This window comes from Cervus elaphus, chromosome X, assembly GCF_910594005.1.
Source record: "Cervus elaphus chromosome X, mCerEla1.1, whole genome shotgun sequence".
In the NCBI taxonomy this organism is placed as follows: Eukaryota; Metazoa; Chordata; class Mammalia; order Artiodactyla; family Cervidae; genus Cervus; species Cervus elaphus.
The window spans coordinates 116,948,992-117,065,803 of record NC_057848.1 but is presented as its reverse complement, the minus strand read 5'-3'; the positions used below and the strand labels follow the sequence as shown (position 1 = coordinate 117,065,803).

Below are 116,812 nucleotides of genomic sequence, written 5' to 3'. Positions count from 1 at the left end.
TTCTTGTTGACAACATATAGTAGGGTATTTTTAAAAGCCATTCTGTTAAATGCCATTAAAATACAGAGATATTTTTAATTCATGTATTTATACTATTTACCTTTAGCATAGACATTGATACCTTAGGGCTAAAGTCTAATGTTTTCTTATTTGCTTTTTGTTTTCCCCTCAATTTCTCACTTTTCTGTTTTCCTTTTCTTGCCTAACTGTAGGTTACTTGAATATATTTTTAGAATTCCATTTTGATTTACATTTTTTTTGAGTATATCCTTTTATATAGTTTTTTTTTTTTTGCCCTGCCTTATGGCATGAAGGATCCTAGTTCCTGGACTAGGGATTGAACCCAGGCCCCCAGCAGTGGAAGCACAGAGGCCTAACCACAGGACCATCAGGGAATTCCCTGTATAGTTTTCTTAGTGTTTGCTCTAGGTATTAAAATACACACATGTAATATCACAGTGTACTATGACCATAATTTTACCAATTCTAGTAAAGTGTAGAAATCATATTTTCATTTATGTCCCTTTACCCTCCCACTTTTTAAATACAGTTTTCTTATCTATTTCTCTATATACATGAAACCCAACATCAGATGGTGTTATAATTTTGTTTCAACAATCCATCATGATTGAAAAAATTAATGAGAAGGATAATCTACTATATTTATCCTTATTTTGACACATTTAATTATTTCCCTTTGTTTATTTTTTAAATTAATTTATTTTAATTGGAGGATAATTACTTTACAATATTGTGATGGTTTCTTGTTTCCCTTCCTTTCTAAAGTTCCAAGCTTCCTTCTGTTATCATTTCCATCCTGTTTGGAGAGTTTCCCTTTACCATTCATTAATAGTAAGTCTGCTAATAAAAAATGTTATAAGTTTTCTCTTATCTAAGAATGTCTTTATTTCCCCTTTATTCCTGAAGGATATTTTGCTGATCATGGAATTCATTTTTTTTTTTTTTGCTGTACTGTACGGCTTGCAGATCTTAGTTCCCAACAAGGAATTGAACCCATTCCCTCAACAGTTAAAGCATGGAGTCTTAACCACTGGACCACTAGAGAATTCCCAGATATGACTATTCTTTTCTCCCATCATTTGAAAAATCTGTCACTTCCTTCTAGCCTTTATAATTTTTGATGAGAAATTCGCCATCATCTAAATCAGTGTTATTCTGCAGATAATGCATTTTTTTTCTCTTTAGCTTCTTTCAAGATTTTTTTTCTTTATCTTTAGTTTTCAGAAGTTATTTATGATGTGTCTTAGTGTGGATATTTTTTAGTTTTCTTATCTGGGTTTCACTGAGCTTCTTGAATTTGTAAATTTATGTCTTTCACCAAATTTGGGACATTTTCAGCCATTTCTTTGAATTCATTTTCACCTCTCTTTCAGTGACTTCAGTTTTATGAATATTAGCACTTTTGTTGTTACTGTCAAACAACAGGGGAAGTTTTACCCCTCTTTTCTCTCTTTTGTTCATATTGGAGAAGTATTATTGTTCTGTCCTCAATCACTGATTCTATTCTGTCATCTTCATGCTACTATTGAACTCCTCCAATGAGTTTTTATTTTGATTATTGTATTTTTTACTTCTATACTTTGTTTGGTTCTCTTTTTGAAACTTCTGTCTCTTTGCTGAAATTTTATGTATTTCTCCATCTGTCTCTTTTCTTTGTCTTTTTTTTTGGCTGCGCCACATGGCTTGCAGGAATCTTAGTTCCCTGACCAGGGATTGAACCCAGGTCCTTGGTAGTGAGACCAGGGAGTCCTAACCACTGGACTGCCAGGGAATTCCCTCTCCATTTGTTTCAAGAGAATTTGTAATTGCTCATTGAAACATTTTTTTATGATAGCTGAGCTAAAGTTCGTTCAAGATAAATATAACCTCTGATTCATCTCAGTGGTATATCCATTAATTCTCTTTTCCCAATCAAGGTGTGATTTTACTAGATCCTGGTATGATGAGTGTTTTTCCATTGTCTCTTGGACATTTTGCACATTAGGAGACTCTGGATACTACTTAAATCTTCTATTTCACCAGGCAGTAATCCTATTTAGGTTTAGTGCACAGGTGCTAGCCTTCTTTTGTGGGCTGTGGTTCCAATGACAATTTTGTTTTTAGAACTTTTGTAGTACTATCCCTGTCTGCTTTGTTTGTGTACTATTTGAAACCACCTTGACAAGTGAAGAGGTATTCCACACTGTAGTTCAGTTCTCAGACCTTCATACATGTTGATTTAGTCGTTCTTTCCTTGCGGTCAGTCAGGTATCTTTCCAGGACTTCCTATGCAGATTTAAAGAATCCCTCCCCAGCTCCCTCCTCTTTGAGATCCTCTCTTCACTTTCTTATTGAGAGAATGAGGGCAATAGTTGCCACTGGCAGACAAGGGTAAAAGTCTAGACCTCTCACTTGGTCTCCACTGACACAGCAGGCAGAGGGAGGGACTCTCTGGATCCTCTCTTTGTGCTTTGTGGGAGAGGAGTGACAGAGATCCAAACTCCCCCATGTGCTCTCAGCCAACACCCGTGGTGGGAGAGGAAAGTGACTCCCCACCACCTGCCACTTGATGGGGTCAGGAGATTCTGTGCCTCCCTGGCCTTCCCATGTCACCAGGTTGAGGGGAGGGGGTTGGGAGATGCCAGGCCTGCTGGGGCTGAAAGTGCTAACCCTGGCTACCTGGTGTTACAGGGTGGGCCACAGTGGTGTGGATTTCTTGCTGGCAGAGCATAGAACCAACCCCACCCCCACCTTACCCTCCCCCCTACTCCCACCCGTGCCACTGTGGCTCCAGCTTGATCTCCATGAGGGGTGGAGTGGGGGTATGGAGGGCTTCCCAGGCTGTCTGGTGCTACGGGGACTCCCACTCACATGGTATGTGCTCTTTGAGGAAGAAGAAAGCAAAGGAAAGCATTTTCCCTAGCTGACTACAGCTATAGAGTGGAGCACCAAAGTCTAGTGCGGGTCCTCAGTTGCTGTCAAAAAGGTTTCTCTCCTGCTGGACTAGGTTTCTCTCCTTTCCAGGACCTTTGGCCAGAAAGAACAGGTTTTTCTTTGACTTTGTTTGTTTTTGTTTGCTTCGGTCTACTCTGATTGGAGATTCTAGGTTGCAGGCTTCTCCAGCACCCAATCTGGAATATTGAAAAACCAGGGACCTCACCTCTATGTTTCCTCAAGTCCTGTGGTATCTGGCCAGCCCACATTCCTCTTTCCAGCACCACATTCTCTTTATGATGGATTTTTATATTATTTTGAGGGATTTTAGTTGTACTTAGCAGGGAGGAGTGAGGAGAAATGAGCCTATGCCATCTTGTCTGGAACATGAAGTTACCTCATCATTTAAAAGAAATTAATGAAATGATTAACAAAGAGATTTTTGTTTCACTTGGAAAACAGAAAGAATTTGCCATCATGATGACTTCAGCTTGCACTTTATTTTTTTTTTTTTTTTGAAAAACTATTTGGCGTTATTTATTGAGGGTTCCTCCACACCCTCTTCAGCACTTGTTTGTGGATTTTTTTATGAAGGCCATTCTGACTGGTCAGCTTGCACTTTAAAGCCTAAACTATTTTTCTTTTTCTTTCTTTCTTTTTTTAATTTGTAAATTAGAAGTACTAATGCTTGGACTTCAGTGAAGAGAGACTTTCAGAAGGCCTAGGGGACTTGTGTATCTGTCTTTGTTGAGCCACTCCTTGATGAAACTGGATGCAAGATCTTTATACTGCCTATGCTATCGTGCAGACATTATGATGGTGTGTAGCTTGCCAGAAATGGGCTCGGGGGACTGAAAGTGAAAAGGCCAAAGAAATACAGTGAACTAAATTATCACTCTTGGCAAGACGTCCATCCTTCTCTTTTCTTTCCAGTCTCTCTTACCCATCACACTAATTTTATATGATAAAAATCAATAATAGGCCCCATTTTCCTTAGACAAGCAAAACAGCTACTTTCCATATAATTTCATCTCTCTGTGTACTGTAATATATGTATAAATCCATAGACAAATGGTCTGGAAGAATATAGACCAAATTGATGATGGTAGTTATCAATGGGGAGTAGGAATCAAAGAGGATTTTAGATTTATTTCCATTTTTCTCAGGGAAAATAAAATGGTATTATTTGTGTGAAAGTAAAGGTCTCTCAGTCGTGTCTGACCCTTTGCAACCCCATGGACTATATAGTCCATGGAATTCTCCAGGCCAGAATACTAGAGTGGGTAGCCTTTTCCTTCTCCAGGGGATCTTCCCAACCCATGGGTCGAACCCAGGTCTCCTGCATTGCAGGTGGATTCTTTACCAGATGAACCACAATTAACAATAATAAAACAAAACAACCTGTTCATCTGCCAGGCCACATGAGAAAGACTGATACGGAAAAGAATTTAAGATATGCTCCCTTTTCCTCAGCCAAAAATTATTTCAGACTTGTGAAATCTGATGACACCTAACCTTTGTTCAGAACTTCGCTACTATGACTCACAGGAACATTTTCAGATAAAATTTGAAAAATTGTTGATTTTTCAAACAAAAAAGCAATTGTAAACACAAGGAGAATTTTATCTGCACTTGTGGTTGAAATGATAACATGTAAACATGCACGTAAGTAAATACAAAAGAAACTACAGTGAAAGAGCACAGTCAGTGTGATAAATTCACAAGCGCTGGTAACCTCGGTTGATTCTTCGCTATATATTGATATCCAAAATAATGCTATCAAATAGAAACAATCTGCAAAGAACATTGGAGAGAACTTTTAGTTCACAAGATTTCACTTGTGAAGGCTATCTTGGAAGGAGACAGAAAATCAATGTACGGAGAATTTACTGTGTTTCAAGTGTTTCAACTTACATTTTCTCATCTAATCCTTTCCCAAACCCTCCAGATAGTAATCATTATTCCCACTTCACAGGTACATAGACTGAGATTGAGAGAGAAAATAACTTTCCCCACACCATTAACAGAGAGTAGATATGCTTCAAACAAAATGCTTTTTACTTTTGTGTAGGTTTCATTATTTAAAACATCCACCATTTTTATTTCAAGGGAGAGCATAAATTGTCAATTAATCTAGCCCAATATTCATTAATCATTTGTTGCATGATGGGAATTCCCTGGCGGTGCAGTGGTTATGACTCATCACTTTCACTGCTGGGACCTGGGTTCAATCCCTTATCAGGAAACTAAGATCCTAAAAGCTGTGCAATGCAGCCAAATAAATAGGTGCATGATTTACAGATGAAGAAATACACACCTATCCCTTGAAATACTTTCTTCTTTTTTAGGTGTTAACTGCAATTGAGTTGGAGAACTAGTTTTCTTACCGATAGAAAGTGGAAGTCGCTCAGTTGTGTCTGACTCTTTGAGACCCCATGGATAGTCCATGGAATTCTCCAGGCCAGAATACTGGAGTGGGTAGCCTTCCCTTCTCCAAGGGATTTTCCTAACCCAGGGATCAAACCCAGGTCTTCTGCATTGCAGGCAGATTCTTTATCAACTGAGCTATCAGGTAAGCACAATAAGCTGAAAACAATTTAGTGGAATCAAGCAATAGCATACACCCAATGGGTGAGTTATAATCAATGAAGTTTCCTTTTACCAGATGGCTAATGACCTTTATAGACCAAATATGTATTAATGCTGATACCACAGATTGATAATATTGGCTCTCTCTCTTCTCATCCAGGTTTGTGATTTATTATCACAAAGAACAAAGTGTTCTGATGGAATTTGAACACAAAATAAACACCAACCAACACCATTAGTGTTACAGGGCTAGGCTACAGTTCCTAACTGTTCATTCAACACTAATCAAGATAGAGGTGTGAAGGCAATTAGTAGATATGATTCAAGTCTACAAACAGTTGACTTAAAGTAAGGAAGATTATCCTAGATAATCTGGGTGGACCTAGTTCAATCAGTTGAAGGTCTTAGGAGCTAGGGCTTCCTTGAAGAAGAAATCCTACCCATAAACAGCAGCATCAGCTTGTGCCTCAGAGCTTCAGCCTGCCCATCCTGATAGCCCTCTCTACAGACTTCAGATTTTGGACTTACCTAGCCAGCCCCCAATCACCTAAGCCAATTCCTTGATTCTGTTTCTCTGGTGGAATCCTGAATGATACAATCACTGTCTTTATTTTTATGTATAAATCCAGAATCTATATGGACTTAAGACAAAAATTAATTTCCCCCAAACTTTGTCTTCTCTCCTTAGATAGGATTTTTCTAGATTGGAAATTTCAAAAGGGATGAACTGTCTGATTCCAGAGGATGCTCAACTTTAGAGACTAACCATCATTTTCCATATTAGAAGTAAACTGCACCATGTGTGGCTTAGGAGAGAGTGGTTCCTCTTGGAAACCATCATCTAAGTGAGTTCTCAGTCTGTATCTGACTTTCTGAAGATATAAGCACCAGGATCTTGTGGGATAGGCAGAAGGCCATGAAAACTGTTCCAGGCTTTCTGTACTCTAGTCAAGGCCATCCATAAATTATGCATCTCTAATGGGATACATGTTTTTGTTTGTTTCTTTGAATTAGAACAGCAATAATTTGGTTCCTGAAGTTCTTCAGATGTTTCTTGGGAACTTTTTTACTCCTCTGAGAGATTTTACCCAAATGATCTCATTCCATTCTTTATTCCTCTGAAAAAACTTTTGGGCTATTTGGGGAAATGTTCTTAAACTTTCCCCCTCCCATTTGTTTATGGTATATTCTAAACTATACAGATTATAAGTTTCATGTTGCAAATACTGATAGTTGCTTACTGAATAGCCATTATTTTGATCTTTTGATCTTACTGTCAGAACCTCAATTTTTCAGGGAGACAATATGCCCAGTAAGAATAGGGCATACTTCCTAAAAGGTAGGATGGCCATTTGATTGAGCTCTGGCAAATGAGATATAAGTAGAAGTCCACTGAGTGAGACTTCTGGGAAAGTTACTATTTTCCCAATGGAAAAGTGCAGACTTAGCTGGTATTTTGGCATTCCCCTTCTGCATTATTTCTACCTATAAAGCAGTCACCATACTTAGAGGTATGAAAGCCATGTTACTGGCATAATGAAAAAGTTAATATGTTTAGGATGGCAGAGCAAGAGGATACAACCTAGGATCTTAAAGACGTTTTGGAGTTGTTGGGCTGCCTAGCTGCCTAGCTTACGACTTTGTTACATATGACTCATCATATCAGCTCATAAAAGTACAATGTTCTTAGGTATTCAGTCAGAGTTACTGATTGAGTGGCATTAGAGTACTAGAGCCCCCTATACAGGTTTATATTTGTATTCATCCAACCAGTATTCTCTCTTCTTGGAAGCTTGTCCAGGCTTGTGATTTATTTTCACAAAGAACAAAGTGTTCTGATGGAATTTAAAAACAAAATGAAATACCAACCAACACCGTTAGTGTTACAGGGCTAGGTTATGGTTCCCAGCTATTCATTCAAACACTAATCAAGATGGATATGTGAAGGTGTTTTGTAGATATGGTTCAAGTCTACAATCGTTGGTATTCAAATCTACAATCAGGCAGTATTTGGCTGCCTGAGGCTAACAGGCAGCAGGTACAGAAGTCTTGGTGTCTGTCCACAGTGAATTTTGTGCCACTTTAGAAAAATAAGACACAAGAAAAGTAAAACGTCAGGGTTCTGCATGATTAAGAAGAGTTAACACTAGTCTAGAAATTTTACTTGATTTCACTGAGTACTCAAAATAACGGAAAAGCAGGCATAATTCTCATTTTACAGAGGATAAAACTAAAGACATATATGGCTTTTGGAGATCTACACAGGTAGTATATATAGCAGAATTTAAGTCAAATCCAGATCTGATGGTTCTCAAATCCATACTTGTTCTTTGCAACTCTGATGTAACTTGTTCAAATGATCAGAGGCTAGTGGCTTACTGGAGGAGATAGAAATCAGGCCAGTCCTGAAAGAAGGGCAGAATTTGAGGCTTTGGGGGTAAGGGGGAGCAGTAAGAATGATCAAAGGTTCCAGGCATGGAGAGGAACGTAAGCAAAGATCAGTTTTCATTGATCATGACTATTCAACAGTCAGGAGATCAAACGGCTAAAGTGGAGGACTGAGCTCTTTAAACAAATAAGTAACTGTTGACTTTTGTCAGCATCCTGTGATAGCTGCTATGGGCTATACCAAAGTTAATTTTGTGGAAGTACCTGGCATGTAGTTGTTGCTCAGTTTTTTAAAAATGTATTTTATTGAATTATAGTTGATTTATAATGTGTTAATTTCTCTTGTATAGCAAAGTGATTCAGTTATATATATATACACACACACACACACATTCTTTTTCATATTCTTTTCCATTATAGTTTATTACAGGTTATTTAATATAGTTCCCTGTCCTGTACAGCAGGACCTTTATCCATAGTAGTTGTTTATCCATTCTACATATAATAGTTTGCATCTGCTAATCCCAAACTCCCAATCCATCCCTCCACTACTCCCCTCCACTTGGTTTTTGATGTTGTTTTTGTTCTTTAAGAAAGTGGTCCTAGACTTGAAGATAAAAGTGTTCATCATTTGGATTACTCCAAAAGTTGATGATCTAGCTTGGGAGAGAATGAAATTATTTAAGAGTTCCATAATAGAAAGTGTCACAAGATGCTGTGAGATTAATGTTAACAAAACCACCCCCAAAGGGAGATTGAGGTTGATATATACACACTAATGAGAAACTACTGTATAGCACAGGAAACTCTACTCATTGCTCTATGGTGACCAAAATGGGAAGGAAATCTAAAAAAGAGTGGATATATGTATATGTATGGCTGATTCACTTTGCTGCACAGCAAAAACTAACACATTGTAAAGCAACGATACTCCAATAAAAATTAATTTAGAAAACTGCCCCCAAAGGCTATGCTCTTAACTACTATGTAGGGCAAAACCCTGCAGTGTATGGGATGCATGGGAGGGAGTGAGCAAAGATCTTAAATAGGATTTCTAGTGAGAAGACTGATATAACAACCATGCAGCTACATTAAGCTGATCAGTATGGGCATGAAAAGGAGAGGATGGAGAACAGAAACATTTCAACGTCAGAGCTAGTTAAGAGCTGTCTAGCAAAAAACCAAAAAAACCAAAAGCAGAGCTGCCTAGCAAGGGGTGGGTTGGGCAGGGGAAGAACATTCTACTATGACCCCAAAATGTCAATGGTATAACTGAGATAATTGTGTGTCATCAATGAAAACAAAGATGCCAGGACAGGGAGACCATCTAGGAAGGAGAAATGCGATGAGTTCAGTGTAGTATGTGGGAGACCAGGAGAACAATTAAAATTTAACTACTGGAGTGGACATATTTGGTAGAGTTGAAGATTGAGCAATAGCAGTCAGATAAACAGCTGTCCTTAGTGGTTCTGGTTGAAGGTGTGAGAAAGGTTCATGGAGCCAAAGGAGAGGACATGGTGATCAAAGCAGAGGATTCACGACTGACCCTTGTACTGTGATGACAGCTGAGAGGGAAGAGGGAAAATGGTCAGATAATAAAAAAGAAATGAGGAGCTATCCAAAGAAACTAAGTCTCAAAGAAGCAGGAAAAATTGAATCTAACACAGTGCCTGGCCCAAGAAGCAGCATTCAGTGAATTCATGGATGGTGGATAACTGCATCATTATCACAGGAACCAAGGTGGGAGAAAGTTTAAAGAACAAGGCAATGATTATCAGAGAAAAATGCTACAGCGAACAAAGTGTGATTTTAAAAAATAAAAGACAACAACTATCTATGGATCTTCACGAGAAGATTTAGAGGCACTCTTCTGAAATATGAGTGGCATTGACACTCACAGCAAAAAGTGGGAGGGGCTCCCCCGGTGGTCCAGTGGTTAAGACCCCATGCTTCCACTGCAGGGGGAACACATGCCAAGGAGGGCAAAGTAATGCACAGGAATAGCAACAGAAGATGTGCCACTGACTTGATAGTTATTCGGTTCCTATCCCTTCATCAAGTTGGATTCTTCCTCAACTCTCTCAGTCACTCAGGAAACATCTTTTCTATCTGGACCCCAGATTCAGTCTAAGATATCAAGCCAAAGGTCATCTCTTTCTAGTCATCTCTATGTACTAACTTTTTGCTTTCCCTAAATTCCCTCCAATTACTTTACCAACAAAGGCCCGTCTAGTCAAAGCTATGGTTTTTCCAGTAGGCATGTATGGATGTGAGAGTTGGACTGTAAAGAAAGCTGAGCACCGAAGAATTGATGCTTTTGAACTGTGGTGTTGGAGAAGACTCTTGGGAGTCCCTCAGACTGCAAGGAGATCCAACCAGTCAATCCTAAAGGAAATCAGTCCTGAATATTCATTGGAAGGACTGATGCTGAAGCTGAAAATCCAATAAATAATAAAATAAAATAAATTCACATCGACCACTTGATGCGAAGAACTGACTCATTGAAAAAGACCCTCATGCTGGGAAAGATAGAAAGTGGGAGGAAAAGGGGATGACAGAGGATGAGATGGTTGGATGGCATCACCGATGTGATGGACATGAGTTTGAGTAGGCTCCAGGAGTTGGTGATGGACAGGTAAGCCTGGCGTGCTGCAGTCCATGGGGTCCCAAAGTCCATGGGGACACGACTGAGCGACTGAACTGAACTGAACCGAATTCCCTCCCAAGTTAAAAAAATAACTAGTCTTTGGCAAAAGTATTCCCGTGAATTTTTCTACCTGTTCTTATTCTTTTTCTCTTTTACTCTCTAACCACTTTCTTTCTGCTTTTTACCCCTAACTCAGATCTAAAAACAGGTAATACAGTTACGAAGTTCAAAAGTCAAAGCTGTAAGGAGTCTCATTCCCACTTCTGACCCCATCCTCCTTGGTTCCTCTTGCCTCCTGTGGGCAACTTTTGGTTTATTTGCCCTTTCAGTAATCCTTTTTGCAAAATTAAGAATATGTGTGTGTGTGTGTACTTATTATCCCCCCTGTTCTCATACATAAGGTAGCATAGTGGTTATACTGTTGTAGACCTTAGTTTTGTAACCTACAAGTAACATTACTCCTTAGCAGTACTGCCCACTGAAGAAAAGCACACAACATAAAAGTTGTGAATTATGTTTTATTTCAGAACCTTACCGAGAGAGGCCTATAGCCGAGGAGCCAGCCACTCAGATAGCTCTAAGGAACTGTTCTGAAGAGGTGGGGGAGGGGCCAGGATATATAGGAGCTTTTGCAAAAAAAAGTAGTTGAACATTGAAAGATTACTGCTAATCACAAAAAATCCAGTTATCTCCAGTTAACAATTTTAGCACTTTTCTGTGTATGGGAAGATGCATTGATCATTGAATTTGTTCCTTTGATAGGCATCTTAACTATCTAGGGCCAGTATCCTGTTTTTCTCCATCTGAATTTCTCTGAGGGTCACCTTGGGGTGGGGGTTGGGGGCTGCAGTGCCTGATGGCTTAATGGTGGGCAACATTGTTGTTTACTGAGATGGCAATCCACATTTTTTGTCCACAGTACGTCAATATGGATCTTTGGTTTTTGCTATGTGAATGCTGTTTCTCTGCCCATCTTTGATCTTCTTTCCCCACCTTTAATGCTTTACACAGTCACCTTGTTTAGACTTTATAACTGCTTGAAGGGCCATATGTATTTTGAAAAATACCCACAAGTAATTTTGATAGGCCCCTCTCTTTGTAATAATGGTTAAGACACAGCCATTTAAACCTCAGCTCTACCACTTACTTGCTATGATAATGCTGGTCTTTAGGGAAAGGAAGCTCAGAGTTACTCTTCTCCTCCCCGACTTCCCTGGACAATCCTGCACGCGTTCTGTTGATGATGATGCCACTCTCATCCCTAAGCTCTCTCGAGGTGGGAAGATGTAAAGAGATAAAGAGGGAGAATAACATCTGAGAGGGACTAGGTGACTTTCCCCACAAGCCCAAAGCAACTAGCTGACTGCCGTTTAACTCAGCCCCAGCATCAACAGTGCACCACTCGGGTTTATGCAACACGTTTCCTCATTAAATAAGCTTCCCTGGTGGCTCAGCTGGTAAAGAATCCACCTGCAATGCAGGAGACCTGGGTTCGATCCCTGGGTTGTGAAGATCCCCTGGAGAAGGAAAAGGCTACCCACTCCAGTATTCTGGCCTGGAGAATTCCATGGACTGTAAGTCCATGGGACAGCAAAGAGTCAGACACGACTAAGTGACTTTGACTTGACTTCCCTCATTAAATAAAACCTGAATATGAACATCAGATGAAAAGTTAAGTCAGAAACTGCTGTGCTCTTATCTGTTTACAATGCATACCACTGATGTTCTTAAAGCTCCCTAGGAGCCTTAGTGGGCAGAGACCCTGGTTACTATTTCAACACAAAACATGGGGGCAGGGGGCAGGGACTAAATATTGTAGAATGTTTTTATTCCAAAGCCAATCAAGGAGAGTATGTGAAGAGAGGAATTATAGGAAAGACTAAGATCTGATAAAGAGTATTAATAGAATGAAGCACTGGATTATTTCATTCAGTCAGAAACATTTATTAAATGTAATGATCACATTACTGGACCCTATGGGCTTCCCTTGTGGCTCAGCTGGTAAAGGATCTGCCTGCAATGTGGGAGACCTGGGTTTGATCCCTGGGTTGGGAAGATCCCCTGGAGAAGGGAAAGGTTACCCACTCCAGTATTCTGGCCTGGAGAATGCCATGGACTGTATAGTCCATGGGGTCGCAAAGAGTCAGACACAATTGAGCGATTTTCACTTTCACTGGACCCTAAGCTACTCTCTATGAATACAAAGGTTTCTAAGCCTTGATTTTAGTGCTTGAGGAGCTAATAGTCTAGGACAAAGCTTCTCCAACTTTAAGGTGTGTATGAAATATGTTAGTCGCTTAGTTGTGTTCGACTCTGTGACTCCCTAGATAGTAGCCCACCAGGCTCCTCTGTCCATGGAATTCTCCAGGCAAGAATACTGAAGTGGGTAGTCATTCCCTTCTCCAGGGTGTCATCTCGACCCAGGGATTGAACCCGGGTCTCCTGCATTGTTGGCAGATTCTTTACCATCTGAGTCACAGAGAAGCCTAAATCCCCTGAGTATCTTGTTAAAAGGTATTAATAGAAGCTTGCAGATAAAAAAAAATGTTGCCTGCCACTTCAGTAAACAAAGAATATTGCTCATCTTCAAGCCAGCAGTCACTGCAGCTGCCCTCCCACCCCCAGCACGAAGGTGTGCCCTGGGGGAATTCAGGATGGAGGAAAACAGGACACTGATCCTAGATACTTGAGATGTTTATCTAAGGACTGATTTCAATGAGCCCAGACTTTTGCATCTTTCCATACGTAGAAAAGTGCTATCAATAAAATCATTAACCTGGGATATCTACTTTTAGTGATTAGCAGTAATCTTTTGATGTTTGACTACATGTTTGTTTTTTGAACAAAAACTCCTATCTATATGTCCTGACTCCTCCCTGACCTCTTTGGAGCAGTTCCTCAGAGCTGAGAGGCTGTCTCCCAGGCTATAGTCCTCGGTAAGTTCTCTGAATAACACACACACACACACACACACATATTCTTTTTAAAATATTCTTTTCCACTATGATTTATCATAGGATACTGAATATAGTTCCCTGTGCTATACAATAGGACCTTGTTGTTTATCCATTCCATATATAATAGGTTACATCTACTAACCCAACCTCCCACTCCATTCCTCCCTCAACCCCCTCCTCCTTGGCAACCACAAGTCTCTTCTCTATGAGTCTGTTTCTGTTCCATAGATAGGTTCATTTGTGTAATATTTTAGATTTCACATGTAAGTGATACCATATAGTATTTGCCTTTCTCTGACTTCACTTAGTATGATAATCTCCAGCTGCATCCATGTTGCTGCAAATGGCAGTATTTCATTCTTTTTTATGGCTGAGTAATAAATAGCCCATTGTATATATGTACCACATCCTGTTTATCCATCCATCAGTGGACATTTAGGTTGTTTCTATGTCTTGACTATTGTGAATAGTGCTGTTATGAACATAGGGGGTGCATGTATCTTTTTGAATTCAAGTCTGAATAAAACATGACTTGGAACTTTTAGGTTGTACCTTTTTTTTTCAATTGACCAGATTATTCAACAGATCTGGAGTGGGGCCTGATATTCTAACAAGCTCTAGGTGATACTGATGCTGATGATTCACAGGCCACACTTTTGAGTAGGAAGGGAGGCATGGATAAGGAAACAGAATAACGTGTTATAGGAAATCTATACAGAGTACTGTGTGAGCACCAAAGAGCAACTATGCTTTTGTGAGTTTGAAAAGGCTTCGTATAGAAAGAGCCTGATGAGCTGAGCCCTGTTCTCTGAGTGATTGCAAGGGGAAAGTCAAGAGGTCTACATTGTAGTTCAGTGATTATGGTTTGAGTTGAACAGTCCATCTAAACTTTCTGAGCCTCAATTTTCTCATCTGTAAAATGAGAGACTGAAAATGCCCAGACACTTCACAGTCCTAAATGAGATAATTATTTATTATTTTTGACCACACCACATGGCACATGGGATCTTAGTTCCCTCACCAGGGATGGAACCCGTGTCCCCTGCAGTGGAAGCATGGAGTCTTAACCACTGGACTGCCAGGGAAGTCCCAAGATCAATTTTAAAAACACTTAATATTTACTCAGTTTAGAAGTTACAGTGAAATAGTATAAGAGGTTCTATTAACAAGCCTAACAAATTGACCTACAATTGACAAATGAAACTACATCAATCAATAAGAAAATGGCACTTAAGTCCTAACAGCCTCTTACATGTGTTTTCTCTTATTCAGCTGTCTATTTGTAGGTGGGTATATACCTTCACAACTGAACTACTTTAAAAGAGCACCATATTCACTTAGTTCAGCACAGTAATACTTAACATCCATAAAGCACCATTTCAAGGCACTTAACAAACATCAATTACTTGTCACACCACTTGCAAGTTACTTTTCATTAGTCCAGTTACTAGTGGACAGATTCAGCTGAAATGGAGAAGGGAGGCCCCAGAGGGAGGAGCAGAGCAGAGAGGAGGATGCTGGGGGCTATCTGCTACCTGTGTGCCTGCTCCTTCAGCATTTATTCATAAGTGAGAACCTGCCCTGATCAGGAAAACACCAAAACACTAGAAAAGGAAAAAAAAACCCATTGTTTCTGAACATCTTGCTGGAGTTTGCCACTAAAAGCCAAAATGTCAAGGGAGAGAAATGAAGTAAAGGTTTACTGCCTCCCCAGCTGAGTGGGACTGATTGACCCCCTCCTCAAACACTCTACCAAAAAAGAAACCCAAAACCACTTTCACAAAAAAAGTTTTCATTACTAAAATTAAAATGAAATTTGATTTTTTAAGATTATACTTTTAAAGGATGAAATATTTTCTAGAATGGATTTTGAAGGAGAATCATACCCTAATTACAATATCTTCTCTTCCTATGGAAAACAGAGTTAAAAATGAGAAAAAAAATTTTAAACTCAGCACAGCAAGAATTATTCAATAAGCAGGAAGTAATTTTTGCTGCTGTCTTGTGCAGTTCTGTTTTTTCCCCCAAATGCTCTAAATGTACATGTAGAGGTTTTATACATAGAAATAATAATACTAAATGTTATTTTAAAAACTTACTAATCTGAAGTTTCTCTGATTTATGGGCTGGGAGAGGGAGAAGCTAGATGGAAAGGCTGGTAAATTTGGTAGTAATTTAAAAATAAGGTCTACTTGAATAAATCTGAAAGTATGTCACAATTTGCTATTTTCTCAAATATGGAAGAAAAACATGCCTAATCTTAGTAAGTATTCAATCATAACAAAATGTATCTTTTAACAAAGGGAACATGATACTGGAAATTCCTCAGATTAAAATAGGTTTTATACTTCCTCTGCATTTCTCCAGAGAGCTTTGTACACACAACATGGCATACAGTTCATTTCTCATTAATATAAGACAGATTAGACCACTGTATTTTACTTTTATCATTAAAAAAAGTTGTGTCATGATCATATTTTGGTACACATATGAATAAATTTATACTATAGAAGTGCTCTTCAAAAATTAGTGTTAAATCATTTTCATTTTGACAATATTTATTACAAATCACATTTTATAAACACTAGATAAATTACATACAAAAGCTAGACATAAATATATAGAAGTAAAAAGCAGTACTATTGACACAAGAGAAATAAGCTAATATAATGTCTAAACATCTATAACTTAATAAAATTACTAAGTTTTCAATGCTAATACATTTGCATGACTTCAAAAGCTATTCAGAAATAAAATGTATAATACTAATTATAATCAAGGTTTAAAGTGATAGAAACAACAACCATAGCATTACTTATTTTTAAAAATCTTTTCAAACATTCAGAAGCAAGAACTGTCCTAAAAGACAAATTAAATTTGGGTAAAAGCTCTTACCTAACTGAAGAGTATAAAATTTTAGGCTTTGGTTAATAGACACTAAATTTAGTGGAAAATTTTAAATTAACATCTCCCTTATACATAATATTCCTGAGTTTTTGCTAAAATACCATAGATAAAGAACTCAGTCTACAGCATTGCATAACATTGTACTATATTTTTGGAAGACAAAAAGTATTATGATTTTTAAAACTGTGAATAATGAGATTTAATAGTATAATTAAGATCAGAAAGAATATGCTTAATTTAACTTACCTATGAGAAAAATTAATGCCCTCTGACCACTATTTGGCAAAGCTCATTTGTAAATTATGATCGAAATTATATTAAACCCATCACTGATTTTTATTTGCATCTTATAAAATCATTTTGATTTTAATGAGAGGTTATGTAGTATAGAATGCTCTTGTAAAAAGACTGAAATGATATGATGCTAATATAAGGTGAGGTACAGGGTAGGTGGTCAACATTATTTATTAGTTTAAAGTGAAAAGTCTTTTAATGTATTATTTCTGAATATTGGACATATAATACAGTAGTTGTAAATGAATCTGAAAATATCTGCAAAGAGTTTAAACATGAAAATAAATTGTTAGTAACAATAGTAAGAGGAATTTTTACAAGTGATTTTTTTTTCAGTCTTAGTTTTATCAAAATAGAATTAAATTTAAAAATAGACCTATGAAAGCTAACTTCCAATTAGCTACTCTGTATGGAGAAGGAAATGGCAACCCACTCGAGTATCCTTGCTTGGGAAATCCCACGGACGGAGGAACCTGGCAGGCTATAGTCTATGGGGTTGCAAGAGTCGGACACGACCAAGTGACTAAGCACACAGCACGTGATGTAGATGGCAGGTTCAGTCCCTTCTCACAAGATCAACCTATCAAAATCTTCTGATTACTTTCCGTTACAACAACCCTCTTAAATTAGTTTTCCCTGGGCACTGAATCAATGCACCCAAGGACTGGTCCAAGAATGTGGATTTTTAAACAAGTAGCTCCCTCCTGCCCCCTGGTAAATTATTATGTTCAAGTTGATTTGGAAAATAATGCTTTAAACCAACCAAAATAATTTTTATCAGACCTGAACATTGATTGATAGGGATTTATCTAGCTTCTTAACAATCCGCATAGCTTATCAAGATGCTTAAGTATTTCTTACCTAAAAATGCTGCAAGGTTTTGTTTTAATTCTAATAGCTCATAAGAGTTGATAAAACAGTAATCACCTTTGTGAACTGCTGGTGATTGGGCTTCTATAGTTTAAGTATTCCATATACCTTTTCCTACCAGGAAGCAGGAGAGTCATCTAGTCTTTAAACAGTTATACCAACATGAGTTACTTGCAAAACTGGTTATCAAGTACCTCATTAATTAAAAAAATTCAATTTACAAAGTATTAAGTCAACTCTGTATATAAAATCTCATTTTCCATATTGTGGAACTAGGAAGCAAATATTTAACTGGATATGTATACATGAAAAATGTATACAGGTTCATTTTAACTGGTCAGCTAATAAGGAATCCTTCTAAATTAAAAAAGAAAATGGAAAATATTCTCAAATAAGTATTATAGAGTACTGAGTAAAGTGTAAATTAGAGATTTGAAAGAACATTTAATTAGGATTAAAATAATGAACTGCTAGTCACTTCTGTTTTCTAATAACAGTATCATGTGCAGAGAAAACCTACAAGCTCACTGAACTGGGTTAAATGGTTTTTAAGCTGATTAAAACTACTTCATTTAAAACGAACTCTTTCCAAACCTCACATAAATGATGCAGTATTCAATGATTTATTTTAAAAATGACTTTAACAATTTTAGCATCAGTTTTTAAAAAAAGCCATTGCTAACACACAAATTGAAAAGGGCTTAATACAAAGTCCTTGGTTCCGCATTGCACTTCATATTCCCATCTGTATATCAGCAAAATTGTAGAAGCTGTCTACATCTCCAGGTGCCGTCTCCTTGCTTTCTGATACAAATATCTACGTTAAATGTAATAGAAAAAATAACATATTAGTAATCCCCAAATTCCAAAGCCCACATCCTCCACAAAACAGTCAAAAGCTTGCTATTTAAAAGAAATTCAAGTACATCATTTAATATTTAATCTGGATTTTCTGTAGAATTCATGCAGTATAGTTTCAATTAGCTATGATGTAAATGGAGCTCTTTTAAAAGCATTTATGATATAAAGTCTTTGCTTTATAATACTTTGGTTGGATTTTACTGCTCTTGGAATTTCAGCTTTTAAAATATGTAAACCAATATTATGAAAGCTACTGAATAAAGAGATTTAGGTAAAGAACTCTTAATTTCTTCTATTTTCTGATAAGAATCTCAATAGACCAAGAAGCAAAACTTGAGATTATTTTTTTCAAAGCTGCTAAAGATACTTTACTAATTTTATTTTATTTTATTTATTTTTTTTTTACTTTACTAATTTTAAATTAACTATTTTCCAAACATCAACAAAGCAGTACTCAATAGAACCCTTCAAAAACAGCTTTTATAAATGTCTGCCAGAAATCAGAGGAGACTTGAGTTCCATTTATCTTTTTCATAACTAGCTGAATGATGCTGACAATTTAATCAACCTCTCTGGGCTCCATTTCCACATCTGTAAAATGAGAAAGTTGGATTAGATAATCTTTAACTCATTCAGATCTAAATGCTCCAAATCATATAAACATTTTCTGTTTCCTTTTCTATTCAATCTGATTATATTTGCCCTCTCCCTTAGTACTTGTTGCAATGATCAAATGAGACAAAAGACAAAGTACTTTAAATTATGCAAATTCAAAGGTCCATAAGCTAAATCAGACTATAAAACCAAACGTTTCCTCTCAGATATTTATTTAAAAAAATTATATATACTCATTTAATCCTCTTATATGTTTGGTTTCTAAGCTATATTAAGTTAAAATTTGAAATTCTTAGACTCATCAATCACATCTAGAAAACACCTACATGTAATGATTTCTAGATAAAGCTCAAGTTTTGATGAAGTATTACTGAAGCAAATAAAAGTGAACACTGGGCAATAGGCTTGTCCATTTAAAGTATACAATCTGAGAAATGTAACATTTTCAGCATATCACTATTTTTATTTATTTGCCACACTGTGCAGCTTGTGAGGTCTTAGTTCCCTGACCAGGGATGAAACCTATGCTGCCTACACTGGGAGCACAGATTCTTAACCATTGGACAACCAGGGAAGTCCCAACATATCACTATTTTTAAAAAAGGAAGAACTTGAAGAGACATTTGGTGAGACATTTGACTTTAGAAACACGTATGATTGAGATTTTTAACATGTAGACACTTATTTTGTAAATTTTTAAGCTATTAAAATTTCAGTCTGGTAAGGAAAAACCAAAGCTTAGTTCCCAATTGTTTACCAAAAGTTCTAAAAATCATGATGTGCTAAAAGTACTATTTAATTGTAATGAAAAGAGAAGGAAATGAAAGGTTCGATTGAAATATAGTCAATAGTATTTTGTACCTTGGTCCCCCTGAATGTCTCGTTGACAATAAGTTGACATCCTTCTACAGCGCCATCTCCATTGAACTCCAAGGCAATAACAGGACCTATAAGCAAACCCAGGAAATGTCTTATCATGAACACAAATCTATTCTCAAATTAATCTTTTTATTCTTCCTTGAAGAATCTACAGCCTTTTCTTTGGGGGTAAGAGAAAAGAAAGAAGAGAGTAAACAGATAGGACACGTCACTTCAGCTACTTCTTACTCTAATCATAAAACAAATTATCATAGAGTCTCATCACATGACAAGTAGCTTCAGTGCCACAACAGGTCTTGTGTCACATTTTTAAGTGTTGTAAATAGTCTGGCTTTTCTGGTTTTCATTCTTCTATGAAAACCATAAAAAGTCCACTCATTTAGCAGTACAAAAAATAGCTGATAAAATGACAAATAAGATCAAAAGCTATTCAAGTCATTTTGCCAGGCAGCCAGTCTTTCTTCCAACTCTCCTACTTACAGCCAAGTTTTGGGCCACTGATAATGAAGCTAAGCCAAGTAGGAATTGAGGCCAGGTACCAAAAGTCATGATCATCTGAAAGTGTTTTCTTGAATGTACCATAAAACTATATTCTAGAACCAAAGAACAAGTTTTTACTTTTTAATTCTCTGGATAGAACATTTGTGCCTCCTTTTCCATACTTAATTTGATTACTTTTAAACCACCTGTACTTGAAATTCTGGTGTAAAGATTAGTGATTCAGTTTGGGCTTGGATTTAAATGTAGCACTGGCACTACTGGTGTCAAGTTGTTGGCAAACATGGCTGTAAGTGAGCCAAACAAAACAAGCCTTTCAATTCAATTAAATTTTTTTCAGTTATATTCCTAATAGATTTGCTCTTTATCTCCCAGTAATGTAGAAGTTCTGACCTCCAGGAAATTACAAATTTCTTGAAAAAAAGACATAAATCTATTAAATAATATGGAACAAGGGAGAATAATGAAGTATTAAGGAATGAAATACTAAGATGAATGTAGACATGTGCCTCAGAACAAGGCACAAGAAGGAGAGAAAAGGGCTTGTGATTTAATACAGACAACAAATACAGAAAAGGCAGGCTATGTCACAGTCAACTATACAATTAGATAGAGTGAACAAGTTTAAGGGTGAGTTTTGGCAGCATCACAGTATGTAGATCAAGATAGATGCTGAGTAACGAAGATAACTGAGGAATATTTTCTCAGAAAAAAAAATGGATGAGTCTATGTCTGAGGCAAGAAATGAGTAAGATCAACCTGGAATATCTTGTTGAGCCAAAAAATAATCAGGCTATCAAAGACCAATAGGGTTTTATCAAAAGGATATAGGAGTCAGCTTGAAGAGGCTACTAATGGCCAAAGATGATACATACTGAGATCATAAGGAATAATGATGGCAATTTACTAAAACATACTGAATACATAAAGTCATGAGCTCATAATAACATTCAAAAAAGACACAAACAAAATTCATTGGACGCCATTGAAGGTTGCTAGGGCACCAACTTTTTACTCTGAAAATTGATGTTTAATGATTTTTCCTTTATTTACTCTGCATTTCTGATATGAAGCATATTTCAAGTTAGTCAAATAGCTCAGTGTACGAGAAGTTCTGTTCATATCCATTAATAAATGCAGAGGTAGTGACACAATTAGAAAATGATCATTCTGAAACTGTTAATAAAATACCTGGATCAGGCAACAATCATCACTGGCTTTAGCATCCCACAGGGAAGACTGACAGGAAACTACAATAAAAAGATTGTCACCACCTGAGCCTAAGAATCTTAGCATCACTAGAAGTACAACAATCAAACATTATGTGCCTTCTCATTACAGAAGAGAGTACAACCTGTGAAATATTCTTGCCCTCCACCCCCCCAAAAAATACTCCTTAAACCTGAGTGTAAACAAGGCTTTGATTTAACTTCTAATCCACAAGAACTACAGAAGGACAAATTAAACAAACCCATTCATACTATGGGACAACTGACCAGGTTTCTTTTACAAGACAAAGGCATGAAACAAACAGGGGACGGGGAACACCTGTTTCTGATTAAGAGTGATATAAGATACAAAACAACCACATCCAGTGAGTGAGGAGGCAAATTTTAGATCTGGATCAAATTAATTGTAAAAATACATAAAGAATGTTTTTAGACAATTAGGGAAATTTGAATATGGACTAGTCAGTAGATATTAAGAAATTGTTAATCATGTTGGATGTGATAATACAGACCATTTAGGAGAACATTTGTGTAGTATATAAATTATATATTTATTTTAAAAGAAAACATTCATTTTTAACTTCATTTTGTTTAAGACAAATACTGAAATACTTAGGGATGAAATGACAAGACATATTAAAACTTGATTAAAATACTTCAGCAGAAAAGAATACAGATTATTTTTAAAAGTATGGCAAGAAGTTGATAAAACTGGGGTATGGGTACACATGGAGTCATTGGAAGATACTTTAGAGATAGTACATATAGAAATTTGCAAAAAAGAGTTTAAAAAAGCATTTTAAACTGAATAAATATTGAACTAAAAAGAAAAAGTTGATAATGTAGGGTTTCCAGTTTTGCAGAGAATGGAAAGTTTTAATTAAGGTAGAATGGAATATGCTTTTATTCAGGATCACTAAAAGATATATATATATACATACACACACACACACATATATAAAAAGTCAGACAGTTATTACTAAAAGTTTCTGCATTCTACAAAGACAATAACATCTAGAATTCAGAAATACAGTTTTGGTAGAATTACCCAAGTATGTAACTTGGTTGCTATCCTTTGAATAGAACATTAAGAACCTCTGATAAGTGACTTAATCTGCCAACAAAGAAACATCAACCAAAAAGGTGGACAAGTGTATCAATTTTGATTAACATGTGTGCATTACCCTAGATTTTAAAAAAAACTACACCACCAACAATGTCGTTTTTAAGCAGTTCTAGTCATCTCTAGTCATCTAATGACGAGGACTACAATGACTTCAAAATGATTACTTCAAGTGATTATTTCAAACTGAATTATGAGGTCAAGTAGATCACTGGTCATGTTTTTAGTGTTTTAATGTGACTTATCAAATAGCTTGCAGTAGCTTTAAATCTAAATATTTGAACTGTCATGAAAAAAATGTGAGACTCTGAAGTAAACAAAAATGATTTCTGGATATCCTATCTAATGAACTCTGTGTTATTTAACATGACCTTGGAACAAGCCATTATCACGTTTCAGTTAGATTACAGCAACAGCCTCCCAGCTGGTCTCTCCGTTTTTCTCTTAGAGTAACCAGAATGATAAAAGCTACATTTTAAAGGGACCGTGGCATTCCTATGCTCTAAAACCTCCAGTAAAATATGTCTATATTTTTCTTATTTTTAATTGTTCTAAAAATAATGGGCAGTTTAGGGAGCAGTTGTCTCAGGATTACCTGAGATGCTGTCTCCCAGGCTTGAAGTCCTAAAACTTTCCACCCAAATAAAACACAACTCTTAACATTTAGGTTGTGGATATATTTTTCTAGTTAACACTTAAAATTTTTATTTATTTACTTGGCTGCTCTGGGTCTTACTTGCAGCATGTGAACTCTAAATTGTGGCATGTAGATCTCATTCCCTGCCCAGGGATCAAACCCAGGCCCCCTACATTGGGAGTGTGGAATCTTGGCCACTGGGCCACCAGGGAAGTCCCTTATTGACACTTAAGGTTCCAATTCTCACAAATATGGATCAATTTGTACCACAGAAGGACAGTGAATGTGAAAAAGAAGAACTGCAGAAAGAACCTGAGGACAATGAACATGAAAAAGAACTGCAGAAAAACTTGAGGACAGTGAACATGAAAAAGAAGAACTGCAGAAGAAACTTGATTTTACCATACACATGCATAGCTTAATACTCAACCACAGAATCAAGACAGAACTCTAAGCAGAAACTTAGAGTTATTTATTTGTAAAGCTGCTCCTCACTGTTATTTCCTATAAAACCCATTTGCCTACAACCAGAGAAACTGATCTTATTCCTTTCAATTGAAGGATACCATCAGGTTTTCCTGGTATCACTTTTCTTGAAACTTAAGTCTGCAATTGTCTCAAGGCAGAATGCCAAGATCATCAGGGGACTCAATTTGTCTCTCTCTACTTAGAGAAACACATTCTAAAAAGGATTCTGAAAATGGCATTTTACATTTATTTCAATAATTTGAAAATTATTTCAGAAAAGATGTACAGAGAGCTTACTATAAATTGTTAATTTCATTTTTTATAAAGAAAGATTATAGTTAGGAGTGCACAATAACTGTTAAAGAATTTTTTCCAAAGTTAAAAAAGAATATTTGACTAACAGTCTTTGAGAAAAATAGTTCATATATCACACTGATTCCCTCTTTTATTGAGAAGCTCTCTTGAAGTCATGTAAGAATCTTTGAAAGAGAAATAATGCATAATTCAGGGAGAAGGGAGGGAAGAGAAGGGCAGTAAAAAAGAAAGAAGAGGAACAAAATAGAGAAAACCAGTAGGAAATGCTGGCAACTGTGGAGAAGGAGGAACAGTAAGGGGGAAAAGGAGAAAAGAAGAGAAGAGGAGTAAAAAGAAGAAGAAATGGAGGAAACAATGAAGATTGTGAATAAGGCTTGTCCAGAACTCTCATTATACTTGTGTTGAAGCTTGTATTATCAAAAAAGGAGAAAATAAACCCAGCATAAATGACATGAGAAACAAACAAATGGTAAATGAAAATATTTAGAAATAACGATGGTAAAAAGTTTAAAACAGTAGGATGAATATAAAAAAGAAAAATAAAAACTAACTTTTTCTTCCATTAGTGAAGTCACGTCCGACTCTTTGTGACCCCATGGACTGTAGCCTACCAGGCTCTTCTGTCCATGGGATTCTCCAGACAAGAATACTGGAGTGGGTTGCCATTTCCTTCTCCAGGGGATGTTCCCGACCCAGGGTTTGAACCCAGGTCTCCGGCATTGCAGGCAGACGCTTTAACCTCTGAGCCAGCAGGGAAGCCCGATAAGCTTTCTTTAAAACTTAACTAAATGGCTTCCCTGGTGGTTCAGTGGTTAAGAATCTGCCTTGCAACCATGCAAAGGACACCGGTTTGATCCCTGGTCCAGGAAGATTCCACATGTTGCAAGGCAGCTGAGCCCACATATGCCTAGCATATGTGCTCTGCAACAAGAGAAACCCCTGCAATGAGAAGTCCCGACACTGCAACTAGAGAGTAGCCCTCACTCGCCAAAACTGGAGAAAGCCCTTGTGTAGCAACAAAGACTTAGTGCAGCCAAAAATAAATAAATATTTTAAAAAACTTAAGAAATAAAGAGTATAGTTATTCAACACTGAGATCACACTCTCAAGTACCTCCATTTTTTCCACTGAAGGATATTTTACATATTCCTTTTATTTTACATTTCTCTAATAATGAAGGGTGTTGAGTTCCTCACTTACTTATTTGTACTGTGAATACTTCGTATCCATTGCTTCTTTTTATTGGACTTTTGGATTCTCTTTGCTGATTAGTAGTGTATATAAGTCACAGAAATAAGGCCTTTATATGTGATATTATGTACAAATGATCAAAGCATATCTAGAATTTGTTCCCTTCTCTCCACCTCTTCCCATGACAATGGTCTTACTGGACAATATTTCTCTCCTGAATGACTACAATAATCTTGCAACCTTATTTCTTGTTTCTGCTGAAAAGATATTAGATGCCCAGAAGCGTTTCTGTGGTTAGGGGATTAACAGCAGACAACTCTTGTAGAGGGATAACTTCTGATAAATTAAATGTGTTCTTGAATGTCTATTAAAATCCTTGAGAACAAGAAAAAAATAACTGACAGTTTAATAATGTGAACAATGCATTAGGTATTTGTAGCATACATAATAGTAAAACATATAGCAATGACACAAGGATAGGAAGGAAGATTTGAGAATATGATGTTATTAGGTCCTTATAAACTACAAGCAATGTGGTATAATACTATTATAAAGTGAAAGTGAAAGTCATTCAGTTGTGTCCGACCCTTTGCGACCCCATGGACTATACAGTCCATGGAATTCTCCAGGCCAGAATACTGGGGTGGGTAGCCTTTCCCTTCTCCAAGGGATCTTCTCAACCCAGGGATCAAACCCAGGTCTCCCTTACTGCAGGTGGATTCTTTCAACTGAGCCACAAGGGAAGCCCAAGAATACTGGAGAAATTATTTAAATATGTACACTGTAAAACCAAAGGTGACCATTAAAGAAGAGTTAGGAATAGAAGTATAAATAAATCAGTCAATAGGGGAGGTAAAATTAAAATTTATTTTATTAAAAAATACCCAATTAAACAGAAAAAGAGTTAACAAAAAACAAAGAACAAATGGAATAGAAAGCAGCTAGCAAGATGGTAGATGTTGATCCAACTATAACAATCTCTTTCAATATGAATGGTGCCAACGCAGCAGTTAAAAGACAGAGACTGTCAGATTGGATTGAAAAGCAAGAACAAATATACACTGTCTACAAAAAATTAATTTTAGACACACAGATTTTGATAAGTTAAAAGAAAATGGATAAAAATATATGATGAAACACTAATAACCAAACAAAACTGCAGTAGTTATAATTCAGATGAAGCAGATTCACGACAAGGAAGATTATCAGAGACAAAGAGGGACATTACATAATGATAAATTACATCTTTAAGAAGATGTAATTCTAGATGTGTATGTACCTAAAAAGAGTTTCAAAATTCATAAGGCAAAATCTGATAGGATTTGAAAAAAGAAATAGACAAGTGCACAATTATAGTTGAAGATTTTGACACTCTTCTCTCTTTAATTTATAGAACAAATAAGCAGAAATCAGTAAGGATACAGATGACCTGAATAGCACCATCAACCAAACCAATCTAGTGGACATTTACAGAACATTTCATGAAACGAAAGCAGATTATACATTCTTCTCACATGCACACAGACTAGGAAGAACCTTAACTTTTTAAAGAAAATAGAAACCATATAATGTGCATTTTCAGACCATAAGAGCATTAATCTAGAAATCAATAATAGAAACATATCTGGACAATCTCTCAAATGTTTAGAAAATAAACATTATACTTCTAAATAATCCATGGATCAAATGGAAAGTCTCAAGGGAAACTACTACATCAGGGATCAGCACACATTTTCTGTAAAAGGCCAGATGGGAAACATTTTAGGCTTAGTGTCTAAATACAATGTTTGCCACAACTAATCATTTCTGCAGCAGAGATATAGCAGCAAAACATAATAAATAAACAAGTGTGGTTGTGCTCTGATAAAACTTCATTTATGAAATATACAGTAGGCCATACTTTGCCAAACCCTGAGTTAAATGAAAATAAATCATATCAAAATTGGCAGGATGCAGCTACAGTAGCACTTAAAGGAAAATTTCTAACACAAAATACATATACAGTCAATCTTCATTATTTGCAGCTTCCTTATTTGCTAATTGCTTACTTGGTAAAATTTATTTTACCAAACAGGTAAAATATTTTACCTAATATCAATACTTGCACTTTTTTCATGGTCACTCATGGATGTATACAAAGTGGCAAAAAATATGAGCTGCCTCACATCCATGCTCCAAGGTAAATTAGAACAAAGTGATGTTCTGCCTTCTTGTTTAAGCATTCATTCTGTAAACAAGTGGCTTTTTCACAGTAGTCCATTTAGTACTGCATTTTTATATGTTTTGTTGGTAATATTGGTATTTAAAGTGGCCTTTAAATGTAGTGCCCAAGTAATGTTCTTAAGCTTAGGAAATCTGTGATGTGCCTTACAGAGAAAATATCTGTTATTAGTAGAGAAGCTTCATTCAGGTACAAGTTATAGTGCTGTTGGCTGTGAGTTCAATGTTAATGAATCAAAAAAATATACTAAATGAGGGCTTTAAACAGAAATACACATACAACAAGGTTATACTGATTGTTTGAAAGAAATGCTGTGACCAGAGACTTGCAGGAACCTAGCCCTACATTTCTCCTAGGAGTAGCAGTTCAGTACTCACTGATTTCAATGTTCACAGCAACTTTATAGAACATATTTACTGTGAATAATGAGAATTACTCTATTAGAAGAGACAAAACCAGTAATGCAAACTAAAACCTTAAGAAACTAGAGAAAGAAGAGCAAATAAAACCTAAAGCAAATAAAAAGTAAATAAGTATTAGAGCAGGAACCAATGAAACTTAAAAGAGAAATAGAGAAAATCAATAAAGCAAAGAGTTCTTTCTTTGAAATTATCAATGAAAGTGATAAACTCTATCAAGGCCAATGCGAGAGGGAGAAGCCTCAAATCACCAATAGGAGTATAAGAAGGACATCACTACTGATTCTGCATACATTAATAAGAATAAGGAAATACTATAAATTCTACACCTATAAATTTGATAACTCAGATGAAATGAAATAATTCTCCAAAAGACAAAAACTATCAAAAATCACCCAAGATGAAAAATATATCTTGAAGATCTCTATATGTAGTATATAAATAAATTAAATAACCGACTCGATGGACATGAGTTTCAGTAAACTCCAGGAGTTTGTGATGGACAGGGAGGCCTGGCGTGCTGTGATTCGTGGGGTTGCAAAGAGTCAGACACAACTGAGCGACTGAACTGAACTGAACTGATAGCTAGAAATCTTCCCCTCAAGTCTTCAGGCCCAGATGGCTTTGCTGGCAAATTCAACCAGACATTTAAGGAAAAAAATGATACTAATTCTCTATAATCTCTCCAAGATAACAGAAGAGGAAGGATACTGCTCAACTCATTTTATGAGGCCAGCATTACCCTAATATCAAAGCCAGACAAGAAAAAAAAAAAAAAAGCCAGACAAAGATACTACAAGAAAAGAAAACCACAGACACAGTATGCTTCATGAACAAAGATGTAAAAATTCTCAATTAGCAAATTGGATCCAGCAACATATGAAAGGGATAAAACATCATGATTAAGGGCATACATCTCAGGAATATAAGGCTGGTATGACATTAAAAATTAACAAAAGTCACTGACCAGATTAAATGACTCAATAATTTAAAAAAACATGGTCATCTCAATAAATGCAGAAAAAGAATTTAACAAAATTCAACATCCATGTGTGATAAAAACTTAACAAACCAGGAATATAATGAAACCCCCTCAGTCTAATAAAAGGTATATTTGAAAAAAATCTGTAACTAACATCATTCTTAATGGTGAGACTGAACACTTTTATCCTGAGATCAGAAACATGGCAGAGATGTCCTCTTCTCACTAGTTTATACAACAAGACCTAGCCAACACAATAATGCCAGAAATAGGAAATAAAAGGCATGTCAAAGAGACAGAGGAATTAACCTAAAAGAGCTCCCAAAGAGTAAAATTGGAACAATTTAATAGTATTGGACTATAACCCAAAGAATAAAATACGTATCTATGAGTCCATACTGACAGACATATATGACTGAATAAATAAATGGGAGAGAAGGGACAAATCTTTTGTACAGAATTCCAAATAATGTATGTAGATACTCCTCTCTCTAGGAGGTGATGCTTAATTCCTTCTTCTTGAGTGTAGACTTGTCTTAGAGATCCAACTTCCAAAAAACACAGAAAGAACTTCCAAAGAGTATAGAAAGGGGAAAAAAGGAACTTTACAGTGTTTAAGAAACCTGGCCGATACCACCTGAACCAAGTCACTAAGGGCAACATCACCAGCATTAAGTTATGCTGCTATCACGTGCCCTATGGTGTGGTGTGATGTGATGTGATGTGATGTGATGTGATGAGAAAGGCACTTCACCTCTCCTCCAAAACTCAAAACCCCAGTATAACCAGAGAAAACACCAAGACACACACAAATTGAGGGACATTCTACAAAATAATTTACCAGTACTGTTCAAATATTTCAAAGTTATGAAAAACAAGGAAAGACTAAGGAACTGTTATAGATTAGAAGAGATTAGGAGATATGATGACTAAATGCAATGTGGGATCTTGAATTAAATTCTGGAACAGAAAAAGGACATAAGTGGAAAAAAAAATCCGGTGAAATTTGAATAAGGTTTATAGCTTGAATAAAGAGTATTTTACCAATGTAAAGTTTTGACAAATGTACCATGCTTATGTTAACATAAGAGGAAGGTAAGTAGTAAAACTCTCTGTACTACCTTTGTAACTTTTCTGAAAGTCTAAAATTATTCTAATATAGAGTTTATTAAAAAAAAATAGAAATGTCTAGTAGATTCTCATCTCAGTCAAACTAGAAACCAAAGTCTCTACAGTGGCTCACATGACCCTATATTATCTGATTCTTCCTTTACTACTTCTCATATCTCATCTATGTTTGCTGAATAAATGAATGAATGATCCTTTAAAACAAAGGAACCCAAATCTGACTAAGCATCAGAACCATACAGGGAACTTTGTAAAATGCAGATGCCAAGGGAATATCTCAAAGATATTTGAATCAGTCCTGAAGTGGGAGTTGGAAATTTAAGTCTTTAATAGTACCCCATGCAGTTCTGAGAATCAGTCAGATTCGAAAGATTCTCAGGATGAAAAACACAATGAATTCTCTCATTAAGCTGTCAAATAGCTTCATTAATTGAAAGGAAATAATTGTGACTACTTTAACTGATGACGAAAATTTAGAGACTCTAAAATAAAAACTATTTGAAATAAAAGCAAAATTTCCAAAGGGTAAGTCCACTCCCCTCCCCTCTCAGAACAGTGGTTTGCAACTGGGGGCAATTTAGCCCCTGAAGGGGCATTTGGCAATGTCTGGAAACACTTTTGGTTGCCATGATTGGGGTAGTGTGCTACTGGCATCTAGTCAGCAGCGGCCAAGGATGTTGCTAAACATCCTATAATGTACAGGACAACCCATCACAGCAAAGAATTATCTAAAATATCAAATAGTGGTGAGGTTGAGAAACTCTCCTTAGAATGACTGATGGCCACTTTTACATAAAGACCCAATACCTCCAACACCTACAGGAATATCTCCACAGACAGCCTGTTCATTATTCCATATGAATCAATGCACTACCAGGCAGCTTAAAATTTTTGCCCAACTTTTATTTTGAAAAATTTCAGATATTATAGAAAAGTTGGAAGAATGACAAACATCCATTTGCTCTTCACTTGCATGCATGTTAAGTCGCTTCAGTCATGTCCAACTCTTTGCAACCCTATAGACTATAGCCTACCAGGCTCCTCTGTCCATGGGATTCTCAAGGCAAGAATACTAGAATGGGTTGCCATGCCCTCCTCCAGGGCATCTTCCTGACACAGGGGTAGAACTCACGTCTGTTACATCTCCTGCACTGGCAGGCAGGTTCTTTATCACTAGCACCACCTGGGAAGCCCTTGCTCTTCACCTATACCCATCAAATGCTAACATTTAGCCACATTTGCTTTGCCACACACTATACACATACACACACATGCACACAGACATGCACAAACACACACTTTGCATTGCTGAGCCATTTGAAAATAGTAGATATCATAACACTTCAGCATGCATCTCCTATATAAATGACCACAATACTATTATCATCCTTAAGGCTACAACAATAATTCCATAATATCATCTTCAAAATTCCCCAGTTGTCCCCAAAATGACTTTTACAACTTTAGAGTTCACCCCACCCTAATCCAAAATCCAATTAAGGTTCATTCCTTTCATTAGTTGTTAGGTTTTGTTTAATCCAGAACAGTTCCCCCATTGTTTTTTTCCAAGGATGTTGTCTGCAGAGTCCTCGCCAGTTACCTTGTAAAATGTCTTCCATTTTTGATTTGTCTCATTGTTCCCTCATGGTGTCATTTAACATGTCTCCAGATTTCCTTTATTCCTTATAAACTAGAAGGTAAGTCTGGGCTCAATTAGATTCAGGTAAAATATTTTTGGCAAGAATACTTCACAGACGATGTTGTATATTATTGCCATCACATCAGGGGAAATACAATGCCAGGTTGCTCTGCCATCACTGATGCTAAGTACCCTGATGTAAAGGTACAGTTCCCATTTGAATTAGAATGTGTGTATCCTACTTCTCATCAACTTTTACCCCAATAATTTTAGCATTCATTGATAACCTTTGAATTAATTATTACATCAGGGTTTGGAAAATAGTGATTTCTGAAGTCTATCATTCTATGTTTATTAGCCCACAGTATTCTGTAAAGAGCAGAAGAGCTTTCCCTATTCCCTCTCTCCCTGACCACCCTTTTGTTTGATGCTTGTGTGTGTGTATGTGTTATTCGCTCAGTCGTGTCTGACCCTTTGCGACCCCATGGGCGACCTGCCAGGCTCCTCTGTCCATGAAATTTTCCAGGCAAGAATACTGGAGTTGCCATTCTCTTCTCCAGGTGCTTAATACACATTTATTAACTGAATATATTAAATACTATTGATTTTTCAAATTAGATAAAAAGCATGGGCTGATGAATTTTATAGAGATATTCCTCAGATTATAAAAACAAATTTTAAACAGATGATTTGTTTGTGATTACCTAGATGAGAAACTGATTATTACTGTGAGACCATTTCGGGTCCTGGAGAACTGGTCATTTCAAGCTAATGGAAGAGTGCGTCCCTGGTGGCTCAGATGGTAAAGAATCTGCCCGCAATGCAGGAGACCCAGGTTCAATCCCTGACTTGGAAAGATCCCCTGGAGAAGGGAATGGCAACCCACTCCAGTGTTCTTGCCTGGAGAATTCCATGGACAGAGGAGCCTGGTGGGTTACAGTCCATGGGGTCACAAAGAGTCGTACACGACTGAGTGACTAACACATACATAAGAAGCTTCTGGATCATGGGAATATCTAGCAGTCATTCATGATATTCATGTAGACCATACAGTTAGGTAGATTCCAAGCTGACTGGGTATGCTGGTCCATGGTTCCAGTGCCAATTTCCTCTCTCCTCTTTTTTATTACCACTATGGATGCATGGATTTCTGTTGTTGTTAAATCAATTTCTTTCATTATTGTGGGCGTTTTTTTTTGGGGGGGGCCACACCATGTGACATGTGGGATCTTAGTTTCCTAAACAGGGATTGAACCCACACTCCCTGCTTCATTATGCTTTTGATGCTCAAATTGTCCCAAATTTGACCAGTGGAAATTCCTTGAGATTCCTTTAAACCGACACCTGTGACCTTTTGACATGGCCTTATTAGTCTCTGACTATTTCCTATGGACATCTCTGATTTTAAAAGCTGTTTATATATTTATTTGCTGGAATTCTTAAAACATCTGTCCATTAGTTTGAGTTCTACTTTTTGCAGGAACAGAACACTTCTTCCATGTGGAATGTTATGTGACTTAAAAACACACACTATGGTTGGGTTAGAGCAATTCTATGAAACCACTTCACTAACATTACATGAGCATATAAATCATTAATTTAGGTCTATTCATATGCCCACTTCATTCCTAATCCTCACACTTTCAGATGTCTATTACACTTATTATTTGATTCAATTTTCTGAAAGCTGCTAAGGGTTTAAAGATTTATTTTCAAGGTTCCATCAGAATGCTCCTGTATCTATAAGGCTGCATCAAAGGAGCCAGGTCATAATTTCCTATATATAATCTGGGATAGATTCATACACTGGTTAGAGACAGTCTATGGTGCTACCAGAGGAATCACAAAAGTATATAAAATATACTGTATTAATACTTCAGGGCTGAATCACACCCAGCATTAGTTATTAAGATTACCCTAACAATCCTCCAATATTTTCCTATAGCTTTTTGCAGTTTATTACAACTTATTTATACATAAAGAGCATATGAATACAGATGTGCCCCCTTTCCAGGGTATATCCAATCATCATTATGTATTATTATATATTTTGCTCAGGCCAGTCAAGAAAAGCCTGATGAGCCTTCAGCAAACAACATCCCTGCTCTGACTGATGAACTGTTTTCTAGAATCAGGACACCTTCAAATACATGGAGACAAACAGCAACACTTCAGGAGTACATATGAACTCTAGTTCCTCTGTTTGTAGACATATTTCCAGCATCTGAAATTTACTGGTGGCATTTGCCCACTGGGGAAAACAATTCTAATTATGCATAGAAACTTAATCAATCATGTTAAGTACACAGAATGGTATTCCCTTTGATTTATATTTCTTATTTCTTTTCCAGTATGGTCAAAGCACACTCACTGAAGGCAGAAAGAATCCTTATCAAGTGGTTTATAACTGGCAGGGAGAAGGAAATGATCACTCACTATAGTATAATAATACAACAATAATAAAATAATAATTAAACATGATAAAATACATAATAATAAAATGTGACTTTCAAGAACTAAGATGATAGAACAGGGGAAGGAAAAAACCTAATGCCTAATGTCTAGTTGCAGGGTGGGTTGCAGATCAGTGGTAAAGCATGTGCTTCACACGTATGAGGTCCCTTCCATCTGTCTTTGGGGCTTCCCTGGTGGCTTAGACGGTAAAGAATCTGTCTGTAATGTGGAAGACCCAGGTTTGATCCTTGGGTAGGGAAGACCGCTGGAGAAGGGAATGGCAACCCATTCCAGTATTCTTGCCTGGAGAATTCCATGGACAGAGGAGCCTGGCAGGCTACAGTCCATGGGGTCAAAAAGAGACATGACTGAGAGACTAACACTTTCACTTTTCACTTTACTGATGTCTAGTTAATTATATATGGCATTTTGAATGGTGTGAAATTTTGACATTTCTGAATGGTAACAGGAAAAACATAAAACAAATGACAAAGAGAAGACAATTTAAGAGAAATACTAAAGGCAAGAGTAAGTCAAAACAGCAGTTTAAGAGAATAACCACAAAAAATATACCAATCATCCAGAAGGTACCTTTGTTCAAAAGAGGAAGGAAGTCAGGTGCTTTTTCACGAAAAACCCTTTGAGCATCTTCGGCTTTCATTGACACCTCCTTTGTCTGAACTAGGAAAAAGCCTTTAGCAACCATCTGTGGGAAATAAAATTTCATTCAGATTTTAAAATGACCTGAGGCTAAAACAATGTTTTCCTATTCTACAATTTTTCTATATAAAATGCAACACAGCACTCTGATTTTTATTTTATTTAGAACTGTAATTCAGGGTGTTTACTGTAACAAGGAGAAGGCAATGGCACCCCACTCCAGTACTCTTGCCTAGAAAATCCCATGGACAGAGGAGCCTGGTAGGCTGCAGTCCAAGGGGTCGCTAAGAGTCGGACACGACTGAGTGACTTCACTTTCACTTTTCACTTTCATGTATTGGAGAAGGCAATGGCAACCCACTCCAGTGTTCTTGCCTGGAGAATCCCAGGGATGGGGGAGCCTGGTGGGCTGCCATCTATGGGGTCACGTAGAGTCGGACACGACTGAAACGACTTAGCAGCAGCAGCACTGTAACAAGTTTTCACATACACAAGATTCTTCCTTCCAGATGCATGGTTCTGGTTAAGAATTAGTACTGCAATGCTTACTGTTACAATTAAGAGCCAAAGAAACATAAATTAGCCCTCAAAATTTTAAGTACTATTTAAAATTTTTTTGACTGAAACTAACAAATAAAAGCTTTAGTTTGGTGATAGTGCAAATGTCCAATGAAAGGAGAATGGTTAAGTAAATTATGGTACGTTCACGTGATAAAATACCATAGTTCATTAAATATAACAATAACGGGGAAGCTTATATAATAATGTTAATTTTAAAAACCATGATTCAAACTTACATAGTATAGCACAACAATGATAGATTATGTTTATGGAACACTTACTATGTGCCAGGCAGTTTTATGTATTCTATATGTATAACATGTTTAACCCTCTTACAAGACAGATACTATTATTACTCTCATTTTACAGATGAGAAATTAAAGCACAGACTGGGTAAGACATCTGCCCATGATCACACAACTATTAAGTGACAGAGCTGTGATTTGAATCCAATTAATCTGACTGTTGTTGAGTTGCTAAGTCATGTCTGACTCTTTGCAAGCTCATGGACTGCAGCACACCAGGCTTCCTTGTCCTTAACTATCTCTCTGGGTTTGCTCAAATGTGATTACAGACTAAATAAATTAAAAATTATTCCTACAAAGATAATTCAAGGTACAGCATAAAAAGCTTATTTCTACTCTATTTCTATAGTTCTTTACAATGAGTACACATTTTTTTAAAACATGCAAATACAATTTATTGTGTGATAATAATTTTCATCCATCTTGGGCAAATATTTAGGAATAGGACTGTTCAGTCATATATACAATGAGTACATATTAATTTTAAGATAAGATAAAACTATGAAAATAGTTTTTAAAAATGCAAAATTATGGAGAGTGTAACATGGAAACTTACATTACCATATGTAAAATAGATAGCCAACGGGAATTTGCTGTATGTCTCAGGAAACTCAAACAGGGGTTCTGTATCAACTTAGTGGGGTGGAATGGGGAGGGAGATGGGAGGAAGGTTCAAAAGGGAGGGGATATACATATACCTATGGCTGATTCTCGTTGAGGTTTGACAGAAAACAAAATTCTGTAAAGCAATTATCCTTCAATTAAAAATAAATAGATTTTTAAAAAAATGCAAAGTTGACTCAACCAATTAAAGCCTATTGAGTTTTTAATCATAAAAGTAACAAATAAGCTCAATATAGAATATTAAGAAAAAAAACAAAACAAAGAAATATCGACCAAACTGCCACTACTCAAAGATGCCACTGCTACAATAGGTACACCTTCTTTTTTGGGCCATGCCACATGGCTTGTGGGATCTTAAAAGTTCCCTAACCAGAGATCAAACCCATGCACCCTGTAGTGGAAGCTCAGAGTCTTAACCACTGGACCACTCCACCAGGGAGGTACTGGTATACTTTCTTTTACCCTTCCAGTTTTTGTTCCCCCATTACAGAAATAATACAGGTTTTATGTAAAATCCATAGAACTAAAAACAAGAAAACTTCTTAATCCACTTCCTAAGAAGAACTACAACTATTAACATTTTAGTATATATAACTTTCCAGACTTATCTACTTAAAAAATTAGATACATAATATTCTACAAATTTTCACTTACTTAGTTGTGAATATTTTCCAACTATTCTACTATAAGATCAGTTTTAATGTTTGATAGTATTTCATTCTATGACTACATTATTCTCTACCATTTCATCAAATTGGATTCAAACTCAAATCCTTTTTCAGAGCCCTCAATGTTGCCTCAGAAAAAAAAAAGAAACACCCATTAAAAAAGTAGAAGAAAATTACATAAACATCACTGCCAGATGATGACTGCAAAGTTACTTAAAATATCAGAAACAATCCTACATCTGTTTCTAATTCCCTAGACTGCTCATTACCTCTCATTTTATAGTCAGACACATAAACTGACAAAAATAAGATGATTAATTCAAAATACCATTACCTAAAATCAAGTAATGAACTATGAAACTAGTATATCTAGTTTGATATTTCACTGCAGACATGTGAAGAAACTGTTTCATGAAAATTCTACTTTTAAAGACTTGAAAGTAGCAGTAACTACCCAACTTAAATTATCCAATACTTTACTTCCCAGATGGTGCAGTCGTAAAGAACTAGCCTGCCAATGCAGAAGTAGGAGACGTGGGTTCAATCCCTGGGTCGGGAAGATCCCCTAGAGGAATAAATGGCAACCCACTCCAGTGTTCTTGCCTGGATAATTTCATGGACAGAGGAGTCTGGTGGGCTACAGTCTATGGGGTCACAAAGAGTCGGACATGACTGAGCATGTATGCTTGTGGTTACTTCCAAACAACTCAAACTACTTTTACTTTATCCTATGCATATCTGTGATGCAGTTAAGAGCCAGCAGGAAATCTGATTTTTAGATGAGAAAACTGAGGCTCCCGTGATCTCATCCAACCATCTTGGATGACAGAGGACGAGATGGTTGGATGGCATCACTGACTCAATGGACATGAATTTGAGCAAACTCTGGGAGATGGTGAAGGACAGGGAAGCCTGGTGTGCTGTAGCCCATGGGGTCCCAAAGAGGTGGACATGACCAAGCGACTGAACAATGAGAATTTCTCTTGACTCCTATGGAATGTGTTTTCTGGTTTACCCAGTTTTTCTAGACTTTCTACTCTCTCAAGTTTTATAATTTCTATTTCAAAAAACTATTACAATAGCTTTAATTTATAAAAACAGTATGAAAAAAATTCTGTGCTACTCCTAGGGTTTAACAAAACCAGAGCTAGCAATCACAGTTTTAGTCTAAGCTGTTTTAAGACATTTGTGTTATGATATGGAAAGACTCAAGTTTTATTTTTTCCATCTCAGCACTAACTAGCTTCTACACATATTTTCCAGGGAACTCTACCTTCATTTTTTAAAAAAACTATGTAATCTCTCTCTTAATATGTAAGTCACTGGTCTTTCAGCATGTTGTGATACCCTGTTCACATGTACTTGGCATTTTCTTCTTTTTGTTCTCTTTATTCTGTGATTTCAGAATTAGGTTAGGATACTCTAGCCAAAAAGTTCCATGGTTTTTCCTTCTAGGCTGGAGGGTAGTATCTGCTTTGCCTTCACACACTCTTGGTCACATTTCTACTCCACCAGGCATTTATCAACTTCCCTTTACCTCTGAGGCAGCATAACAGTATCATGCTTAAGGGTTAAGATTATGGTCTACAATGCCAAACTCCCTGGATTTAAATCATGGCTCTGCTACTTACCAGGGAGTGACCTCTTGCTGGTTACTTACTTTCTCTGTGACTCAATTTCTTATCAGTATAAAGAGGAACAATGGAACCTATTTCATAGGTTATTCTGAATTAAGTGAGTTAATTCACTTAAATACTATACAATAAACACTATATAAATGTTAGCTATCATTATTACTGTCATCATTTTTATTCTTGTTATTGTTGCACTTTTATTTCAGTTATTCTGTAATCCAGAAGGCTATATAAAGAACACAAATCTTCCTGGTCAGGTTACTTTCAAGTGCACACAACCTGTCATTTCACATATCAGATACCAAGTTAAAAGGTTAAGAATGTCTGATGACTCATGAAGAATGACAGTGTTTGCTTCAATGGCTTTTTTCTTTAAACATATTATACATTCTTTATGTCCTCTTTGAACTATCAACCAAAAAGGAGTTTAACCGGAATAACTACTTCTTTTGAAAACTGTATGTAGATTTTTTTAAAAAAATCACCATACAGTATAATGAAAATGTTTATTTACCTCAGATGTTGGATTAACATGTGATTAGACAGCTTAAAGGCCAGAGCACTTTTTCTACATCTCACCAGATCCATAGCACATGTTTATCAGATTGGCATAATCAAAAAAGAAAATATCAAATTCTTAAGATTATACTTGGCTTCAGTTGTTTGGAAAACTGGACCTCAGATATACTTTGTAGATTTCAGACATGGGCTTTCTACATTGTGGAATGTATAAGCTACAGAGAAGCAGTCACTTGTAGTTGTTTTTTTTTTTTCTAAAACCATTCTTTTTGACAGAAGTGTTACAACATAAAAAAAAAAATCCATTCAAAAAGAGTTTTCTATTCACCTCTCCATTTCTGGAAGTTTGGTTTTCAAATTCAAAGAGACTTCCTGAAGAAATCTTGATTAATGGATAATCAATACATCCTACTGCTGCCTCCTCATTGGAGCACCCACCAACCAGGAACTACTACTTCTGGAACCCCTAACCTCCAGATCCCCACTATTTCTCAAGTGAATTTTGCTACCCAAAGAACCCTTCTCTACTCCTGAATGCACTAAAAGCCCCGATCATGAGCCTACAACCTCTGGTGTCCCAGCTGCCACCTCATTCTATCACACTAACTTCCTCTTCATGGCAATAGGGCAAAGTGAAGTAAGGAAAGTAATGTGGAGGTTGCTCTCACAGTCAAAACAAGCTCCAAAAGTTGAATTCCTAAATGTCTTTCCCACACACTAAACAATTAAAAACTCTAGATAAATTTCCCCAGTAAGTAATTCTAAAAGGTCATGCTTCACTTTGTAGTACTACTTTTGTGATAAAGAATGGAAATTCTTTGAAGGCAGATAATTTTGTCTGTGTATCTCTCCTCCCAGCATATATTACATTTCATCAGCTCTAAACTTCCAACAGTTGTAAGACACATTTCAGAGAAGCAAAACTGGAAAACAAAGGTATATTCTATAATCAATGAAATATGGTAACAGTAACTTCCACATAATGAGTGCTTAATGGATGCTTCATGAATTGAATTATGTTTTTAAAGTTTCTTTGGGAAAGTATTTGAGGCCTAGCTTCAGATAAATCCATAGTGGGCAGAGGACTATAATTTAAGGATTGCCTGTATTTCTAATAGCCAATTTGAAAAGAATGGATGTTCTCCAGGAAGTGGTTTGTTCCTATATAGGTGTATGTCTGTTTCAGTTCTCTCTCTTCTCCTTACCTCATCAATTAATTTTCTGGCATTTGCTATAGTATAATCACCAGCAAATAATACCACTAAGCATGACTCATCACTGCTCTTCTGTCTCTGACCCCGGGACACTGGAACGATGCTTCTACTGGCTTCTGTGGAAATGCGGACAGCTTTGAGCTCTTCGGTAGTAGGTAGAGGAACATGGTCCTGAACGACAGCATCTTCTGGAAGAAGGCTCCAGTTGCGTTCTCCTGACACAGGTGTAAAGTCGTGAATGCTACTCCAGGTATTATTGAAGATACTGAGCCCCGCATCTTTGAACTGGAAAGCTAATTCAGGGTAGTACCATTGAAAACAGCTAAACTTGATATTCGTGGAAGACTCAATAATGGGCTGAGTGGCGCAGCACAAGAAGACTTCCAGCTTTCTACAGTCCCGCACACGAAACTGTTGGCAGGCTAATGCACACTTACAATCTCTGCAATTCCGGAAAAACACGCTGCCTTTCACGGGTCCCAGAAAAATGACACAGTTAGTACAGTCATCAATAGTAACGGTAGCAGAGTGATCAAAAATATAGATGTTACAGTTCTCACAGTCTTGAATGAGAAATTGTTGTCCTGCCACTTTCCCAGGTAAGCGACCTACTGTTACATCCTTCAGTCCACTGAACATGTAGTCTTTCAGATCAACCTGTAGGAATAAAACACAGACCTTCAGTATTATTAACATTATTCAGCAAACATTGTCTATTAGGTGTCAGGAACAACTTTTTTTAATGCCAGAACAGAGACTCAAGCCAGGTTTTAATGACCACTGTCTAGTGTTCAGAGCCCGGAGGCTCCAAGGTTTGCCAGCCTGGGAATATACAAGTGGGAAGCCTAGGACCGTAAACACGGGGAGGCCTGCTCACCTTGCCAGCAGCGATACAAGCAAGTACAGAGCTAAGGACACACAGAAAGCTGGAATCAGTCACCTTTACTCTCCCCAGCTGGGGTCTACACGCTCCTGGCTCCTTCCTAGGAGCCTCATAAATATAGGGAAAGAAAAAAGATCACAAATAACCACACAGAAGATTGTAGAGCCCTGACATACTCTGTCTCCAGGACACCTGCTTCCTGGGAAACATGTGGGTGGGGGTGATGGCACAAAATTTTCTTATAACCAGACCTGGCAGTTTCCTACACAGGGTTCCAGTGAACTTACATATGCTGAGTACCCAGTCCCCAAAGTAGAAAGCTACCTTTGGGTTCTAGTCATTGAAACCATGGGAGGAGGCCCATCAGTCCAGTCTCTTGGTGGGGCAGCCAGGCACATCTACCCGTCTCTCAAACTGGTAGGTTCTGGCTAACCTAGTGGATACAGTGGGGAGACTAAGAGCCGCAGGGCCTTTTATGATGCCCTAAACTGGGTAGGACTTATGAAGAAAATGGCCTTCCTAGCCCTTGGGAGCTCAACTAGGATTCCCAGACCTACTTCATTTGACATTCACTTGAAAGATTTTCAGAGCCCTAGATAGTGCCTAGAAGGGAAGGAACAATTTTTAATGATAAAATAATACATTCCAACTCTTACTGACTTTGCAACATAGTGAGAAAATAAACATGACATTTTTTTTTAATAAATAAATAAAAGGCATGGGAGGGAAAAGGGAGAGGAAACTGTTATAGATAAAGAAAGGCTCAAGGACATACCAACCAAACAATGTGTGGACACTGCTGGATCCTGTTTCAATATATCAACTGTAAAAGTAATTTTTAGAAACAACTGGGGAAACTCTCACAAATACACAAAACATATTGGATGATATTAAGGAATATTTCAGCTTTGACCCATTTCTTTTTCTGATGCTTCACTTAAAAAAAAAACAACCAAACCTGTTTCTTTAAAACTTCTGAATTTGGAAATATACCCAGATTGGAATATGCTTCTCTTTTCTTCTATAAACTGATGTCTGGGGTCTTACTTTCTAAATTCCAACTGATTTCTGCAATGTGCTACAGAAAATGGAAGAACGTGAAGGCATAAGAGTCATTGTATGTTAGAATTTGTATCTACAAATTTGATTCAAACATTTATTAAGCTATTCCTACAATGTAATTTTTTTTCCAAATTTCACTATTTCTAGCTTTAGGTATTTTAAACTAAAACCCACAGAATCTTTTAAACAGTATACCTGAAATCTGTCACATTATCTTTTAAATTTTACCTGACTTCTCAAAATATAGTCATTAAAAGACCATTTTGATTTCTCCAAATTACTTTGAAATCTACTTGCACTGTCTTACCTCTTTGTGAATATTAAATTTCAAGCAAAGCTATTCATATACCAGAAAGAGGCTCCCATAGGTATAGTACATCAAAAACTTCATTATTTACAAAGGAATAATTTAATCATCTTAATTATACGCAAAGTAGCTTAAAGTGACTTATTCAGTATTACACAATAAATGTTGTACTCATCCGGTTTTACACAACGTACTAGAAGAAATATTGGTCTGTAGCATGAGGCAACAAAAGAGGCACCTCTTTTCTAGTCTCAATTTGGTCACCTACAAGCAACATGAACGAAAAAGTCACTTTAACTTTCTATATCTTCAGTCACTCACCCATTCAGTCATCTGAACACCCAATAAGAGCCAGACATTGTTTTAAGCACAAAAATGAATATGGTCAGTTTTTTCCATAAAAGAATTGAACACTAACTTAAACAAATAATTTTAAACAACCTGGTTAATGTTAGGGGCGTCTGGGGGAGAAAGGATACATATATATGTATGGCTGAGTCCCTTCACTGTTCACCTGAAACCATCACAGCATCATTAATTGGTTATACTCCAATACAAAAGAAAAAGTTAAAAATAAATAAATTGGACATCTGAATTGGGGGAAAAAACAATAAAATAACGTCGCTGGCTAATGAGAGATGCCCAGAATATTCTGGAAATACAGAGAAGCAATACCAGGGGCAGGGAAGGTAGGGGTATAAGACTTTTTGTTCAAAGTGAGAATGAACAAGCTGAAGTTCACCAGGTAAAAGGGATGGGAGTAAAGGCTCTCCCTTCCCTTATCAGGCAAAAACGAAAGAAATGAAACAAAATAAAACTCTTCAGGGAGTGTGAGGAAAACGGAAAGTGGTGTGGTGTTACCAGTGATACTGCAATGGCAGCAAATAAAGCTAGAGAGACAGGCAGGGGCCATATTATGAAACTTGGAAGTGCTCTATGGGCAATAGGATACCACAGGAGTTAAATAAGCAAAAATTTACATTTTAGGATGATTATTCTGGTAAGAATAAAGACAAGTGGCATGGGGATTGAAGCTTAGTTCAGTTCAGTTGCTCAGTCGTGTCCAACTCTGCGACCCCATGAACCGAAGCATGCCAGGCCTCCCTGTCCATCACCAACTCCTGGAGTTTACCCAAACTCATGTCCATTGAGTCAGTGATGCCATCCAACCATCTCATCCTCTGTCGTCCACTTCTCCTCCTGCCTTCAATACTTCCCAGCATCAGGGACTTTCCCAATGAACACCCAGGACTGATCTCCTTTAGGATGGACTTGTTGGAACTCCTTGCAGTCCAAGGGACTCTCAAGAGTCTTCTCCAACACCACAGTTCAAAAGCATCAATTCTTTGGTGCTCAGCTTTCTTTATAGTCCAACCCTCACAGCCATACATGACTACTGGAAAAACCATAGCCTTGACTAGATGGACCTTTGTTCACAAAGTAATGTCTCTGCTTTTTAATATGCTGTCTAGGTTGGTCATAACTTTCCCTCCAAGAAGTAAGCATCTTTTAATTTCATGGCTACAATCATCATCTGCAGTTATTTTGGAGCCCCCCAAAATAAAGTCAGCCTCTGTTCCCACTGTTTCACCATCTATTTGCCATGAAGTGATGGGAACGAATGCCATGATCTTAGTTTTCTGAATGTTGAGCTTTAAGCCAACTTTTTCACTCTCTTCTTTCACTTTCATCAAGAGGTGCTTTAGTTCTTCTTCACTTTTTGCTATAAGGGTGGTGTCATCTGCATATCTGAGGTTATTGATATTTCTTCCGGCAATCTTGAGTCCAGCTTGTGCTTCATCCAGCCCAGTGTTTCTCATGATGTACTCTGCATATAAGTTAAATAAGCAGGGTGACAATATACAGCCTTGATGTACTCCTTTTCCGATTTGGAACCAGTTTGTTGGTCCATGTCCAGTTCTAACTGTTGCTTCCTGACCTGCATACAGATTTCTCAAGAGGTAGGTCAGGTGGTCTGTTATTCCCATCTCTTTCAGAATTTTCCACAGTTTATTGTGATCCACACAGTCAAAGGCTTTGGTATAGTCAATAAAGCAGAAATAGATGTTTTTCTGGAACTCTCTTGCTTTTTCCATGATCCAGCAGATGTTGGCAATTTGATCTCTGGTTCCTCTGCCTCTTCTAAATCCAGATTGAACATCTGGAAGTTCACGGTTCACATATTGCTGAAGCCTGGCTTGGAGAATTTTGAGCATTACTTTGCTAGCGTGTGAGATGAGTGCAATTGAGCAGTAGTTTGAGCATTCTTTGGCATTGCCTTTCCTTGTAACAGGAATGAAAACTGACCATTTCCAGTCCTGTGGCCACTGCTGAGTTTTCCAAATTTGCTGACATATTGAGTGCAGCACTTTCATAGCATCATCTTTTAGGATCTGAAATAGCTCAAGTGGAATTCCATCACCTCCACTAGCTTTGTTCGTAGTGATACTTCCTAAGGCTCACTTGACTTCACATTCCAGGATGTCTGGCTCTAGGTGAGTGATCACACCATCATGATTATCTGGGTCATGAAGATCTTTTTTGTACAGTTCTTCTGTGTATTCTTGCCACCTCTTCTTAATATCTTCTGCTTCTGTTAGGTCCATACCATGTCTGTCCTTTATTGAGCCCATCTTTGCATGAAATGTGCCCTTGGTATCTCTAATTTTCTTGAAGAGATCTCCAGTCTTTCCCATTCTATTGTTTTCCTCTATTTCTTTGCATTGATTGCTGAGGAAGTCTTTCTTATCTCTCCTTGCTATTCTTTGGAACTCTGCATTCAAATGGGTATATCTTTCCTTTTCTCCTTTGCTTTTTGCTTCTCTTCTTTTCACAGCTATTTGTAAGGCCTCCTCAGACAGCCATTTTGCTTTTTTTGCATTTCTTTTTCTTAGGGATGATCTTGATCCCTGTCTCCTGTACAATGTCACAAACCTCAGTCCACAGTTCATCAGGGACTCTGTCTATCAGACCTAGTCCCTTAAATCTATTTCTCACTTCCACTGTATAATCATAAGAGATTGGAGAGACGGTTGCAGTCATCCAGAAAGGACTGGAACTAGATCAGTGGTTAGCAGGGAAGAGGAAGATAGGATGCATTTGAGAAATTGAGGAAGTAGAATCAGCAGATTTAGTAATTCAGTGGCTGTAGGAGATAAGGCAGAAGGATGAGTCAAACATGATTCCTAGCTCTCTAGTCTGGTATTTTTCAATCTTTTTGACTACAATCCACATTAGAACATTATCCAGCACAGCCCAGTACATGTATATATGAATATTTGTATACACATACCAATGAAATGAAAGTTTCAAAAAGTAACACTTATGCTTATTTTGTGTTAAATCCCTATTATTTCCTATTATCCCACCCACAGGTTTGAAAAAACACTGCTCTGGTTTATGAGATTGGATGTTGGTGGTGCACTGTAGTGCTAGTCATAAAGAATATGCCTGCAATGCAGGAGACATAAGAGACATGGGTTTGATCCCTGGGTGGGGAAGATCCCTGGAGAAGGGAATGGCAAACCACTCCAGTATTCTTGCCTAGAGAATCCCATGGACAAAGGATGCTGGTGGGCTACAGCCCACGGAATCACGAAGAGTTGGACATGACTGAAGTGACTTAGCATAGCACAGCACAGTGTCACACACCAAAAAGAAAAAAAAAAGAAGAAAATACAAGAGGCAAAACAGGTTTAAAGTGGGAAGGGGTGTTCAAACAATTCCATTTCTAGGATTTTACAGGTGAGGCATATATATAAAGGTACAGTGCTCCAGTTTGGTCTCTACCAAGATACTGAACTAGCATAGTTGCTGGCTCCCAACTGCCCAAGATCAATCTCAAATAGACCAAGTAAGAAAAACACTAAGAAAAGGTGAAACAGATCACCAACCCAGGTTGGATGCATGAGACAAGTGCTCAGGGCTGGTGCACTGGGAAGACCCAGAGGGATCGGGTGGAGAGGGAGGTGGGAGGGGGGATCGGGATGGGGAATACATGTAAATCCATGGCTGATTCATGTCAATGTATGGCAAAAACCACTACAATATTGTAAAGTAATTAGCCTCCAACTAATAAAAATAAATGGAAAAAAAAGGGGAAATGATGAAAAACCCCTGTGGTGGGTGTGAAAGATAAAACGGAAAAGAAACCTCAGATTTCTGCTCTTGCTTCTCCCCCTCCCAAATCTTGAGACAACAATGCTTCCCCTACACCTGCTGGGACTCAGACCGCTGGTCTAGATTTCCTTGGGAGCAAATTTGGGACAGAGTAAAAACCCTGTGCTGGTGAAGAGCTAAGAAAAATGGGTGGTGATTAACTTTGATAGTGGTTTAGGATCTCTCCAAATCCTCAGAACTAGCATATTAAAATCTAAGGAGTATTTTCTAATGCTGCTTCTCAAATATTGATTGGTCTATCAGACCACCCCCCCCACCAAAAACATCTCCCCCCAAATCCCACAATTCTAGGAGATCCAGAATACACAATGAATAAGTTTGAGTTCTGCATCCAACTACTATACTCATGTTTTCCTCTCAAGCACACATGGGAGATTTTTTAAAAATATTATGTACTAGTACTAGATCATAAAGAAAGTCTCTATTTTAAATAAAAGATAACCTAAAATATGTAGGATTAAATGTTAAAAAACCGTCTATGGAATGCACCAAAAATGGTGCTTATATAGCCACAATAAAAACTCTCAAATTAATGCATTAAATGTCCATCTTAAGAAATTAGACAATAAAAAGTAGAATAAACTGACTTTCTGTAGTAGAAGGAAATGAGATAAAAATAATATGAGACTACTGATTTAGAAATCAAATATACAGTAGAAAACATCAGCAAAGCCCCAAATAGGTGTGTGTTTGTTTGTTTCTTTTTTGGCGGGGGGAGTGGAATCTAAAAATCAGGCAACTTTCTGGCAAGAATGATGAAGAAAAAAGAACAAAAACACAAACAGTGGAAAGGGATGGGAATGTGGTCATGGAGCAGGATAATAGCATATTGATCTAGTCAGGAACATGCAAGAGTGGTTGAAGTTGGTTCTGCTTTAGGCCTTAAGCAGGATAAAAAACACTCTCTAGTCTTCAGCTTGTCTCTTGGCACCAGTCCACCTCCCACAGTAGGAATGAGAAGATCTAGAGTGCCACCAATAGGCTTGTTTGTTTTTTAAAATAAGAGCCCAGGAGTTGGCCTGTCTCTACCAAGGCCTCAAACTCTATGAGCAAGGGGAAATCTTCAAGCTTCAGTATGGTTACTCTTACTGTACCAGAAACTCCTTAAAATTTTTATGCAAAAGTTTGTGTGTATTCTCCTGGGGAATTGATTTGGGCTTCAAGATTTTGGACAAATTATCTTTGTGTAAGACATAGATAGCAAGTTCAAAAGTCTGCAAGCATATTTATCTCAGAATTAAGTAGGAAACAAACCACTGTTTGGATAAAGATAAAAATAAAACAGTTAATACTTCCTAAAGGAATTCAGCTATTTTTTTGGCATGGGAAATGATTCATGATATATTATAAACATACAGTATTTAACATGCAGAAATTTCAACTATATTAATTATAATATATTATAACTAGTACTATATCACTAGTATAGTTAAGACTTGTTGCAAATGCAGAAAGAAAGTCTATTCTTAACTTCAAAAATACTGAGCTGCTGTTTTAGGCTTGGGCTGTATTATGGACTGAATGTGTTGTCTCAAAATTCATGCCTTGAAGCTCTAATCCCTCAATGTGATGGTATTTGGAGGTGGTGACTTTGGAGGTAATTAGGTTTGTTTGGTGGTTTAGTCACTAAGTAGTGTCCGACTCTTGCAACCCCATGGACTGTAGCCTGCCAGGCTCCTCTGTCCATGGGATTTTCCAGGCAGGAATACTGGATTGGATTGCCATTTCCTTCTCCAGGGGATCTTCCTGGCCCCGGAATCGAACCCAGGTCTCCTGCATTGCAAGCAGATTCTTTACCGGCTGAGCTATGAGGGAACCCCAATTAGGTTTAGAGGAGGTCATGAAGGAGGAGCCCTCAGGATGGGATTAATGCCCTTATAAGAACAGATGCAGGCAGGCACTGAAGAAAAGAAGGGCATGTGAGTATACAGGAAGATGGCAGCTGACTACAAGCAGGAAGAGGGCTTCACCAGTGAGAAATACAGAGCTCTTGGCACACTGCAAGCCCATTCAAATCCTTGCACTAAGAAACTTGACCACACTCTAGCAAGGCTTCTAGTAGCACAAGGCTATAAAAATGCCTGCCTGAGAAAGCTCAACCCTGCATGAACATTTACTATTTGTTCTAGCCAATATCTGATGATAGGCCCCTGAACTCCCTTTCTTAGAACATTTACTGAAAAGGGCTTACAATTGTGACTGTATTCCTTACTAGAAGTGTCTTTCTCAAGGACCTGAGAGCCATTGCTATGAAATGTAATTATTAGGAAGGATAGGGCCTGTGTTTACCAGTCTCTGTGGGAAGATAAGATCTTAACTTCTAAACTGCCAGCTAACAAACATGGCTGGCCTATTCTCATTTACAAGGACCAACTTCGTAAGTTTTCACTTCTCTGACTCTACTGAGGCCCTGCTCTTCCCCCATCCCTCATTCTCTCTTGCTAAGTCACTTCAGTCGTGTCCGACTCTGTGTGACCCCATAGACGGCAGCCCACCAGGCTCCGCCGTCCCTGGGATTCTCCAGGCAAGAACAGTGGAGTGGGTTGCCATTTCCTTCTCTAATGCATGAAAGTGAAAAGTGAAAGTGAAGTCACTCAGTCGTGTCTGACTCTTTGTGACCCCATGGACTGCAGCCTACCAGGCTCCTCCGTCCATGGGATTTTCCAGGCAAGAGTACTGGAGTGGGGTGCCATTGCCTTCTCCGTCATTCTCTCTTAAATAGCTTAAATCACCTCTGTACAAATTGAAATGGAACTCAGCTGTTTCCCCTGTCAGGAGTTACTGAACAAGATCTGTTTTCACTGCTTTAATTAATGTCCAGCAGTATTTATCTCTGACACCAGACACTGGATCTGCTGGCACCTTGATCTTGTACCTCCCAGCCTCCAAAACTGTGCAAAATAAATCTCTGTTGTTTAAGCCACCCAGTCTATGGTATCTTGTTATAATGGCCCGAGTAGACTAAGGCTGGCTGCCATAAGAAAATAATACAGACTGGTTAAGTTAAACAACAGAAATTTATTTTTCACAATTCTGGAGGCTGAGAAGTACAAAATCAAGGTGCCACTGGGGTTGGTTTCTGGAGAGACCTCTCTTTTTGTCTTTTGGATGGTTCCTTTTTTGAACATGGTCTTTCCTGAGTGAGTGCAGGGTAAGCTTTCTGATGTCTCTTCTTATAAGAGTACTAATCCTGTCAGATCAGGGCCCCACCCTTATGACCTCATTTAACTTTATTTCCTTAGAGGCCCCATCTTCAAATAAAATCAACCATACTGGGAGTTAGGGTTTTAACATATGAATTTGGAGGTGGGGGGGGGAACCACAATCAGTCTGTAACAGCTGCCAATACTGAGGAATTAAATGGAATTTACTATTCTAAGTATTTCACCTGGACACTTCAGTTCTCACATTTCATTGAGAAATTAATCCTATAGCTAAAGAGTTCTATAGTATAAAATTATCTGGACTATCAATATGATCTACAAAAAAAGAAATTTAGGATTTATAATGCTGTACTTACTTTCTCAACAATTCCTGAAAGCTCTTCCAAACAAAAAGTGATAAACAACTTGAAGTTTAGTACTGTAATACTTATACAAAAGTTACTAGTCCTCAAAGTGCCCCAAATCACAAACACAAAAGTTCAAGTTTTTAAACTACTATTTCACAAGAATTACTTATGAAATAAGCTTAGTTTAGTCCATATTTCTAACTACAATCTTTGAAACATAGTGGATATACTCTCAAAATCAAAGAAACATTTTAGGAATTGGAATTCCCAGATACAGCTACTAAACAAAGTTAAGTATTATTTTCCTGACTGAAAACAAAAGTGAACATCTTATTTTTTACTGAGCAGTTATGGAAATTTATCATTATTATTCATCTCCACAGTTAAATTTCCATAGCAGTCTGAGATGAAATAATGGAATTTGTTAGTTTCAATGGAAATCTGGTCTTGGTAGAAGCTCAAAATAAGACTCAGGAGTATAAGAAGCACTACAAAGGTACCAGGCACCATTCTAAGTGCTTTATAATCATTCACTCAATCCTCATAAAAACCCCTATGAGGGTTGTGTACTATTGAGGCAGGCCTGGGACATGGGACCCTTTGCTGCAGTGCTGCAATGCTTGCACCTGGACACACTTCTCCAGCAACAAAATACAAAGACACTACATGGGACTAAAAATAACAGCATGCAAGCTCAGTTGGGGCAAATTCTGGACCCAAAAGACACAGAGACCAAAAAACCCAACTGCCACTTTTGAAGAGCCTGCAGCAAAAACGGTATGTCAAGAGCAAAAACAGGGTACTGAAGCATGCCATCTGCACATGACAGCACCTCATGGGGGGGGCAAAACACCTAAGCTACCCCTCCAGCCTGACCCCTAGACACACTCCTACACTCATCTCATATAAGGAACAAGCTTGCACCCACCCCCAGCAGGGAGCAAACAAGCAAGGGAATCTACTGTTCTTGCACCACCCCGTTGCTGCAGCAGGGGACCCAGTAAAGCCTTGCCTGAATTTCTTGTCTGTTGTTGTTCAGTTGCTCAGTCATGTCTGACTCTGTGAGTTCATGGATGCAACATGCCAGGCTTCCCTGTCCTTCACTATCTCCCAGAGTTTGCTCAAAATCATGTCCATTGAATTGGTGATACTATCTAACTAACTCATCTTCTATCAGCCCCCTCTTCTGCCCTCAATCTTTCCTAGCATCAGGGTCTTTTCCAATGAGTCGACTCTTTGCATCAGGTGGCCAAAATATTGGAGCTTCAGATTTAGCATCAGTCCTTAAAATGAGTATTCAGTGTTGATTTCCTTTAGGATTGACTGGTTTGATCTCCTTGCTGTCCAAGGGACTCTCAAGAGTCTTCTCCAGTAGCACAGTTGAAAAGCATCAATTCTTCAGGGCTCAGCCTTCTTTATGGTCCATCTCTCAAATCTGTTCTTGTCTGGACTCTAGTCAATTGCTATTGATTGGGGTAGGCCAAGAACCCCAGTCTATAACACTATTAATATAATTATCTCTATTTTACAGATGAGAAAATTGAAGTACCCAGAGGCTAAATAACTTGGCCAAGGTCACACAGTAAGTGCTTGCTTAAATTGAGACTCAGACTTAGGCAGTATGGCCCCTAAGTACATTTTCTTGGCTGCATCTTCAATTCAACCATATTCAAATAGAAACCAATGTTTACTATGTGAATAGATCAATGCAACAGAATAGAATTCAACAACAGACTTATGTATATATTGACAAAAGTGCAAAACCAATTCACTAGAGAAAAGACAGTCTTTACAACAAATAGTGCTGGAACAATTAGACATCTATATGTAAAAAAATAAAAAGTATATCTGGGACTTCCCTGGTTCTCCAGTGGTTAGGACTCTATGCTTCCACTGCAGGAGGCATGGGTTTGATCCCTGGTTGGGACCTGAATGCTACAAGGTGTGGCCAAAAAATAAAAAGCATCTCCCATATCTTGTATCATATTTAATAAATAACCAAAATGGATCAGAGAACCTAAATATAAAATCAAACTATAAACTTCTAAAAGAAAACAGATGAGAAAATCTTTATAATTTGATTAGGCAAAGATTTCCTAGATGTGAAACTAAACATGATTCATAAAAGAAAAAAGGGACTTCCCTAGTGGTATAGTGGCTGGGACTTCCCTCCCAGTGCAGGGGGCCTGAGTTTGATCCCTGGTCAGGGAACTGGATACCATGTGCCATACTAAGATCTGGAGCAGTCAAGTAAATCAAATAAATATTAAAAACAGAAAAAATTGAAAATCGGACTTTTATCAAAATTGAAACTTTTGTTCTTCAAAATACATCAAGAGAAGACACCTCATTATTTGAGGGGAAAATATTTTCAAGACACACATGATAAGGGACTTGTATCCAGGATATGTTAAAAAAAATTCTCAAAACTCAAAAATAAAACAATCCAGTAAAAAATAAATGGGCAAAAGATTTTAATAGACACTGCACCAAAGAAAATATAGAGATGGCAGATAAATAAGTGGAAAAATGCTCAACATAATTAGTCATTTGTTGTTATTCAGTCACTCAGCTGTGTCCGACTCTTTGCAACCCCATGGACTGCAGCATTCCAGGCTTCCCTTTCCATCACCAACTCCCAGAGCTTGCTCAAACTCATGTCCATTGAGTCGGTGATGCCATCCAACCATCTCATCCTCTGTTGACCCGTTTTCCTCCTGCTTTCAATCCTTCCCAGCATTAGGGTCTTTTTCAATGAATCAGCTCTTTGCATCCGGTGGCCAAAATACTGGAACTTCAACTTCAGCATCAGTCCTTCCAAGGACTATTCAGGACTGATTTCCTTTAGGATTGACTGGTTTGATCTCCTTGCAGTCGGAGGAAATCTCAAGAGTCTTCTCCAACACCACAGTTCAAAAGCATCAATTCCTTGGACAGCCTTCTTTACTGTCCAACTTTCACATGCATACATGACTACTAGAAAATCCATAGCTTTGACTAGACGGACCACTGTCGGCAAAGTAATGTCTCCGCTTTTTACTATGCTATCTAGGTTGGTCATAGCTTTTCTTCCAAGGAGCATCTGTCTTTTAATATCATGGCTGCAGTCACCATGTGCAGTGATTTGGGAGTCCAAGAAAATAAAGCCTGCCACTGTTTTCGTTGTTTCCCAATCTATTTGCCAAGAAGTGATGGGACTGAATGCCATGAACTTAGTTTTTTGAATGCTGACTTTCAAGCCAGCTTCACTCTACTCTTTGACCTTCATCAACAGGCTCTTTAGTTCCTCGTCACTTTCTGCCATAGGGGGGTGTCATCTGCATATCTGAGGTTATTGATATTTCTCCAGGCAATCTTGACTCCAGCTTGTGCTTCATCCAGCCTGGCATTTCCCATGATGTACTCTGTATACAAGTTAAATAAACAGGGTGACAATATACAGCCTTGATGTACTTCTTTCCCAATTTGGAACTAGTCCATTTTTCCCAGTCTTGTTCTAACTGCTGCTTCTTGACCTGCATGCAGGTTTCTCAGGAAGCAGGTAAGGTGGTCTGGTATTCCCATCTCTTTAAGAATTTCCCAGAGTTTGTAGTGATCAACACAGTCAAAGGATTTAGCACAGTCAATGAAGCAGAAGTAGATGTTTTTCTGGAATTCTCTTGCTTTTTCTATGATCCAAAGGATGTTGGAAATTTGATCTCTGGTTTCTCTGTCTTTTCTAAATCCAGCTTGAACATCTGGAAGTTTTCAGTTCATGTACTGTTGAAGCCTGGTTTGGAGAATTTTGAGCATTACTTTGCTAGTGTGTGAAATGAGTGCAATTGAGCAGTAGTTTGAACAATCTTTGGCACTGCCTTTCCTTGTAACAGGAATGAAAACTGACCTTTTCCAGTCCTGTGGCCACTGTTGAGTTTTCCAAATTTGCTGGCATAATAAATGCAGCACTTTCACAGCATCTTTCAGGATTTGAATAGCTCAGCTGGAATTCCATCACTTTCACTAGCTTTGTTCATTCTGATGCTTCCTAAGGTCCATTTGACTTCACATTCCAGGATGTCTGGCACTAGGTTGGTGATAACACCATCATGGTTATCTGGGTCATGAAGATTTTTTTGGTATAGTTCTTCTGTGTATTCTTGCCACCTCTTCTGAATATCCTCTGCTTCTGTTAGGTCCATATCATTTCTGTCTTTTATTGTGCCCATCTTTGCATGAAATGTGCCCTTGGTATCTCTAATTTTCTTGAAGAGATCGCTAGTCTTCCCCATTCTATTGTTTTCCTCTATTTCTTTGCATTGATCATAGAGGAAGGCTTTCTTATCTCTCCTTGCTATTCTTTGGAACTCTGCAGAATGGATATATCTTCCCTTCCCTTTCTCCTTTGCCTTTTACTTCTCTTCTTTTCTCAGCTATTTGTAAGGCCTTCTCAGACAACCATTTTGCCTTTTTCCACTTATTTTTCTTGGGGATGGTTTTGATCACCACCTCTTGTATAATGTTACAAATCTCCACTCATAGTTCTTCAGAAATTCTGTCTATCTGATCTAATTACTTGAATTATTTGTCACTTTAACTGTATAATTGAAAGGGATTTGATTTAGGTCGTACCTGAATGGCCTAGTGGTGTTCCCTACTTTCTTCCATTTAAGTCTGAATTCTTCACTAAGGAGTTCATGATCTGAGCCACAGTCAGCTCCCAGTCTTGTTTTTGATGACTGTATAGAGCTTCTCCATCTTTGGCTGCAAAGAAAATAATCAATCTGATTTCAGTATTGACCATCTAGTGATGGCCATGTGTAGAGTCATCTCTTGTGTTGGAAAAGGGTGTTTGCTATGATCAGTGCATTCTCTTGGCAAAATTGTTAGCCTTTGCCATACTTCATTTTGTATTTCAGGGCCAAACTTGCCTGTTACTCCAGATATCTCTTGACTTCCTACTTTTGTATTCCAGTCCCCTATGATGAAAAAGACATCTTATTTTGGTGTTAGTTCTAGAAGGTCTCGTAGGTCTTCATAGAATCATTCAACTTCAGCTTCTTTGGCATTAGTGGCTGGGGCATAGACTTGGATTACTGTGATATTGAATGGTTTGCCTTAGAGATGAATAAAGATCATTCTGTCATTTTTGAGACTGCATCCAAGTACTGAATTTTGGGTTCCAGAAAAACAACTACTTCTGCTTCATTGACTATGCTAAAGCCTTCGACTGTGTGGATCACAACAAACTGTGGGAAATTCTTCATGAGATGGGAATACCAGACCACCTCACCTGCCTCCTGAGAAATCTGTATGCAAGTCAAGAAGCAACAGTTAGAACATGGACATGGAAAAATGGACTAGTTCCAAATCAGGAAAGGAGTATGTCAAGTCTGTATATTGTCACCCTGCTTATTTAACTTGTATGTAGAATACCTCTACAGAAGTGCCAGGCTGGATGAAGCATAAGCTGGAATCAGGATTGCAGGGAGAAATATCAATAACTTCTCAGGTATGTAGATAACACCACCCTTATGGCAGAAGAGGAACTAAAGAGCTTCTTGATGAAAGTGAAAGAGGAGAATGAAAAAGCTGACTTAAAACTCAACATTCAAAAAATGAAGGTCATGGCATACAGTCCCATCACTTCATGGCAAATAGATGGGGAAACAATGGAAACAGTGACAGACTTTATGTTCTTGGGTCCCAAATCACTGCAGATGGTGACTGAAGCCATGAAATTAAAAGACACTTGCTCTTTGGAAGAAAACGCATGACCAACCTAGACAGGATAGTAAAAAGCAGAAAGATTACTTTGCCAACAAAGGTCCATCTAGTAAAAGCTATGTTTTTTCCAGTAGTCATATACGGATGTGAGTTGGACCATAAAGAAAGCTGAGCGCCAAAGAATTGATGCTTTTGAATTGTGGTGTTGGAGAAGACTCTTGAGATTTCCTTGGACTGCAAGGAGATCAAACCAGTCAATCCTAAAGGAAATCAGTCCTGAATATTCCTTGTAAGGACTGATGCTGAAGTTGAAGCTCCAATACTTTGGCCACCTGATGAGAAGCACTGACTCATTGGAAAAGACCCTGATGCTGGGAAAGATCAAAAGCAGGAGGAGAAGGGGACAGAAGAGGATGAGATAGTTGGACGGTATCACTGACTTGATGGACATGAGTTTGAGCAAGTTCTGGGAGTTGGTGATGGACAGGGAAGCCTGGCGTGTTGCAGACTATGGGATCACAAAGAGTTGGACACGACTGAGCAACTGAACTGAACTGAACTGCATTTTGGACTCTTTTGTTGACTATGAAGACTAGTCCATTTCTTCTATGGGATTCTTGCCCAAAGTAGTTCATATAATGGTCATCTGAATTAAATTTGCCCATTCCAATACATTTTTGTTTACTGATTCCTAAGATGTCAATGTTTACTCTTGCCATCTCCTATTCAACCACTTCCAATTTATCTTGATTCATGGATATAATGTTCCAGGTTCCCACGGAATATTGTTCTTTACAGCACTGGAGTTTACTTTCACCACCAGACACATCCACAACTGGGCATTGTTTCTATTTTGGCTCGGGCTCTTCATTCCTTCTGGAGTTATTTCTCCATTCTTTTCCAATAGCACATTGGGCACCTATTAACCTGGGGAGTTCTTTTTTCAGTGTCTTATCTTTTTGCCTTTTCATACTGTTCATGGGGTTCTCAAGGCAAGAATGCTGAAGTCGTTTGCCATTCCCTTCTCCAGTGGGCCACATTTTGTCAGAACTCTCCACCACGAGCCTTCCATCTTGGGTGGCCCTGCATGGCATGGCTCATAGTTTCACTGAGTTAGGGAAATGCAAATTAAGCCACAATGAAATACCACTACACTCTTATTAGAATGGCTATTTTTTTTTTAAACTGACCTTACCAAGTATTGGTGAGGATGCAGAGAAACTAGATTTCTCATACATTACTCACATGAATGTAAAATAATAGAGCCACTTTAGAAAAGGTTTTAGCAGTTTCTTAGAAAGTTTAATATACAATTTCCATACGATCAGAAATCTCATTCCTAGGTATTCACTCAATTGAAATGAAAGCTTACTTCTGTTCAAAAACCTGTATGCAAATATTTCTGGTAACTTTATTTATAATTACCAGAATTTGTAAACAACCCAAATGTCCTTCAAGTGGTGAATGGATGCATGGTACATTCATAACATGGACTATGACTCAGCAATAAAAAGGAACTGATACATGCAATAACATGGATAAATCTTAAATGTATCATGCTAACTGAAAGAAGCCAGATTCAAAGTGTTATCTACTACATGATACCACTTTATAGGACATTCTCAAAAAGATAAAACTACAGGGATAAAAAAACTGATCAGAGAGACTGTGGTGCTGCAAAGGGTATGAAGTCTACTCCTTCATTGAGGAACCTGGAGCAAGGACGTCCTCCAAGGCATGCAGCTGGACTGGAGGCATAAACTATGTGACCCCCAGTACATTCCTGCTTGCAGAATGACAATCTGGAAGTCAATGTTGGAAACAGAAGTCTTACCAGGACTTTCCTGAAATGAGGCTCTAAGGCTCCAACCTGGACAGGTGGAGCTTGCAGGACTGACTCGGGGACCCAGATGGGTGTGGTTGCAGTGCTGTGTGTTGCAAAGCAAGCGGTGGAGATGCACATCTAGATGCAAGTCTGGAGATACCAACTTGGTGGGGCTGTGGGGACACCTTTTTTGAATTCTGGTCCCACCACTGAAGATCCCCCGTTCTTCTTGGAGATTAAGCCCTGAGCTTTTAGAGTGGGACCACTGACTCCAAGACCCTAGACTATCAGAGAACTAACCCTAGGGAGTATCCAATAGTGAGAACTCACACAGAGGAAACCACTTGGAAAACCACTTGAAAAGACCCAGTATCACCCAACCACCAGTAGCACCCTGTGTTTACATCTCATCTAAATAACAAAACAAAACTACAAACCAAATCATCAGCAGACAGGATTACCACCTCACTCAGCCTTGCCCATCAGAGGAAAAACAAACAAACAAACAAAAATTAAGCACAAATCTCACCCTATAAGAAGCTTACACAAACCACTGGACCAAGCTTATGAGGGCAGAAACCAAAAGGAAGAAAGAATTCAGACTTGAAGCCTGGGAAAAGGAGACCTCAAACTCAGTAAGTTAAAAAAAATAATAGTGAAAAGGCAGAGAAATACTACACAAATGAAGGAACAAACTAGAAACACAGAAGTCCAAATAAATGAAGAGGAAACAGGCAAACCACCTGAAAAAGAATTCAGAGTAATGATAGTAAAGATGATCAAAAACCTTCAAAACAAAATGGAGAAAATGCAAGAATCAACTAAGAAAGACATAGAAGAATTAAAGAATAAACATGTGGAGACAAACAACACAATTACTGAAATTAAAAATACTCGAGAAGGAATCAATAGCAGAATATCTGAAGCAGAAGAATGAATCAGTGAGCAGGAAGATAAAATGGTGGAAATAACTTCTGAAGAGCAGAACAAAGTAAAAAGAATGAAAAGAACTGAGGATAGTCTCAGAGACCTCTGGGACAGTTTCAAACGCACCAACATTTCAATAATACGGGTCCCAGAAGAAGAGAAAAGGAAAGGGTATCAGAAAATTTTTGAAGAGATTATAGTTGTAAATTTTCCCAACATGGAAAAGGAAATAGTCAATCAAGTCCAAGAGGCACAAAGAGTCCCATACAGGATAAACCCAAGGAGAAACACACCAAGACACATACTAATCAAACTAGCAAAGACTAAACACAAAGAAAGAATATTAAAAGCAGCAAGGGAGAAGCAACAAGTAACATACAAGTCAAACTCCATAAGCTCAACAGCTGATCTTTCAGCAGAAACTCTGCAGGTCAGAGGGAATGGCAGATATACTTAAAGTACTGAAAGGGAAAAATCTACAACCAAGATTACTGTACCCAGCAAGGATCTCATTCAAAATTGATGGAGAAATAAAAAGCTTTTCAGACAACCAAAAGTTAAGAGAATTCAGTACCACCAAACCAGCTTTGCAACAAATCTTAAAAGGACTTCTACAGTCAAGAAATACAACAGAAGGAAAAAGAGCTACAAAATCCACCCCAAACAATTAAGAAAGTCACAACAGGTACATATATATCAATAATTACTTTAAATGTGAATGGATTGAATGCTCCAACCAAGAGACACAGACTGGCTGAATGGATACAAAAATATCACACACACACACACACACACACACACACACACACACACACATATATGCTGTCTACAAGAAACCCACTTCAGACCTCAAGACACATACAGACTGAAAGTGAGAAGATGGAAAAATATATTCCATGCAAATGGGAAATAAAAGAAAGCTGCGGTAGCAATCTTCATATCAGACCAAATAGACCTTAAAATAAAGATTACAAGAGATAAGGAAGGACACTACCTAATGATCAAGGGATCAATCCAAGAGGAAGACATAACAATTGTAAATATCTATGCACCCAACATAGGAGCTCCTCAATACATAAGACAAACACTAACAGACATAAAAGGAGAAATTGTCAGTAACACAATAATAGTAGGAGATTTAAACACCCCACTCACACCAATGGAAAGATCACCAAAATAGAAAATTAATAAGGAAACACAAGTCTTAAATGATACATGAGATGAGATGGATCTCACTGACATCTTCAGGACGTCCCATCCAAATGCAGAAGAATATGCCTTCTTCTCAAGAGCACATGAAACATTCTCCAGGATAGACCACATCTTGGGTCACAAATCAAATTTCAGTAAATTTAAGAAAATTGAAATCATATCAAGCATCTTCTGTGACCACAATGCTATGAGAGTAGATATCAATTACAAGAAAAAAAAAACTAAGAAACACAAGCACATGGAGATTAAACAGCACATTTCTGAATAACCAACAGGTTACTGAAGAAATCAAAAGGGAAATCAAAAAGTTTCTAGAAACAAATCACAATGAAACATGACAACTCAAAACCTATGGGATGCAAAAAAAGCACTTCTAAGAGGGAAATTTATAGCAATACAATTCTACCTCAAAAAACAAGAAAAACATGGAATAGACAACCTAACTTTACACCTAAAAGCAACTGGAAAAAGAAGAACAAAAAACCCCAAAATTAGTAAAAGGAAAGAAATCATAAAGATCCTAGAAGAAATAAGTGAAAAAGATATGAAAGAAACAATAGTAAGGATTAATGAAACTAAAAGCTGGCTCTTTGAGAAGATAAACAAAATTGAAAAACCCTTAGCCAGACTCATCAAGAAAAAAAGAGAAAAGAATCAAATTAACAAAATTAGAAATGAAAAAGGAGAGGTTACAACAGACAATGCAGAAGTAAAAAGGATTATAAGAGACTATTATGAACAACTATATGGCAATAAAATAGATAACCTGGAAGAAATGGACAGATTTATAGAAAAGTTCAATCTTCCAAGACTGAACCAGGAAGAAATAGAAATTATGAACAACTCAATTACAAGCAATGAATTTGAAGCTGTGATCAAAAATCTCCCAAAAAACAATAGCCCAGGACCAGATGGCGTCACAGGAGAATTCCACCAAACATTTAGAGAAGAGCTAATGCCTATCCTTTTAAAATGCTTTCAAAAAAATTGCAGAGGAAGAAACATTTCCAAACTCATTCTACGAGGCAACCATCACCCTGATACTAAAACCAAAGACAACACAAAAAAGAAAACTACAGGCCAATATCACTGATGAACATGGATGTAAACATCCTCAACAAAATTTTAGCAAACAGAATTCAGCAACACATCAAAAAACACACACACCATAATCAAGCTGGGTTTCTTCCAGGAATACAAGGATTCTTTAATATATGCAAATCAATCAATGTGATACACCATATTAACAAATTGAAAGATAAAAACCATATGATCATTTCAATAGATGCAGAAAAAGCCTTTGAAAAAATTCAGCACCCATTTATGATTAAAACTCTTCAAAAAATGGGCAAAGAAGGAACCTACCTCTACATAGTAAAGGCTATATATGATAAGCCTACAGCAAACATTATTCTCAATGGTGAAAAACTGAAAGCATTCCCCATAAAATCAGGAACAAGACAAGGGTGTCCACTTTCGCCACTATTATTCAACATAGTTCTGGAAGTCTTAGCTACAGCAACCAGAAGAAAAAGAAACAAAAGGGATCCAGATCAGAAAAGAAGAAGTAAAGCTTTCACTGTTTGCAGATGACATAATACTGTACATAGAAAACCCTAAAGATAGTATCAAAATATTACTAGAGCAAATCTGTGAATTTAGCAAAGTTGCAGGATACAAAATCAATACACAGAAATCACTTGCATTTCTATATACTAACAATGAAAAATCAGAAAGAGAAATTAAGGAATCAATCCCATTCACCATTGCAACAAATAGAATTAAAAATCTAGGAATAAACTTACCTAAGCAGACAAAAGGGCTGTACACAGAAAGTTATAAGACACTGATGAAAGAAATCAAAGATGATATAAACAGATGGAGAGATATTCCATGCTTCTGGGTAGTAAGAATCAATATTTATTTGAAATATGAAATCAATATTTCATCTATTTCTGCTTTATTGACTACACCAAAGCCTTCAACTGTGTGGATCACAATAAACTGTGGAAAATTCTGAAGGAGATGGGAATACCAGACCACCTGACCTGCCTCTTGAGAAACCTGTATGCAGGTCAGGAAGCAACAGTTAGAACTGGACATGGAACAACAGACTGGTTCCAAATTGGAAAAGGAGTACGTCAAGGCTGTATATTGTCACCCTGCTTATTTAACTTATATGCAGAGTACATCATGAGAAACGCTGGGCTGGAAGAAGCACAAGCTGGAATCAAGATTGCCGGGAGAAATATCAATAACCTCAGATATGCAGATGACACCACCTTTATGGCAGAGAGTGAAGAGGAACTAAAAAGCCTCTTGATGAAAGTGAAAGAGGAGAGTGAAAAAGTTGACTTAAAGCTTAACATTCAGAAAACTAAGATCATGGCATCTGGTCCTATCACCTCATGGGAAATAGATGGGGAGACAGTGGAAACAGTGTCAGACTTTATTTTTGGGGGCTCCAAAATCACTGTGGATGGTGATTGCAGCCATGAAATTAAAAGATGCTTACTCCTTGGAAGGAAAGTTATGACCAACCTAGATAGCATATTAAAAAGCAGAGACATTACTTTGCCAACAAAGGTCCGTCTGGTCAAGGCTATGGTTTTTCCAGTGGTCATGTATGGATGTGAGAGTTGGACTGTGAAGAAAGCTGAGCGCCGAAAAATTGATGCTTTTGAACTGTGGTGTTGGAGAAGACTCTTGAGAGTCCCTCGGAATGCAAGGAGATCCAACCAGTCCATCCTAAAGGGGATCAGTCCTGGGTGTTCATTGGAAGGACTGATGCTGAAGCTGAAACTCCAATACTTTGGCCACCTCATGGGAAGAGTTGACTCATTGGAAAAGACCCTGATGCTGGGAGGGATTGGGGGCAGGAGGAGGAGGGGTTGACAGAGGATGAGATGGCTGGATGTCATCACCGACTCGATGGGCATGAGTTTGAGTCAACTCCGGGAGTTGGTAATGGACAGGGAGGCCTGGCGTGCTGCAATTCATGGGGTCACAAAGAGTCGGACATGACTGAGTGACTGAACTGAACTGAACTGAAGAATCAATATTATGAAAATGACTATACTACCAAACACAATCTATAGATTCAATGTGATCCCTATGAAATTACCAACAGCATTTTTCACAGAACTAGAACAAAAAATTTCACAATTCATATGGAAACACAAAAGGCCCCGGATAGCCAAAGCAGTCTTGAGAAAGAAGAATGGAGCTAGAGGAATGAATCTTCTTGACTTCAGGTTATTCTACAAAGCTACAGTCATCAAGACAGTATGGTACTGGCACACACAAAAAAGAAATATGTGCCAGTGGAACAAGATAGAAAGAACAAAACAGAAATAAACCCATGCACTTATGGGTACCTTATTTTTGACAAAGGAGGCAAGAATATACAATGGGACAAAGACAGCTTCTTCAATAAATGGTGCTGGGAAATCTAGACAGCTACATGTAAAAGAATGAAATTAGAACACTCCCTAACACCATACACAAAGATAAACTCAAACTGGATTAAAGATCTAAATGTAAGACCAGAAACTATAAACTCTGAGGAAAACAGGCAGAATACTCAATGACATAAATCAAAGCAAGATCCTCTGTGACCCACCTCCTAGAGTAATGGAAATAAAAACAAAAGTAAACAAGTGGGACCTGATTAAACTTAAAAGCTTTTGCACAGCAAAGGGAACTATAAGCAAGGTGAGAGAAAACCCTCAGAATGGGAGAAAATAATAGCAAATGAAACAACTGACAAAGGATTAATTTCCGAAATATACAAGCAGCTCATACAACTCAATACCAGGAAAACAAACAACCCAATCAAAAAGTGGGGAAAAGGCCTAAAAAGACATTTCTCCAATGAAGACATACAGACGGCTAGCACATGAAAAGATGCTCAACATCGCTCATTATTCAGTTCAGTTCAGTTCAGTTCACTTGCTCAGTCGTGTCTGACTCTTTGCCACCCCATGAATCACAGCACACCAGGCCTCCGTGTCCATCACCAACTCCTGGAGTTTACTTAAACTCATGCCCATCGAGTCGGTGATGACATCCAGCCATCTCATCCTCTGTTGCCCCCTTCTCCTCCTGCCCCCAATCTCTTCCAGCATCAGGGTCTTTTCCAATGAGTCAACTCTTCCCATGAGGTGGCCAAAGTATTGGAGTTTCAGCTTCAGCATCAGTCCTTCCAATGAACACCCAGGACTGATCTCCTTTAGGATGGACTGGTTGGATCTCCTTGCAGTCCAAGGGACTCTCAAGAGTCTTCTCCAACACCACAGTTCAAAAGCATCAATTTTTCGGCGCTCAGCTTTCTTCACAGTCCAACTCTCACATCCATACATGACCACTGGAAAAACCATAGCCTTGACCAGACGGACCTTTGTTGGCAAAGTAATGTCTCTGCTTTTTAATATGCTATCTAGGTTGGTCATAACTTTCCTTCCAAGGAGTAAGCGTCTTTTAATTTCATGGCTGCAATCACCATCCACAGTGATTTTGGAGCCCCAAAAAATAAATTCTGACTCTGTTTCCACTGTCTCCCCATCTGTTAGAGTAATCCAAATCAAAACTACAAGATATCACCTCACATCATTCAGAATGGCTATCATCAAAATGTTGACAAACAATAAATGCTGGAGAGGGTATGGAGAAAAGGGAATGCTCTTGCACTGTTGGTGGGATGTAAATTGATACAGCCACTATGGAAGACGGTACAGATATTCCTTAAAACATTAGGAATAAAACCACCATATGACCCAGCAATCCCATTCCTAGGCATATACCCTGAGGAAATAAAAATTGAAAAAGACACATGCATCCCATTGTTCATTGCAGCACTATTTACAACAGCTAGAACATGGAAGGAACCTAGATGCCCATCAACAGATGAATGGATAAAGAAGTTCTGGCACATATACACAATGGAATATTACTCAGCCATAAAAATAAACACATTTGAGTCAGCTCTGATGAGGTGGATGAACCTAGAACCTATTATACAGAGTGAAGTGAGTCAGAAAGTGAAAGATAAATATCGTATTCTAACACATATATATGGAATCTAGAAAAATGGTACTGAAGAATTTACTTGCAGGGGAGCAATGAAGAAACAGACATAGAGAATAGACTTATGGACATTGGGAGAGGGGAGAAGAGGGTGAGATGTATGGAAAGAGTAACATGGAAACTTACATTACCATATGTAAAATAGATAGCCAATGGGAATTTGCTGTATGGCTCAGGAAACTCAAACAGGGGCTCTGTATCAATCTAGAGGGGTGGGATGGGGTGGGAGATGGAAGGAGGCTCAAAAGGGAGAGTATATATGTATACCTATGGCTGATTCATGTTGAGGTTTGACAGAAAACAACAAAATTCTCTAAAGCAATTATCCTTCAATAAAAAAAAAAACTGATCAGAGACTAGAGGCAGAGTTGACTACAAAAGGGCATGAGGAAATTTGGGGAAATGATCGTACTGTTCTAGTTATTTGGCTTATTTCCACTTTTTGGCCATTACAAACAATGCTGCTATGAATATTTGTGTATAAGCTTCTGTGTGGAAGTTATGTTTTAATTTCTCTTGGATATATACTTAGGAGTGGAATGTAATGGCCAAAAAGTGGAAACAAGCCAAATGTCTAACAAAATGGATAGTAAAATAAATAAAATTTATTTATAAATAAGATGAAATAAAATATCTACTCTATGTTAAGGTTATTCAGCAGTAAAAAGGAATAAATTATTGACATATGCTATAATATGGATGAATCTCAAAAACATGCTAAGTGAAAGTATACAAAAGAACACATACTGCATGATTTCACTGATAAATGTCCCAAATCGATAAAATCTCTAGAGATTGAAAGTAAAATTATAGTTTCCAGGGGCTGGGGGGAGTAGGGAATAACTACTTATGGATCTGGGTTTCTTTTGTAAGGGAGGAAAATGTTAAAAAATTATATCACAGTGATGGAAACAACTCTGTGAACTTGTTGTATGCCTATTAATTATATCTCAATAAAACTATTTTTAAATGTATAAAGAAAGAACTAGTTATTTCCGTTAAGTAACAACTTTATGTAAAGGATTTAAAACAAGTCGACAAGTTTGACATTTATCCCATCAAGAGAACCCCTCCCTTTGGATGTAGGTGACACCTGTGATTGCCTCAATAAACAATATGGCAGAGACTTCCCGGGCAGCCCAGTGGTTAGGACTCTGGGCAGGGGGCACAGGTTCCATCTCTGGTCTGGTTGGGGAACTAAGATCCCAAATTGCACATGCTTCGAGGTATGGCAAAAAAAAAAAAAAAAAAATGGCAGAAGTAATGCTACATCACTTAAGAGAGCAGTTAGAAAAAGCCATGCAGCTTCTGCCAGTCTCGGGACACTCGCCTTTGGAACCCAGCCATCATGCTGTGGGGAAGCCCAGGCTACATGACGAGGCCCCTGGCCCTTAGCCCCAGCTGAGCTTCCAGCCAAAAGCCAGCATCAACTTGCCAGCCAGCTTTGTGATTAAATCATGTTGAAAGCAGATCCTCCATCTCCCAGTCAAGTTGCCGCGATTGATGACACACAGAGCAGACAGCCAACCAGGCTAAGCCCCACACAAATTGCAGAGTTGTGAGCAAAATAAGTACTTACCATTATTCTGTGACATTAAGTTTTGGGGTAGTTTGGTAGGCAACCATGGATAACAGAATACCTTAGGTACTTAAGAGGTTAAAAACACCATCTACTCAAAAACAGCCCCCTACTCAATGCAGATACTTCTTTCCAGTAAATCACCAGCCAACCCCTATGTGAATGTTCTGACCAACATGAAGACTGGTTCTTCACAAAGCCACCCCTTCTGGTGGTGAACAACTCTTGAGTTATGATCTGCTTTGTGTTAAGATTGGTTCTGCCTGTCCAAGTTCTGTCCTCAGAGGTAGCCAGTACTGTCTAACCTCTCTTCCTCAGGACAGGTCTTTACCGTACTAAACAGTAGATAAATCTTTACCAGGTTTCATTTTATAGCTGAGAAAACTGAGCGGATATAATATGTATTGTCCATGCTCAAAATCACAACTTTCATACCTATGCCACCATTTCTATCATCTAGGAAGAGAATGGTATAAGTAACTAGAAAATGAAAGCTATTTTTTCTGTACTACTCATCCTTCCTTTGTACTTAAATATTTCCTGTTTTAATCTAAAAATGCCAGTTAGCTCTTCAAGGGCAGGGAAAATAATTCTTGTCATTGTGAGTTTTCCTTGGTGTTTGAGGACATATACTGAATAATTTGCCTAGCTATGAGAAGCAGCATACAGATAACAAGGATGCAAGCATTTCTTTCCAAATGATTTAAACACAGATCTTACAATCCAAAAATACTTTTCATCTTATCAATGTAGTAACTGTACGATAAGTTTTTTTCTTTTTCAAAGTCAGCAACAGAAAATGAGCTTTTTACACTGTTGATTACAGTAAATCAGTTGTCATGACAACACTTAAGTCCCCAAACATTCTTTCTAATTGAGACAATTTCTTCTAGCTTCAGTCCCCTAAGACCGACTCAATTACACAACTCCAAATCCAAACCCCTGAGGGTGCCTCTCAATAAGGATACTGATTACACAACCTAAGGAAAAGTCTAAACACCACTTTTCCAAGTTGCAAGGAAACTTTTCAGGCAATGCACTTTGTTTTTACAGCTAAGTCTTACAAGTTGAATGGTAATTGTCTGATGTAACTTTAAAATTGTTTATATTTCATGATCACATGACAGAGATCTAAACTTTTAATATAAACCATTCTGTTAATATACCTTCAATATATCTCATTCATGTTCTCTGGGCTGCATTTACACCCTGTTTCTTTTAAGATACAATTAAAATCTAGGAGCAAGCAAGACCATGCTAAACTCAATAAAAGTATCACTGGATTAATATAGAACATGCACACTACCCATATCGAGCTCATGAGTTAAGGAGCAGGAAAAAACCTTTAAAATCATATAAAACTTAGCAGGTCATCATAAGTTAGAGGTGCCCAAGAATGAATTCTTAGTAATTCCAAAAGAACAAAAAATTCCAAGTGCTCAGGGCTGGTGCACTGGGAAGACCCAGAGGGATGGGATGGGGAGGGAGGTGGGAGGGGGGATCGGGATGGGGAACACATGTAAATCCATGGCTGATTCATGTCAATGTATGGCAAAAACCACTACAATATTGTAAGGTAATTAGCCTCCAACTAATAAAAATTAATGAAAAAACAACAACAACAACAAATTCCAAAAAGAAAAAGCAATGTTGGGGAATGTGGTATCTCCATTCTCTCAAAATGTAAGCTGGTAATTCTCTAACAGTATAAAAGATTTTTAAAAGGGCTTGCTTTCAGACAGAAAGTATAGTACTTTCCACTCCTATGTTATAAAATGTGGCTATTCCAATGGAAATTTGCTGTATGGCTCAGGGAACTCAAACCCGGGCTCTGAAAGGACCTAGAGAGGGTGGGAAAGGGTGGGAGGTGGGAGGGAGGTTCAAGAGCGAGGGGACATATGTACACCTATGGCTAGTTCATGTTGATTATCGCAGAGAGCAAACTGATATGGTAAAGCAATAATCAGTCAATTAAAAATAAATAAATATAATTTTAAAAATGCTGCTATCAAGTATGGATAAAATAGAATAAACCGATTATGCAACCCTGTGAGGCAGGGGCAGAAAGATGGGGCTGAGAAGTCTGTAAAAGGCGTCCAATTTTTAAAATCTGACACTTGGAGAACCAAGTTTATGTGAATAAATTCTGCAGGGGACTGGAAATCATGTAGGATGGTCTATGAAAACAAACCATTAATAAGACATTTACTATAAAGCATTCATTGAAAAAGATATGTTTTATTAAGCAAGGAGTTGTATTAACTGTTCATAACACTCATTTAAAACTTTTTATCATTTTGTTTGGAAGAGAAAAAAATTAATGGATCTATCAAAGTATTTTTCTAAACATAAATGGAGAACTCTGTAGAAAGAGGAAGCATTATGAAATTTATGACTAAGTATGTTTTGTGTAAGACTGTAAAACTGTTCAAAGGTAGTGGACGTGTTCAAAGGTTTTTCGTTTCTGGCTATAAAGAAAAGTAAAAATAAGGGCATGTTCATTCACTCAACAGTAAAATACTGCCTAGCTTATGTTGGTTATTTTCACCTTACAGTCCTAACACACATTCCAAAGACTGATTTGATTTTCATTATTCCTTTTGGGTAATTGGAAGAGGAGGGAAAAGCAGGGCTGTATATGTCAAATGGTCCACTTCGTCATTGAGAAAATTCTGCAGTGGAATATATCAGGAAGCACCAGAGATTTACTGACTAGGGCAGACAAAAGAGAAAACAGCCACAGAAAGAACATAAGCCGCAAAAGAGATGAGATCAGTCCCAAGTGTAACTCGAGGACTGGACAAAACCCTGCTCGGCGCTGCAAGTGAAATGAGCAGACGTGATTTGGGGCAGTCCAGGCTCTCCTTCCTTCTCTGGAGTCCATTCTCGGACCGGAGGGCAGGATGCAGAGAGGAGGGAAAGCCCATAGTGTCCAACTGCCTGGACAATGAGCTCTAGGGCCCCATCCAGAGCTGCACCGCCCTCCTTGAAGCCTTCTCTAGCATTCAATTTCACGGCTCCCCCAAAAGTCATTCACCCCGACTTCAACAACTCTCGGGAGAGAGCACGCGCGCAAGAGCAGCAGCTGCTGGGCCCGCCCCCTTAGCGCTGCTGGCCGCGGGGGACCCTCGCCGAGCTGCTCAGCAGGACTGAGACCAGCCGCTTAGGGACTCTACCTTCTCGCGCTGGTCCCAGCTGTACTGCTTCGGCTGCACTTCCTCGTCCTCTGGCTGTGACTCCTTCTCAGCCTTCCGCCTCTTGGAGAAGAAGCAGCCCATGGTCTTGGCCCGCGGGGTCTCACTGGCCGCTACTCCTCGCCGGCCCGCTGGCTCAGGCACCTCCTGGAGTTGTGATGTGAACCTCGGGCGCCCGGGCTCCGCAGTGGTCCGAACACTGCCCCGCGGAACCGCCCAGTAGCCCGCAGCCCAGGTTCGCCCGCCAGGCCCAACACCCCTTTTCTTTTTCCTCTCAGTTGTCCTGACGACCCACCGCAGCCAATGACAGCTCAGCGCTCGGGGAACCAATCAAAGTCCCGCGAGCAGCCCTGCGCGGCCTATGAAGAGAGGCCGACGCATGCACACAACCAATCTTCGCCGGGCTCCTGCGCCAGCCTCCGGGGGCTGGTCCGGCCGGCTTCGGTGCCCTTACAGCCGACCCAGCTCCCAACCTGTCCCGCCCCTCTTAGAACTCAACTGGACTGTCCCGCTGCTGGTAGTACATCTGCGACAGCCAGGTCTTTTTGCCCTAGGTTCTCAGTTTCCAAGTTCTAGACGCGGAAGGGCCCCCTAGTTGAACATAGACTTCAGTTTTGTGATGATATTGGTGAGGGAACAGGAATTCCTGCTGGTGCAGGAAGGGTCCTGAAATTCACTGGCCTCAATCCTGGACCCCACGTCGTCTGGCTAGTGTCACCACGCCCCCCAGGAAATTCCCCCAACGACTTTTCTGACCCTCCTTGCCCTCTCTAATGTGCTTTCTTAGAGCTTCCACGAATGACTAAAATTGAACAAGAACTTAGAAAAATAAGTATTTTTGTACTGTCTCCTTATTGGAACTGTGAATTTCTCGAGACCAAAAGCCCTTTTTTTAAATCCCCCAAGCCTTGCTCAACTCCACACTAATTGCTCAATAAGACGTTTGTCAAATGAATGCTTGCACACTAGTGGAGGAAACATTTACAACCTTTCCCTATTCTTTCCCAAAGTGGCTAAAGTGGAGGGGTTGGGGGAGAGTAATGGTAAAAGGGTTCTCCTCATGGAGTTTATAGCCTCATGGAGGATGTAAGCATTGCCATATAAACTATCAGATATATTCTCAATAAATGCTGTAGGGTTTGTCTGAAGATATTTTTAAAAATATATATTAAATATTAACATATGCTATACTTGGGTTGACTTTTACTACAATACGCATGTATTGCTTGTGTAATAGAAAAGGTAAGCTGTTGGTTTAATTCTCTGAGCACAGTATTTTGGCATTTGGTAGGACATCAAATGCAGCTTAGCGTAGGCTTAAATTTGGTTAACTTTCTACTTTCCCACACTTATTCACATCTAATGTATATCCTCAATGAGCCTCTGACAACTTGAGCATTAAGAATGTTCCCTTTTTCACTTCCTGCCATTTATTGCACAATCAGGAAGAAAAGTACATGTGCTCAAGTATTAGAACTTACTGTTAATTTAAGTTCCAGATCTTAGGCAATAGAGTCTTTAACCAGTACACACTTTTCCTTCTTCAGAGTGAGATGAAAAGTCTATGTGACAATGTTTTGAGTAAGACCCTTAGATGTTTTATATTCATAAAAGGTTAAAATTGTGACTTCCATGTAGTACAGTGGAGGAAACAGAGGTCCACAGAGGTGAAGAAACTAATCTGTAGTCACAGTGAGAGTGGTTAGACAGGGTCTAGAAAGATCCAGAGCCTGCACTGTTCAGGGCTCCCTCCTCCTAAATTTGTTCTCTGATTCATCTGAAAGAAGTAAAGAAGTATCTGCTTAGGCCTTCTGATGCCTTGGGAACTCTGCCCCACAGTGATGCTGTTCCTCTTAATGAACAAACAAAACTAATTTTAGAGAAACGATCTCTAAAGCTCATGGTTTTGAAGTATTCATTAATGAGAAACTTAAACCTAAAACAAAATCTATAGCCAATAGTGATGTTTTCAGGGATCCTTTAAAAAAAGTGAAGATAAAATTCCCTTTCTGTTAAATCCCATCCCACCATCACCCCTGACCAAAAATGAAATAGTTTAACAATTATTACTGTTTAATAATTAAATTATTTAAACTAGGGCATATTCAAAGCCAATTCAAAGCCAGTGAACTCTAGTGCTAGAGTTCACTCATGCTCTTTCTTTTTCTTTCTTTTCTGCCTTCTTCCTGCCCCTGCCAATGAATTTTCATTACCACTTTTTTCCCCCTGCAAACCAGCACTCTTTACTTACTCATTGGCATACATATGGCTGAGAATAGTCATCCCACTCCGATTCCTCATTCCTTTCTCTCCCAGTGCATGCTAGAGTCTCTTTATATCTTAGCTCAGATTCTCAAGGAAGATAACCAGATAAAGTGTTGGCCAGTCAATAATAGATTGGACTTCCCCAGTGGCTCAGTGGTAAAGAATCCGCCTGCAATGCTGGAGCCACAGGAGACTCAGGTTGGATCCCTGGGTTGAGAAGATCCCCTGGAGGAGGGCATGGCAACCCACTCCAGTATTCTTGCCTGGAGACAGACAGAGGACATGGACAGAGGAGCCTGGCAGGCTACAGTCCATGGGGTCACAAAGAGTCAGACTGAAGCCATTTAGCATGCTCACACCCATGCACAATGATGAAATGGTTACTCATCGGTCATGTGCACACCCCTGGTCTAATTGCTTCAGTAATAGGATGAGTTCTATTTTACAAACACGAGTGGGGAGCAGGTCCTAAAAGGGCACATGTGCTGGCAGTCCTAACTCTGTAGAGTCCAGAAAGAGACCGGTCATTCCTTCTGCCTGTAATCCTCCTGCTACTTATACTCTTGTGATATCTTTTCTATAGAAACTTATCATTCATGTTCAGTGAAATAGATGGATGTTCATCTGTATTAATAAGTTGAGTTGTGGGTTTGCACCTGGACACAAGCTGCAGATATGGTCTGGGTCCCCTGAGTGTCTTGACCACAGAAATGATAGAGTTATTTACCTCTCAGAAGACAGCATGGATAAACCAGTTACTCCAGCAATGGTGGCTGGAAAAGTCCCTTTTCTCGAGTTGACCTGACCCATGCTTGCTCACTGTATACTCACCCAAGGAAACACTTTACAAGTGAAGGAGAAAGGAGAGGACTGTTTCTATGATCCATTGCTGTGTAACAAACTTAATGGCTTAAAACAACAATTTTTTTTTACTTTTTTATTTTTATTTAGTTGGAGGCTAATTACTTCACAACATTTAAAACAACAATTATTTATTTTCCTCCTGAATCTGTAATTTAAGCAGGGCCCAGGGGGAACAGCTCAATTCCAGTTTCATGCTGTATCCAGTGCTTCAGCTAAGATAACTCAAATGGCTGAATCATTCTACATAAAATTTCAGAGCCTCTCTGTGTATGATCTCTCCAATAAGGTAGCTTTAAGGTATTCAGATTTTAATATATGATGCTGAAGGCTCCAAGGATAAGATTTCCATGAGACCAAGGCAGAAGCTTCAAGGCCTCTTTAAATGCAACTTCAGAAATGACACATCATTTTCACTGGATTCTATTGATCACTTTGTTCTTGGCATTTCACAAACAATGGAAATTGACCAGAGGCCAGACAAGAAATTGAGACAAGGCTTTACTGGGGCCCCTGCTGCCCCAGGCAGAAAAGAGAACAAATAATAGTTTCCCTTGCTTCCTCACTCTCTGAGTTGGGGGCAAGCTTGTTCCTTACAGGGGATGAGTGTAGGATTGTGTCGAGGAGTCAGGTTGGAGGGGTGGCTTAGGTGTTTTGCCCACCCATTAGGTGGCATTATGTGCAGGGGGGCATGCGCAGTACCTTGCTTTTGCTCTCAACACCCTGCTTTTGCTCTTGACACTCTGTTTTGGCTCTCTACACCCTGCTTGTGCTCTCGACACCCTGTTTCTGCACTAGGTTTTTCAAAAGTGGCAGTTGGAATTTTTGGTCTCTTTGTATCTTTTGGGTCCAGTATTTGCTCCAACTGTGGTGTTGGAGAAGACTCTTGAGAGTCCCTTGGACTGCAAGGAGATCCAACCAGTCCATCCTAAAGGAGATCAGTCCTGGGTGTGCATTGGAAGGACTGATGCTGAAGCTGAAACTCCAATACTTTGGCCACCTCATGCGAAGAGTTGACTCATTGGAAAAGACCCTGATGCTGGGAGGGATTGGGGGCAGGAGGAGAAGGGGATGACAGAGGATGAGATGGCTGGATGGCATCACCGACTCGATGGGCATGGGTTTGGGTAGACTCCGGGAGTTGGTGATGGACAGGGAGGCCTGGTGTGCTGCGATTCATGGGGTCGCAAAGAGTCAGACACGACTGAGTGAGTGAACTGAACTGAACTGTGCATGCACACAGTTATTTTTGGTTCCATATAGTTTCTTTGTATTTTGTTGCTGGAGGAGAGGTGTGTCCAGGTGCAAAAATTGCAGCACTCCAGCAAATGGTCCTAGGCCTGCCTCATTTCCCCTGAGAGACTCCACACTCATTCTTAAGGTGTAATCAGTGGTAAAAAAAAAATCCAAGTGCCACACAGGGCACGTGGGTTCAATCCCTGAGTCAGGAAGATCCCCTGGAGAAGGAAATGGCCACCTACTCCAGTATTCTTGCCTGGAGAATCCCATAGACAGAGGAGCTTGGCGGGCTTCTGTTCATGAATTTGCAAATAGCCAAATACGACTGAGCGACTAAACAAACAAGGTGCTGAAGTTCTCTTCTTTTGAAACTTCTTCCTGCTGGACAGCGGCCACAGACCCTAGCCTACCCTAGAGGTGTAGAAGCCCCTCACTGACTGTTCTGAGGAACTGTAGGAACCTGGCCCACTTACTGCTGGAATGGACTGAATTCCTTGAGCCATCATTATGAACCTTATTTCAAACTGTTGGAGCCTAAAAGATGCAAACTAACCAAGAGGTTAAACAAACAAGGGTTAAAAGGAAAGAAGAACAATACCCATGAAAGGGCCTAGTAAGGGAAAGAACCAGGGTTAACTTTGGGCGTCCTTAACTGTTGACCAGACAAGAGAGGCAATATTGCCTCTGCCAAAATCATGAAGCTACTCTGCCTTGTTCTGACAGAAGGCAATCCAGGGTCAGAGAATTGTCAAGAATCACATCAGCCAAGGAAACAAGAGAGGTCCCAAGTCACATTAAGGTTTCATATAGGAACCAACAAACTACATCATTTTGCTTATCTGTTGATGGTGTCCGTCTTTTGAATAGGTACATCAGATCTTCCACTGGCTTATGGGTGTATTGTTCTGCTGTGACCTGCAGGGTTTCTGAAAGTAAACACTTTAGTTTGGATAAATGTACCCAACTGGATATCCCTTGCAATTTGACAACAGTGGAAGTGGTTAAAATTATATTATAGAAGCCCTTGCATTTTGGCAATAGTTTGTATTGGGAGGAACCTCTCTTTCCAGATTTTAAGAACTTGGTCCCTGGGATTTATTTGTGAAGGAACTGCTCCTTCCTCTGTATTTTTAGTGTGAGCGGGCAGTGCCTTGGGGGTACAGTACTGGATTGCTTTCTAACCTTGTCCCAGATTAATAATGTATCTCAGGGCCTGGCTCATATCTTCATCCAGTAGAAAGTCAGTAGTAAGAAAAGGCCTCCATTGGTCATTTCAAATGGGTTAAGCCTCAGTCCACTCCTGGGGGCTACATGGACCCTGAGGAGTACAATAGGAAACAAGTTGGTCCAGGGTTCATGAGCTTCTTGGCAGAGATTCACTATGGTTTTCTTTAAAGGATGGTTCATTTTCTTTACCTTCCCTGAAGACTGGGCGTACCAAGAGGTGTGTACTTGTTCCTAAGGCCATTGTGAGCCCCTGTGTGATTTTGGCTATAAAAGAAGGTCCGTTATTGCTCTGGAGGGATTTTGGAAGTCCAAACAGAGGAATTATTTCTTTTAAAGGGGACTTACAGATGTCCTTAACCTCTTCAGATTGGATGTGAAAGTATCAACAAATGCCAGATGTTTATATCCTGACAGTGGGTACATTTGGATGAAATCTAACTGCCAGTGTTCCTCCAGGTAAGTATCTTGGTGTTGGATTGACCTGAATAATGAAGGGGGGGATTGGATGGGTCTGTGGTTTATTGTGGGCACATAAATCACAAGCATGTATTACTTATTTTATTGTTCTTTTAAGCTCCTTCACCGAAAAGACCTTCTTCATCAAGTCCCATAGTATATCCCTCCCAGAATGGGTGGCATTATGTAAGTTCTTAGTGAGTTTACACTGTTGGGCCTCAGGGATTAGAATCTTATCCTCCTTTTTAGTATCAGCCTGTTATTCGCTTCTCATAGCTCCATTTCTCAGCATGTTCTTGTTCCTGTGTGGAATACTGGTGAAGGCTAGGGAGTTCTGGGGGACCAATCGCTAGAGCCATAACTTGTTCAGATTCCTGTGATCAAGCTGCCTGTTTTACAATTTGATCAGCTTTGCTATTCCCCTGACTCACAAATGATCCACCCCTCTGATGGGCCCTATTTACTACTACCTGGGTCAGAAGCTGCACTGCTTTGAAAAGAGCCAGAATCAAATCTTTATGTTTTATGGGGGAATTTTTAGCAGTTAACATTCTCCTTTCTTTCCAAATGGCAGCATGAGCATGTAGCCCATGGAACCCATATTTAGAGTTAGTAAAAATCTTCAATTTCTTATCCTTTCCTAATTGCAATGCTCTCATTAATGTAATTAGTTCAGCCTTCTGGGTGAGTGTTTGAGGTGGCAAGGTCTTGGCTTCTATAACTTCATCTAGACTGACCATGGCATACCCTGCCTTTGGGGGCTCCCATTTCTACAAAACTGCTCCCATCAGTAAAGCATTTGACCTCAGGGCTCATCTAGAAGATCAGACCTCCTGGAATAAGTTTATTCTGTGGCCTCTATACACTGATGCACTAAGTCTCCACTCTCAACAGCTAGAAGTAGAGCTGTTGGATTTGTTGTTTGGCTTACCCTTAAGGTAATATCAGGGGTGTCCATTAGGAGGGCCTGATATCTTGTTAACCTTTCTCCTGTTAACCAGTGATGTCCTTTGACTTCCAGCACAGATTATACCTGATGAGGGGTTAACACATGTAAGTGTTGTCCCAGGGTGATCTGGAAAGCATCATAACCAACAGGGCTGTGACTGCTACTGCCCACAGGCAGCTTTGCCATCCCAGGGTCACTGATTCCAGTTGTTTTGAAAAATAAGCCAGTGATCTCTGATCCAGTCTCAGATTTTGAGTCAAGACTTCTAGTGCAATCCCTGACCTCCCGTGAACGTATAGGGTAAATTCAGTGCAGTTGAGTTCAGTCACTCAGTAGCGTCTGACTCTTAGTGACCCCATGGACTGCAGCACGCCAGGCCTTCCTGTCCATCACCAACTCCCAGAGTTTACTCAAACTCATGTCCATTGAGTCGGTGATGTCATCCAACCATCTCATCTTCTGTCGTCCCCTTCTCCTCCCACCTTCGATCTTTCCCAGCATCAGGGTCTTTTCAAATGAGTCAGTTCTTCCCATCAGGTGGCCAAAGTATTGGAGTTTCAGCTTCAGCATCAGTCATTCCAATGAATATTCAGGACTGATTTCCTTTAGGATGGACTGTTTGGAACTCCTTGCAGTCCAAGGGACTCTCTCAAGGGCTTGTCTAAATTTGGAAGCTTCAGTGCTGGTGCTCCACTCAACTCAGTCTTTAGAGTCTCAAAGACCTGCTGATGGTCCTTATTTCATTGAAGGGGTTCCCTTTCTCCTCCCTTTAGAGACTCATATAGGGGTTTTCCTGTAAGGCCATAAGTTGGAATCCAGATATGACAGAACCCAGACATCCCGAGAAAGCCTCGAAGCCGCCCTCTTGTGGTTGCAGATGGTAATGCACTAATTGCTATTTTTCCATCTGTTACCAGAGCTCTTGCCCCTGGGGTCAAAACAAATCCTAAATATTGAACCTGTTGCTGTGAGATCTGAGCATTGGTTGGAGAGACTTTATATCCTCATTTTTGCCAGAAAATTTAGGACCCTAACAGTGTTTTGATCTGAATCTTGTTTAGTCTCATTACTTACCGATCATCAACATATTGTAGCAGAGTTCCCTTCTCAAGGCTCAGGTCCCTCAGTTCTCTTGCTAATGCATTTCCAAAAAGATGGGAGCTGTTCTGAAAACTCTGGGGAAGCACTGTCCAGGTATACTGGGTAGCCCCCAGGTGTCAGGGTCCCTCCATTCAAAGGCAAAAAGGTATTGGGAGTCTGGATGTAGAGAATAGAGAAAAATGCATCTTTGAGGTCCAAAACAGAGAAATACTGGATGTTCCCTGGCACTTGGATGAGGAGGGGGTATGGGTTTGTCACCAATGGGTGAATAGGGATGACTGCCTCACTCACTGCTTGTAAGTGTTGGACAAACTGATACTTCCCACTAGGCTTCTGAATGGGGAGGATGGGGGTGTTGCAAGGGAATTGGCAGGGCATAATGGGCTTCCCTGGTGGCTCAGAGGTTAAAGCGTCTGCCTGCAATGTGGGAGACCTGGGTTCAATCCCTGGGTCGGGAAGATCCCCTGGAGAAGGAAATGGCAACCCACTCCAGTATTCTTGCCTAGAGAATCCCATGGACGGAGGAGTCTGGTAGGCTACAGTCTACAGGGTCGCAAAGAGTCAGACACGACTGAGTGACTTAACTTTAACTAACTTTAATGGGCCTGTGTCTTAGGGATTTGCTGAGCAGCAGTTTGAGTCCCCTCAGGACCTCAGGCTTTAAGGGATATTGTCTCTTCCAGGGGTATTTCTCCTCAGGCCTTAATCCTATTTTTATTGAGGGAACACATTTAGCCCTTCCTGGCACTGAGGTATCCCAAACTGCAGAATCTACCTCTTTTCTGATTTCTTGGGAGATGTTGTGGGGGATATTTTGATGCCCAATGGGTGGGTCATCTGGGGCTACTAACAGATGTATTCTCTGTTCAGATTCTTTACCTCCTTGGACTTCACCCTGTCTAGATCCTTATTTACCAAATCTCTCCCAAGGAGGGGCATAGGGCATTCTGGCATATATAAAAAGGAGTGAGTAATAATAATGGACCCGATTCTGCAGACAAGGGGAGAGATTAATCCCCTTATCTTTGGCTGTCCCTCAACTCCTGTCAGTACAGTCATGGTTGGAGAAGAAGCCGGCCAGCAAAGTCAAAACAGGGGAGGCCGCTCCAGTGTCTACAAGAAATTCAGTTCTCCTACCTGCCACATCAAGGGTGATCCGAGGCTCCAGTGGAGTAATGAGGATGGATTGTGTGGGATCTGGAGCTGGGAAGGCACTTAGGCCCATCAATCGGTGTGTGGGGATCTCTCATCTGAGAGATTCACAAGGAACTGGGGCTGGTTGGAGTTGCCCCTCAGGTGTCCCACAGGAGGGCACTCAGGACATTCCTCCCTCCAATGTCCTCCTTTACAACCAAAGGTACATTGGTTTGGGCCCAGGGAGGTTCTGGGTGATCTGTCCAGCCTTCTTGCCTGTCTAGGGTCCCGTCAAGGTGGTGGGTGAATCAGAGCAACAAAAGCTACGTTTTCTTTATTAGCCTCTTATCCTCATTGGCCTCTTCCACTAAGTCTCAGTTGTTAGAGACCTTGATGGGCTCTTCTACCAAGGTTGATAATGGGTTTTGGGGCCCAGCCTCAAGCTTTTGTAATTTTCTCCAGATTTTAGGAGTAGCCTGAGTGAGAAAATGCATAGCCAATAGTGTCTTCCCTTCTGTGGACTCAGTCTATATTGGTGTGCTTCCTGAATGCCTCTGTCACCTGACTCAGGAAGACTGCCAGGTTTTCATCTATTTCCTGTGTAACCTCTTGGACCTTACCATAATTTACAGGCTTCATCATATACCTTCTTCATTTCTTCTGATAGACAAGTAATACAACGTCTCATCCTAGCCTGGCCTACACAATCTTCATAGTCTCCAGGTGGGTCATGTTCTGGGATTGCATCCCCACCCACCTGCTAAGTTTGCTAGTGAGGATTGATGGCCAGTAGGCCATTTGAGAGTTCCCTGGCATTTCTCAGTATACAATCCTTTTCATCCGGGGTGCAAGAGTGAGCCAGAATAACCATGATGTCCTGCCAGGTGAGACAGAACATCAACACCAGCCTGACAAATTTATCCCTAAACTTGCCAGGGTTCTCTGAGGATGTGGCAAACCTCTCTTTATAGATTAACCCAATTAGTTTAGGATCTCTCTTTGGGATGTTCCAGGGCCCCCCCCCCCTTGAAGCACCCCAAAGTTGACTGGAAGTCAAGAGAATTTCCGTAGAATTTGATATTTGGGAAGTCTGTCAAAAGTCTCAAATAGCTTTAAAATACTTGATGGGATAGAATCATGGGTCACTGTGAAATTATTATTTCTTAACCTAAAGTGGAAAAAATATTTAAAAAATAAATATAGATCACTTAAAGGGACAGAAACTCACACAATCTGATATCAAAAGGAGCATTCCAGGAAAACTTTGTTCTCTTATGAGAGAGAAAAACCAAATCTTGTCCTGTATCAGCCTACTGTTAATAAAAATCCATTTACCTAATTAAATTTAATCCAACTTAGAAGACCCTCGCCACATATAAAATTAATTTCTCTGTGTTCTCTTTCTGAAAACCTTCTATAACTTTCTGAAGCCATACTTTGTTTCTTACTCTTTCCATTCAGAAATAACCAGCTGGAGGATAAAATCACCCTTTTCCCTTTCAACAAAATATATTTCCATTCCTCACATCTTCCTTTCTGAAAACACACGTCCTGCTTTCCTTAAGCAACCATGAACTGTCTTCTACATTAGCATTCTATAGATTGGTGAAAAAAAAAAAAAACATCTCAAGCTGGCACCAAATATCTTTAGTTTCTCTCTCACAAGAAGACAAAAGTAGGTAAATTTAGACCTGTTTAGCAATTAATGTTCTCAATTATTTTATCTTATTTGAAATGACCTGGATATTAAATGAATTCCTATTATTCAACTTAGTTTAGTTTCAATTTACCAACATTTGAAGAGATTATTTTAGATGGAAGCTTCCAAAACATAATTATTTTCATAGAGTTTACCATAAAGTTCTTATTCCAGTTACATTTACTTAAAAATTTTAATCATGTCAGATTGTCTTCCCCATCAACAGATTTCATAACAAAGACAATAGGCACTGATTGACTTCCAGTAACCCTAGGTACAGTAAAAGTAGTATACTTAATGTTGATAACCCTAAAGAGGGGTCTGTATTCATTAAGCCCACAAGTTAAACTAGCTTTAATACCAGATAGTAATTAAATATTGAATATTTCCCAGATCACATGAACCCAAAATGTATTCTGGTGAAAGCGAAAGTTGCTCAGTCATGTCCAACTCTTTGTGACCTCATTGACTATACAGTCCATGTAATTCCCTAGGCTAGAATACTGGAGTGGGTAGCCTTTCCCTTCTCCAGGGGATATTCCCAAGACAGGGATTGAACCCAGGTCTCCCGCATTGCAGGTGGATTCTTTACCAGCTGAGTCACAAGCGAAGCCTGTATTCTGGTGAGGCTCTTCTATATTTTTGAGAATATATATGAGGTTCTATTTCCTTTTTTTTTTTTTTTTGGCCCTGTCCTGTAATGTATAGGATCTTAGTTCCCCAAGCATGGATAGAAGCTTGGCACCCTTGTGTTGAAAGCATGGAGTATTTTTTTAAATTTATTTTTAGAAATTCATTATTTATATATTTATTTTTGGCTGCACTGGGTCTTGGTTGCTGCTTGCCAGCTTTCTCTAGTTGCAGTGAGTGGGGGCTACTCTTTAGCTGCAGTGTGTGGGCTTTTCATTGCGGTGGCTTCTCTTGTCGTGGAGCACAGTCTCTAGGGCATGCAGACTTCAGTAGTTGTGGTGCACAGGCTCAGTAGTTGTGGCACAGGGGCTTAGTTGCCTCATGGTGTGTGGAATCTTCCCAGACCAGGGATTGAACCCATATCCCCTGTACTAGCAGGCGGATTCCTAACCACTGGACTAAGAGGGAAGTCCAAGCATGGAGTCTTAACCACTGGACTCCCAGGGAAGGAAGTTCCTCAATTTCCTTTAAGCCCATTATGTACAGCTCATTTACAAGTTAATTTTAACATAAAGACAGAACCAGGGATCTCATGGTTTTCCCATTTGAATTTAAAAGGACCCCCTTCTTCTCCCACCAATCTGGGGTACTACAGATGAATCATGTAGTTCCTGAAAGCCCAGGCAGAGTAGTTACATTGCAAAGGCAGAGGAGGGGAAAATGCAAGCTCCTGTCTTTTCTTTTTGTCCTTTATAATCCCACTAAGTAACCCAAGGCTGGAGTCTTGGGCAATATGGGCTGTGTTTGTATTTCAAGGCTTAAGTGCTCCACCGTGCCCACAATGTTGGCAGATACTTGCAGGAGCAGTTGGACAGACAAAACTACATCACAAACAAAGATACCAGTCACAAAACAGACACAAACAAGAAATTTTTGGATAAAGGGGACAGGAGGGCAGGGGTGAGGATCAAAGGAGAGGTAAAGAGAGGAGGGACAGAAAAGATGAAAAAGAGACAGAGAGAAATTGCAGTTTCAACTCGTCCCCTGTAGATGTCTATTCAGACATCAACCCACACGCTTCCGGAAAGGGCCAGTGAAGGAGGGAGCATCCTGTCCACAGCCCACTGGAGTGATCAACCTGGAAACGAGCCTGTTGTATGTTATCTGAGGGACTGCAGTCCACAGGTGAAACTGTTATCCAAGCATACACCAAAATATAGAAATCTGCCACTTCAGCACGTTCTTAATGGGATTTCTCATGGTGGCAGGAAATTGAAGGTGAGAATATTGGGACAGTCGTAGTTTCAGCCACTATAGAATGTGAGGTTTGAACCTCTATCACTCTCATAAATCTCATATAAGGGAGAGCCCACTGGACCAAGGTTTCTACTGTGTGCTGTGCTTAGCTGCATCTGACTCTTTGAGATCCCATGGGTTGTAACATGCTAGGCTTCTCCGTCCATGGGGATTCTCCAGGCAAGAATATTGGAGTGGGTTGCCATGCCCTTCTCTAGGGGAATCTTCCCAACCAAGGAATCGAACCCAGGTCTCCTGCATTGCAGGTGGATTCTTTACCATCTGAACCACCAGGGAAGCCTAAGAATAATAGAGTGGGTAACCTATCCCTTCTCCAGGGGAACTTCCCGACCCAGGAATTGAACCAGGGTCTCCTCCATTGCAGGCAGATTCTTTACCAGCTGAGCTATCAAGGAAGCGCTAAGGTTTGCACAGCGTGAGGCAAGCCTCTCCCACTTCTGCTTGTCACCCGTCAAGGTGAGCCACTGCAGGCCAGAGGGAGCAGGTCTCACAAGCTGGGAGGAGTGATGCTGTAGCTGTCTGATGCCCGCTCTCTCAGAAGGAGAGGACAGAAGTAAGAAAGGATAGAGAGAGAAGTAGAGAGAGATTTCAAGAGAGGGAAAAAGACAAAGGGGAAAGGGAAAATGGTGAGGGAAAAAGTACAAAGGGGAGAGAGGAAAGCGATGGCTGCATGAGGGTCCTGAGGCCCCCAGGGGCCAGGAAGGCAGACTTACCACATGTGGTGATGCTGAAACAAGAAGTTCAGGTGGCCACATGTCACCCACGGAGAGCTGTGTTTGGTGGTCCTAGAGGTGCTCGGATCCTCTCCCCAGAAGGGGACAACTGCCCTACATTGGGCATCAGGAAGTATGTTACTGATCAGGGTTCTTGGCCTCCTTAATCAGTAGAAATTGACCAGAGGCCAGACAAGAAATTCAGGCAAGGCTTTACTGGAGCCTCTGCTGTAGCAGCAGGGAGCTTGCTCTGGGCAGTAACAACACAGGGTTGGCCCTGACTCCCTAAGGGAATAAATAAATAAATAAATAAATAAATAAATAAATAAATAAAACGAATAAATACTGGAAGGCATAGATTTCTGGGGTGTCATCTCAGAGGAGATGACATAGCAGGAGTCAGTTCTGTCAATATATGTACTGTATGTGTGTATGTGTGTGTGTATGTATATATATGTATGTGTGTATATATATATATATATATATACACACACTGAAGAAGAGAATTGAGAGGTTTAAAAAACTGTATAAGTAGATAATTTATTTTCTTTTTATAGATTTTTCAACCAACATCTCTTCTCATACTTTAACTTTTAGGTAGTTCTTATCTATTTTTTTTTACCCTCTTGTCAGTTAGTTCTAATGATTTTTTAAAAGCATCAAAAATTGTGGGTAATCAGACTATAAAGACTGCATATTTTTCTGACTCCTAGCATAGGATATCTTGTTGACTGTTGTTGGTAAAATTCTTAATGTAAACCAAGCAAGCAATATTTGGAAGTTAGTACAGAGAAAGAATGACAAAAGAAATAGACTTTTAACTGAAACAGGAGTGGTCATGTCAATGTATGACAAAACCCACTGAAATGTTGTGAAGTAATTAGCCTCCAACTAATAAAAAAATAAAATTAAAAAAAAAAAAAGAAACAGGAGTGGGGAGGGTGGAAAAGTGAAGAAAGGAGTCTCAGAAGTGAAGGGTTTTAGCAGCATATAATAAAAATCATTCCAGTAACTTTACAGCAAAGCAGTTCCAATGAAAACTATTTAAAATAGTTTCTGGATTAAAAAAATCTTCTAGTGAAATTTTCATTTTCCAGACATTCATTTCAATACTCTTCAGGAAAGGGACAAACTGTGATAAAACTAAAACCACAGAGCTACTCAGAGTGTGTTAGTTCATAAAATTTGTTTTTACCTTTGGGATCTTATTAATAAAAGAGCTACTTCCCATTTCACCCAAGCTAAATTAGATATTTTATTTCCCAGTTTCCTCTCTGCATGTGGGTAAAACATAAGCTCTCAATCTGACATAAAGATCCCAACCCACAAAATTGCTACTTGTCAGCAATTGTATAGTATACAATTCCAAAATAGTCAACAAGAAAGATTTGGCCAAGAAAACTGATGCCACAAGGCAAAAATTTTAGTAAAAGGATATTTAACAACGTTTCCTACATCTTACATGAGAAAGTGGTTAATATCATAGAGATGGCCAACACCTAAGCAGGCTTGAAAGTCCCTGGGACCTTTAAGAGTAGGATTTCTCCATCTCATTAGAACTGATTCAAATGAATTCTTTTTAATGGCTGAGTAATATTCCATGGTGTATATGTACCATAGCTTCCTTATCCATTCGTCTGCTGATGGGCATCTAGGTTGCTTCCATGTCCTGGCTATTATAAATAGTGCTGTGATGAACATTGGGGTGCACGTAAAGAGACACAGAGGTACAGAACAGAATTTTGGACTCTGTGGGAGAAGGCGAGGGTGGGATGTTTCGAGAGAACAGCATCAAAACATGTATATTATCTAGGGTGAAACAGATCACCAGCCCAGGCTGGATGCATGAGACAAGTGCTCGGGCCTGGTGCACTGGGAAGACCCAGAGGAATCGGGTAGAGAGGTAGGTGGGAGGTGGGATCAGGATGGGGAATACTTGTAAATCCATGGCTGATTCATGTCAATGTACGACAAAAACCACTACAATATTGTAAAGTAATTAGCCTCCAACTAATAAAAATAAATGGAAAAAAAAAAGAGTAGGATTTCTTTCCTACTCCCTCTTCTTCCCCTCCCCCGGTTCCTGGCAAAAGTTAAAAAAAAAAAAAAAGGTTAGGGCTCATTCTAGACCAAATCTTCCCTAAGAGTTGCCTTGCTAGGTTTCGTGCATTTTCCACTTCCTCATCTCCCCATCACAAACACCCAGCTGCATGAATCAGGCAAAAAACAACAACATACCTTTAGCTCTTTTCTTTCATTCATTTATAAACCTACACAGCATATTAAAAAGCAGAGACATCACTTTGCCAACAAAGATCCATATAGTCAAAGTTATGGTTTTTCCAGTAGTCATTTATGGATGTGAGAGTTGGACTATAAAGAAGGCTGAGTGCTGAAGAACTGATGCTTTCGAATTGTGGTGCTGGAGAAGGCTTTTGAGAGTCCCTTGGTCTGCAAGGAGATCAAACCAGTCAATCCTAAAGGAAATCAGCCCTGAATATTCTTTGGAAGGACTGATGCTAAAGCTGAAACTCCAATGCTTTGGCCACCTGATGTGAAGAGCCAACTCTTGGAAAAGAGTCTGATGCTGGGAAAGACTGAAGGCAAAAGGAGAAGGGGGAGATAGAGGATGAGAGGCTAGATAGCATCACCGACTCAGTGGTCATAAATCTGAGCAGACTCTGGAAGATAGTGAAGGACAGGGGAACCTGGCATGCTGTGGTCCATGGGGTCCCAAGAGTTGGACACAACTTAGCGACTGAACAACAACAACAAGAATGGCATCTAATCAACAACAGTTTATCCTAAGAGAGAAATCCAGGATTTGTAGGGTTTGTAGTTTATCCAATTTAGGTTGGGTCTTTTCTAAGAAAAATAATACAAATTAGGAATATAAAATTGTTAGGAACCCTCCTGGGGTGTGTACAGGACTCATGCAAATGGAGGGCCCTAAAATTTCCATTCCATTTGCCGTACTACAAGCCATTTGTCCGAAAGTATTAGGGATATTACTTCTTGGAAAGTGAGGGTCTGAATTCACACATATTACATATTTTTCACATGCTAATTGGTTTCGGAATGTATGCATGATGGCACATGATACAGAAAAAGAATAGGAAGACCATATTTTCTTGGCAGTGTTACAGATCTGCCACAATTACGAAAAATCTCAATGGGAACAGAGAAACCCATAGGTACCGACTGATGAAAACCAATAAAAAATGAGCTACTGGAGTCAGATATGCAAAGAAGAAAATTTCTAATGCAAATTTACTGACCGATTAATAATCCACAAAGATAACTAGGTAACTAGGCATTCAGATGACCAGAAGTGCAAATTTGGTCAAACTCTTTTTAAAAACTTTCCCATGAGAAAGATAACTTAGAATCTTGAAATTTATATGTGGGCATGGTATTTTAATTTTAAGTTAGTGTGATTGCAAATTTTTCTTTTTCTCAAACTCTTTAGAAAACTCATGCTTATACTTCCTGTTGAGACAGTGTAAGTTCTTTTCAAACCTGTTGTATCACTCTTCCCTGCTGGCAGAAGTAAACCCAGTTCCTACATCTCTTGTCTAGCATTTTAACAATGACAATTCTACCTCACAGTTACTTACCCTACTGCCTCCTAGTTGATAACCTTTGCTTGAAAAGGATACTACCAAGGTATAATTTTCATAATATTAAAACATAATTCATAGACAAATTGACAGTGAACCAGTATCAAATGTTGATTTGATTCATTCATGAGGAAGCCAAAAGTTTAACAAGCTGATTAAAAAAGGATATGAGAAGTGAGTGAATATATAGTGACTGAATATATAGTGGGTGAATAAAAAGGAATGTTGAAATAAGATTGCTACCATGGATACAAAACCAGTTAATGTCCTAAGGGCACTAAAACCATAAGCTTTGAGATATTTTCTAATAAGCAGAAAAGAAAATCATCACACTGGACCAGTTTTTGGTAAGTTCCTCTAACTTCACTGATTTATAAAATATTTAAATCCTAATCAGTAGTAAATTGTATGTCAAGCAAGTTACATCCCCTTAGAGAGTCACCTGCACCTTAGTCAGGTTTGTTGGACAATGTTCTAACACAGCATTAAAAGGTCATACAAATAACTTTCTTGTTTCGACATTTTGTCTAATTTTTCTTTTCAGCTTTTATTTATTTATTTGGAAGATAATTACTTTACAATATTGTGATGGTTTTTGCCATACCTCAACATGAATCTGCCATAGGTATACTCCCTATGTTCAGGTCCCCTCCACCCTGAACCCCTCTTTCACGTCCCTCTCCACCATGAAGTAGGTGTCTAATTTTTCTTAGCACTACTGCTATTTTCCAGTAATCTATAGCTAAATCATAAGACTTGCCCTTTGGCATCAGTGTGCTCCTTAAGAATTTTGGTCCTGAGTTTTAAGCCTTGTAGGTTTTCTTCTTTGGGTTTCAGAGTTGTAAAAAATGTTATTTCACAATTTGTTCTTCCCATCTTTTTTTTGGTCTAAAAGTATACTGCCAAGTTAGTCAAATTGAACAATGGCTCTCAGTGACAGAACAAGCAGGAAAATCTTAGGCTGTGCTGTACATTGAATTATATCCCCTCAGAACTCATATGTTGAAGTGATAACCCCCAGCATCTCAGAATGTGACCTTATTTGAAGATAGGGTTTTTATAGAGGTAATCCAGTTAAAGCGAGGTCATAAGAGTGGGCCCTTATCCAATATGACTCATGGCCTAATAAGAAGGGGAAATTTGGACACAGATATGCAGAAGGAAGACAAGGAAGAAACACAGGGAGAAGACAGTCACCTACAAGCCAAGGAGAAAGGCCCAGAAAGAGCCTTGCCTTACCAAGAACCAGCCCTACAGATCCCTTGATCTGAGACTTCCAGCCTCTAGAACTGTGAGCCAAGAAATTTCTGTTGTTTAAACCTCCCCATCTGTGGTATTTTTTTATAGCAGCCCTAGCAAACTAATACAGGCTGTATGTGGAGGTTTTCTTTCTACTGCCATGTAGATTGATGATTTGGTTTTGTTTAGACCTGTGATCAGAATGGGCTTCCCAGGTGGTGCCAGTGGTAGAGGACCTGCCTGCCAATGCAGGAGATATAAGAAATGTGGGTTTGATCCTTGGGTTGGGAAGATCCCCTAGAGGAAGGCATGGCAACCCACTCCAGTATTCTTGCCTGGAGAATCCCATTGACAGGAGAGCTTGGTGGGTTATAGTCCATAGGGTCACAAAGAGTTGGGCACGACTGAAGTGACTTAGCATACAGCACACGTGAGAGGTTTGGAACACAGTTATCAACAGAGGAGTCACAGGATCTTTTCGACTGGCCTTCTGGGTTTAAAGAATTTCCCAAAGGACAAGAAACCTATTTTAACACTGTATTTTAGTTCTGAAGAATCAGGGCTGCAAAAGAAAAAACCAAGACCCAAACAAACAAAACACCAAATAAAGATTGTATTTCAGCATTTGAAGTGCTGTTTCACTCCATTTATAATGAAAAATGTTTCAGTTAGCACATTAGCCATGCTAGTTTATATGTGGCATCCCTCTTCAAGATAAGTCCTAACATCCTCAATATACACTAAGACCCAGAAATGTTACTGAGACCATGAGAGGCTTTTGTGAGACCAAGGAATAGGATGCAGTAATGTTGGTGTGACTCCATGCGCCTGCTTTCTGGGCCATATTATGGCTCAAAGACACAGAAGCAGACATAGAAAATAATCTTATGATTACCAAAGGGAAAAGTGGGATTAAGATATACATGCTACTATATATAAAATAACCAACAAGGTACTACTGTATAGCACAGGCAACTTTATTCAATATCTTGTAATAACTTATAATAAAAAGGAATCTGAAATGGAATATTACTCGGAAGTAAAAAAAAATGGACTAATGCCATTTATAGTAACATGGATGGACCTAGAGATTACCATACTAAGTGAAGTAAGCCAGACAGAGTAAGACAAACATCATATAATGTCACTTATATATTGAATGTAAAAAAATGATACACAATAAACTTATTTAGAAACAGAAATAAACTCATAGAGAAAACAAACTTATGGTTACCAAAGAAGGGGAGGGATAAATTAGGAGTTTGGGATTAACATATACACACTACTATATATAAACTAGATAATCAATGAGCACCTATTATATAACACAGGGAACTATACTCAACATCTTGCAATAATTTATAATGGAAGAGAATGTAAAAGAGAATATACATATTTATATATACATATATCTGAATCTCTTTGCTGTATATCTCAAACTAACACAAATTTGTAAATCAACTGCATTGCAATAAAAATTTTAAAAGAGAAAAGAATCAGAAAAAGAAGGTATGTATAAATCTCAATCACTTTGTTGTACACCTGAAACCTTATAAATCAATTATACTTCAATAATTTTTTTTTTTAAAAAGACACAGCAGGATCCGAGGAAAGCATGGTGTTAACCAGTTGCAGCAGCTGCCTATCCACAACATTTAGGGTCTCTCTGGCAAGAATATAATTGCTATAGGTGCAAGTTTTTCATTAATTTTGTGTGTAGTGAAGACAATGGCCTGTTTGAAACCAATCAGTTCAGTCGCTCAGTCATCTCCTACTCTTTGCGACCCCATGGACTGCAGCATGCCAGGCCTCCCTGTCCATCACCAACTCCTGGAGTTTACTCAAACTCATGTGCATTGAGTCGGTGGTGCCATCCAAACATCTCATCCTCTGTCATCCCCTTCTCCTCCTGCCTACTATCTTTCCAAGCACCACCAGGATCTTTTCAAATGAGTCAACTCTTTGCATCAGGTGGCCAAGGTATTGGAGTTTCAGCTTCAACCTCAGTCCTTCCAGTGAATATTCAAGGCTGATTTCCTTTAGGATGGACTGGTTGGATCTGCTTGCAGTCCAAGGGACTCTCAAGAGTCTTCTCCAACACCACAGTTAAAAAGCATCAATTCTCACTGTATGACAAAAACCACTACAATATTGTAAAGTAATTAGCCTCCAACTAATAAAAATAAATGAAAAAAAAAGCATCAATTCTCTGTGCTCAGCTTTCTTTATAGTCCAACTCTCACATCCATTCATGACTACTGGAAAAACCATAGCCTTGACTATATGGACCTTTGTTGGCAAAGTAATGTCTCTGCTTTTTAATATGCTGTCTAGGTTGGTCATAACTTTTCTTCCAAGGAGTAAGCATCTTTTTATTTCATGGCTTCAGTCACCATCTGCAGTAATTTTGGAGCCCCAAAATAAAGCCTGTCACTGTTTCCACTGTTTCCCCATCTATTTGCCATGAAGTGATGGGACCGGAGGCCATGATCTTTATTTTCTGAATGTTGAGCTTTAAGCCAACTTTTTCACTCTCCTCTTTCACTTTCATCAAGAGGCTCTTTAGTTCTTCTTTGCTTTCTGCCATAAGGGTGGTGTCATCTGCATATCTGAAGTTATTGGTATTTCTCCTGGCAATCTTGATTCCAGCTTGTGTTTCATCCAGCCCAGTGTTTCTCATGATGTACTCTGCATACAAGTTAAATAAGCAGGGTGACAATATACAGCCTTGACATACTCCTTTTCCTATTTGGAACCAGTCTGTTGTCCCATGTCCAGTTCTAACTGTTGCTTCCTGACCTGCATACAGGTTTCTCAAAAGGCAGGTCAGGTGGTCTGGTATTCCCATCTCTTTCAGAATTTTCTACAGTTTATTGTGATCCACACAGTCAAAGGTTTGGCATAGTCAATAAAGCAGAAATAGATGTTTTTCTGGAACTCTCTTGCTTTTTCAATGATCCAGTGGATGTTGGCAATTTGATCTCTGGTTCCTCTGCCTTTTCTAAAACCAGCTTGAACATCTGGAAGTTCACAGTTCACGTATTGTTGAAGCCTGGCTTGGAGAATTTTGAGCATTACTTTGCTAGCGTGTGAGATGAGTGCAATTGTGTGGTAGTTTGAGCATTCTTTGGCATTGCCTTTCTTAGGAATTGGAATGAAAACTGACCTTTTCCAGTCCTGTGGCCACTGCTGAGTTTTCCAGATTGCTGGCATACTGAGTACAGCACTTTAAGAGCATCATCTTTCAGGATTTGAAATAGCTCAACTGGAATTCCATCAACTCCACTAGCTTTTTTCGTAGTGATGCTTCCTAAGGCCCATTTTACTTCGTATTCCAGGATGTCTGGCTCCAGGTGAGTGATCACACCATGGTGATTATCTGGGTCATGAAGATCTTTTTTGTACAGTTCTTCTGTGTATTCTTGCCACCTCTTCTTAATATCTTCTGCTTCTGAAACCAATGAGTTTTCTCAAAACTCTGTTGAGAAGTGGTCTAGACAGAATTCCAGGGCTCCTTACCCGTACCTTGTAAGGAGTTGTGCCACCAAGGTGCCCTGGTAACCTTGCGTGTATCCACATAGACTAGAGAGTCAATGCTTGTACCACATTTGGATCTAAGTCTTGACAGAATGCCTCTGATTCTTCTGGAACATGAGAGCCTGGGAGTCTTGCGAGGAGCTGTTGTGAAGCCATTTCCCACTCACGTCCCTGTCTTCCCTGGTAGATACCAATCCAGGAAGCTGTCATATGATAGTTTCTTTTTTATGGAAATCTACTTGACATATAATATCATGTAAATTTATCAAATCAATATGCTAATTGATACATTTATATATTATAATCTGATTGCCATTGTAGGGATAATTAGCATTTCTAACATGTTAGTTTATTTCTTTTTAGTGTTTGGAATAGTTAAGTTCTAGTCTCTTAGCAAGTAGGATGATTTTGATACAATATTGTGTATATTCACCCTAGTGTGCATTAGCTCTACAGGACATATTTACTACTCATTTCAAGTTTGTACCCTTAAACAAAAACAACATCTGTATTTCCCACCCTCACTCACTGGTAACCACCATTTTACTCTGTTTTTTTTATGAGTTCAGCTTTTTTTAGATACCACATATAATTGACACTATACAATATTTGTCTTCCTCTGTCTGACTTATAGATTGCTATACAAGATGGAGGAATAGAAGGACGTGCGCGCATCTTCTCTTGTGAGAGCTCCAAAATTACAACTCACTGCTGAACAACCATCGACAAGAGAATGTTGGATCCCGCCAAAAAAAGACACCTCACATCCAAAGGCAAAGGAGAAGCCCCAGCAAGACGGTAGGAGAGGCGAAATCACATTTAGAATCAAACCCCATACCAGCCAGAGATGCTTGAAGGGCTCAAACAAAACCTTGTGTGCACCAGGAGACCCCACGGAGACTGAGCCAGACCTGCCTTTGAGTGAGTGTCTCCTGCAGAGGTATGGGTCAGTGGTGGCCTGCCGCAGGGGCAGGGACTCTGGGTATAGCAGGCCGGGGTCACACAACATGTGGCATAAACCCTCTTGGAGGAGGTCACCATTAGCCTCACCATAGAGCCACCGAGCAGACAGTTCACAAACAGCAGAACAATTATTCCAAATAAATTCTCACACTGTTAAGAAAGTTATAGGACCCACAACAGTGACAAATAAATTCAAGAGATCAGATCTGATAGACAGAGTGCCTGAAGAACTATGGATGGAGGTTTGTGACATTGTACAGGAGGCAGTGATCAAGACCATCCCCAAGAAAAAGAAATGCAAAAAGGCAAAATGGTTGTCTGAGGAGGCCTTACAAACAGATGAGAAAAGAAGAGGAGCTAAAGGCAAAGGAGAAAAGGAAAGATATACTCATTTGAATGCAAAGTTCCAAAGAAGAGCATGGAGAGATAAGAGAGCCTTCTTTAGTGATCAGTGCAAAAAAATAGAGGAAAAGAATAGAATGGGAAAGACTAGAGATCTCTTCAAGAAAATTAGAGATACCAAGGGCACATTTCATGCAAAGATGGGTACAATAAAGGACAGAAATGGAATGGATGTAACAGAAGTAGAAGATTTAAGAAGAGGTGGCAAGAATACACAAAAGAACTCTACAAAAAAGATCTTCATGACCCAGATAACCACCATGGTGTGATCACTCACCTAGAGCCAGACATGCTGGAATGAGAAGTCAAGTGGGCCAGAGGAAGCATCACTACAAAAAAAGCTAGTGGAGGTGATGGAATTCCAGTTGAACTATTTCAAATCCTAAAAGATGACGCTATGAAAGTACTGCACTCAATATGCCAGCAAATCTGGAAAACTCAGCAGTGGCCACAGGACTGGAAAAGGTCAGTTTTTCATTCCAATCCCTAAGAAAGACAATGTCAAAGAATGTTCAAACTACTGCACAATTGCACTCATCTCACACGCTAGCAAAGTAATGCTCAAAATTCTCCAAGCCAGGCTTCAACAGTATGTGAACCAAGAACTTCCAGATGTTCAAGCTGGATTTAGAAAAGGCAGAGGAACCAGAGATCAAATTGCCAACATCTGCTGGATCATCGAAAAGTAAGAGAGTTCCAGAAAAACATCTACTTCTGCTTTATTGACTACACCAAAGCCTTTGACTACGTGGATCACAACAAATTCTGGAAAATTCTGAAAGAGATGGGAATACCAGACCACCTTACCTGCCTCCTGAGAAATTTGTATGCAGGTCAAGAAGCAACAGTTAGAACATGGACATGGAACAATGGACTAGTTCCAAATCAGGAAAGGAGTACATCAAGGCTGTACATTGTCACCCTGCTTATTTAACTTGTATGCAGAATACATCTACAGAAACACCAGACTGGATGAAGCACAAGTTGGAATCCAGATTGCAGGGAGAAATATCAATAACCTCAGATATGCAGATGACCCCACCCTTATGACAGAAAGTGAAGAGCATCTTGATGAAAATGAAAGAGGAGAGTGAAAAAGTTGGCTTAAAACTCAACATTCAAAAAACTAACATCATGGCATCCAGTCCCATCACTTCATGGCAAATAGATGGGGAAACAATGGAAACAGTAAGAGACAATATTTTTGGGCTCCAAAATCACTGCAGGTGGTGAGTGAAGCCATGAAATTAAAAGACACTTGCTCCTTGGAAGATAAGTTATGACCAACATAGACAGCATATTAAAAAGCAGAGACATTACTTTGTGAACAAAGGTCCATCTAGTCAAGGCTATGGTTTTTCCAGTAGTCATGAATGGATGTGAGAGTTGGACTATAAAGAAAGCTGAGCACAGAGAATTGATGCTTTTTAACTGTGGTGTTGGAGAAGACACTTGAGAGTCCCTTGTGCTGCAAGGAGATCCAACCAGTCCATCCTAAAGGAAATCAGCCCTGAATATTCATTGGAAGGACTGAGGTTGAAGCTGAAACTCCAATACTTTGGCCACCTGATGCAAAGAGCTGACTCATTTGAAAAGACCCTGATGCTTGGAAAGATCGAAGGCAGGAGGAGAAGGGGACGACAGAGGATGAGATGTTTGGATGGCATTACCAACTTGATGGACATAAGTTTGAGCAAGCTCCAGGTGTTGGTGATGGACAGGAAAGCCTGGCATGCTGCAGTCCATGGGGTCGCAAAGAGTCAGACACGACTGAGCGATTGAAGTGAACTGAACTGTCTGACTTATCTTACTTAGCATCAAGTCCTCAAGTTGTGGAAACAATCTAAGTTCCCATCAGTGAATGAATGGATAAAGAAGATGTGTGTTTGTGAGAAAGAGACTATTACTTAGCCATCAGAAAGAAGGACATCTTTCTATTTCCATAGTTTCTTATCATCTCCTGGGTTCTGATGAGTAGGAAGCTTTCTGACTTACCCCTTTAAGGCACAGCTGCAGGCAATGAAAACATTCAGCTGCAAGGTAGAATGGGCTCATCAGCAACATGTTGTCCTATTGTCCCTGTTGCAGTTATTTGGCCCTTTCTATTTCAGAGCTGCCCTGCTTTGGGCCCATGGGGAGCGCATACCTTTGGCTGCCCTTCCTCCTTTCACTGCCTTTGTGATTAATAAACTGTCTGAATCTAAAAGGGTTTGTTATTTCTTTATGAATAGAATCTATGATGTCTGGCTTTGCCTTGTGCTTGACACATATTTCACCTGCTATCCAGGCCAATACAAAGGCCAAGGTGTTGTGGGAAGAGAGGATGTGGAGAAAGTTTACCTGGGACAAGTCAGACTGTGTCTTCCAGCACTTAGAATCCCAACACCCTCATTTTCTTTCCCAAATTCCACTTTAATATTTTCATACAGGTGGCATTTGATTAAAATGAGCAGCAAAGAGATGTGCACAATCATGGAAATACAATGAACTACTAAATACTGAAAACATTTTAATTTCACTAGTTATGAAAATATGAAGATTAAAACAGCATTAAGTTAGCAAAGTGCTGGTAAGAGTGTGGAGTGGGGCAAATAGATATCACTTTTCTGGAACGCAAATTGGCAATATGTAAAAAGTGCTTTTAAAATATCTATTCCCGGCTGATTAATGTCAATGTGTGACAAAACCCACTGCAATGTTGTGAAGTAATTAGCCTCCAACTAATAAAAAAAAATAAATATTAAAAAAAAATCTATTCCCTTTGATCCAGTAACCTTGTTTCTAGGAATCTGACTTGAGGAAATAACCAGAAATGGGAATAAAGATCTATGAACAATATTTTTACTGTGATATTTTTAATAATAGAAAATGGATACACTAAATATTCATTAACTTGAGATCTTTGAGAATACGGACACAAACATTTTATGGAATATTATGTAGGCATTTAAAATTATGCTGATATTTTTTAAATGTCTGTGAAAATACTTATATATGATATGGTAAAAAACACCATAAATTACATATTGATATTTAAAAAAATCAATGTAAAATTTATATAAGAGTTGAAAAATGTTCAAGGAACTATGTTAAAAAATTAATTGATTGTGGATGGAAGGAATGTAGTGATTTTTATTTTATTATTTGTATTTTCCAAATCAAAATGAGCATTTATTGTAGGTATAACCTGCTTCACCAAATTCATTTTAAAAATCACATCTTTTAAAAGTTGTCCAATTATTCTCTTGATGTTTACTCTGTCCTTACAAGTAGGCAATCCAGTATCTTTCCCCATAGATCTCCTCACTCCAGCTTCCAGGCTTTGAAGAATGCTGAGGCTTACTCTAGTCAAAGGATATTGGTCCTGTGTGCAAAAGCCTAAGGTGAAATAATAACAAATTTGAAATCAGATATAGCTGGCTCAGTGGTAAAGAATCCGCCTGCAATGCAGGAGACTTACATGATATTCATGTTCGATCCCTGGGTCAGGAAGATCCCCTGGAGGAGGAAATGGCAACCCACTCCAGTATTCTTGCCTGGAGAATCCGTGGACAGGGGAGCCTGGTGGGCTACAGTCGATGGGGTTGCAGAGAGTTGGACATAACTGAACATGCATGCACACACACACAGAGCAATAATTAGGATTACTATTTATTGAACTCTTAATGTGCCAAACACAATTCCAAGTTATTAAATCTTTCTAAAGACTCTGAAGAAAGAGTTTTATTATCCCCATTTTTCAGATGAGGAAAATGAAACACAGGGAATAACTTGCCCAAGGTTACCTACTAGGTGGCTGAGGTAGGCTTTGAATCCTGGCAGGACAACTCTGAGCTTGCTTGAAACCACTGCTTTAGGATGCATCCAGCAAGAACTGGAAAATAGGATCAGTTCCCTGCTGCTCTTGTTTCCAAAGTCTCCCAGAGTAGCTTTTGAAGTTGAGTCCTGCCTAGTCCTATGGATATTCAGCCTCTCTGCACAGATGCTCATTTGTAGGTGTCCTCATACAAGCCTCAGTGACGTCCCTCCCATGGGCCCAAACGTTATGGCTCTGTGGTTCCCATTCACACGTGAGCATCTCTCCTCAACAGAACACCACACCAGTGAGCCTCAGCCTCACCGACTACCCTTATGCTGGGTCTGGGTTCATCCCAACTTCTTCCTTTCTAGTGAGTTCCTTTTGGGGATTGTTGATGTTCTTTCCCACAAGCAATTCTTAATCAGAGTCATCCAGGTCTACACCCATCTCAGGGAGCCAAAGCTGAACTTGATCCATAAACCAAGGATTATTCAGGGGGTTCTAACTTTGACGAATCACAAAAAGGTCCCTCACACTCTTGCCTCAGGGTAAAGGGAAGCTGCTGTGACTTTCTGAATGCTGAATATTGGCAAAATGTTGGGAGGCTGCTGGTCTCTTCAAGTAGTGGGTAACAGGAGACTTCTGACATTCTCTTCTACAAAATACAAGGTGGTTCTAGGGGACCTCCAACCCCCAGAACTGTGAGAAAATAAGTATTTGTTGTTCAAACTGCCAAGTCTGTGGTATTCCACTGTGATAGCCCTAGTAAACTGATGTCCAAAGGAAAAGAATGGATGGAGATACCACAAGCAGACGGCATTCTCTTCTGATGGACAGTGTGGGTGGAAGTAGGAGGAGGGCACTGGAGCTGGGTAACCCAGGCCTGTGTTGCCTCAGAAGCTTCCCTTTCCCCAGGTTCCTGCTTTACTTGCCTGGGTCTCAGAAGTGGGAGGAGGCAATGGGAGGCCTGTGACACCTGCCTCAACTTGAGTTACACCAGAGATGCCTTTCACTTACCATGGTTTTATGATGTGTGTGTTTGTGTGTGTGTATGTGTGCACATGCACGTGCATCTATACTTATCAACAGTACTGCCTTACCTTCACATTCGCCTTTCCAGATTTAGAGAACTTTAAATTTCTGGTGTATGTGGATCAATTCGCTATCTCTATTTCATGCAATTGTTATCATTCTCTAGTAGATGTAAAGTGGAGAATTTTGTCCTGTTCAGTTTCTTAAGCTGAGATCTGAAAAGGAGATTGCACTGTTGAATCTTGAATGCATGCTCAGTCATGTCTGACTCTTTGAGACCCTGTGGACTGTAGCCTGTCAGGCTCCTCTGTCCATGAGATTCTCCAGGCAAGAATACTGGAATGGGTTGCCATGCCTCCTCCAAGGGATCTTCTCGACCCAGTGATTGAGCCTGCATCTCCTGCATTACAAGTAGATGCTTTACTGCTGAGCCACTGGGGAGGCCCACTGTTGAATCTTAGTAGATTTATTTTTAACATTAACAAAAAGCAGTTCTGTTGTTATTCAGAGTGGTAAAACCCTGAAGACAAGGGTGGACCAGCTCCAGGGTTCATCACTGATGAATAGGTACACCTGTCCCGACGTCTCTGAGGCTCTTGCAAAAGGAGGAAGGTTTGCAAGAAGAGGAGCCCAGTCAGCTTATCCCTGCTCAGAGGAAGCTCTTATGTGAATCAGTATTCCACACACACAAGTGTCTCTTCTTGGCAGTTGGCATTGCGGTTATGATGGTAAGCAGAATTCTTTCATGCAGTGGGTAGGAAAAGTCATAAAATCTAGGAAAGGAGTGTATTTTCTCCCTTTGTAGTTCTGTGGGAGTATTGCTACTTAAGTAAAAGAAAAGAACTGAGCAAAGTAAACACAATTGTCTCTTAATAAAATAGCCTAAACTGTTTTCATCCCATATTCCTCTTTGTTGGTTTGAAGTTTGAAGGATCCAATCTTACTTACTCTTTCTTTCCTTTTTCCTGAGAAATGTACTAAGAGGGTAAATTTCCCCCTCTCTTCTTTTTTTTTTTTAATTTTTTTTTTCCAGTGGGTTTTGTCATACATTGATATGAATCAGCCATGGATTTACACGTATTCCCCATCCCGATCCCCCCTCCCACCTCCCTCTCCACCCGATTCCTCTGGGTCTTCCCAGTGCACCAGGCCGGAGCACTTGTCTCATGCATCCCACCTGGGCTGGTGATCTGTTTCACCATAGATAGTATACATGCTGTTCTTTTGAAATATCCCACCCTCACATTCTCCCACAGAGTTCAAAAGTCTGTTCTGTATTTCTGTGTCTCTTTTTCTGTTTTGCATATAGGGTTATCGTTATCACCTTTCTAAATTCCATATATATGTGTTAGTATGCTGTAATGTTCTTTATCTTTCTGGCTTACTTCACTCTGTATAATGGTCTCCAGCTTCATCCATCTCATTAGGACTGGTTCAAATGAATTCTTTTTAATGGCTGAGTAATATTCCATGGTGTATATGTACCACAGCTTCCTTATCCATTCATCTGCTGATGGGCATCTAGGTTGCTTCCATGTCCTGGCTATTATAAACAGTGCTGCGATGAACACTGGGGTGCACGTGTCTCTTTCAGATCTGGTTTCCTCAGTGTGTATGCCCAGAAGTGGGATTGCTGGGTCATATGGCAGTTCTATTTCCAGTTTTTTAAGAAATCTCCACACTGTTTTCCATAGCGGCTGTACTAGTTTGCATTCCCACCAACAGTGTAAGAGGGTTCCCTTTTCTCCACACCCTCTCCAGCATTTATTGCTTGTAGACTTTTGGATAGCAGCCATCCTGACTGGTGTGTAATGGTACCTCATTGTGGTTTTGATTTGCATTTCTCTAATAATGAGTGATGTTGAGCATCTTTTCATGTGTTTGTTAGCCATCTGTATGTCTTCTTTGGAGAAATGTCTGTTTAGTTCTTTGGCCCATTTTTGGATTGGGTCATTTATTTTTCTGGAATTGAGCTGCAGGAGTTGCTTGTATATTTTTGAGATTAATCCTTTGTCTGTTTCTTCATTTGCTATTATTTTCTCCCAATCTGAGGGCTGTCTTTTCACCTTACTTATAGTTTCCTTTGTAGTGCAAAAGCTTTTAAGTTTCATTAGGTCCCATTTGTTTAGTTTTGCTTTTATTTCCTCCCCCTCTCTTCTTATGGTTCTTAGCAGGGTCGGAAAATAAGCAGAAAAGATCACTGAATTAAGTATTATGGTCATAATAACGAAACGGTTTCTTTAGGCGTTGTTTAAAACATAGAAAAAGCTCCTTCCAAACACAGTGTTGGAGCATTTGCCTTGGGCCTCTACTGGGGATCAGGATAGGAGGAATCCGAGATGGCAGGAGGGACAGCAGGAGTTTGTGGCCCTTCATCCTAGTGCTCTGCTCTTATTATGCTTAAGCTACTCCATGTATGTCTGCTTATTTCTATCCAACTACCAGTTTGCCTCCTAAATCGATATCTTTTCAGTACCTCATGTTTCTTTCATTTAGTTTCTATTCTTTTGTAATTTCCCCTTACATATGGCCCATCTTAGCTACCAATGGTCCAATTATTTTGGTATTTCCAAGTTAAATTCCTCAGAGTGGAGAATCACCCAGTAATGCAGGAAACATCCCTGGGTTGGGAAGATCCCCTGGAGGAGGGCATGGCAACCCACTCCAGTGTTCTTGCCTGGAGAAGCCCATGGACAGAAGAGCCTGGTGGGCTACAGTCCATAGCGTCGCAAAGAGTCAGACATGACTGAAGTGACTTAACACGTATGCATGCAATCTTATCTTAGCAGGTGAAATCCTAGATTGCTGACCTGTCTATGGATTTGTAGCTTTTGTGTCAGATGAGTACTTGACCTTCACTAAATATATGTGGCTTTCAGGACATCACAGGGCTTAACAATGAATGTAGAAGGTATGCTCCTTGAGTGGGAGCTGTGGGTGGAATCCACAGTACACTTGGCACATGGATACAAAGTCCCATGCCTCCTGGCACTCCACTAACTGGCTAACTCGCTGTTTACCTACTGTCACCCAAATATTATATATCCTCTTTCCTTGGCTTTAATTAAGTGTCTTAGAAACTGCAGAACCTCTTGAAAAGTTAAGAATGAGTAACAGCTGTTGCTGGTTTATCTGCTAGGCCAGTAAATGTTTCCGTTGACTCTGGATGTGACTTAGCTGAAGAGGAGGCTTACTGGATAATCATGCAGCATTCTTAAACTCTGGTGTGGACAACAGTGTGTCTCTTCCCAGGTCCACAGACCTGTCAGGACTCCACCTCTGTTCCAAGAAGAAGGTATATGGTGTGTTTTTCCCACAAGTAAAATTTGTAAACATCCCTTTGTGCTGTGAGTTTGTGATTAAAAATATATAGTAAAATGTTGGACCAGGTATCAGTAGAGTTTAGCAATCATAGAGACAGTAATTCAGGTGTTTTTTTTTAAGTAAGCAATCTGCTGATTTTAGCTCTCAAGTAGAATTTTCAACAAAATAATTATGGAGTGCCTACTATGGGCCATGTACCATTCTGGGCACTGGGGATATAATAGTGAACTAAACAGACAGCCTCTTGCTCTCATGAAGCTTACATACTAGTGGTGTAGACAAAAATGAATAGTGCCAGGTGGTGATAAGTGCTGTGGCAAATCATCTCCAAAGATAGTCATGGCCATCATCAACTCTTTCCCTCCTGTACATGCATCCTGTTCTTCCCACCAAGTAGTGGAGTCTATTTTCTCTCTCCTATCCAGGCTGGCCTTGTTTCTTTTCCTTCACCAAGGGTGTGTTGCAGAAGTGTTGCCAGATTCATTCTGTGTCTAGCTTTTCAAAAGCCTGGCAACTTCCACTTCATTTAAGGGAAAAGCCAGCCACCATGTAAGAAATCCAATTATCCTGAGATCATCTCTCTGTGAGGAATCTCAAGCTGGCCTTGTGCAGAGTCCATCATGGAGAAGAATTGAGAAACTTAGGTAACAGCATGATGTGAGGTTCTGTACCTAATAGGCCAGCTCCCAGCCATTAAATCCATCCCAGCTGAGGCTCCAGAATGCCTGAATTTCCATCCCACAAAGTTGTGAGTAAATAAAATGGTTGTTGTCTTAAGCCACTAAGTCTTGAGGTGATTTGTTTTCTTCTATTTTTTGGCCATACCACGTGGTACACAGAATCTTACTTCCTCCACCAGGGATCAAACCCGTGCCCCCCGCAGTGGAAGCGCAGAGTCCTAACCACTGGACCATCAGGGAAGTCCGTGTGGGGTGGTTTGTTACACGATAATAGATAACTGGGACAAGTAAATCAGAGCAAAGACACACACACACACACCCAGAGAGAGAGAGAGAAAGAGAGAGAGAGAGAGAGAGAGGGAGAATTTTTCTTGGAGAGAGTGGCTAGGGAGGAGATATTTGAGCAGAAACCCAAGGGCAGTGAGGGACCAGACCATTTGGCTATCCGGAACAAGTGCATCCCTGGCAGAGGAAATCTCAGATGCTGGCACTAAAAGGCAGGAAATGTTTGGCATGTTCTAAGAACATCACAAAGGCCAGCGTGATACAACCAGAGAGCAAGGGGATTGAACAGAATTTTTCTGCAAGAGGAGAGGCACCACCAGATCAGAACTCTGAGTTTGAAACAATCTGATTTATGTGTGAAAAAGATTACCCCCAGAGTGGAGAACAGAATGCAGGGAAGGCAAGGATGGAATCAGGGCGACCATTTAAAAGGCTGTTCTGATACACCTTCCTGTGTATGGAAGCAAATCATCTTATTCGTGATGATCGCACTTGTAAACATCTTTTGGATGAAGCTCTGAAGTACCACTTTATTCCTGAACACACTGTCTCATCAGACAGTCTTGACGACATGATCTCACTGTACTCCCAAAGTAATTCGTGCAGTAGGAGGAAAATTTGGAATGTTTGTCTGTTTGGGTATGTAAATAGAAGGCTTTTAAAGGATGATTATGACACAGGTTCCATCCCTGGGTTGGGAAGATCCCATGGAGGAGGAAATGGCAACTCACTCCAGTACTCTTGGTTAGAAAATTCTATGGACAGAGAAGACTGGTGGGCTACAGTCCATAGGATTGCGAAGAGTCTGACACAACGGAAGTGGCTTAGCACAGCACAGAGTAGGGAATAGATGGGCAGCAAGCATGTGCAGTGTAGTTCGGGGAACTATATTCAATATCTTGTGGGGAGTTGTAGTGGAGAAGAGTCTGAAAAAAAAATATACACACACACGTATATATATACGTGTGTGTGTATGTGTATGGCTGAGTCACTTTGTTGTACACCTGAAGCTGGCACAATATTGTAAATTAATTGTACTTCAATTTTAAAAGTGGTTAAATAAAAAAGTTTCAGTCATCCCACCCACTCCCCAAAGGAGGCTATTCTAATAATGCTGGTAAGAGGTGATATTGGGTTGGACCAGGAAGGTAGCTGTACAAATGATAAGTTAGATTTTGGTTTCATTCTGAAGGTGCAGCCAGTAAGACACACCAATAAATTGGATTGCAGTAGAGAAAAAGAGAGGAATCAAAGATGATTTAAGTACCTGGCAGAATAGGATTGTTATTTACTGGGATGGAGAAGAATGAGGAAGGAGCAAGTTTGGACAGAAAAATCATGAATTTGGTTTTGAAAGTGCTTAGTTTGAGGTGTTCATCAGACACCTAAAGTGGTTGAATATATGAGTCTGGGGTTCAGGAGAGTGATCATGGCTGAAGATATCTATGTGAGAACTAGTTATGATGGTAAAGTCATAATATTTGATGATATCAGCTAGGGATCAATGTAGTTAGAGAAGAAAAGAGGTCTGAAGAGGGAGCCTTGAGGACTATGAGGGAGAAGCACCAACAAAACCAGTGATGAGCTTTCCGTTCCAGACAAGGTGGAGTAAGCAACTTTCATTCTATTAAATCCATTAATTTAATGAAAAGCCTGGACAAAATTTGATAAAAGCAACCATTAGAAGACTGTGAAAGGTGGAGAAAAGAAGGTGGACTGATTGGGGAACTCAGGACTTAAGAAACAGCCTGGTGGTGAGTTCCCCATGTTTAAAAAAATTTCTTTATCTTCTGAAGATCATGGCCTAGGCACCAGTTAGGCCCACAGTCCAGAAATATCAATGAGCACAGACAAAAATGTCCAAACAAAGCCTACTGTCTCTTTCCGAAGGCCCAGGGAAAGGGTGGCTCAGCAGGATTGAAACATTTAAATAATTCTTGCTTAATTCCAGGTCAACACCATGAATAAAGCCATATTCCTTTCCTTCCCAACTAGAAAGTGGAAGGATTACTGAGAGGTGGAAGCTAAAGAAAATGATTTTAATTATATATTTTATTGAGAAACAGTTGATGTACAATATTATATATGTTATTGATGTACAACATAGCGATTCACAATTTTAAAGGTTATACTACTTGTATAGTTATTATAAAATGTTGACTATATTCCCTGTGTTGTACAATATATCCTTGTAGAAAATGGTTTTAAAAATTATGAAATGCTGGACAAACCTCTGAGTAGCCCATGCATGAAACTGATGAGAAACAACTGAGCAAAAAGTTTCAGAACTAAACACTGGTGTGAAACACTATCCAAGTTTCAGATTGACTTCTGGGTAGCACACAAATGAACAGACCAAAACAGTACAAAGAATTTGAAACTAAATGGATATTTGAACCACAGCCCACAAAAGTGGGTCAAGATGTGTGTCTTAACATAAACAAGTTTACAGAGTGCCACAACAGAAGATATAAATAGGAGCTAGACTCTCATAAATTAATATTCAAAATGTACAAGATACAATAAAAATTGCTCACCACTCCAAGAACCACACACAAAAACCCCCACAATCAACAGCTGCCAACATCGAGATAATACAGATGTTGAAATTGTTTGACAACAGTTTTAAAGCAGTATCATAAAAGTTATCTAACAATTATGAATGTTCTTGAAACAAAAAATTAGAAAGGCTCTGTAAAGAAATAAAAGGTATAAAAATGAACCAAATAGAATGTTTAGAATTGTAAAATACAATAACTGAAATAAAAAACTCACTTGATGGGCTCAGTAGCAGAATGGAAATGCCAGAGGAATGAACCAGTGACATTAAAGACAGATCAAAAGAAATTACCAATATGAACAAGAGAGAGAAAACAGATTGGAAAACAATTAACAGAGCCTCGGGGACCTATAAGACAATAACAAAACTTACTAAAAGACATAACCCTAAAAACTCAAGAAGCTGAGCTTATCCTAAGAGGATAAACCCAAGGAAATCCCCAATCAGATATAATAAAATTACTAAAAACTAAAGACAAAGAAAATAACCTTGAAAGTAACCAGAGAGAAGCGATGCATTACTAGGTTATGTTCATAGCAGCTTTATTTGTAATTGTAAAAAACTCTAAACAAGCCAAATGTCCTTAAAGTGCAAATAAATAGTGATATATCCTTTCAACAAAATACTACTCACCCAAAAGGAGGAATGTACTCTTGATATACATAATAACTTGAATTTTCATCATGTTTTAAGAGTCCCTTGAACTGCAAGGAGATCCAACTAGTTCATCTTAAAGGAGATCAGTCCTGGGTGTTCATTGGAAGGACTGATGTTGAGGCTGAAACTCTAATACTTTGGCCACCTGATGCAAAGAGCTGACTCATTTGAAAAGACCCTGATGCTGGGAAAGATTGAGGGCAGGAGGAGAAGGTGATGACAGAGGATTAGATGGTTGGATGGCATCACCGACTTGATGGACATGGGTTTGGGTGGACTCCGGGAGTTGGTGATGGACAGGGAGGCCTGGCGTGCTGTGGTTCATGGCGTTGCAAAGAGTTGGACACGACTGAGTGACTGAACTGAACTGAAGGATATTATGCTAAATGAAAAAAATTAATCTCAGAAATTAACACAGTGGTTTTTTAAAATTTATTTATTTATTTATTTATTTTTTTATTAGTTGGAGGCTAATTACTTCACAACATTTCAGTGGGTTTTGTCATACATTGATATGAATCAGCCATAGAGTTACACGTATTCCTCATCCTGATCCCCCTACACAGTGGTTTTAATTATACTCCAACAAAATGTTTTTTTAAAAGCTAATCTCAAAGATTTCTTTTATATAATACTCTTGAAATGAAATTTTAGTGAAGAGAAAAGATTAGTCGTTTCCACATGCTAAGGATAGGTTATGACTATAAAAGGGGAAGTTTCTTTGTGGTGATGAAATCATTCTGTGTCCTGATTGTGATAGTGGATACACAAATCTGTGCTATACACTCCGTCTCAAAATGATTGCACACAAAACTGGTGAAATCCAAATAACGCCTATAGTGTCATTGTACCAGTGTCAGTTTCTTGGCTTTGATTATATACTATGGTTATATCACATGCTATCTTTGGGGAAAGTGGATTAAGAGTACATGGGACCTCTCTGTATTATTTTTACAACTTCTTGTAAATCCTAAATTATTCTAAAATTCAAGTGTTTAATAAGATATAACCAGTGAGTTAGGAGAAAAGTCCAGAGGCCAAAGGAAGAACATCTTTCATGTAGAACAAAGGGACCATGGGATTTGGTTACATGGAGGTCACTAGGGACTTAGACAAGAGCATCTTTGACAGAAGGAGGGATAAAAGCCTGACTAGAATATATTCAAGAGAGACTGGAAGGAAAGGAAGTGGGAAAAATAATTAGAGTGTGGGGAAAGTTAAGAGCCTTTTTGTAAAAATACTAATAAGCAAACAAAAAACTGAACTCAGTAATTTCCATTTCATAGGGTTTTTTTTTTCATGTTATGTAATAAGTTGTAAGTCACCATTAAATTGTCAAAAAATATCTGATTATTTAACTTTCTAAGTAGGCTCTGGTGTTAGAAAATATATATTTTCCTGTGCCTTATTTTGAGGTTCTGTTTTTAAAAGCACAATTATGTCACTGTGAAGGCCTCTGAGGGATAAATTATATTACTTGTCAATAACCAGGATATCAGGGGACTAAGTATTAAGAGAGGATGAAAAAATAATGCAGCAGATTAATTAACAATGTGACACATTTGAATTTTTTCAGCTCTCACACTGCAGTAATGATCCTATCTCCTTGACTACCAGCAGTTGTCCATGCTTGTCATCAGAAACAAGAATAAAGAGCCTTGCAGAAGCTTAAAGCGGAAATGGTACATAGAAAATTGCCTTTCCTCTACAAAACAACAAACCCCAAACCTCACTAAATTTCTTTCCTTCAATCACAATGATAAAATTTGTTACAAACAGGTACTCAATGTGTTAAAAACAAAGCTTTTACAAATAACAAAATTAAGAGTTTTCTGTGGCCCTTTCACAGGAACAATTAACTGAAATCCCTACTATAGCATCTATGTTGGAAGCAAACAGTCAAAACAAAAACCCCATAAACAAAGAATCAGGTTCAACTCTCTCTATGACTCTATCTGATCAGGATCCTGAGACATTCTTAGCACATGTTTATACAAGTGGACCAAACAAATGCCTGTAGTTTTTTCTTTTCTTTTGATTTTTCCCCAGTTTTATGGAGATGTAATTGCCACATAATATTGTGTAAGTTTAAGCTTTACAAAGTGTTGATTTGATACACCTATATATTGTAACGTGACAGATCACTGTAGGGCTTCCCAGATAGCTCAGTTGGTAGAGAATCTGCCTGCAATGCAGGAGACCCTGGTTTGATTCCTGTGCTGGGAAGATCCCCTGGAGAAGGGATAGGCTACCCACTCCAATATTCTTGGGCTTCCCTTGTGGCTCAGCTCACTGTAGAGTTAGCTACCATCCGAAGTTTTGTTCTTTTTTTTTTTTAAATTGAAGTGTAGTTGATTTACGATGTTGTGTTAGATTCAGGTTTACAGCACAGCAATTCAGTAATTTATATACACAGCCTTCCCTGGTGGCTGAGATGGTAAAGAATCTGCCTGCAATGCAGGAGACCCGGTTCAATCCCTGGGTTGGGAAGATCCCCTGGAGAAGGGAATGGCTACCCACTCTAGTATTCTGGCCTGAAGATTTACATATATATATATATGTATGGCTTGCAGATTCATTCATACATTCATGTATTTAGCAATTATTTATTGATAGTGGTGATATAAGAATGGACAAAGTATGGTGTCTTCTGTTCTCACAGAGCTTACAATCTAGAGGGGAAAATAAATAGACTTCAAGACAATGTAGTAGTTGTTGTTATCATCATCATCACTAACATTTATTGTGTACTGTCTATGTTCTAGGTTCTATCCTAAATGCTCATCCTGCATAATCTTGGTGAATTCATACAACAGTCCTGTGCCTTGAGAGGTAAGTGCGATTACTGTTCCTATTTCAAAGGTGAGAAAAATAAAACCAAGAGAGTTTGGGTAACATAACCCAGGTCATACAATTTGGACAATGCCAGGGCTGTCTTACTCCAGTCAGGAGCACAATGAAACAGGGTTTGGAGCCTAGCGTGCATGCTCAGTCGCTTCAGTTGTGTCCAACTCTTTGCTATGCTATGGACTGTAGCCCATCAGGCTCCTCTGTCCATGGGATTCTCCAGGCAAGAATACTGGAGTGGGTTGCCATGCCCTCCTCCAGTGGATCTTCCCGACCTGGGGAGAGAATCTGCGTCTCTTATGTCTTCTGCATTGGCAGGCGGGTTCTTTACCATTAGCACCACCTGGGAAGCCCTCTGAAGCCTAGGGACTAAGGTAAAGTTTGCTGGACTGGGGATGATCAGCAAGAGATGAGGTTAGAGAGAGAATCAGGGGTCAGATCATCACAGGCCTGGCAACCCACTCCAGTATTCTTGCTTGGAGAATCCCCCTGGACAGAGGAGCCTGGCGAGCCACAGTCCATGGGGTCACAAAGAATCAGACACGACTGAGTGACTAAGCAGAGCACAGCACACAAAGATTTAGGACTTTATCCTGAAAGCAGTGTAATAATATGTTTTAATTATAAATGTAAAATCTACTCCAAAATTTAGAGGCTTAAGTCAAGTAACTTTTAGTTGCTGACAGTTCAGGTGGTTAAGAATTTGGGCAAGGATTACCAGGGGCAGCTGGACTCCTCTCTGTGTGATGTCAGTTGGGATGACTCCACGAGCGCTGAAGGATCCTAGATGGCTTCACGCGTGTGTCTGGGACCTCGCTGGAGGCTTTTGGCTGCGTGCCTCTGTTCTCTTCCACAGAGTTTGCAAAAGAGCAAAAATGGAGACTGCAAGGCCCTTTAGGGCCTAGACTGAACTGGCACAGCATCATTTCTATCATATTGTGTTAATCAAAGCAAGTTATGAACCAGACAAGATTCAGGGGGTGAGAAATAAGCTCTACCTCTTGATAGGAGGAGGTAAAATATCACATTGCAAAAGACACTCAGGATAGATAGGATTTTTGTGGCGATCTTTGAAAGCAATCTACCACAGCACTGCAACGTTTTAGGAAGGGATGTGGTGTGCAGGAAGGAGAAGGAAGGCTGTTGCATTTAACCTGTGTGAAAAGTTAGGTTGGCCTGAATTAAAGCATTGTTGTGAGGAGCTGACTCATTAGAAAAGACCCTGATGCTGGGAAAGATTGAGGGCAGGAGGAGAAGGGGACGACAGAGGATGAGATGGTTGGATGGCATCACCGACTTGATGGACATGGGTTTGGGTGGACTCCGGGAGTTGGTGATGGACAGGGAGGCCTGGTGTGCTGCGGTTCATGGGGTCGCAAAGAGGCTGACACAACTGAGCGACTGAACTGAACTGAAACCTGGTTGATGACCAGAATTACCTGGGGGGAGCTTATTAAAAATACAGATTCCCAGAACTGATCACAGACATATGGACTCACATTCCCTAGGAATGGATCCTGAAAACATACATTTTCATGCTCTTTCTTTCCACAGATACTTTATTGAACACCTTCTCTGTGTGTGTTAGGCACCATTTGTGCTTTGGGGATAAGATGGTGATACTTTCCAGTGTAATCTTAACCAGCTTAGGTTGGGGTAAGATTTAGTAGAAAATGGTGCTTCAACAAACCACTCCTGGTCCAGTCCTCATTGCCATGTTGCTGCAGGGATCCAATTCTTGTCTTGAAACCAGCTGTCCCATTCCGATTACAGAAAAATCTAGGCAGCTGACTAGTTGCCCTCTTGTTCTCCTTCTCCCAATTTTCTCTTTTCATGTAAAAGACAAATAAATGACTTGATTTCTACCCCCTCCCCCAAAAAAGATAGTGAATGAAATAGACAAAGGTCCTCTTTTTTCCTGGGGGCAGAGAGTGAGGAAAGACAGACAAAAAACAAATGAAAGACTAAATAAACAAATGAGAATCCTTTTGGATTTTGTGTCAGATCCCCCAAAAGAGGGGATATATGTATACATATATAACTAATTTCCTTTGCTGTACGGCAGAACTAATACAATATTGTAATACACTAATACAACTAATACAATATTGTAAAGCAAATATATTCCAATAAATTTTTTTAAAAAAAATTATTCTCTCCAAAAGGAAACAAAATGAAATGCTGCAAAGTCACAATAAATAATTGAGAAAACAGGTGGATATAGAGGGAATGAACACATGTAGAAGTTGTTTATGATAGCATTATTTGTAAGAGCAATAGATTTGTTAAAAGTAACTTTTTTTTGTTCTTTTAATATATTTTAAATTTTATTTTTCTTTTTAACTTTTCTTATTAAAAGCAATTTTAATGGAGTGTAATTTAGGGAAAATCAACTGCACCTATCTAAAGTGTACAGTTCAATGAATTTTGACAGATGTCACATCCCCATTTCTCCATCTTCATTTTTTTTTTCCGTTTATTTTTATTTCCATCTTCAATTCCCAAGCAACCACTGATCTGCTTGCTGTCACCATAGATTAGCTTGTAATAGTCAGAATTTCAGACAAATGGAATCATACAGTATATAATAGCAATAGATCTTTAAACAGCTTATATGAGTAGCAAGAGTGGTACTTTGCAGTACATTTATTCAGCAAAATGCTATATATCCACGGGAAGGGGGAGTGAGCTTTTTATGTTCTAATTTGGAATGATTTCCTAAAAATATTGTTAGATGGAAAAGGCCTGGTGCAGAACAGGGCATAAAGTGTGCTACTGATAGCTTACGGTGAACGGTGTTGAATTTGTGATCTCCGAAGAAGAAGATTTAACTTTGGGACCAGGTACCAGCCTTGATCACTCAAGAGCTTTTGTATAGCAGAGTTTTATTAAAGTTTAAAAAGGGACAGAGAAGGCTTCTGACATAGATATCAGAAGGGGGACAGAGAGTGCCCCCCCCTGCTAGTTTTAGCAAGCTGTTTTATGTCTGTTAGAAAACTATTAATCAGACAAGAGAGACACCTCAAGGCTGACGGAATTTCACCAGGCCCCCTCCCACAATATGCATTTTTGAGATAGGCCCCAGCCATAAAACAATTGATATGAATACTGGCTTGTTGAGCTATTATCAGCCCAAGATTTGAGAAAAGGAAAAAAGTTAGTCTTAGGTGGAACCATTTTGAAGAAAGGCAAATTCCAAAGCAAATATAGTTTCATTAACGTAGCTTATGGAGAAGGAAATGGCAACCCACTCCAGTATTCTTGCCTGGAGAATCCCAGGGACAGAGGAGTCTGGTGGGCTGCCGTCTATGGGGTTGCACAGAGTCGGACACAACTGAAGTGACGCAGCAGCAGCAGCAGCAATATAGCTTAAGAAAAACATTTCCATGGAGAGTTTGTTTCCTTCTGCCGCTTAAGGGAGAGATAAAAAAAAAAAAATGCCTGACACTTGCAGCCTATTTCCTCCGTTTGGAGACCCCTGGCCTTCCTGCCTGTTACCCTCTCACTACCATTTGGATAAAAAGAGAATAAAGAAAAATAGATCCAATTATTTGTTTGCATAGGCATAGACTACCTGAAAAAATCTGACAACATAGGCTGTCTCAGGAGAGGAAAGCATGGTATCTAGGAGACAACAGTGGGAAGACTTTTCACCATAAACCCTTTTGTTCCATTTGAATTTTGTACCAACAGAGTTTATCACCTAGTCAAAGAACAACTAAAATTTAAAAATTAAAAAAAAATAAAAAAATAAAAATTCAAAGTCATAATAGAGTGAGGAATTTCCCCCAATCTTGGCAGATGACTTGGCAATGTCCAATAAAAGACTATAAGCTTCAACTGTTCTATTTCAGGTGTGATTAAATATAGTTAACTATATTTAATGATAGTTAAATACACAACTGAGTGACTAACACTCCATTATCAGCTAAAGAGAAAACCTTGAGGAAAAAGAACTGTAAATAAAGAAGTTGAGGAATGGAACTAAATAGGTTGATCCTGAAATTCACTTGGAAAGAAGTAGCCAGAAAAATCTGAAAGAAAAAGGAACAATGATGGGGAACTGAATGATCAAATAATAAAACATATCATAAAACCTTGAGAGTGGAACTAGCATATGAATAGATGGACAAATGAAATGGAAGAGAAAATTCAAAAATGAAAATTGATGTATAATAAAAGTGGTATCCTGAAACAGAAGGGAAAAACATGAACTCTGGGGTAGTGAGTAGGGAGAGGAGGCAGTGGGAATGGCTCACTTTAGGTACAGGCTATAACGAATTTGTTGTTACAGAGAAGTTAAAACAATGACTGATTAAATCAACTTGATTTTTAGCATCATCAGGCATCATTGATTATAATCAATGTCAGTGATAAAATGACAAAATTCTCTCCTCACTCCAGCAACTGGGTGGACTGCTCCCACCTGCCCCTTCTTGGGGATATTGCTGAATGGATCTTTAATACATTTTGTTGGGACACCTGGATAGTGAAAAAGATGACTCAAATAGAGGATAAAGGCTTTATACAGCTGCTGCACATCAAGGAACACCACAAAATTAGGCAACGACCTGAGCCAAAGCAGAATGGTGGCTCAGATGGTAAAGAATCTGCCTGCAATGCAGGAGACCCAGGTTTGATCCCTGGGTGGGATCAAGAAGGGAACGGCAACCAACCCACTTCAGTATTCTTGCCTGGAGAATCCCATGGACAGAGGAGCTTGGCAGGCTACAGTCCATGGGGTCACAAAGACTGAGTGACTGATAACAACAAGAAGAGAAGGGCATGGGACTTTGGTCTTGTCCCAGGTTGAAGTTTTCTTTATGTGGAGTCAGACATGACTGAGCAACTTGAACAACAGCAACTGCTGCAAAGCTTTCAGTTGGACGGGTTGGTATAGGTTTGATTTTTCAGTTCTTTCTTGGGACGGATGATGCAAGCTGTCATTTTGACAGCTCTGTGTGTGTGTGTGTGTGTGTGTGTGTGTGTGTGTGTGTGTGTGTGTGTGTGTGAGAGAGAGAGAGAGAGAGAGAGAGAGAGAGAGTGGGAGACAGAGACAGAGAGAGACAGAGAGAGAGGAAGACAGAGAGATTGAGAGAAACAGAGGTTGGGTGGGGGAGAGAGAGAATCTTTAGTCAAACCTAATTATAAATGTTCTCTACTTAACAACTTCTGGGCCAATTTGGTCATTAAGCCCACCTCTGGAGCAATAACAGTTTTCAGGGGCAATATGAGGTCGATTGATTGCTTTAAGCCTGGGATTTTTGAACTCCCGGCAACAGCAAAGGAATTAGCACAACGGGCCTGAACTTCTTCACCTGTCATGTTGAGCCACCTTCACCCAAATTACATAGGCCTAACAAAAAGAGGCAGATACTTCAACAAAATCAGGTTTCTTCAAGAAGCAGGATAAGGGATGGGTGGATGCTGGATGGGTAACCAATGATGTCACCATAAATGCTTATTCCAAAGTGAGGGGCACATGTATTTGTTACAAACTTTTAAAGCACCTTTACAGTTTGAAAACTAGACATACGGGCCTCAGAAGGTAAAACATTGTGTTTAAGAGCATGAGTTTCAGCTATTAAAAATAATGCATTTGAATCAGTTCTAATGCGCTGGATGAAACTGGAGCTTATTATAGAGTGAAGTAAGTCAGAGAGAAAAACGCTAATACAGTATATTAACACATATATATTAGAAAGATGGTAATGATGGCCCTATATGCGAGACAGCAAAAGAGACACAGATGTAAAGAACAGACTTTTGGACTCTGTGGGGGAAGACAAGGGTGGGATGGTTTGAGAGAATAGCATTGAAACATGTATATTATCATATGTGAGATAGATCACCAGTCCAGGTTCGATGCATGAGGGTGCTCAGGGCTGGAGCACTGGGATGACCCTGAGGGATGGGATAGGGAGGGAGGTGGGAAGGGGGTTCAGGATGGGGAACACATGTACACCCATGGCTGATTCATGTCAATGTATGGCAAAACCACTACAATATTATAAAGTAATTAGCCTCTAATTAAAATAAATTAATTAATTAAAAAAAAAGAGCATGAGTTTGAATTTAGATGGCTGGAGTTTGAATTCCAGGAACTTTGTGACCACAAGCAAGTTAATTTCCTAAAGTTCACTTTCCTGATGCTGCTGCTGCTGCTGATAGGATGGTATACTACAGATTTCATAGGATCATTGTGAGGATTAAACAATGTACACTAAAGCAGGGTACAAAATAAGTGCTCAAAATCACTGTCATTGACCAGAGGTTGACATTTTTTTGTGTGGTATTGAATTTGATCAATAATTGTTCTTGTATTAGAAATGACAGTAGTTCTTTGTTTTTTTATTTTTCTTTTTTAACTTGAAGTGTAGTTGGTTTACAATATTGCGTTAGTTTCAGTTGTACAGCAAAGGGATTCAGTTATACTACATGTACGGAGGTTTAGTCGCTTAGTCGTGTCCAACTCTTTGCAATCCCATGGACTGTAGCCCACCAGGCTCTTCTGTCTATAGGATTCTCCAGGTAAGAATATTGCCTGGGTTGCCATTTCCTTCTCCAGGGGCTCTTCCCGACCCGGGGATTGAACCCAGGTATAGGAGGCAGATTCTTTCACCACTGAGCCACCAGGAAAGCCCTCATGTGTGTGTGTGTGTATGTGTATTCTTATTCAAATTTCTTTGCTTTATAGATTATTGCAATATATTGAATATAGTTCCCTGTGCTATACAGTAGGTCCTTGTTGGTTATCTATATTGAGGATAAGGAATGAGTGGATGCTGGATAGGTAACCAATAATGTCACCATAAATGTTTATTCCAAAGTGAGGGGCATGTGTATTGTTACAAACTTTTAAAGCACCATTACAGTTTTAAAACTAAACACACGGGCCTTAGAAGGTAAAACATCGTGTTTAAGAAAATGAGTTTGAATTCAGACAGCTGGAGTGTATATATGTTAATCCCAATCTCCTAAATTATCCCTCCCCACACTGACCCTCCTTTCCTCTTTGGTAAAAAGTTTGTTTTCTTTCTTTTTTTTTTTTTTTTGTTTTCTTTCTTGTGAGTCGATATATATTTTGTAAATAAGTTCATTTGTATAATTTTTTAAGATTCCACATATAAATATCATATGACAGTAGTCTTTCTCTGGCTTACTTCATTTAGTATGATAATCTCTGGGTCCATCCATGTTGCTGCAAACAGCATTATTTCATTCTATTTATGGCTGAGTAGTATTCATTGTATATATGTACCACAACTTCTTTATCCATTCCTCTGTTGATGGACCTTTAGGTTGCTTCCATTGACAGTATTTTTTGAGATGTTTCACAATGATTTCAGCTACGAGCATGTTTTCTCCTGGTACCATCAACAGACCCCTGTGTCAAGAGCAAGTCTACCTGGTAATGTCTGGGCTGATCCACCTGGCCCCTCCACCTGAAAATATCAAATCGGTGATGGTATTTTCATGATAATGTTAACTAAAGATCCCCTCCTTTTCTTATCTTTCAGGGTGATATCACAGCTTGACTCCACACTCATAACCTTGGTGTGGCTCCAGTGTCCTAGCAGAGTGCCAAGGCTTCAGAGGACACAAGTTTCATGTGATTTTAATATATTTCCTTAGCTCAACCTAGCTAGAAGAGAAGTTGCCACACACCTAGGGATGTTTCATTGACCCCTTGCTTGAAGCTGAGTCCAGTTTCTTTCCTTTACTTCCTACTAGAGCAATGCAGACAAAAAAATGTTGCCTGCCATTCCAGTATACAACAAATGTTGCCTACAGTCAGTCTCTATAGCTGCCTCTCTTCCTCAGCCCCAGTGGTGTCCCTGAGGGGACTTAGGATGGAGAAAAACAGGATACTGGCCCTAGATGGTTAAGATGCATATTCAAGGAATGATTTCAATGACCCCAGACTCTTACATAGTCTCATAAAAACCCTAAAATCATTAATTGGAAATGTCTGCTTTAGCAGTAATCTTTTGATGTTCAACTACATTTTTCCCCAGCAAAACCTCCTGTATATCCTGGCTCCTCCCTGACCTCTTTGGAGCAGTTCCTCAGAACTGAGTGGCTGTCCTTCAGCTATAGTCCTCAATGCATGCTCAGTCACGTCCAACTCTTTGTGACCCTGTGAACTGGAGCCTACCAGGAGGTCCCTAAATAAAACATAATTTGCACTTTCAGGTCATGCATTTTTCTTCAATTGACAGTACAGTACAGCAGAATGCAGTGAAAAATGGGAAAAACTGAAGTCTCCCCTTAAACCATCAGCTACTCCCATTTTTTGAATGATGATCAACATTTTCTCAACTTTATGTAAATTGTTAGACAAATTCAGCTCAAAGATGGATCCCCAGAAGGCCTTCC

At 39.2% G+C, this 116,812-nt stretch overlaps 1 protein-coding gene across 1 annotated transcript; it reads right to left on the bottom strand.

The window, feature by feature from the left end:
- Positions 1-16,052: 16,052 nt before the first annotated feature.
- Positions 16,053-70,180, bottom strand: RP2 (RP2 activator of ARL3 GTPase). Its single transcript, XM_043896846.1, has 5 exons — positions 69,880-70,180; positions 40,422-41,087; positions 34,837-34,951; positions 19,924-20,009; positions 16,053-18,403 (listed from the first exon to the last, which is right to left on the bottom strand). Exons 1-5 carry the CDS (start codon positions 69,979-69,981, stop codon positions 18,320-18,322), a joined length of 1,053 nt encoding a protein of 350 aa, XP_043752781.1. The 5' UTR covers positions 69,982-70,180; the 3' UTR covers positions 16,053-18,319.
- Positions 70,181-116,812: the final 46,632 nt, after the last annotated feature.

Bases quoted from the DNA above. Each gene is read 5' to 3' on its own strand.
- RP2 (XM_043896846.1), bottom strand. From the start codon at position 69,981: ATGGGCTGCTTCTTCTCCAAGAGGCGGAAGGCTGAGAAGGAGTCACAG. The intron at 41,088-69,879 runs GTAGAGTCCCTA...TTATTCCTACAG, and splicing joins GCTGGGACCAGCGCGAGAAG to GTTGATCTGAAAGACTACAT. The intron at 20,010-34,836 runs GTACCTTCTGGA...GTTTGCTTATAG, and splicing joins CCTTCCTCTTTTGAACAAAG to GTCCTGTTATTGCCTTGGAG.